A 144,179-nucleotide genomic window follows, 5' to 3' on the forward strand; every position below is an offset into this window, starting at 1 on the left:
CTATGGGTTGGTTCGTCTGGTTGCAAGCGATGAATTCAACACAATTGAGTTTACTGATCGTACACATTATGACATTCTAAATTGGCTATATGCTTTGGATGGCGTGGTCCGTATTTATTCATCGATGACCCTTCAATATATAAATTTACTCCCTACCATTTAATTCCCTATCAATTTATTGCACTCAGTTGTCCTTGCCTATATAACGAGCGATTATTTTCGCTACAGAAAAAAAAAAACCACTCAAGTTTTTACGCATGGATTTCTTCTGTCTTGTCAGAAAATTTTATTCTCTGCATTCCTGACAACAACAAAAAAGGAACAGCCTCACTCTCTCATCCAATTTCTTTCAATTTCAGAAGTCTCCATTGCTATCTTATTCTATGTCTTCTCTTCTCTCACTGTAATTGGGAAGGAATGAAAACGTCCCCCAAATATTTATTATGTAGGAACAGAACCAGCAGGCCTACTTACTCATAATAGTTCTGTTGTTTTGGTTTGGTTTGGTTTGGTCTGGTTTGGTTTGGTTTGGTTTGGTTTGGTTTGGTTTGGTTTAGTTTGGTTATTGGTTTGGTTTGGTTTGGTTTTTTTAATCGCTGCGCAGTCAAAACTTTATAACTAATGTGCTATATGACATACTGCAGAAACATTAAGTGAACAGAGTTAGAGAATTGATACGATTTTCTTAATTTTGAAATTTAGAGGGATTTACCTTGGTCAAAAGCAGTGCATTGTCTCAGATTGTATGTGGTCCTTATCCTGCTTATTTGAAGAATACTAACATTCAATATAAATTATCAACAATAGGGTACAAAACTTAAAAATAAAGACACAATGTGAAAGTGCCTAGCAAAATAATTTCTTCGGTGATCCGACAGTTCATCACCTGTCGTTCCTACTCAAGGTATATCTCACTCTACATTGCTCCCAGCTAGGGTCCTGGAGAGATATGAAAACAGTCACGTAGTGACACGTGGGTCATTGTGAATTTCATGTTTCTTTTCTGCCATCACTATTTTCTTCGTTTACAACGTCGACGCACTCTGCAAATGCATTGCTGCCAAGTCAATTTATTAGCATTCACTTTAACACACCTCTACCCAAACGAACAGAAACTAATTAGGATAATCAAGAGTTACACAAACGCACCCAGGTAAACCAGGTTCAGCCACTTGATACAATGAGGATGAATACGATATTAAACAATCCATTAAACGTCAGATCGGTTGAGAAGTCGGTATAGCAAACAAAGCAATCGGCAAACAAAGCGCTGTATAAGTGTTACTTGTATAGGCCTAGATAACAGAGAAAATGCTGCAAGATCCCCTGTTGAGACCATTATTATATCTTTACTCTTTGTTCCCTTTCTATCATGATTGGTGATTTTGGACGCAAACGCACTCGGGTAAACCAGGTTCAGCCGCTTGATATAATGAGGATGAATAGGATTAAACAATCCATGACTGAAAGACAGTTTCAGACCATCTGTGCAGATCGGTTAACAAGTCGGTATAGCAGACAATCGATCGGCAAACTGAAATACAGTATAAACTCTTACGAAATATTTGTAGGCCTATAGATAACAGAGAAAAATGTTGCAAGATCCCTTGTTAAGACAATTATTTTGTCTTTACTCTTTGTTCCTTGTCTATTCTCGATGATTTTGGACGGTTTGGCTGAACAGGAGCAGTGAAAGACGAACAGCCATGGAGTTAAAGTCAATTGTGATAGAAACCCTGTAGCACGAAGAACTGGCCGTGTTCGATCTCCGAGGGAGGGCGCTTCTCTGAAAAGTAAGCAAGATTCAAGATTCAAGATTCAACTTTATTTTCACTTCCATCAAATAAACAAAGAAATTGTATACATTGCATATATGTACAGGATATTTGTAATACTTGCAGAACATAATTTGACAAGGTACATATGAAAATGAGAAGTAGATGCAATTACATCTTTGTTAATATATACATAAAGCGTATAATACAAGTCAACTAAGCAAGCAATCTTACGTTCAAGTTCAAGTTAATGAAAATATTGGGGAAGACATGCATGACAATGATAAAGTAAATTACAGATGATTTTGTCGAATAATCAATCTAAGTAAATATACAATCATGTCGTATGATGTGAGCTGTTAGCTCTTAATGTGTATCGTCAATAAACATTGTGAAAATATTTAGTTGCGAGAAATTAGAGAAACAAGAATACCTCTGCTACACATGTACTACACCCTTGAAGCAATACCTTAGAACAGCAGCAACAACACCACCAACTACAACCACTTAGGCCTACACATCATTACTGCAGTTGCGCCTTCTACTAACTATGCTGGACAACAACAACAAAATTGTTACAACTACAACGAACGACAACTACTGCTGCTGCTGCTACTACTACTACTACTACATTGTACTACTCCTACTACTACTGCCACTACTACTACTACTAGGCCTACTGCTACTACTACTACTACTACTACTACAATTACTACAACTACTAGTACTACTACTACTGGCACGTCTGCTACTACATCTACTACTATCAATACTACTACTACTACTACTATACTACTACTACTACTACTACTACTACTACTATACTACTACTACTACTACTACTACTACTACTACTACTACTACTGGCACGTCTGCTACTACAACTCGTACAACTGCTTCTTCTTTTATTGCCACAATAGATGTTTTCATCAATATGACTATTTTTATGTGCAAAATAAGTAGGAGATAAGTCGCTGTTAACGCCAGCAGCTAAAGCAGAAAAAGCTAGAAAATTGGCCAATAAGAGAGAGAAAAGGGGGGGGGGTATGGAGAGAGAAATGTCGAACGCCGTAAGAAAGCAGCAAATTAGTTCGACAAGTGCTGACGCAGCGAACAAAAATCCACATACACATCACGTGACTCAGGTTTCTCTATTCTGCTATAGGGTGATGCTCGTTATTCCGAAGCTTCGTTAATCGGAGACTCACGAAGTCCATATATGTAGTTGTTCGTTAATCCGAAGAGCAGTGACATAATGATTTTATTATGAAGGTTCGTTGTTCCGAAGGTTAGTTAACCCGAAAATGAAAAACAAAAACAAGAAATGAAAACAAAATAAAACAAGAACAAACAAAGGTGTATACTAATAACCTTTTGGAATTACAAGCCTAAAAAATGTTGCCTTTGGCGTAACGAACCTTATTTCATTTTCGGATTTCATTAGACGGGTCAACGCACCTTCAGAATAACGAATCTTCGTTCATTTTCGGATTGACGAACCTTAAGAATGACAAACCTTCCCCCCCCCCCCCCCATTTTCTGCCGAGTGAACCTTCGGAATTAGAATCTTATTTCATTTTCGGATTAACGAACCTTTGGAATAAAAGAACCTTTTCATTTTCGGATTAATGCACCTTCCGAAGTGCGAACTGTGTTATGAGGCTGTGATATCATAACTTGCTGCTGTGGACGCTCAAAAAGTAGGGGACAAGCAGTGAATTCTGTATTGCCTTACCTGTCTCATTCTTCAAACGGATATAAATGATGCGATAAAGAAAGAAAAGATTTTCATTACTGACGACAATAATCACAATTGTCATCCTACGATATGGTGTGCCGTGCGGTATAAATCAAAACGTCATCATATTTATAGATACTAATTATCAAGGGCTTGGGCCTGTTCAGAGTTCTTGATAAAGTTTAGGTCGTTTGCTGGATGTAGCCTATCACTCGATATTGATATAAGATTATCTTCATGTTTTGAAATCAACGAAGTCTTACAAAATTGGTATAGCCGTCGTAATGATAATAATATTGACCTGTCATTTCCTTTCGCTCTAACTCATCAGGGAGGTCACCTCCCCTGAACTCATATACCTTATTGACCAACGTATGTATAGAGAAAGTACCAGTTTTTGTCTGGCTATCCTTATACGACGCACTCGCACAGCACACGTATTATAAACACGTATACACAGGCTCACACACTCACTCACACACACACACTTACACACACACACATCACACACACACATTACAAACATACAAAAACAACAATTTTACGCTCCTTTTGTATGGACTCACTTTCGATGTGCTCGTCTTCAGGCCGAATTTTGTTATCCACACTCCCTCTCATGCCACCACCATCGCTTGTGTACGGCTTTCAGCCCCCTGAATAATAATGTCAAAACGTAGCCATGGTAACAGCGAAGTGAAGATAGAGCTGATGTATCTACTGCTAGTTCAACGAAGATAATGTCAATCACCACGACCTTGTATCCTTATTAAGAAGTATATGGCAGACGATCATCACACGTCTTCACCTCATACAGATTTTCCCTGTTCAGCAGAGGTGTAATACAGCACTTGATATCCCCGCGGAGGTTATATACATGTATTTCCCAAGGAGATTATATTTTGGCATTGTCTCAAGGGAAAATACAATTCCAAAGGGACTGTCAAGTGTTACATTACAACGATGCAGACAAGGCAATATCTTTTATATATTTCATATTATATGAATGCACATCATTTCATTGTAACCCCCGTCGGCAGATAATGTTAGAGATCATAATATTACCCGACGTGACGTCACAGCAGACAATATAAAAATTTCTATCCTCGCTTGATTAGTCGAGTGATTGCATCATGACCATGTCCCCAAACAGTATTATCTTATATAGAACCATTATAAAGGCACTATACTATTGTTGCGTGCTTTCTTCTGATTGGTGAATATCGCTCTTTGAAGCGCTAAAACGCATCGAAAATAATTATGCATTCCCAACGTGGTCTTCAAAACCGACACAGTTCAATTTAGGGTCGTGACAGGATCGGACCACCAAGCATAAAGATTCACGTGATGATGTGATGTGATCAATTTTAGCAAGAAATAAACAAAACCTATTACGGGAAATCTATGATCATAAGCACAGGAGGTATACCAAATCGCAGTGCTGTTAAAGTTACTCACAATGTAACGATGGCTACAGTCAGGATAGCCAGAGGTACGGCAACAAGCAAAGAGATACCGATGATCCACCCCGTGCTCAGCCCGGTCGGGGCTAACTCTCTCTCTCTGGCTCGACCTCTCCCAGGGTGACTTCTCCCACTGTGGCGTTGATGGCGTCCTCGATCAGGTGCAGGTTGTCCTTGATGATTTCGTACAGGACTGACTGGGGGAGGAACTCACTCTCACCTGAGTATGACGTCATGAAGTGATGAGTGAATAATACATTGATGTGGTTATAATTACCAGTGAGTATGACAATTTAGAAGATTTGCAAATTTAACTAGAAATTGTCAAGTCTTTTTCCTGTTGATATTCTACATACATAATAACAGCAGCAAAAAGAGAACAAAAAGAGAATAGTAAACAAGGGGATATACTACAAATGCAAAATATTAACGCACATAAATATTAATCCTAAGCGAAAAATAAGAGAAAAAATAAAGATAAGAGTATACTGTCTCGTTTAGATATAACGAGTTACATTACCCCCCCCCCCCAAAAAAAAAAAAAAAAAAAAAAAAAAAGCCACCAATATATTTCACATTGCTCAGTGAGAAAAATAGGGACAAATTAAAGATACATTTCACAAACCGAGAACTATATTGGCATTTACAGGTGGCGCGCACATTATTTTGATTAACATAAATTCGCCAAAAGATACGAATGACATTGAGCGTTTAAAATTCTAAATCACTTGACATTTATATTTGTTTATGTGGCGTCGCCAACAGCACCCTACCGTTGGCCGTTGTCGGATTAACGCTAAGGTCATCGATGCCGCGTCGTCGCCGACGTCGCTGGCCGGATGTCGAACCCCCCTCCGCACACAGCTGGTTGTCAGGCGGTGGTTTGACATAGGCTGCCACCACGAAACTGCCACCCTGCTCCGATGGCTGAGGGTAGCCGCTCACTATGGAGACGTCCGATGTCGTCACGTAGTCCAGTGTTAGCGGACTGGGATCAGATGAGGTGTGATAATGAGCAGACGATATAAAGGGAAAACAAGGAAAGAAATGTACAGTGCTTCAGAGAAAAATTCATTTTCCATGTTGATCAAAGGTGTTGAGCAGAAATATCTTGATCCGAAGAATTAATAATCAAATAACTTTGTACTTGTCAAGTACCTTTTCACTCACTCTTAACGTTACATCATGGATGGCTTCACAACACATAAGAAAAGTAATACCATCATTATATGCTGGGTAGAGGTGAACTAGACAGGTCCATCTACACCGGAATATTTCTTCCAAATTAAAGACAGGTAATCTCCTAAAAGAATGAGAGAACAGCAAGCGGGTGAACTACAAGGCCAGTCATGCAGAAACAATCGTGCCAAGCAAGGCGATTATTGGAGCCATAATTATATGGGACCTCTATTTAATGTTCTACCCGATGCGATGTAAATGAAAATAAAATCAGTGATGAACAATGATACGAGCGGCTGAGGTGTGCAGGGGAGGATCGGGGGTAAGTGGCTTAACCCCCCCCCCCCCGCCCCATTTACTTTCTTTGTTTTGTTTGGGGTTCAGGGGGTTTAATCCTCCCCGCCCCTCAATTTGGGATGTCTTTTTTTTTTAAGGGGGGGGGGGAGAGAACTGGCAGCAAATATGTGAAGACTTTTCAATATCATTTTTTTTTCTTGTCGTGACCTATCGTCATTGGGTCAAATCCCCCCCCCCCCGCCCCTTTAGCAACTAAAAAGCTGGATCCGCCCCTGGTGTGTCTCCTAAATATTCGAAAATGGATCGGGAAGTAGTTTCTGCACCAGGTGGAAGAAAGAATTACATCAGAGAGGTAGGAGAGAGTATCTTCATACACCGATTTTATTGTTTCTGCAAGAAACAAGGACACAATAAAGATTCAAACGCATGTATTTGTGTGCGTGTACGGGTTTGGGCGGGTGCCGGTGTACTGGTGTGGAGGTGAAAGTGTTTGTGTGTGTGTATGTGTTTGCGTGTTGGTGTGTGTGTAAGTGAGGTCTTTTCTCATTATCATAATTTTCTATCTCTCCCGGATTTGATTGTTTCTTTTTTTTTTGTTCCATATTTGTTTCATTGGCTTGTGTACTATCCTTTTTTTCATGTACGCTTCTTATGAACTTATACTTATCTTGTGTTTTATGTTTCCTCTTTGTTACCGTGTTTGTAACTTTGTGTTTTTTACTCAAATTGTATTTTGTCCGTGATACAGGGCCCCTTGGCAGAGCAGTTCCGAGTGAGCTGAAAGGGCTACCCTGCTAAAAGAAAACTGAATAAAGCTTAAAAAAAGAAAACTGAATAAAACAAACTTTACCGACGAGCTGTCAAACCTTTAGAGAGAACAAATGACACTGTTAAGGGTAATAATAATCGACGGAATCACATATAGATTATAATTACGTCAACTCCCATGGAACCTGTCGGGTCGTGGACAAAATCCTGATTGACATTTTAGCTTTCTCGCAATGGCGGTTACGGTCCTCAAACAAAAAAAAAGTAAAATTACCAATTGAGAGTTTATTATCTATTATTGTCATTACTAATTCCGCTTTTCAAAGTTAGTCAAAAGAAAATAGAATTGTGTATATAGTGGCAAAGAATAAAACAAAAGATAACTTAATTACAAAGAAACAAAAGAAAAGGATACATCGTATGCAAGCGTGAATGTTATGAAACATTCATGGTCGTGTATAGTCATTTGCATGTGTTTATGCCTTCGCGCAAACTATATACATGTAGATCATCCTAGATATTTCGAACGAGGTGAAGCAAAACAGAAAGAAGTTTGGGGCAGCCGAGGACGTGGGTTTGACCACAAGGCGGGTAAACAGACTATCATTATAGCCTCGCAATAAATACCTCACAGTTTCTGATACATCCAGGGATATATTCTTAATACGCACATAATCCATACGAATTTCTATGAGGAATTACTGCTCTGCATCACTCATGCTGCACCGACAAAGGACTAGCGCTAATTCATCGATGCTGAAAAAAAAAACCCCGAATAATTATCTAGTGATTTTTTTTTAATGCTACAAGAGCTTTCTTTGCCGAAAGAGGACAGTGACAAATATATTAATATTGATTTACAGAGATTACGCCTCGAGAATGTCATAAAAGATGTCTGAAGCTTTTAGTTTCGAATTCTACACGATGAAAGTTAAAGATATATCACACAAGGGTCATCCACAAATGTAATGAAGACAGAACCGACATTGCATGAGATAAAAGCAAATCTTTAAAGAAACTTTATATCATATTTCAAAAATTTCTATTTAACTGAAAGCCACATAACTCGTCACAGAAGTATCAACTATATACCTTCGTAAGCTTTAGATAGGTTGAATAACAACCAGAACTGAATAACTTTACACCTGACGGGATTAACTGTTACCAAAATGTGCAGTGAAAAGTGGATTTGTCTGCACATTTTGGAAAATCTGCATAATTATTTTCGTAACTGAACTAAAAATCCTCGGATGGGCTTGATAGTTGATACGGTCAATGAGTTAAAGGGACTGTACAGTACTGGTTGAGCTAAGGGATTCATGTTTTGAACACTAAGTAAGATAATGAGAAATCTCTTATGAAATTTGAAAGCGCATGTAATTTTAAGAAGGATTCAACGTTTATTTGATGAAAATTGGTTTTGAAATGGCTGAGATATCAAAAAAAGTGATAATGATTAAAGACGACAGGCCACAACTTTATTAAGATCTCTTTGTTTCACCTTGTTTTTGGATATCTCAGCCATTTCAAAACCGATTTTCATCAAATAAACTTTTGATACCCTTTAGAATTGCATGCTCTTTGACATCTCATAGAGTGGTTTCTGAATATCTCGCAAAACGCTAAAAGCTATAAATCATCACCTCGACCAGAACTGTACAGTCCCTTTAAGGCGATATGATCCTGCAGTAAATAAAGGCTAGACACTTTTTTTTAGCTCACATTGCGATCGTTTTTCGTTAGGGGCCCCATATAGGGCCCCAAAATGGGAGTGAAAGTTTGAGAGGTGGGGCCGAGGGGGAAACACATTTTCATCTTCTTCTTCTTCTTCAGATGCCAGTGGTCGAATTTCAATCAAGCTTGGTGGGGATCATCCTTAGGGGTAATAAGGTTGTTCCTGTTGGGCATATGGACCCTACGGGGAGCCCTCCCCCTCCCCCCCCCCCAAAAAAAAAAACAAAACAAAAAAAAAACAACAAAAAAAACAACAAAAAAAAAAAACAAATAGGTAGAAATTTGTGCTCCATCCCAAAAAGCATTACGCGCAAGATATGTTGTATATACGTGGATATCTTTACAGCTGAAGAATATTTTTTTTAAAAGGGAATACCTACGGTATCCCACTTGGAGACGGGGGGGGGGGGGGGAGGGGGCAAGGGGGAAACACATTCTCATCTTCTTCAGAACCATGCAGTGGGCGGATTTCAGACAGTCAAAATTGGTGAGGATTATTCTTAGGGGGTAGGGTCCCAAAGTTGTAAGTAAGTGTGGGTCAAGTGCATTGATAGGAGATTTAGCATTCCATACAAGAGCAATAGTTAGGTGATAAACCCATTATTGTTCCAGCAGGCAGGACTAGTGTTCAGTGCTAGAAATTTTGTGAAGGGGCGGGGGCATTTGTTTGGCATAGATATGTCAATGTGGAGTCCCTGTGCTGCTAGGTCAATTTATTATGCACTTGGTCATGGGTGGCGATACAGTTTTAATTTGTCTTTGTGATGATTATGATGGAGGAGCAGAAAGTTACCAAAATGTGCAATTACCAAGATGTGCAGTAACATGCAAAATGTGCAATTTACCACAATGTACCGTAACACTTAAAACGTAACAAAATGTAAAAATACGTAAAAATACTTTGAAAACAACTTCAATTCTTATGAATACGTGCCACTGGCAATGTACAATGTAGGTGTTACAAAAACATTTCCCACTTTTGATGCTAAATATAGGCCTAGTTCAAAAACTATATATCAGGTGTAGTTGAATAGTGTACAATTTAGTTGGAGGTGATTTGAATATGAAAACGTGTATCAGTTTCATGAAAGCCATGATAATTTCAAAGTTAGGTTCTAGATTTTGGTCAAATTTTAACCCTCTGTAGAAAACCTGAGCTTTACGCATCAACCAATGGTGCGTATGTGAGTATACTAATAGTCCAAGAGCATTAGGTCAAAAAAGGCCTAAACCTGGACATTTTTGGTAACAAGCTGATTTTTTCAGGATAGGTCCAGAAAAATGTCTAGAATAACATACTAAAAGTCCTCATGAATCCTCCTTGAGCGTTTTCCGCAATCCAAGATGGCGTCCAAAATGGCCGCCATTTCCAGAATTTCTTATAACTTTTCAACCAGAGAACCCAAATACAAAATTAAAATGTCTAAATATATGTTTTGAAGCATGAAGAACTCAATAAAACACATATAAAGAGATGTTGATGCACGCAAATACCGAAATCCAAGATGGCGTCCAAAATGGCCGCCATTTTTTGAAATTCTTATAGCTTTTCAGTCAGGTAACCCAAATACGAAATTTATATGTCTAAATATATGTTTTGAAGCATGAAGAACTCATTGAAACACATATCAAGAGATTTTGATGCACGCAAGTACCGAAATCCAAGATGGCGTCCAAAATGGCTGCCATTTTCTGAAATTGTTATAGCTTTTCAGCCAGGTAACCTAAATACAAAATTTAAGTGTCTAGATATATGTTTTGAAGGATGAAGAACTCAATAAAATACATTTTAAGAGATGTTGACGCACACAAGTACCGTAATCCAATATGGCAACCAAAATGGCCGCCATTTCCTGAAATTTTTATAACCTTTCAACTAGAGAACCCAATACACAGTTTAAGTGTCTTTACACGTTTCGAAACATGAATAACTCAATAAAATACATATTATGATATTTAGACGCACGAATGTGCTGATTTTAACGCTCGAGCTCTTCCTTATATGGAAAATGGGGTGCAACCAATTTTATCTCACAATTATGTAAATAAATGTCAATATATTTTATAAGAAACTTTTTATTTAAAATATGGTTCTTATGTGTAAAGTATACAAATAAAAGCATTTGCATGTTAACGTCAAGAGTGTGTCCTTGTTACGAGAGAAATATTTCACCAACAGATTTGTTGCTAAACATAAAGCCTATACTAGAAGGCAATATCCGTTTACCACATGGTCGATTTTCGTCACCTTAAGCACATGAGATGAAAATTTAGTGCTAGCCCCTTTTTATTACCAATGCATTTGATGTCTACCATGAGGTGAGTTCCAGTTGAAACTGTCAGTTATCACTTGAGAAATAAAAACAATTCTTTGAAAAGTAAAGTTATTTGTGCATGGAGGGGGGATACTCCTCCACCATACGAGGGACCTTTTTTCTTTCTTTTTTTTACTCGAAAGTGAAATACATAGTGCAAGCGTTTGGTAAGATATTGAATTATTTCCATCAAAGAGTAGGAAATTGGATATAAAGTAGTATTCAGGGAAATGGGCAATACGATTATGGAAGGGTGTGTGGGGGGGGGGGGGTCCCCTCCCCCCCCCCCCCCCCACATGAGGGAGATTTTGCATTTTCAGACCTGATATTCAGACATCCTGATGCACCCTATTGGTGAAATATTAGATTTTTGTTTCCATCAAAAAAGGAAAAAAAAGATATACAATCACGGAAGTGCGCGGTTACAGGGTTGCCTGCTCCCACACGAGGGAAAATTTCGTATTTTCACAGAGCTGTTGCATCCATTTGATGAAATACCCGATATTTGTTTTCTATTTGAAAACGTGAGGAAAAATATATATTCAGGAAAGTGTCGGGGAGGGAGAAGTGTGAAAGGAGAATACTCCTTCCCATACCTCAGAAATTTTTGAATTTTCCAATTTGAAATTCAGAGATTTAGCGCACTCTTTGGTGAAATATCTGAGATTTGTTTTTGTCCTAAAAGTAAGAAATTAATACTTATGGAAATATGCGGGGGAGGCGTATGAGGTGATGCACTTTCCCACAAAATGGAGATTTGTTGTTTTTTTCAGGTTACGAGTTTTATGGTGCGCTCTGTTGATGAAACACTAGATTTTTGTTTCTAATAAAAAGTGTAAGTAGAATAAAGACTAGTATATTCAAGGCAATGAGCTAGTAGATGATGGGGGGGGGGGGTCACTTTCGACTGGAGGGAGTTTTGCATTTCGATGATCGTCATTAAACGGCCTAATGCACCCTTGGTGTTATATGGAGAAAATTATCCATTCTCGAAGAGTAGATAATAATAGTCTCATTATCCCCATCCCCCATAGAAAAGAAGGAGCTTTTACACTTGAATAGAAATGAAATAATTATATCATTTACACACATTTGATGGAATATTTGGGAATTGTTAATCAAAAGGGAAATTTAATATATATTGGGGGAAGTGAGCGGTTGAAGAGTTAGGGCAAATTACCCTTCAATATGAGGGAACTAACATTTGCATTTTGTAAGTGAAAGATCTAGTGCACACTTTTTGATGACAGATTCGGAAATTTGTTAATCTCAAAAGTGTACAAAGTCTATAAAAAGGGGCCGAGCGAGGGACATTTAGCATTTTTATGATTGCAACTGAATGACAAAGTGCAAATACTTCAGGTTGAATATTTGGAAAATAATGATTGTACAGGCCACCACCTTCCCCAAGGAGGAGGGGGGGGGGGGGGATGCATCCAACCCAACCTATACCCATTTTGTGCACATTTACAGGAAAGATTCCACTGGACCTTCTGAGTTGTTGAATCTCGAACATTATGTTGAATTTCTTTGTCTCTTGAAACAGGCTAAAAACAGCAAATTTTGATGAACAAATGGCGGCCATTTTGGGCAACATTTGGTTTTCGGGAAGAACTCACATGATTTTATTTGTACTTATGTGCTTCATGATCTCTAAATAAGTATTTCGTTGGGTTCCTTATGTCTTAAAATATATATTTATACATTTAAGTGCGTATCGCAATTACGTAGTTGCAGGGTTATGAGAAAAACAGGAAATGGCAGCCATTTTGGACACCACTTTGGATTTCTGGAAGTGCTCAAGTGCTTTATTTGTGTTTCAAAATCTCTGAATAAGTATTTGGTTCCTTGAGACTCAAAACGTATATTTCGACGTTCCAAGTGTGTACAGTTGACATCTACTTGCAAAATTATGAAAAAAAAATCAGGAAATGGCGGCCATTTTGGACGCCATCTTGGATTACGGTACTTGTGAGCTTCAACAACTCTTAATACGTACTTTATTGAGTTCTTCATCCTTCAGAACATATATGTAGACATTTAAATTTTGTATTTAGGCTACCTGGCTGAAAAGTTATAAGAATTTCAGAAAATGGCAGCCATTTTGGACGCCATCTTGGATTACGGTACTTGCGTGCATGCATCAAAATCTCTTGATATGTGTTTCAATGAGTTCTTCATGCTTCAAAACATATATTTAGACATTTGAATTTCGTATTTGGGTTACCTGACTGAAAAGCTATAAGAATTTCAGAAAATGGCGGCCATTTTGGACGCCATCTTGGATTTCGGTACTTGCGTGCATCAACATCTCTTGATATGTATTTTATTGAGTTCTTCATGCTTTAAAACATATATTTAGACATTTAAATTTTGTATTTGGGTTCTCTGGTTGAAAAGTTACAAGAATTTCTGGAAATGGCGGCCATTTTGGACGCCATCTTGGATTGCGGAAAACGCTCAAGGAGGATTTATGAGGACTTTTAGTATGTTATTCTAGACATTTTTCTGGACTTATCCTGAAAAAATCAGCTTGTTACCAATAATGTCCAGGTTAAAACTAATACTCTTGGACTATAACAATGACCCTGAACAATGGACATTGATACCACATGTTCAGAGCTCTGCTCCAACGCACATCCATGAATGCTTTATCAATAGTATTCATGATGGATTGCCCTGGGCACTGCTAGTCTGAATTCATGGCAAAGGGTGTGAAATGCACGCACATGGAAAAAAAAAGTAAGCACATGTTTCCAATGCTTCCACACATCACATTTAAGAATTAATAAAGACTAGCTGTGAAAACGGAGTTCCTCATGAATAGATATTAGATGGAGCATTAAAATCCTGGTCATTGTCCAGGATTATTGTCTGGGTATCAACCACACACTCCCATACACACCAATTGACTTCTGTGCAAAGCTTAAGTTTTGTACAGAAGGTTGAAAACAGAGCAAAATCTGAAACCTATCTGCAAAATCAATGTGTAATTTAATGAAACTGAAGCATGCTTTCACTTCAAAATTGCCTCCAACAAAATTGTACACTATTCAGCTATTGTTCATATCAATTACAGTGTTATTCTGATATGCATTTTATGAACAATTAGGGATCAAAAGTGGGAAATGTTTTTTGTAACACCTAGTATATACATCGTATACAGTGTATAACAGGGGCGAATCCAGGAATTCCGTAAAGAGGGGGCGCGTTTACAAAATTAAAGGGGGGGGGGGGGGGCGCACGCAAACCTCCCCTATTTTTTTCTTTTTATTTCTTTTGTTTCAACAAAAAATAAAGGGGGGGGGGGCGTGCGCCGGTTGCGGTCCTCCCTGGATCCGCCACTGGTGTATTATGTAAATGTACATGATATAGGAATCAATAAATCAAATTAAAACAAAAATCTCTCAGGTTACTCTAAACGAACCCCCTTTAAAAAAAAGCTGGTGACGTCCCTGTTGAAAGACAGATTAGCTAAAGATTTGATGAAGCGATCGATGTACATCAACTTGACAGTGATGATATAGGATGAAAAGATTATTCGCCCCTATATGAGGCCCTCTGGGTGGTGATGGATCGTCCCCGGATGGATTGCTATCCGCTCGAACCGTTACGGGGAGATTTATCCCGTCTTCTTTAATAGCCGAATTAACCTCTTTTTACTTGCTATGCCATGAATCATACTCTCTAAAAAGATCGAGTTGAAATATTCACTCTTGAAGGAGTGAATACAAAAGAAAAAGAAAAAGAAAAAGAGAGAGTGAATTTAGAGTGAAATTGGATCGAATTTTGAGTGAAAATGTCCATTTTCACTCGTTTAAGAGTCATAATATGACCTCAGGGATCACTCCAAAATCTTCGAGTGATCCCTGAGGTCACTCCAAAATGAGTGAAAATGAAAATTTTCACTCAAAATTCATTCAGCTTTCGCTCTAAATTCACTCTTTTTTTTTTGTATTTACTCCTTCAGGAGTGAATATTTTCAGAGAGAGAGAAAACGCAAATAATTTCATACCGTAGCACATTCCGTTCCTCCATTTTTCCTGAGTTCGTTCCTCATTGATGTCTTTAGAAAAGCCTAAATCTCTATTGTTTCTTCTGCGTTTCATCTTACTCTACATCCCCCCCCCCTCCCGTGCCCCCGAAAATTATGCGTCCGTATAGCTGTCTCTTCGTCAAAAATCAATGTGATATTAAGCTTTAGAATGAAACGACTTGCAAGTAGGCTATAGTGACTGTACCCGACAACAACAAAAAACCACCGCTACTCATGTTGGGGAACCTGCTGTGACTTCAAAAACTTTGGAATCCACCATGAAACCCAGGACAAATCACAATGTCGGAGGAAGAAGGTGACGACGAGAGGCACCCATTGCTTTCCAAGTTGCACTTTGCGGATGCTAAACACTCTGGGGAGAATGGAAAACGGTTGGTTCCCAACGACATATCAACGTCAGGACTCGATGTACATGATGCGCCGACAGGGGAACGGAGCACCGCCAGATGCCCGGCCGGAACTTCCCGGGAGGTTAGCCACGGGCGACCGTTGGATCACACAGTAGGGGGCTGTTTCAATATTTCGTGTTATACCTGTAAATTGGGCTCTTAGTGGAAATATGCACCAAAATCACAGGATGGACCTAATATAAAAGTAGCTTATTTCCAATCTCTCACGTGAATTTGACACCAAATCGGTTGTAGGAAAGCCACAATGAGTTATAAATCTTTTATCTCTGCACCTACTGTTGACACCTTCCGGAAGGCTGCCCTACCAATTATCAGAAGGTTGCAGCCTCCCGTAGGGTCCAAAATGCTGTAAGCCTGGCAGCCTGATTTTTACTTGCATGCACATGACATTTTATTGTAAATAGTTACACCTGCATAATAGCACTTCAAGCACCGTCGGCCAACGTCGTCATCGCACAGCCCATCCCAGTTTAGCTTCGACGAGCTGCTACAGGGATTATTATTTCAAGATTCAAGATCTCTCAAACAATTAAGATCAAAGCTTCCACAGGTTTTTGACCAATTTTGTTGTCTTGTTTGAAGTAATGAACTGCACCAACCGCTGCTGCTGGGCTGCCTATAGACGTGCATTCCCTCATATGCATACAGTTGCAGGACTTTAAAATCTCATTTCAGAGAAACAAGATTTAAAAGTATCGATATTGATTGCAGATTTAATTTCTGCTGGCAGTGCTCAGTGTGTTCCAGATTGGGATTGTCCTTATAAAACTTTACTGGGTATTGAAAGTGAGTGATGATTGCATCTGTTTTGTCTCTTTTTTGAACTTCCAACCAAAATTATTTGTGTATCTGCCTTTCCTTTTGTGGAGAACATTTTTTTTTAGTCAGTTCATAGATCTGCATAAATCAGTTTTGTTAAAAAGATTACTCTCAATGTTGTTTCTATCATCTGTGTGCTCATTTTCTGCTTGCCAGTTGAAACTTGTCTGTAATGAGCCTTTGCTGGCTAGTGTGCCTAGAAAATGGGCAATGCAATGCAATTAAGAAACAGAGCAGATTGGAGGGTTTAGCCAGTCCTTAGACTTAGAGGGACCATGCATCATGAAAGTACAATGATGGTCTTGGAATGGAAAGGAAAAGCAAAGAAGATTGTAAGTTCCACAAGCAAACCTTTACTGGTACTCGAAATAAAGACTCAGACTGTGCTCATCAACATATTGTAATTCATGAATAGAAAACTCCTGATTTCCTTAAAATGTTGACCTTAAAGTGATATGCTAACTCCATATTTAAGTTGATTGCATTTAGATGAAATATAATTTGTCATTATTTATGTCCAACCTTAAATTCAACTTTTTAAACAATTTTTGTTTGAAATGATCTCTTTTTCAGAAAAGTTCAATTCAATGGAATAGATTTTCATGTAAAGTGCGTAAGATGCCCCTTCAAATGGACCTTGATTGTGCAAACCCAGAATTTAAAGGGAACCCAAACCCCAAAAAAGCAATGTGGATTGAGTGAAAGCAGCAACTTAGTAGAACACATCAGTGAAAGTTTGAGGAAAATCGGACAATTGATGCAAAAGTTATGAATTTTTAAAGTTTTCATGTTGGAACTGCTGGATGAGGAGACTACTAGAGGTATGACAACAATATTAAGAAAATATAAAGAAAATTCCACAAAAATTTACTTTTCCAGCATAATGAAAGAGCACTTGACTAACTGCTTTCAGAAAACAGGGGGAATGATTGCTACCCATAGCATAATATCAGTATCAAGTTGATGGAATGTGTAATTTTCATGAAAAATGAATTTTTGTGGAATTCTCTGTACATTTTCTTTATATTGTTGTCCACTCATATGTCATAACCTCTAGTAGTCTCCTCATCAAGCCGTTCAACACCAAAACTTTAAAAATTCTTAACTTTTGCATCAATTGTCCGATTTTCATCAAACTTTCACTGATGAGTTCTACTAATGTTGCTGCTTTCACTCAATCCACATTTCCCTCTGGGCTTGGGTTCCCTTTAATGTCTTACACTCAGTCTTTCATCCCTCTGTTTTCCTGTCCTCTGGAAAGTATGATGCATCAGGCTGAAATCATAATGTAAGTGAATCCAGCGTAATTCATACTATCATACCGAATACCCTTCCATAATTGCTGAGATCATTCTAAAAGTAAACAAACAAACAAGCAACATTGTACTGTCTTTGCATGACTAAATGCATCACCTGATGTAGTGCTGTGAGTTCACATTTTCACACGATTGTATTGTGCTGATCAAAGTTCACATACTCATTATGCATAGTAAATATGTGTCATGCATTTAAGATTCTTCAAATAGGAACTCACTGTGAAACCAACTTTGTTCAATGACATTTTATAACAGCTTTGTTTTTATTGTACTGTCACAGATCTTAGCATGACCATTGCAAAGTTTGATGAGTTGTGTTTTTAAAAACTCATAACTTCACAAGTACGACTGCATGTCATCGTTTTGCAAGAAGTGAATTATGTTGCATGTCTGTGTATTGTTGTCTAGTATATACTCCAATCCTTTTTGTATGTACTTCCCCTTTACTAATATTGATGTGCAGTCCATGATGGCACACATTAACTGAAATTAATGTCGTTAACACTCGTGTTCATCAATACTATCTAACCACAGAGAGGGCACACTCTCTATATCATAAGACCAGGGCCCCGTTGCAAGAAACTTTGCGTTTAAATGCAACTTGCAACTGATTGTCACTGGCCAATCAAAATCATTGTTGCATGCATGTCTTCTTAATAGGGCAGACTCTGAGCCAATCAGAATGGTTGTTTCAAAATTAGCAATTATTTGCAATTGATTGCAACTTTCTTGCAACGGGGCCCTGGGCCCCGTTGCAAGAAACTCAAATTGCGTTTAAACGCAACTCACATCCTACGCAAGTATCTCACGCAACTTGCGTAGGATACTTGCGCGCCATTGCTAGAAAAGACTTGCGTTTGATTGCAACTTGCGTTTGAGGGCTCACACCCGTAAATACAATGGAATGTCCGAGACCCCTTCACAAATTCGTACCAAAGATACCAAAATAAATGAAGAAAAAAATTAATTAAAAATCAGTGATGTAGTTTGGCAAGAAACTGAATAGCTGTAGATATTGAGTATGAATTCCTCTACAAATTGCATTTTGGTTAGAAGATGAAAGCTTTTCTGGTGGAATTTGAGGGGACTATATTTCATTGGGTACGTGTACGGAAAATGGGTGATTTTTTGAGTGACAAGAACTCGTAGTCTGGCTTTTCGGACCCCTGGACAGAATTTGAACTGAATTATCCACCCTGAGAATTTGATTGATGAAAGGTTACATCTAACTTATCCAGGTTAGTGAAGCTGAAACACTTCATTTCTCCCAGCTATTTTACAGAATTTTTTGAAATTTGATTTTTAACACACATCCCTATGGGGAAATATTTATGGGTGTGAGCCCTTGATTGATAAACGCGCAATCGGAACGAATTGTCATGGACGAGCCTAATTTCCGGTATTTCCCCGAAAAAACGGAACGCGCGTCTAGTCAGCGTAGCTCTCAGTCGTCTGCTCCCTGCCTGTTGCTGCTCCACCGGTGAGTATTGGTAAAAATGAAGTCGACTAATACGTTTTGGCCGTTGAAATGATGGTATTTTGCGTGAATTATTAACAGATTCAATTAATTAACGTACATTGAAAGCATAGATAAGTTCTTTTCGTTCTATAAGCATTTCACGGGCTATAGTTTCCTGTAGTTACGTGCTCACGGTCGTGCGGCCGGTGAAGATGCTGATGTGTATTAGAACTGGCTCAGCTCAGTGGCTGTAGTTTCGAATGCGTGAATATCCGCTGAACGCTGTGAAGTATGCTGTATTTCCGTTCCACATAAGGTCTAAATCGTCTGACGCTACTTGTGTTTGTGGTAGATGTTATTAAAAAAAATATATATTATAGGGCCAACACTGCAGAAACCCTTGTTTCAGGCCTAACAGCGTTAGAAAAACTGTTAGCCCTAGCCTATAGGGCTAGTTTTGTTTCAGTGTTTGCCTGTTCATTTGCTTTAGTTTTGGGTTGGTTGTAGCACTTGTATAGCATTAGCAATGCGAACTAATGTGTATTAAACGTACGTTTAATGATAGTCTTAACTTGTTTTATTATGATGAGAAATATAGCCTGAGGCTGAGCCAATCTTATTAAACATGTTACTGAGTAAAAAAAAAAAAAAAAATCCTTGGGACAGACATTTATGGCAGGGAGTGGTGAGAACTGCTTAAGACCAAGGACATTTAGCGTACACAAGCCCATGATTGGTACAGCCTAGCCCTACTAGGGTGTAGTAGTGTAGGCCTAGACATATTCTTTTTCTTCTGGTTGTTTACTGTCCAACACCCCTTATTTGGGACCAACCGGACAGGGTTTCAAAGGACATTCCTTGTAACACTGAAGCTGATTTAAATCATACAAGTAATAAATAATTCACAAAGCAGTCTTGTATAGAACTACTAGTACTAGTACATGTAGCTACAAGCTAAATCTAACGTTAGACCTATAACTGTTACATGTTTGAAATCTTGATACAGCCTGCTAGGCTGCTACCTCATAAAATTCATAGTAAACAGGGCAGCAAAGACCTGAAGCTTCCCAAAAAAGTTTTTGATCTTTATGACCTCTTGCCAAACTTGATTTCAAGTTGGAAATTAGCAGGCGAGTTTAGACGCGGTTCTTGTTTTGGACCGCTGTTCACCAGTTGTTGCTCACTGAATCGTGATTGAATAGTCGTCTTGTGCAAGTGAAGTTGGTTGTCATATTTAGTAAACAGTAGCCAGATTACAAATGACTAGTGAGCTCACAGAGATATTTACATTTAAAATGCTAGTCAGCCTCGCCTCCAGACAGCACTGTGCCATGATTGTTACAGCTACATGATTTTTATTGGTGATAATGTTTAAGCGTGCAAATTAATGTAGTTGTATTACAGTGCATAGAAATTGTGACATTTGTGTGTGTGTGTGTGTATGAATCAAGGACCTTTGTGCCTAGCATGGCACAAGATAAGGTATCATAAATTCCATTAGTTTTTTGCAAAATTTTTATATAATTTTCATATCTCGAATATGCATTTAGAATGTCATTATATTGACAAACAATCTTCCGAAAGATACACTCAGGACTTCATCTATAGCATGAAAATCATGAAGTGTACCAAACTTGAGCATGTTACTCTACATAGCACTTAGAACCTATTCCTAATCAAATGCACAGTTTTTCTTATGCTGGTCCAGCGTATTAAAAGCATTAGCAGAGCATGCTGAGACCACATCTTCTGAGAATTCTACATATGGACCAATGTTGGCAAAAAAAAAAGAAGAGAAAAAATACTTGCTCACATCCAATTTAATGACATACAATTTTCCAAGCTTCATTGAGTGACCACGAGTTCTTCCAACACTGTTAGGACTCAACATGTCAAACTTAGTGTGACAATGACCATGCAAATATTTGTACACATCTATCCTGTCCCCTCTTTTTGCCTGTATATTACTGAGAGGTGGTAGGGATAGATGACACAGACTAGAAGAGTATGACAAATGTCTCATTCCTGGAATCATTTCAGTGGTCCTTCTTTGAATACTTTCAGGTAGTCTCCTTTGCTCCCCTAGTTTGATTGTTACATGGACAAATTGATGAGTGAAGAATAATTTGTTGATGATTGTACTGTCCATTAACAGCCTGTACTTTTTTATGACATTGTTATACCTCCGTTATCTTGTAGGGTAACGTTATTCTGTGATTTATGCACTGACCTGTGGATATGGTATTTTATTTCCAGATTATTTCATAATGGATTGCTCACACAATGAAGTGGACTAAAATTCAGTACCAATACAGATGCTTTCATAGTGACTATACAAGTCTGCAAAGTCAGCTGTCATAGTCCTAATGTCATGTTAACTGATGTTAACTATTAAATGATGTTAACTGATTTGATATTAATCACTTACTGAATTTTTCTGTGGCAATGGTTCTGAAATTTATCTTAAGCACACATTTTCTCTGTGTTATTTTTCAGGTTGCTAGCTCATATCATCAAGATGGTAAGTCATTTTCAGAATCTGTGTTTTATTGTCATTGCCAAATTGAAGTTAATAATTGTGTAATATACTCTGCATGTCTGTGTTGCCAATACAAATGAGAAGTTTGAATGAACAATTCTGGCTGTAATTTGGCATTCTTCACTTAAAGTAAATTATAACTGATTTTCCAATGCTTGATCTGTTATTTCATGTTTTCTGTAGAAAATAAAACAACAGCAAACACAAACTAACAAACAACTCTTAGATATCCATCCAAAATAAGCAGGGCATGAAAATACAAAGGATACTATACAGTGCACTCCCGTTATAACGAACACGGTTATAACGAAATTTCGTTGTAACGAAGTAAATCTTTTGGTCCCAAAATTATCACCATTAAAGTCTATGGTAAAAAATTCGCTTATAACGAACACGGTTATAGCGAAATTTCCGTTATAACGAAGTCTTTTCCGAGCTTCACAGACAAAGAAAAACAAAAGAAATGTGCTCCGTTATAACGAAATGCGAATTGCTTTCGAAAATTCGTAGCGGAACAAGCATTTATAGCTTCTCTGCATGGCTGAACGCTTCACACCACTGTGTGTTCGCTCTTTGTGTCACATACAGTTTCTGAGGGGAACTTGCGTTTATTATTGTGATACAGTTATCCCATCACATTTCACATAGCTCTCCAGTGTATGATGAGTATTCAGCAAACAGAATATGATATATATACGTGGTTTCTTTGTTTTCGTTATATATTGTATTTGTTCGGTTATAACGAAATTTCGTTATAACGAAAGAAAACTGCCGGTCCCGATCATTTCGTTATAACGGGAGTGCACTGTATTCCCAACATGAATGTGGACTGAGTGACAGTAGCAGTAGTACTAATGCATATCCATTACAGCTTGACATAACTTTGTCATAAAAGGTTGCAAATCTTTCAGTTTTGGTGGAATCATATCTGGATAGGAACTCTGTACACCATATGATGTATTGATCAATATCAGGAAATTATGAAGAATATTTAGAATGTTTCACATTACATATTAATAATAAAGCATTCAGTTAACCTTTTTCAGAAAGCAAGGTGACTGATATTACCCTAAAAATTATGTTAGTGACAAGTTCCATTACTTTTTTTGTATCACTTGCACACCAAAAAAAAATAATAAATAAAATCCTTCAAGATGTTGCAATTGTACTTCTAAGCATTTTCCATGTCCGAAAATGAGAGTATCAGCAGTTTTTGCCAAACTTCATTTTGTATTAGGTTTTTCAGTAAAGTGTTAGCATACATCGCTATTGGAGGTAGCAATATATTCATAATTTATAGTTTTCATGAAGAAAAATAAATTATGTAAACGGACATTAAACTATACATTTAGTGAAATCTGCATTTTTCCCTCTTAAATTTCAGGAAGATCTGTCAAGAAGAAGAAGAAGAAACTGGACAGACAGAGAGGCTATGGCTTTGTGCCAATTTGTGGGCAGACATAAGTCTGCCCTGTTTGGCAAGGCAGGCCATGCCAGCGTTCCGGTAAGTTAGCCTGTACTGAAAACTATTACACAAACTTATATTAACACTTGCTTCATGAGAACTTCACTATTCATTCTGATTGTTTTGGTGCAATACTGCTTGTATTTTTAGCTATTTTAGTTGTAATAATGTGTTAAGCACATGCGCAGTTCACGCGCATGTCATTGTCAATATGCGCCTCACTTGTATACGCAACTATGGTAATGCGTATTGTGGAATGCTAAAAAGGATCTGGCAATGCCCTTGCCCGACAGTTTGCAGTATGGCAGCTGGGAGAATAAAAGCCATTGTATCATTCACATTGAATGTTGTTATCTCAAACTGACTGAGTCATGACTGGTTCTTTGAACGCTTGTTTGACATGGTGGCAGCGGCTAAAGACGGAACCAAAGAAACGTAATTTTATCGTGAATTGGACAGATTTGTCTCATTAACTTTGCGTTAATTGCACGATAATTTACAGCCGTATCTACGGAGGACTAACGTTACGTGTTTCGATACGTACAGTGCCTACATGTGAGACGGACATGGATCGGGCGAGTCTACGAATAGATTCTAACTGTTACTTCGAGTTAGACCTAGCCTAGAGTCTAAACCAGAACTAGATGTCAATATCTACCAGAGATGATTGAGGACAGAACCGGATGTTCAAACTACCGTAGCTGATCAACGTCTGGATCAGAACTGAATGTTTGTGCTGACTCCTCGGAGGCGACCGGGAGTGATTTCTCTTGCTACACATCGCGCGTCGCAGAAACGACCGTCCGCAGGCCTACTACAGTAGTGACAACGGTGACTGGGCGACCTAGGAGGATGTGATGACCTATCTACTCAATGCGATAAGTTAAATTGCAAGAATTAAGAGCCTGATAACAAACACGCAATCTGGAGTTACGTGAGTTATTGAACTGACCGATAAGCTACATTTAACGCTAACCATTGCATTATAACTCACAGGTTGAATATCAAGTTCATCAGAAATACAAGCTGTAAGTCTGACTCTGAACTGATAGGATCGTGCTAAACCTAGCTTAGAGTTTATTTTCGAATGAACGCTATGCTGTGAAATCCAGAGCAGTTCCAGGAACTAGCAGCAAAAGAATCTGGATAGTTTATCGGCGATGGTGGACTGAGTGATGAAACTGGGCTCGTGAAGAATTTCTAATTCTATGAACTTGAGTTTGATTTATTCATTTCATATGTGATTGCCATGTTTGATGCTATTGTGAATTGTCGATACATGTGATTCAAATCTGGTTTGTCTAGACTAAAGGATCCGAAACTATTAAATAGTCTAGAGCGTATAGCTATCTACTAAGGCTATGCTATGGTCCTATGCATAATTGTTGAAGAAATATTCTAAATGCATAGATTTATTGTGGAATTTACGCGTATACGTAAATTGGTCTACAGCTATATGTGTAAACTGAAAAATGTTTACTGTACGTTCGATTTGCATGACAATTCAGGTATTTGCACGTGATCTGTAACATATGTAAGAAGTCAATATTGCTATTGGAGTTATTATAGTATGACATTTCTATAGAGAGATAATTGTTACAGGATTTAATACACCATGGCAAGTGGGTCTATACCGTGTCCCAGAATGGACTGGTCCAACCCCGACCGTTCGCAAGCATTGCGAGAATTCAAACAGGTTGCTGGTTTATGGTTCGCAATTAGGAAAGTTCAAGAAGAAGAACAACACACTTACATTATCCTGTGGTCAGGAACAGAAGGTCTTCGCATGTTCAACACATGGAAGCTGTCTGAAGAACAACTCAAGGATCCAAAGAATATTTGGGAGGCATTTTCTGCCCAAATAGAGCCCCATGAGAATTTTCGGATCCACAGGTTAGAATTCCAGAGATACAGGCAGGGGACAACAGAGACCGTAGATGACTTTATTCTCAGGTGCCGCACGAAAGCAGCAAAGTGCAATTTCAAGACTGATGCAACAATCGAGGAGAGGATTATTGAAGTCTTGATTGCGGGAATCAGACATCCCGAAGTACAAAAGGTACTACTCAGCAAGGACGAAAAATTGAAGCTAGATGAAGCTGCAACGATTGCCAGGACACACGAGGCCAGTGACTCCCATATGAATCAACTGCACAGTCTGGATAGAGCCTCGGTGCAAGAAGTGCACAAATCAAAGCCATGTAGGAATTGTGGATTGCGACATCCACCAAAGAAATGTCCTGCATTCAAATCAAAGTGTCACAAATGTGGTAAGACAGGACACTGGAAGAAGCAATGCAGATCTTCACAGCCGAGACACAATAAACAGGACAGAGCACACACAGGTAGCTCTCACAAAGGAGGTTTAAGGGGACGCAGTAGAAGCCGTAGCCCAGCCTCAACAAGGGATCTCCATCCTATTGCAAGCCAAGATGATCTTGAGAGAGGGTTTGAGGAAATGACATTTGAATCTATCACAGTCGGCGATGTGCAGGTTGACAGTGTTCCGATAGAACGTGATGAGATTTTTGCCACTCTAAACATTCACTTGAAGGACACTCCAGGAAATCATACCTTGAAAGTGAAGGTGGACACAGGAGCACAGGGGAATGTGCTACCACTTCGTCATTTCAGGCAGGCTTTTCCTAAACTTCTTGATGATAAAGGATACCCTCTAGAATATGCTGTCGGACAGCAGCACGTCAAGTTGTTTGCCTACAACGAGACAGTAATACCTCAGTATGGTTGTGTCGACCTTCCCTGCAGGTACCAAGATGGAAAGTGGTTCCGCAATAGTTTCTTCATTGTGGACACAAGAGGACCTGCTATCCTCGGACTGCAGAGTTCAGTCAAGATGCATCTAGTCCAGGTGAACTGCGAGTTGCACCAGAAAATTGACAACTTGATTCAATCCAAAGATGATCTGATGAAGCAATATCCAGATCGATTTGACGGCATTGGACGTTTCCCAGGTAAATACCATATCACTCTAGAGGAAAACGCTGAGCCTGTTGTTCATCCTCCAAGAAAGTTCCCCATCCACCTAAAAGAGGAACTGAAAGAAGAATTGGACAGGATGGAAAAGATCGAGGTCATAGAAAAGGTGACCAAGCCTACCGATTGGGTCTCATCACTTGCTTTTAGCCGAAAAAGCAATGGAAAACTACGAGTGTGCCTTGACCCAAAGGACCTCAATAAGGTGTGTAAACGCACATATCACAAGACTCCAACACTTGAGGAGATTACCCACCAGTTACATGGAGCCGAGGTGTTTTCGAAGCTCGATGCCAGACATGGATATTGGAGCATCGCGCTTGACGAGGAATCAAGTTACCTGACGACATTCAATTCTCCTTTTGGCAGGTATAGGTTCAAGCGTCTGCCATTCGGAATCAAAGTGGCTCAAGACATATTCCAGGAGAAGATGGATCAAATCCTTGAGCAGTGTCCAGGTACTATCGGCATCGCTGATGACATAGTTGTCTTTGGGAAGAGTGAGGCAGAACATGACAAAGCCCTCCACAACCTCATGACTGTTGGACGGAAGTATGGACTTGTCTTCAACGCAGACAAATGTGATATAAAGATATCACAGGTGAAGTTCTTCGGTTGTCTCTATGACAAAGAAGGTGTACACCCAGATCCTGCAAAGATTGCAGACATCACCAACCTTCCTACACCTAGCTGCTTGAAAGAGTTACAGCAGTTCCTTGGGATGGTGCAGTACATGTCTCCCTTCATCCCAAATCTCGCAGAGAATGCTGAGAACCTACGAGCGTTGACTAGGAAGGACAGTGAATGGCAATGGACGCCATCACACCAGAAGTCGTTCGAGCACATGAAGTCTCTAGTGTCATCCATGTGTACTTTGACGTACTTTGACCCCTCGAAGCACACTACAATACAAGTAGATGCCTCAACCAGAGGACTTGGAGCCGCTTTACTCCAGGAGGGGAAACCAGTTGCTTTCGCAAGCAAAGCATTGACAGAGACCGAGAGTCGATACGCAAACATTGAGAGAGAAATGTTAGCAGTTGTGTTTGGCTGCACAAGGTTCCACACATACGTGTACGGATCACGATTCACAGTGGAATCTGATCACAAACCATTGGAAAGTATCCATAGGAAGAATCTGGCCAACACTCCACCTAGACTGCAACGGATGCTTCTCCGTCTGCAACCGTACGACTTTGAGCTCGTGTACAAACCAGGACCACAAGTTGCCTTGGCAGATGGTTTGTCTAGGATCAATCCAGAGAAACAACCAACCATGGAATTCGACAAGACAATACATGCAATCTATGTGTCTCCCACTAAGCTAAGACAGCTACAAGAAGAGACAGACAGATGCAGTGACCTCAGTACACTGAAGGAAGTCATCCACACAGGTTGGCCTGAAGATGTGAAGAAAGTCCCCAAAGAGGTGCGTCACTACTGGTCGTGTCGGGACTCCTTGACAGTCGAGGATGGTCTCATTATGAAGGGGGAAAGAATCTTCATACCCAAGCCTATGCAGCAGGAAGTTTTGCAGAAACTTCATGCAGGCCACCAAGGAACGACAAAGACACAGCTCAGAGCAAAGACATGTGTCTACTGGGATGGACTATCCAAGGACATTGAGAATATGGTGAGGTCTTGCAGAGCATGCAACGAGCTACAGAATGCTCAACAGAAAGAACCACTCCTTCAGCACGATGTTCCCAGACATCCGTGGGAAACAGTTGGAACGGACCTTTTCCACTTTGACGGTGATGAGTATCTCATAGTGACAGACTATTGGTCGAAGTTTCCTATCGTCCGGAAGATCAGTGGTAGCTGCAATAGCTCGAAAATTGTTCAGATCACAAAGAACATTTTCAGTGAGCAAGGCATTCCTATGAAAATTGTCAGTGACAATGGACCCCAATTCTCCAGCAGAGAATACAAGCAGTTCACCGATGAGTGGAACATTGAACATGTGACATCAAGCCCACACTATCCACAGAGCAACGGATTTGTGGAAAGAGCGATACAGACAGTCAAATCGACACTGGGGAAAGTGAAACTGTCTGGAGGTGATCCACATCTTGCCTTGTTGTGTTTGCGAACAACACCAATTGACAGTAGTTTGCCTTCACCAGCAGAAGTACTACAGGGGAGGAAATTTCGGAGTGACCTACCCGTAAAGATGAGCAACTCATCATACCGTCATGAGGTCAGCGAGAAGCTTCGAAATCGACAAGAGAAACAGAAACGAGATTTTGACTCCAAAGGTGTTCGTGAATTACCACCACTCTATGTGGGTCAGAAGGTCACAATGCTTGATCATGGATCTGGAACATGGAATCCTGCAACAGTAATTGGACAATGCCAGGAACCCAGATCATACTTTGTGCAAACTCCCAACGGAGGTGTTCTACGTCGCAACAGAAGACACCTGCGTAGTCTTGGAATGCAACAGAAGCGCGTTCGATTTGCAGATCAATTTCCAGATGATCAGGAAGACAGCAGACCTTTACTTCCTCGAAGCAACATGACAACACATGAAATTGACAAGCACACAAACAAGGCTTACCGCACCAGATCAGGACGCTTGATCAAGAAGCCTGATCGTCTAATTGAGCATTGATAACTTTATACATTGTACGCTGGTTTAACAGTGGTAATAACTTTGTTTAGATATTGTATCTGATGAGTTTGTAAATACAGTTCTGCACTTATGGTGTTTATCCATGAGAAGTATAATTTACAGGAATTTGTTTACTCATTGACAGGATAGATAGAATATTTGATAGAATTGATAGAATACATTCTGTATCAGAATAAGTAATATGGATTGCACAATATTTACAATGTATAATTCGCAGAATGGTTTCTCAAGCCACATATATTGAAATGTCTGACGAAAGCATTTGAAAACATCAATGATTAAGCTTGCATGTTAATTTCAATTAAAACATGTATTCACACAGTAACTTTAAAAAAAAATGAAAGAAGTTCAAAAGAGTGAAGTTAAGTCATATGTAATTATTGAAGATAGCTGTGTGCATGCTGTATTGAAATTCTGTGCATTTCCAGTATGATTGATTATATTCCTGCTCAAGTAAACACGTTGTGTGATACAGATTTCTCATGCACAGTGTTAAAGGCGTTGTTACAATTTCATTGTACATAGTTAATATTTGCAGTTGTTGCACGAATGCTATTCCAGTACATGCATGCTAAATGTTCAGTGCTTATAACTGTTATGATCGTATTTACATACATGCATAATCTTATTTTGGCAAAGGTTTTGAGTTTTTTGATATCCACTTCAAAGTTAGAAATGAACGTGGTAGAAAGGCTACAAGTAATGTATATTTGTGAAATGCCTCAAGTACACTCTTTCTTTTTTATATGAAAGGAGGGATGTAATAATGTGTTAAGCACATGCGCAGTTCACGCGCATGTCATTGTCAATATGCGCCTCACTTGTATACGCAACTATGGTAATGCGTATTGTGGAATGCTAAAAAGGATCTGGCAATGCCCTTGCCCGACAGTTTGCAGTATGGCAGCTGGGAGAATAAAAGCCATTGTATCATTCACATTGAATGTTGTTATCTCAAACTGACTGAGTCATGACTGGTTCTTTGAACGCTTGTTTGACATTAGTGAGCTATTGCGATCACTTTTCATCCGGCGTACGTCGTGCGTAAACTTTTACATTTTCATCTTCTTCTTGAGGACCCCTTGACCGATTTTCAACAAACTTGGCAGGTAGCATCCCTAGGGGGATAGGATCTCAATTTGTTCAAGTGGGCACCAAACCCCCAAATCCCCCAAAATTAAGGAATCTTAAAAAATCTTCTTCTGTAGAACCAGTAGTGATAGACCTAAGTTTATACTATGAATTAGTGCATTGATGACTGTAGTTTCAAGTTTGTTCATAGCAAAATCAGGGGTGCCCCCCCCCCTTGGGACCCAGGGGAGGGGGTGGGGAGGGGTCCTAATGGGGCCCAAATTGTACATTTTCATCTTTTCTTGAAAATGCCATTAAGAATTTTCACCAAAGTTGGCAGGTAGCATCCCTAGGGGGAAAGAATCTCATTCCCATCAAATGGGCACTATGCCCCACCTGGGGGCCCTAGGGGGCCTAAATTTGGACGGACATGGTAAATTTTCATCTTTTTATTGAAAACCCTATCACTAATTTCCACCAAACTTGGCAGGAAGCATCCCTAGGGGAATAGAATCTCAATTACATCAAAATGGCAACATACCCCACCTGGGGGGGGGGGGGGGGGGCAGGGGTGCCCCCCCCCAATTCCTGTAAGGAATCTTTACAAATTTCCTCTAGAACTGGAAATGATTGAGATAAATAGTGGTGAAAGATGTGAAGGTGTAGTCCAGAATATTATAAATCAATAATACATGTCTCTGCTCATATTGTATGTAGTCATAATTACTTTCTTCATTTTCATTTATGTTTTCAGGTGGAAAAGCGGAAAAAGAGGTATTGGAGGAAGGCAACCATACATTTGAAAGCAGTGGGGTTTTCCAGGGAGGAGGAGGAAGTGAGAAGAAAATGGCAGGACCTCAAGCAGAGGGCGCTGAAATACAAGACAGCAAGAAATGCAATGGGTAACGTTACATACCGATGCATGTCTTTTCTGTTCACAGTCGCCGTATTCTTGTAATGTTTCACCATGCATTTATAGCATTTTTCATGCAAACATTACTGAAAAGAAATGAAGTATGATTTGAATGGGAAATGCATTGTCATGATTCTGTAAACACCCATACACCTGAACACACCAATCCATGCCTTAACAGAGCAATATGACATTCATCATATTTTATTGACGCTGAAGAATTCAATGTTGCAATTTACACTGAAATTATTGGTTACAGCTCGTTATTCCGAAGGTTCGTTATTCCGAAGGCTCTTTATTCCTAAGATTCGTTATTCCGAAGGTTCATTGTTCCGAATTTCCTTTTCGGATAAACCAATCTTCGAAATAACAAACCTTCGGCATAACGCCACAAATTTTCAGATTAACAAACCCTTTTTCATTTTCGGATTAACGAACCTCTAGGAATAGGGAATTTGCGTATTAACGACCCTTCGGAATAACGAACCTTCGGAATAGCGAACCTTCGGAATAACGAACAGCACCCGAAATTATCGTCAGACTACATATTGCATTGATTTTAAGTGAGAAGTTAAATAAACCTGTCTGGCACCATTTCGTATTTGCTTGCAATATATTGAAAGAGTATACCAAGAAACTTACTTCGATGACACAATTTGATGGGATGATGAGTTCCATATTATTTTGAGATAAAGACTAAAAGTTGGTTTATACCAACTTTTAGTGCAAAAGGATATAGGTTAACTCGGTATGAAGGACAACTCAGCCCACTTTATTTCAGACAATTTATACGCAGTTAGTGATCGCCATACATAGGCACGTATGTTCATTTTTTAGACGCGCCAAAGGGGTTCTTTGATGTTTGCGTTGTATCAACTCGGCCCAAAACTGCGACCAGCCAGAACATGATGCGCTCCCATACACGCTTTACAGTCCAGAGGGACAACTCAGCCCTGCCATCCAAGTGGGCCGAGTTGTCCCTGAGTCCGAGTTAGCCTGACCCCGATCAGATAAGTTCAGATATGCAAACATTTATTGTTGATATTTTGCATTTTTCATCGTTATCCAACGAATATCTTGTTATTAAAGCATTATTCATTACATTCTTTTAGGCATACATGCACATTTTTGACCGAAAATTTAATTGACAGATTTGCAGGCACACCATAACTATGTTTTGCCTCAAACTTAAGTCCATTTATTCTTTTGAAGCCTCTGCTGTTTTTTATAATGTTTGTACAAATCTGTATCCGATTTCAGTGTAATTCGTTACAATGATTGCAATGAACAAATATCTAAACCCAAATGACACGAAACATCAACATCGTACAAAAATAACAAAAAAAAATCACACAGCTTAGTGTTGAATCAATGCATTTATTACAGTTGGGCAAACAGCCTCTGTCAAAATAAACATATTTCTTTAATATCTTGGTGCTGTGTCATTAGTCATTGTAATGGCTTTTTCTAAATAGAATTAAGCTTTGGTGAGTTGAATTAATCACCAAAACAAGCACACTAAAGATACATATACATGTAATCTACACAACTCTTCAATTTCCAGATGTTGTATTGGTGCAATTGATAGTTGTATGTACAGCCTCTGCAATTTTTTCCAGTCATATCCTAGCCCGGTGTCAACAGTGATCATAATGATTGCTATGAACAACCAATTAGTCCCAGATGAATTGAAGCAAACAGCATTTCTTTCAAAACAACACATTGATAGTATGCAATTGATACACCTTAATCCCTCACTAGATCATATAAGTCCTCATATACGGATTCATAATTCAAATTACTTTTGCAATTTTTTCCAGTCATAACCTAGCCCGACCGTCAAAAGTGATCTTAATGATTGCTATGAACAACTGATTAGTCCCAAATGAATTGAAGCAAACAGCATTTCTACCGAAACAAACACATTTAAAGCATGCAATTGATACATATTTAATCCCTCACTAGGTCATTTAAGTCCTCATACATGGATTCATAATTCAAATTACCTTTGCATGTTTTTTTCAGTCATATCCTAGCCCGGTGTCAAAAGTGATCATAATGCTTGCAATGATCAACAGATTAGTCCCAAATGAATTGAAGCAAACTGCTGTAATTTACACAACTCTTTGATTTTCAGATAATATTGTATTATTGTATTGGTGCAATTGATAGTTGTACGTACAGCCTCTGCAATTTTTTCCAGTCATATCCTAACCCAGTGTCAACAGTGATCACAATGATTGCTATGAACAACCAATTAGTCCCAGATGAATCGAAGCAAACAGCATTTATAATGAAACAAACACATTGATAGTATGTGATTTTGATAAACTTAAATCCCTCACTAGATCATTTATGGATTGATAATTCAAATTAGTTTTGTGTCATATATGATACCTCTCATCTTATACAAAACTTCTAACATGCAGATGATTGACTGAGTTTATTATTGATTGTAGGGAAACAGCAAATTGCTTTTCCTATTGAATGTAGGGCAACCAGAAAACATGCACAAATTGGCAAATGTATTGGAAGGAGGGATCCTTTTACCATTGTGATTGCTACAGATAACTGAAATAAGCAGTATATTACATAATGAGGCAAGACATGGCCTCTAAGCTCTATCGACCAGAGGGTTCAACCACACGTCACTCAGAGATCACAATGTGTTACAGAAGCAGGTGTTCCCTTTGTAGGTAGTATCAGTGTATGAGCAGACAGTCACAGTGTATTGGAATTTTATTCCAAGTTCTGGCCAAACATAGTCATCTATTAAAGTCTATCTCTCTCAACTATAAGTGTATTGTTCCCTGTGTGATATGTACGCATAGCATGTCAGTTCAAATATGTTGACTGATGTTACAAATGTTACAAATCAACATACAAGTTACCGACTGTTGACACGTTATGTTACATGCAGGTGGAGGAAGCCTTGAAATCAAACCCTTGATGGAGGCGGTGCTTGAAGTGTTGGCCAAGGAGGCTGTTGTAGGTGTAAAGGGACAGGAGACTGAAGCGGGGTTCAGTTCATCTCAGGTTGGTAAAGTGTTTTGTGGCCATTTATCATGTTTTTTTAATGGGCCTTTTAATGTTTATTGTTCAATTTCACCAAAATGAAGTTTCCAACAAAACATTCAAATTCCTGTCATTTTCTAATCAAGAAGTAGGCCTTTGTGTTCATTTTTTTATTGTAGGAATAAACCATTGTAAAAGGAATTACATTTTGATTAAAAGACTTGAATAATGAATTACTTTAATGCATCACTATTTCGTTCAAAGGTTTATTTCTGTTTCAAGTTATATGTCATAAAATTGATAGCTAATAAGGAAAGATGCATGAAGTAAATCCCAAAAGATAATCTTTTAATTGATAATTGTGTAAGAATAGTCATCTTCAATACATAACATTAGCTATTACCAATTTGATTGTGTTTACCGTTTGTCCCTTTAATAGAGCACCAATGAAAGCGAAAATGACACTGCCTCAAATCTTTTGAGGCAGCTGCTTGAAGGGACGGCATCCTCCCCAGTGCTCCCAATTTCCACTCCAGTTCAACAACCAACTCCCATAACTCCAGATCGTCCAGCTTCCCTTCCCCCTGCAACTGATCCCCCTGCAACCCACCCGACAGCATCTCTTCCTTCTGCAACATGCCCCTTTGAAATTCCTTTCCCTACTCCACATCCCCCCACGACCCATCCACCTGCTAGTCAGCAGCTCGTTGCGTTGGAAAGAGAGCGTCTTATTATTTTGAGGCAGCAAAATTCCCACCTTGAGAGCATAGCAAACTCTCTTGATGTTATTGCTGCTGCAATGTCAACACCTAACTTGTGTTAATTCTATAATGTTCTTTTTTATACCATGAATGTAATTGCATGTGTTGAGATGGGACTGCAGTTTGCCATATTTTCTGTGAGATGATGACAAACCTGTTATGAATTGTGCAACCGAAAAATGACATTTTAAAAGAATTTACATTTTATTGGATGTTAATTGGTTTGAAAAGGCTTAGATATCCAGAAACAAAGAAATCCTAGTGACAGTTTTATTCTCATAATAGGACCATTTACTTCATTATTTGTTTGGATATCTGTGCCACTTACTGGACAAGTTAACTTTCATTCATACATGTGGATTTAGTAAATGCAAGAATAAAAAGGAGATCATATCAGTGAGAGTTTTAGGAAAATCAGACAATCCATTAAAAATTTACAGATTTTTAAGGTTTTTGCACAATCACTGCTGAATGAGAAGACTACTACAGTGTGTGATGTCACATGCAAACAACGATATAAAAAAATATAAAAAGAATTTCACTTTTTTGAAAAAAAGTTGACATTTCCTCGACTCATCATTGTCATAAGTTAAGGGTAATTAATAATAAGTTTTCGGGATGAAGAAAAAGAAATTGCTAAAAAAAGAAAAAGAAATAAGTTGGGATTACATTTGCTGAAATGGGAAAATGTTTCTGAAACGAGAGCTTAAGTATTGTTTTGTTTTCTTTTTCTTTTTATTAGTACAGTGTAGTTATCAGTGGTGAAGGCAATATAATATAATGTGTCATTGGCCGCGCGCGGGGAGAGATAAGTTTTTGGTGGTGTAAACGTTATAGGATTTTGTCCGCAGCTAGGAGTTTGATGAGTTTTGTTTGGTGAATTTGAATGGGTGTTTGGAGCGGTATTTGGGTGCGGGCGGACGCTGCTTTTCTGCATACGGCCATTACACGCTTGTATGTTGTATGTATCAATCAACATTTGGAAGTCGTTTTCATTAGGAAGGAAGGTAGTATCGCTTCGGGTGTGTTTTGTGTGTGGGGTGTATGTGTGTATGTGCGTTTTTGGTGTTGGTGTGTATGTGTGTTGGTGTTTGGGGTGTATGTGTGTGGTGGTTGTGGATGTATGTGTTTGGGGTTGTGGTGGGGGTGTGGGATAGGTTTGAGTGCATCGGGGTTGGTGGGGATGGGGATTTGATTTCAATGAAATGATTTCATTCTAGTTTTGTATAACGTATTTTTGTTGCTTTTTTATGTATATACCCTTGTATATATATACCCTTACATACTCGATTTATAATCGAGTTGTTATGTTGAAGAGAGATGATTGGCAGTATAAGTATACCATAGTCAAAGATACATATATATATATATATATTTTTTTGTACATGTCAATACTTTCTCGTGAAGAAATGGTCAGTAGGTTGATTTATAATCGAGTTGTTATGTTTGAAGGGAGATGATGGGCAGTATAAGTTGGTAATGGATTTGTCTTTTGAATGGCATTTGTACCGTTTTATGTTCATGTTACACCCAGAATGGGTTGATTTATGATTGATTTGAATGAAATCAATAAAATATCATTGAAAAAAAAAAAAAAAGTGATAACCTGAGTCAAATTTTCGGAGCAAACTTGGTAACACCAACCACGACGAAAATGTCCATATTAAACTCAAATCAGGCCATTCATAGTGTCAACGTTTTCTCTACATGTTCATTGTCTAATCAAACACATTTACCTGTCTTATGGGGAGATAGAAAAAAGTCTTTCGATTTTTCATGTTTTTCTTGTTGCATCTATAGAATGTTGTACTTCCGTGTATGACTTTCGTTGACTCGGTCGTATGATTAGTACTGATCAGACAAACTTGGCATCCACGATTCAGGGTTTTTGCTGGCATAATACGCCAAGATACGCCATGACAGAAGAAGTACATTTTTATAATATCCAAAGCCACTTTATCACTTTCTATAGTATCCTTTCATTAAAATGTCACTTTTTTCGTAGAGTAGGCAGTGAGGCTGTCCAAGCAAACTGGGGCAACCTGGGTAACATGAGTGCATATACCCTTCAACCCATAGGTGTACACGTTTATGTAATATAATTATTATGGCAAAAATAAAAAGAGCCAGTTGAACAGGAAGAGCCAAGTGTCATGATCTTAGTGTAAAAAGGCCATAAATTGTTGATAGACAACTTACTTGCTCTTTGAAATATACATAATGGCAACAGCACTGCAATTAACGATGCAAAGAAATACGATGTCAATTAAATCTCACGATTACCACTAACAGCGCACGTTTGGATCTGCTCGATAATCTTCTTTCTACCAAAGACGCCATAAAACATGTATCAATTATGATTATTATAAACTATCAATTTCCCTTATGTGCTCCAAACTAAAATAAAAAAAAAAATACTTGAGAACGGAACAGCTGAGGGGAAAATAATCTGCAACACTAGCAGCAGTGCTGTGAGAGATCGTTCAAAGGTATCACCTCCGATAGAAGGCGATGCGGAGGAGCTCATCGACAAAACATCTGAATTCAGAGGAAAGACTTCTCGTGCCGGTGGTCCTGCCAGGCATACATTAGATATTGGCACATGCTTCACATCAATGCCTTTATACGCCAGTGGAGTGGAGCAGACGATAGAATCAGATAAGCCTTTCAACTGACGGAGGAGCCAGTCTCGAAAGGGCACAATCTCACAGTCACACCGCCATGGGTTCCGGGCCAAACGCAATGCGAGGAAAGTGCTCAAACCTCCCGGAGAAATCGTCATCAATTCATTGCCGTCTAGTCGTACGGTTGCGAGAATGGTCCCGTAGAACGCCGAATGCTCGATATATCTGATGTCGTTGTCGGCGATGTCGATTTCGTCGAGAGAGGGGCAACAATTGGCAAAAGACCGTGCTGGAATGCTGGTCAGATGGTTCTTATTGAGATGTAGAGAAGAGAGACCGAACACTCTGCTTGACATGAGTGGACTTATAGACACAATCTCATTGTAAGACAAAACCAGTGTCATTAAATAGGGGGCATATAAAAATGGCATACGGATGAGACCCGATTGAGTTAAAGCTAAAAATCTGCACTCTGGTAGCGACAGATTTAAATCGATTGTTTTGAACCTATTATTGGTTTCGTGTGTCATATTAGTCATATTAACATTCTGAACATGACTATGGTTAAAGACGCGTAAAGACTCGTCTAAACAGAGGTTAGACAGTTTAATTGCAATTAAATCTTGCACAAGAACCTGGAATCCGGATACTTGTGTAAGAGGGTTATTCTGAATGGACAGACGATTGAATGATGAACACCATTTAAAAGCTGGGCTGGAAATGTAAGTTAGTCTGTTCCAATCTATGACAAGCTCTTTCAAGATACACGTGCCTCCGCCTGCAAAATGAGTATCGTCAAGATGCGTAAGGAGGTTATAGGAAACGTCCGCGCTTCTAAGTTTATGGAAGAAGGAATACGGTAAAGCAAAGATAAGATTTCTTTGACCTAGAAATGAATCCGCAGAGATAACAACACCTGGTTCAGAAATGAGGTTATCACCAACATCGAAAACAAAAAACACTCTACTATTGAACACTGAGTTGTTCCCAACTGAATCGATGCGATTTCCGTACAGGTAAAGTCTTTTAAGATCTGGTACCTCCCTTAAAGAAACATCCGCCATCGTTTGTATTTCGTTGTTACCTAAGTCTAATTCGACTAATGAAGGGCACTCTCTGATTGCGAATCTGCGCAATCTGTTACCAGACAAATTTAGAATTTCCAATACTTCTAGCTTTTTCAGCTCTTCCACTGATTGAATGAGATTGTTTTCCATATGCAGAGTTTTCAGAGAAGTCGGCATAGCTATGACACGTGTCAACCTATTCCCTGCAAGACATAGTCTCGAAAGCGAGGGAAATCCTCTCCAAAAATCATCTTTGATATACGATATGAGATTATTATCAAAGTCAGCAAACACTAGGTAACTTAATTCTAAGTCGTGTTCTAAGACGGTTAATTTGTTCCCTGCTAGAACAAGGATTTTCATTAAATGGCCGTCGCCCTGGAAATGGTTCAAGTTCTCAATGACATTGTTTTGAGCCATGAAATACTCTACGTTCTTCAAATGAGATAAAAATGCAACTTCAGTTAGTTTGTTGGTGCCGACATTTAATATAGAAAGGCGAACGTCATCGGTTAAAAATGCGTAAGCTTCAAATCGCGTGATATCGTTTCCTTGTAGATTCAAAGTTCTAAGGTTTGGAGTCACTGATACATTGAATAAGAAAACTCCGCTTAACCTACATTCCGTTAAAGTTAGAGAGGTTAAGAACAAGTGTGTCCGTACGAAATTATTTCCCGTGATATTTGTATGCAGAGCCAGGCTTTGCAAATGACTAACATTTGCAGTGCTTTGGGTAAGATTCAACATATTTCCTCCTAAATCGATAGCTATCAAATTTGGAGAGTGAGAGATGTCAGGTATAGCGGTGAGCAGGTTTTCTCTTATGAAGAAATCTGAAAGGGAAGGTGGCAGGTTCGAACCAACAGTGTGAATAAGATTTCGGTCGAGGTTCAGGTGTTCGAGAGACACCATGTTTGCTAAGTTCGGGAGGTGTCTGATGAAATTGTTGCTCAAGTCAGCAAACCGTATGTAAACTGCGCACCTGGACAAGTGGAGATCGAACAATTGAAGTCCGGTAAATTCTGCATGTAACATTTCGACGGCGGATGAAATGTTTGCCAGACCTCGTAAATAGTTATAGGGCAAATACAGCTGGAGCTTCCTTGCCAGAGATACCCTCTGAAAGTCGCTGTCACTGACGACATTGATGTAGTTTGAGAACAAATTTAGTGTTTTCAGCAGGGGCATGGTGTGGATTGAAAATACGTCGGTGATGCGATTTTTGTCGAGCGACAGGTTTTCCAGACTGAACAATCCTGCGAAAGCGTTACGGCCGATTCGACTTATACCGTTTTTCCCGAGATCAAGATGTTTGAGTCGTGTCACGTTTACGAAGGAGTAATCTTTAATCTCGTCGATTCTGTTACTCTGTGAGTACAGAGTGTGAGTGGTCTCAGAATTTATGGATGGGATAACTTCAAGGGACCTCCGCTCGCAGTTGATAATTTGCCCATAACCAGGGCAGCTGCATGCTGACGGGCATTGAAAATCGCCTGCACATGGTAGAATGTGAGGTGACAATAGCGTCAGCAAAACTACAATTACAACAAAATTCTTGAGCTCCTGAACGCGAGGCTGACTGTATTCCATTTTTGAAGTGATCATCTCAAGATGAAGCGTTGTAAAAACGACGAATGCTTCAGTTCATGTTGTTGTTCCTGTTATGTTCGGACAAGCAACTTCGGAAACAAGTCATGGATTGTCTAGTTGATAGTCTGAGAGTCTTTGAAAGACTAGAGAATCAGTCTGTGGAGGATGTACGGTCACCGCTCACTGCGCACACCAATTAAAGTGCTGTCGTAATGAAATGTGCGCTTCATTTCTGCTTAGCCAAAATCTGCGTTCGTCGGAGTCCACACGCCGAATATTACAGGTATCCTGCATACCCCTGCGCGCGTTGCCGCATTGAATACCCTGAAGAATTAACTATCTCATTTTATAAACGTGACTGCTTTTGTCGATTTCGCTGTCTTCCAAAACGGGATACATTATGTCATAATGCAAACTGCAGAAGTTATGCAGTGATGCAACCTGCTGAAGTATGACAATTCTTTCAAAGCTTATAATCATAGGTCATGGAAATGAGGTATTTCATTGATTTGTCTGCTTCATTTTCCAACTGAGGAGATCAATGGATGAATTGCTCGTATTCAGCCGCACTAGGTGGTCTTCTGTGGGGTGCGGTTGGATGTGAGGCGAACCCGCCTGACTTCACCGGGTTGTGCACCCTCCTCTTTTCGCGATGAATGAATGAAGCGGGATCTTTTTCGTGCATTGAGTTGTGACTCTCTCATCCATGGGACCTCTATTTAATGTTCTACCCGATGCGATGTCAATGAAAATAAAATCAGTGATGAACAATGATACGAGCGGCTGAAGTGTGCAGGGGCGGATCGGGGGTAAGCGGCTTAACCCCACCCCCCCCCCCCCCCCGCCCCATTTGTTTTGTTTGGGGTTCAGGGGGTTTAATCCTCCCCACTCCTCAATTTGGGATGTCTTTTTTCTTTCTTTAAGGGGGGGGGGGAGAGAACTGGCAGCAAATATGTGAAGACTTCAATATCATTCTTTTTTCTTGTCGTGACCTATCGTCATTGGGTCAAATCCCCCCCCCCCCCTTTAAGCAAATAAAAAGCTGGATCCGCCCCTGGTGTGTCTCCTAAATATTCGAAAATGGATCGGGAAGTAGTTTCTGCACCAGGTGGAAGAAAGAATTGAATCAGAGAGGTAGGAGAGAGTATCTTCATGCACCGATTTTACTGTTTCTGCAAGAAACAAGGACACGGTAAAGATTCAAACGCGTGTATCTGTGTGCGTGTACGGGTTTGGATGGGTGCCGGTGTACTGGTGTGGAGATGAAAGTGTTTGTGTTTGTGTGTGTGTGTGTGTGTGTGTGTGCGTGTTGGTGTGTGTGTGTAAGTGAGGTCTTTTCTTATTATCATAATTTTCTATCTCTCCCGGATTTAATTGTATTTTTGTTTGTTCCATTTTTGTTTCATTGGCTTGTGTACTATCCTTTTTTCATGTACGCTTATATCTTATGAACTTATTATCTTGTGTTTTATGTTTCCTCTTTGTTACCGTGTTTGTAACTTTGTTATTTTTACTCAAATTGTACTTTGTCCGTGATGCAGGGCCCCTTGACAGAACAGTTCCGAGTGAACTGAAAGGGCTACCCTGCTAAAAGAAAAGTAAATAAAGTAAAAAAAAAGAAAACTGAATAAAACAAACTTTACCGACGAGCTGTCAAATATTTAGAGAGAACAAATGACACTGTTATGGGTAATAATATTCGACGGAATCACGACATATAGATAATGATTACGTCAACTCCCATGGAACCTGTCGGGTCGTGGACAAAATCCTGATTGACATTTTAGCTTTCTCGCAATGGCGGTTACGGTCCTCGAAAAAAAAGAGAGTAAAACTACCATTTGAGAGTTTATTATCTATTATTGTCATTACTAATTCCGCTTTTAAAGTCAAAAGAAAATAGAATTGTTTAGTGGCAAAGAATCAAACAAAAAATAACTTAATTACAAAGAAACAAAAGAAAAGGATACATCGTATGCAAGCGTGAATGTTATGAAACATTCATGGTCGTAAATGTCATTTGCATGTGTTTAAGTATGCCTTCGCGCAAACTATATTTCGAACGAGGTGAAGCAAAACAGAAAGACGTTTGGGGCAGCCGAGGACGTGGGTTTGACCACAAGGCGGGTAAGCAGACTATTATTATAGCCTCGCAATAAATATCTCACAGTTTCTGATACATCCAGGGATATATTCTTAATACGCACATAATCCATACGAATTTCTAATGAGAAATTACTGCTCTGCATCACTCATGCTGCACCGACAAAGGACTAGCGCTAATTCATCGATGCTGAAAAAAACGAATAATTATCTAGTGATTTGTTTTAATGCTACAAGAGCTTTCTTTGCCGAAAGAGGACAGTGAGAAATATATTAATATTGATTTACAGAGATTACGCCTCTATAGATGTCATAAAAGATGTCTGAAGCTTTTAGTTTCGAATTTTACACGATGAAAGTTAAAGATATATCACACAAGGGTCATCCACAAATGTAATGAAGACAGAACCGACATTGCATGAGATAGAAGCAAATCTTTAAAGAAACATTATATCATATTTCAAAAATTTCTATTTAATTGAAAGCCACATAACTCGTCCCAGAACTTTCAACTAGATATAGCCTTCATAAGCTTTAGATAGGTTGAATAACAACCAGAACTGAATAACTTTACACCTGACGGGATTAACTGTTACCAAAATGTGCAGTGAAAAGTGGATTTGCCTGCACATTTTGGAAAATCTGCATAATTATTTTCGTAACTGAACTAAAAATCCTCGGATGGGCTAGATAGTTGATACGGTCAATGAGTTAAAGGGACTGTACAGTGCTGGTTGAGCTAAGGGATTCATGTTTTGAACACTAAGTAAGATAATGAGAAATCTCTTATGAAATTTGAAAGCGCATGTAATTGTAAGAAGGATTCAACGTTTATTACATTGTGACGTCAAGCAAGGCAGGAATTAATGAACCAGATCATACCGTTTTGATAATTTTCCCCCTTATCGATTACCTATATTAATGACAGTGCAATGACAATATTTCGTAAATGTAGAAAGTACGTTGATTGCGCCGTTGCTGATGCAGAAACGAGGTTATTACCTATATTTTGCCTAGAAAGTATGTTGATTGCGCCGTTGCTGATGCAGAAACGAGGTTATTACCTATATTTTGCCTAGAAAGTATGTTGATTGCGCCGTTGCTGATGCAGAAACGAGGTTATTACCTATATTTTGCCTAGAAAGTATGTTGATTGCGCCGTTGCTGATGCAGAAACGAGGTTATTACCTATATTTTGCCTAGTCACGCAACATAGTTGATATTTTAAGAGCAATTAGTTACATTGTATAATGTCCACGAATGTTCACTGAAATAAGGAACATCAATTACTGGAAAGATGCCTTTTGAAATGCTGTTGATATAGGCTGAAAAGTGACTGCAATATTCATTGTAGGGCACCATTACTGCGTAGCAACAAAATCAACATAATTTTTGATGAGCTCAAATGCCTTGTCTCAGAGCTCAATATAAACACAAAGAAGGAAGAAGAAGAGGAGAAATAGAGGGCGGTAGAAAAGTAGATAGATAGATTAAAAAAGTATATAGAACGACCGATATACAGATAGACGAATGATATAGATAAATATAGATGGATATAGAGATGATATTATTTGATAGATAAACGGATAGATAGATATCCTACAGTCACAGATACAAAATATACAAACAATGAATAATATAGAGATAGATAGATAGGCATATAGATGAACCGGCTGATATATATATATATATATATATATATATATATATATATATACATATATATAATATATATACATATATAATATATATACATATACAATATATATATATATATATATACTGCCTCTTCTTAACTCTCGTCATATATATATACATATATATATATAATCATATATATATATATATATATATATACATAGAGAGAGAGAGAGAGCTATGAGGGGAGAAAGAGAAAAGTAATGCTTGATTTCATTCGTACTTGGTTTTTGTGCCTGATAAAGGGCAGCAGACGGTGTAGTGGTTGTTGCAGTAGTCCGTCGTCATCTGCGCAATGATACCGATTAGGAGCGGTTGGATTCTCTGCCACTGTCGGAAAGATAATTATAAGAGCAACAATCTCAGATGAATTTTGTAGAATGGTGTTTGTAACAGTGCACTCATGTACACTCGTTCCCCTTTTGGGCGCATGCGCGCTCCAAATTTTCGATGGACACCATTGTTTACTCACAAAATTCAATGAATTTTACCAGTGTCGAAGATCTGAATATATTCACGGCATGTGGTCTTAGATATGTGAATTGAGACGAACGAATCGACGTGGGATGGTGTCGGGATATTCTTCACTCAGACATGAGCGTTCACAGGACTTTGACAAACATGTATTTCATTTCATATAGAATATTCGCATCAAAGGTTTCCTTTTTTTAAGTGAATGTACTTGCAAAGTCTCTTAGCATGATCACCATATGATGGCTTTGTCGACAACTTATTTTTCTTATCCGTTTTCAGGGAGTAGTGCCAAATAAAAAAAAATAATGTAAAGTGTAGTTTTTTCTTTCTTTGAATAGGCAACTGACCTTGATATTATCATGGCATCTTTAAACACGACTGCGGCAAATAAAACCCAACGAATTATCAAAACTTACCTGAAGTAGGGATCCACTAATAGAGAGAACCACCGAGTGTTGAATTTCTGCTTTCGGGACTGAAAAAAAAAACCAAGCAAAGAAGTGGCAATAACCCCACCATCAATTCAATCTGATTTTAGCTTCGGAGGGTTCATGCAAACCTATACACAGATATTCCAAATGTGCATATTAATGCTTCAAATGATTCTAGCGTCCGTTGATTGTGACGAAACAACTTGGCGTCAACAATTAATTTCTAAAAGCTTTACATAGAGATTACAGCACCATATTGCTGTGTGATTACAGTGAAGCGTAAGAAATATATTTTTACCCTGGGCTCAATTGCTTAAATCAGCGTATCAAGCTAATACAAACGTCGTTAGATATACTTTCCATGCCCTACAAATTTGTCAAAATTGTTTGGTCAGTGTTAAATGAGATGTGGCTACACGAAGTGAAATATAGGAGTCAGCCATCCATAAACATGAACTCCTCCGCCGCCACAAATTAATTAAATAAAAAACTTACAAAAACAAACTATATCAAGCTATAAAAAACCCCACATGACACACACACACACACACACACACACACAGACTCATTTCATACAATTTTTAATGTTTTAGAAGACGCATGATCTGTTTCTGCGTTTCCAGTCAGCAACTTACAACCGACGTTATGTTTTTGCTGTCACACAGAGCCACATTCGGATCACTACCAATTGACTGCAATCATTATTAAACTGAGTATAGGAATGCACTATCATCGAAATGGTAATAAAAAAAACCCACACATCTGTGATGATACAGAGTGTCGCAACCAGTACATAATCATTATCAGGCCCTATGGTTTCAAGTTCATGATAATGCTCTTTCATTAAACCAGAACCATCTGTTTAGAAAAGGGAAGAACAATCTAGTCTTACCCGCACAGGTGTCACCCTGGTAGCCTGTTGTACAATCACATGAACATGACGTCTGGTCGTACGTGCCGCCGTTCTCGCACGCTGTCAGCGAGCACTGCTGGACCGTCGTCGATTCCGTGGTCTCTACGTCAGCGGTCGTCTCCATCTTACTGGTCGAGATGGTGGTCATCATCGAAATCGTTGTCTGTTGCGCAGCTGAAGAAGACATATCCTTTCCGGTAGCTGCTAAACCGAAGAAGCATTATAAAAAAGAACAGAGGGGTGGGGACAGACGAAATCAAGGAGTTTTCTCGCATACGACACAAAAGCAAACCTTCATACAAATTTCGCGACTTTCCCTTTCTACCCTATGTGGCACCTGACTAACACCTAACATGCACAGTTCATTTACATAAAGACTTACGGGATAGGTATTCGATTTATGTATACAAGTGTATTTCCTTTGAATCGGGTCTTTCTGATTACATTCATTCACTCATTCATTCATTCATACATTCATTCATTCATTCATTTTTCCATTTTGCCATTTTTCAATTTTTCCATTTCCAACAGAAACATTTGAATATATTACAAAAATTATATACATAAATTTCATCATAATACAAAATAAAGGATAAGTTTACAAATTATTGTAACTGTACGGAACTGCTGGAAATCGGGAGGAATGCTAAAAAGTATAGTGCGTGTAGGGTGCATTCCCCATAAGCGTCGTAATACAACAATGTGATTGATTGACCGATATAGGCCTACATGAAAAGTGGAAAAACAAAAGAAACTAAGACATGGAGACCTATACAGTATAACATTTCTTACTAACCTAACTAACCAGAAACAAACACCCTGAACAAATCCCTACACTAAGTCGCTGTCATGCCGATTGAGTTGCTGCTGGCTTCATCGTTCTTGATCTATTTCTATGCAGGTGGTAACACAAATATGCGATATCGGCGAGAATTTTCGAATGGAGTATCTCTTGGTCCTTTACTTCCCACCAGCTATCACCAAAAGTATATCCGAGCTTGTGGTGTCAGTTCTACGAGGTTCGAATGAGTGTGTGACATTGAGACTTACGCGAAGTCGACTCGCTGCCCAGTGTGGTCGTTTCAACAGGTGTTAGGTTCTCCTGAGAGCCCCATGACGTGGTCGAGCTGGTTGTCATCAATGGCTCCGTTGCCGGCTCAGAAGTAGAAGCAGACAACGTTGTGGCCTCCTCTAAAAGTTAGTAAAAGGAAAGCATGGGAAGATTATGATAATTTATGTATCTAACGTATGGATGATTTCTTGCCTGATTAATTTTGACAAGCCTTATAGGGCTTCTTATTAATCTGTCAAGAAACGATTCCAACAAATATATTTCTATTGCTACAATCAGTATAATTATCACCCTTGTCAACCCCATCAATATGTTTATAATTTTTGTTGTCATCATCATTATCAATAGATTTTCACGTAATGTCTATGTCTATAGAGAGGTAATATCATTGTCGTTATTACCGCATTCGTTATGCTCATTTTCCCCACGAGCATCGTTATCTATTTGCATTAAGTTCTTATGCTCATGGTGAATTCAGTTTATGATGATATTAGTTACATTTCTTTTAATCCAGGGCAACTCTTTCGGTACGTCACTAAAAAATCATAGACGACGAAACGTAAAATGATTTCGTGATATAATCATATGGAGTATATTCAAAATCAATCAATCTATCTATCTATCTATCTATCTATCTATCTATCTATCTATCTATCTATCTATCTATATCTACTTATGATAAGACACGGCCCGTTCCGCGCGTGTCGTATTCCGTGACTTACGTGAAGTCGACTTGCTACCCGATGTGGTCGATGCAGCGGGCGTTATGTTCTCCTGGGACCCCGATGTCGTGGTCAATTTCGGTTGTCATCGATGGTTCCGTTGCCGGTTTGGAAGTAGAGGCGGACAACGTAGTGGTATCATCTAGAAAATGGAAACAGAAAACATGGAGAGATACAGTTTCATATCACATCTAATCCATTGATGTTTCTGGTCGGGATATCAGCGTATTTGATTTGGATCATTTTCAGAGACATTTTTCTGTCAAGCAGCATCATTATCAATGATTCTGTCATTACCATTATCATTATCATTATCATCATTCCTATTATGATTTTAGTTGTCATCATCATTGATATCAATGTTACCTCTTTAGAGATTGTTATCGTTATTGTTGCTTTCTTCATTCTCATTATCACCATCATTGTATGATAATTAATATGTTAATCGTTTTGATATGATGCTGTATATTTGTTATGTTAATGTAATTGGTATTTGCCGTTGTTGAAAAAGTTCATACAATGTATGTCGTTTGATATAACTAATATACGTTTTTCAATGTGATGCATTATCATTTAGCCTTCGGGCTACTACTTTGCACGTTTGTTTCAATAAACCGTTATTAAATCAAATCAAATCAAATCAAATCAAATCAAATCAACGCTGTTATTTGTTTTCGTAAATTTCAAGCCATATTGATATTGTATGAGTGCCACAAATGTTGGGTAAATCTATGGTTTCGGTTGTTATTTGTGTGATGGAAACTTGAATGAGAGGAAAATGCAAGAAGATCTTAAGTCAAATGTTTGCCTTACATAACCTTGTATTTCTCAAAACCTTTCACACCATTACACTTTGAACTATCTAAACAATTCGGCTGATGGGTTTCGTTCCATTTATTACACTTTTTGTATACATAACAAAATATGGTACCATAAATGTAGGAGTAGAAACAGCAATTACAGGATTAAAGTTAATCTTTTATAAGACTCTAAACTATCGCCACCTAAGCACATCGCACAGTGATAAATGATTTTAGTCTTGGTGCAAATCTGACTGCATCTCATTTGATAACCACGATAATACGAAAACGATTAAGCGGTATGTATTTAAGCTGCTATTTAAGAAACATCTCTTTTCGTGCTTATCATTTATTATTCATTCGGAATCGACTCTCTACCCGATGTGGTCGATGCAGCAGGCGTTAGATTGTCCTGAGTGCCCGATGCCGTGGTAGAGCTTGTTGTCATCGACGCCGTGGTAGGGCTTGTTGTCATCGACGCCGTGGTCGAGCTTGTTGTCATCGACGCCGTGGTCGGGCTTGTTGTCATCGACGCCGTGGTCGAGCTTGTTGTCATCGACGCCGTGGTCGAGCTTGTTGTCATCGACGCCGTGGTCGAGCTTGTTGTCATCGACGCCGTGGTCGGGCTTGTTGTCATCGACGGTTCCGTCGTCGGTGGTGAAGAAGAAGCTGACAACGTAGTGGCCTTATCTATACGAGTTGAAAATTGGAAAGCAGGAAATATAAAGTTTTATAGAACAAAAATGAAGCTCAAGTCATTAAAGTCATTGATGTTTCTCGGCCTGACATAAATATTTGACGAGCTTTTAACACGTCAGTGGCGGATCCAAGGAGGACCGCAACCGACGCACGCTCCCCCCCCCCTCTTTATTTTTTGTTGAAACAAAAGAAATAAAAAGAAAAAATGGGAAAAGGGGTGCGTGCGCTCTCCCTTTAATTTTGTAAACGCGCCCCCTCTTTACGGAATTCCTGGAACCGCTCCTGCACGTTGTTTCTTTTTGTTAATTGGCACAGTTATCACGTTGGCAGTAGGTTAATCGAAATTCCTTTAACTCCTAAGAAATAACTCCAATAAGTATAATCAAGTCATCTTTGTTATTACCAATTAAGTCTTTGGACTAATATCAATCTTATTATCATAATCTGCATTCGTATCATTAGCAGCATTAAAGACGCCGTCTCTTTATGATCCCATTAGCTAGAATTTGCGCTCCCCAACTATTCATCCAACGTGAGGCGATTCTTAGGAATAGTATAGTGGACCGTCACGTTATGTGAAGGAAGTATGCGCGTGAATATAAATATCATATACACTGCACGTGTATTCGCCAACCACAGTTGCCCAATATCACTAAAACTTGCATAAAGTGCGATGTATATTATACCCCATTGTGTGTATATCTTGGCACCTATGATAAAAGACATACATATTTCCCTTGATCAGGCATAAAAAATGTATCTCCATCCAAAGCCGCCATTTCTTTGCAAACTAGCATTAGAATTTTCCCATCTTTATGGCTCTCATCACCATGATCTACAAGCGACTTTTCCATCGATACAATATCCTTAGTGAATAAAAGTAATTACGGATTTCAATATGTGGGAAACACACGCCGTCAAAGAATGGCGTCACAAACCCTCACGTAATTATATTATGCACCACAGATAACTGGGAAGTTCCTGGGCCCTGTTTCATAAAGCTGCTCGTAAAGTTACGAACAACTTACGAGCGACTGGTGATCAGTTCTGGTGTGCTATAGAATACACTTATCATAATTTCAATAATTCAGCACAAGAACTGATCACCAGTCGCTCGTAGGCTGTTCGTAAATTTACGAACAGCTTTATGAAACAGGGCCCTGGTACGTTACTCAAATTTGACTTCCTCTCAGATCCACTTATACACTTTGCACTACGCATAAGCGTTCGTATTCAGAGCATGTTACAATAATGTTGATTTAAAAGTCATACTCCATAGCAGTATATAATTATGTGAATATCTCAAAACAAAACCATCCACCTATCCTTAACCGTTAGAAGACATTTATACACAGAGCAACATGTTGTCATGCAATAACATTGCTCGTTGATATAGTGCTAATACTCGTTCTTAGTGTCAGTGAATATAGAATTTAAAATGGGAACCCCGCCTGATTGTAAATAAAGGCTAGCGCATGCTGCTCAACATATACATTTTATCTTGTTACCGATGTATATATATTTAGCAAACACACATCATGCATGTAAACACCTCTATATTCGCAGCACCAGAAAGGGAGCATAAGTGGGGTAGATGAACCAATGATATTCAGTCTCTTTTTTTCAGACAATCGATGAAGGTACGCAAAGCACGAACACGATCTACCGAAACATCAAACAAAATATTGCTACACACCTTATTCTCGTTCATCATGGAAGGCTGTGCATTTTGTATCATTTCGCAAAACAAAAAAAAAAAATACCACTACAACCTTCCATTAATAGACACCTTTCAAACTTCCTCAATGAAAAGAAGTAGCACTCCAAATCATGATTATTTCAGCAAGCACTTACAAACATGATTCCATTTCCAGGCTTCGAATACTGTTTTTGTTTTGTTTTTGCTTTTTGCTTTCTGTTTAAAGACATTGTTGTCCTCCATCCGGCGAAGGTGTACGTGACATTCGATAACTCTGCCACGATGTTTTATTTTTCCTCTGTCTTTCTGACTCGTACTTTTTCAAGAAACCAACGACTTCTGTCTATGAGAGAGCTACTACCTTTCAGAGTTCCTTTTCCCCCCAATTTGACATGCAAGTATACTAACTCATCAAAAACCCAGATCATTGAGGCGGGAAAATCATGAGGGATTTCATTCCTTTGAAGACCGGAAGATGCAGAATATTCTCCATGTCACCTAAATATCGCAAGGTGTTTTTTTTTTTTTTCTTCTCTTTTTTTTTTTTGGGGGGGGGGGGGGGTGGGAGGGAGTGATCGAGGGAGGGGAAGGGGTTAAACGTGACATTGCTCCAAAGCACCTCATAAACGCATTTGATTCTCTGAAATTATCAAGTTGTTTTTAACGGAAAAGTTCAGACATAAATCAATTTCTCTTCCAATACGACTGAAGTTGAAAAGACTCGATACGCACGGCCAGAAGCAGCATTAAAAAGCTTCGAGGCAATTATTGATATCTCTCAAATTCGTTCAGTCACATATCGCTTGAATATTTCTTAGAACCGATGCATTACACAGATATTGTGAACAGAAAGAGATTAGGTTTGGTCGATTTGATAATAATCATATCAATCTTCTGATCATTGCCGGGAGGCATTCTAACAAAGGCACAATATAGACATGTTTCTCCGGTATTGTCCATAACACTCCTATTATGTATAAGGGGGCGTGGAGGCAATGTTCGTTGGAAAGGGTAATGTGCCCGAGGCGTTTGTTATAGCCCTTTATACCAGTGAAGGAGGGGTGGGCGTGGGGCAGGGAAGGTGTCGGGAGAGGATTTCATGCACCTCATCGCATGCATCCCTTTTGTGTATCTGTGATTCAGACATTTTATTGTCGCACGCCAACACACAAAAATCACATGCAAGGTTGCACGCATGTTTATTTAGTACCTACCCTCTTTGTGAGCCTTCAAACCAGGGACCTTGTGATTATGCTGGTTCATGAAATATTGCACGTGGCCCATGCATCCCAAAAGCTACAGACATGTCAATAATTGTTAATAATCTTTTTGTTTTTTGCAACAATCAACTACACGTACTCACAAACCGTTGGAATTTTGACTTACCCATAAACAAAAGGACATAACAGTTCCCTCAGGCACATTGCCATTCATGCTTTTCCAGAAATGAGGCACTGGCTAATTTCAGCATTTTGAAACTTTTTTATGATTATGTAATATCATGAATTAGCCGATCAATTAATACATCGCAATCTCAACTGACGCATCACAAATTGCCCATTAATTCTACGTTCTTGCAGAAGTGCAGCCTAAATTGAAAAAAAAAAAAAAACATCTCAGAATGCGGTCGACTACAAGCAATTATAAAACAGATTTATTTCACAAATGCTTGGCTTGCGCTGGGTATACGTCGCAGTACAGCTACCGACGAGTAAAGGGTAAACTTTGCCACAGCCACAGCAACCTCACAAACATTATCATGCGAACGAGGTTGAACACATCCATTCCGATCGGAGATGCACAGTGATATAGAAACGACCTGAACTTGATATTGTTACATCATTGCTTGCAAGTGTAGTAATGCAACCAAATGTCGTGGTACTTGTGATAACTTCTGTTCGCAGTCTTTTGCCGTAGCACAGTGTAATCTAAAACTTGGTAAACTATTGTCCAAAAAAAAAGTGTTAACAGCGACGTTAACAATGCAGCCATGGTGAGGGCCTATTCTCGCAGTATTCTTCAAGTAATTAGATATGTATACAATCATGTTGTCCACTATTCTTCCGGTTGTTATCGGGTGTAATGATTCGCTAGAAATCACTTGTTTCTTGAAACTTAAGTTTTAGGCAGTGAGTGCACTTTGCAAGCAATTAGGTGTACTTTGTGATCGTATCTACACAAGTGCATGCATGCCGTACCAGAAAACAGACGTATACGCAGTGCGCGCTGAACTCGTTGACAAGAAAGTTTAATTGGTGCAATACATCAATGAAAAACTTATAAAAGACGATATCCATTGCAGTTAAAGGGATAATCATTCTGAAGGAAAAGAAAAGACAGTCAGTGATCAATCTTAAAACCCTTAAAAATTCTGAACAAAAATCCTACATGATCATGTTTTTGGATGATAGAACTGGACCTAGATCATGCTATTGAATTCAGCTTCTTCAAAATGCACCTGTGAATGGTCACCGCAAAAGTAGGCCCTATAGCTACTGAAAAGTAGCTATATGAATATCTACTCCAGGTGGGTGTCCATGAAAATATTAGGTCATATTTTATCAACAACATCATCTATCGACACCAAATATAACACTCAACGTGATTATGATATAAAAGTATAGTTCTCGTCCATCTCCTTTATTCAATGACTATAAGTGATCGGCACTGTAAGCAATACACGTACAATAATTATGACGTGATGTCTCGGTGCTATAAGCGGGAAACTCGACCACGGTTTGCAACGTTATAACCATTGACGCTTCGGTTGTTGTTGTTGTTTTTTTTTTTGTCACCCACGAAATAAAAAAACAATAATAAATTTCGTTGTTCATACATCTGCATGACAGTCACACGTAGGAATATCTCAGTCTGAATATCTCAACGAAAAATCTTTGTATTCATTGTCACTTTTAGCAACTTGTTGGCATTTGATATACCAACACTCTGTAACTTAATATGTTATAATGCATACAACGTCAGTAAATGAAGTATATAGCTCTCAGTAAATTGCTACTTTAGGAAAGTAAACAACTACGAAAACGCTATGGAAATCCTTAGAGGCATGTAAAGTGTTTGAATTTCAGCAATATTATCATAATGACACTCTGAGCAGATTGGTATTCGTTACTTGGTGTACAGAATTAACCGTTTCAAGACATTTCATAACAAACTAGTCAAGATTGAAACTAGATTCTTCCTCTGTCATATTAGGATGAACTGCAGCTGGTGATCACTGTAATCAGGTGACCATTGTAATCAGATGACCACTGTAATCAGGTGGTGAGAAACTGACATTCTTTTTTTTTTCTCGGTAATATCATTTGCTCTTCTTTGGGGCTCACAGTTGAACCATTTTGAAACCTGTCGTAAAAAAAACTGTTCCATGGTGAGCGACAGTCTCTGATTTTTTTTTTTTTTTTTTTTTTGGGGGGGGGGGGGCGTTTGAGCTTTGTTTTTGTATAGTAGAGGGAAAATAGCATATTTGAATTAACTATTTTAATCACAATCATGGGATGAAAAAGAAGAGGACGTAAGAGGACCGGCATATCAATCTTAAAAACAAGAAACATCCACATCATGCAGTCATGACTCAAGCATTGTGTCTCTTCCGTCATACCAAAGAAAACCCCAACTGAATATGATATATAATAATAATGATATATAAGCCTGCATCGCTTTTATGCCTTTCATGATCTCATACTTTTTTATGAAGTGGTTTGATAAAACCGATCTTTAATATTTAAACGTTTGACATTTGTGACAACTGATATGTTGCTGTCACTATAGATAAGTGTCTTAGACGTCAACATTCTTACCTCTGATTTTTGCTTTTCATCCTGACAGAAAAACAAAATATGATGTACAAATTTGCTACTTCATACATCGAATACATGTAATGTGGTGACTGAAATTATCGACTGAGACATGTGCCAACTTTGAACTGGTATATACCGGTAAAGGATTCCCAACGTATTAAATGTAGTGGATGTCGATGTTGTGATCGAGTACGACAATCAATCCAGTGGTACATCCTTTCGTGTGTGGATTGTACAGTATACAAAACCAACAAGCAAGAAAATCGGAAAACATTTTGGTGATAATCATTAATAGAAGGCGCGATGCTTGAATACATAATCATAGTAAAAATGATAACTGCGGTATGCGGCAAAGCATTTAGATATAGTCACACAGACTTAATCATTACTGATATTCCTGTAATATTTCTGAGTGAAATGCCCTATGATAATTTATTCGTTCATTCTATCAGGCTCTATTTTACCTCTTGAGTCTTCAGGGACATAAACTGTTGTTAAAGGTTCATATCAAGCTTATTAGACAGACCTCGAGTAAGCTCTGGACTGGTAAAATAGAGCTCTTAAAGAGAACATCTGCATAAGATCTGAAAACATTCGCCGGCCGATATTATCCCTTGCTATATAATGCCCTTTACGATATTTATACAGATTCTTGATCTTAAACAGCAAAAGTTCAACTTCTTACTCTGTTTGAAAACATGAAATCGATTATAACATAAAAGGAAAATCTTCACACTTTATGATTCATCTGGTATGATTTAATCTGTACATTATACTAGTACTTCAATTTACGATGAAAGCGTAATATTATAGCCAACTCATACAAGACAGTCATCGAACTTTTGTTGCAAAATCCTCCGCTTGCAGGCAAACGAAAATTTGGAAAGGATGGACAGAAAATTATTTGACTTGATGCTGATAAAACGTATCATATCGCGTGCATGAATCGTGATATGATGATGATGATGATAATGATAATGATGATGATGATGATAATAACGATGATAATAATAATGATTATGATAGTAATAATAAAAGTAATAATAATGATGATAATAATAATAGTAATAATAATAATAATAATACACTTGAAATAATAATGAAGTCTTCTTTATCCAGGGTAGCCTCTTCAGTGTTACCACTGCTCTACCAGAGGGCCCTGCCATTACTATCATTACCTTAGCGTTTCCAAGTATCCATTTCTACACATTGGTCGAGAAATTTGAGATATGGGACTTAAAGGTTTACCAATTTCAGATAATAAGATTTACAGGTGTACCAATTCCCGGTTGATAACCCTATTTAGTCGACAGGCCCAGGTGAAATAAATATTGCTTGTCCCATCCCCTCATAATGATAAAGGATGCTTGATCGACGCTTGCTGCCAGTAAAATATATATATTGCGCAAATGTGATCAACCAAGTCTACATAATGAATAAATAGCTACAGACTTATAATTCACACTTCAACATTGTGCCAAACAGTCACTCATGCAATCGCTTAACTGTGTCGTCACCTCAGGTTCCTTACCACACTGGAAACTGCCATCATCCACAGCTGTAAGAAGATTAAAAAAAAAGTGGGGGGGGGGAGGAGGAAGGGGAGGGGGAGAAAGTATATAATTGCACTATAGTATGATTGTGATGATAAACCATTTATTCAAAGAGATTTCTAACATGATATCGTCGGTCTTATGCCAAAAGGGCTTAGACCTCTTCCACTGTTATGCCAAAAAGGCCCTTAACACTTTGGACTTTGTACACTATTAGTGCCCTTTTGGCATATCAGGGGAAGTTCTTTAAGGCCCTTTTGGCATAATGCCGACGATAGTATTACTTTGTAATAGCTTTTGCCACGATTATTAAATATTCAAACTCTAATTTATGATGAGACCATTGATATCATTGATGATAATAACGGTGACGATATCATTACCAATTGGATCAGTAATAGTAATATAAAAAATGAAGTAAATGTGAGAGCGCGTTTATGATTATCTCAATGAAAGCTTCCAATTCAGTCAATATTTCAGTCTTTCAGATTACATTATCACATTGAAGGGAGAAGGGTGACGTCATTGTGCATATAGCGTGCGAAAATCAATTATACTTCATGATGGAATGAGACCATACGATTAGCCTATATGATATTGCTAATACGGGATTCAGAATGATGGGCGATAACGAAAGATTTATGGGCTATAACGGAAATTTTGGCTGACCACACGTTCAGCTACAGTGTCACGTGTAAACAAGTCATGTGTAATCATTGACAAATAAAGCTAACTCACGAAATGACCAATACAAGTTTCGAGATTTTATGTCAAATGCCGGAGTTTTTTCCATTCCAACTACATCTGACTGTACAGCATGCCTACAAACGAAATCTCCCCGTTACCATGTAAAAGTCAATAGTATTCCTCATCGAGTCTTGTACATAATCATGTATATTCGTGCAATTTGACCTTAGGTCTCCGGCCAGTTTCTAATTGAATTCATAAATTCAATTAATTTCAATTCAATTCAATTCAACTCAATCCAATCCAATCCAACCCAATTCAATTCAACTCAATTCAACTCAATTCAATCCTATTCAATCCAATCCAACCCAATTCAATTCAATTTATTTCAATTCAATTCAGTTTAATTCAAATTTCAATTCAATTCAATTCAATTCTCAATCACTTTCTTCCACCACGGCACTCTGACAGCTTGACTCGCTCGTGACTAAAAGATTGAACTCTGACTCTTCAAATACAAAACGACCTGTTTTGTGTGCATTGCGAAGGTCGTGAAAAGATGGACCCTAGGACGGGTAATAATGGAGTATAGATAAGTCCTGCCTTTCATCACTAGTACTTACTGCAGATCCCGCACAATGCTGGGCATAATTCCGGTATGTGTTCGAAGCCGTCAAAATCGCAGGCAAACGCCGGAAAACTGGTTCCACACCCGGTATCATAGTTGCCGCAGGAGACTGAAAGGCAAATTGAATGAAAGACATCGACATTATTTTCAATGACCATCTCATTTCTTCGTGTGTGTGTGTGTGTGTGTGTGTGGGTGTGTGTGTGCGTTCTTTACTCTAAGTTCACAATTTTATTTTGTTTACTCTGTTAAATCCACACTGTTTTGTTTACATGATTTCTATCACTGAAGAAAGTGAGATGCATATTAGGTTATTCTTGTCGAAAAACGGAATAAATTTGAATTTGAATTTGAATTTTGTGATAACAGCCATGAGAAGAATCATGGGAACGTACTTGGGTGTGTGTTATTGTCGATGGAGGGCAATTTGTCAATAAGTAGTATTAAATGAAAAAACAATCGACACAACAATTACAGATTTGAACAACACACGTATATGTACAGTACCGGCTGCCGGGATCATAACCAATTAACACTGACTATCGACATGATCGAGAGGAATTCCGTTGGTCTCGTGGATATTATGACGCATGTCCGAAGCAATCCCGGCCAAGTATTGTATTCCAAAGATTTTTATTATTGCTATTGCTCTAAAACACTGATTAATCGGTGTGTTTTTTGGCCGATGAAGAGCAATTTGTTAATCAATTGCAATAAAAACAACTCGACGCAAAAACTATCAATTCGAAGAGGCTAACTCCTGTTGCCATTACCGTTCTGTGTGGGCTATATACACGTATACAAACCTACAAACCTTTGAGCGGTAAAAGAAGCATAAAGCAACCACAAAGTTTTATCGTGATCCTAGTACACGGGCATTGACGGGGACCAAAATATTCTTGAGAAAACATATCTAATTTGTATCATAGTCCATTCCTAAAAAGTGAGAGCCTCAATGTCCCCTCAATGCATACGAAAGAGGCAAATAAAAGAAACAATTTGATACAAAACATATATGCATTGTCTGACTAGTGACTACACAATGACGACAAAATGTTCTGGCTCGTGACCTCAAATATTTGTCAGAGTTTGATCATTGTTTTGTCAGGTGACAACGTCGGGTTACCTTTGTTAGCACTTTTCGGCCCTTGCTATAGGCAGCACCATGAAGAAAAGATTTTTAAACGCAAAAAAGTTGATTTATCAGAATATGAATTGTATATTGATGGCACACCTCTCGAAAAGAAAACACTTAACAAATTTCTCGGTGAGTATATAAATGAAAACCTAAAATGGGATGATCATGAAAAAACACGTTATTTTGCCTGTATTCCGAAACGTTGGCCTGTTAACTAAGCTTCAGTATTTTTTACCAACTCTTGTATTGTTTACCCTGTATAATGCTTTGATCCTGCCGTGTATATCGTATTGCAACATTGTTCGGGCAACCCACAAATGTAACACAGACCGGATACTTCTTCTGCAGAAAAAAAAAAAGCAATTCGAGTGTGCAGACGAGCACGTTCTCGAGAACACACCGACCCATTGTTTTCCAGCTTAAATCCCTTAAGATAAATGATATGAATTTTCTCCAAAAAGCTGTATTCATGTTTTGCCTCAAGTCAAACCTCTTTCCTCCAATATTTAACAGAATATTTCGGTCAAATTCAGAGATTCACTCTTATCCTACCAGACAATCCACAAATTTGCATTTACTATTTAACCCCAAAGCTGCTCTCGCGCATCATTCTACCAGACTTGGAATTCACTTCCCTACGAAATTAAAAACATGACCACTTTGTATTCATTTAAGAAGGCTGTAAATTCCCAGGATAATTCTTTGATTTCTTCATTGTTATGCATTATAATCAAATATAAACATATACGTGGTATATGATGCATGTATGTGTGCATACATAATAATATCGATCTATTTTATCTTATCTATCCATAAACATATCATGAATATGGGTATGTATGTGTATAAATAGGATAGGTACATAATGTTTATGTATGTATATGTATGTATGTATACCATGTGCCTTACCATTACTGTGCACAATTTTAACCGCGATATATTTTATGTCAGATAATCATATGTAAGAATGTTTTGTATCCATTCATTACTATTCTCATAGTGCATATTCGGTTATTAATACGGCAAAGGCAACTGAACGTGTTAAATTTGATAGCAGACATATTTATTATCATTACTGTAAAGTATAGTTGTAAAGTAGTTGGAGTGATACATAATACACTCTGTAATTTTCCCTTTTCCCCATACTCTTCCCCCTTTCTCTATCCCTTATTCTATCGAGAGTAGCTAAGTATAGGGTCTCCATACCGTCAAGCCTCGGCTTATTTTGGAGACCCTTCTGTTTAAGTTCCCTAAGCTGTTTGTATTGTTTTATTTAGTACTAAAACCTATGTGTTGATATACTGTTTGTCATAAATGACATGTACAAAATCATACCTGATGTAACGAAATTAAGCAGAAATAAATCAAATCAAATTTTGATAAGAAGAAATTGGGATATATATATATATATATATATATATATATATATATATATTGACATAAAATCTTGCACATTAATAGACGTGGCTGGTGTTGGGTAGCACCCCTTTAATCATCGAGCTTTCGGGCGAAAAGCCCTTCTTCAGGATCTATACAGTCAATGACAACAACGTATAAATAAAATCAACCTAGGTATAAAATCATACTAAACTCAACTAGCCTCATATACTATACATTTCAAAATATACTCAACATAAAACATACCTCAATTCAGCGCATTTTATAACAAAAAACAAATCAGCATACTATTACTAAATACAATCTCAAAAACAAAACTTACTGTGTTGGTGCTGAGTGTGGTCTTGTAGTGTTGTCTGTGTGAAGATTGTGGTCGGGTGTATCTTATATGTATTTGTGTATATGGGGGGGGGGGGGGCGTTCCTGTACTAAGGCTCGTTCTCAATAATCAATCAAAAACTACCAATACTCAAAAATTTTCACCATCCAACAATACAAAAAAACTTCCAAATTACCATTACAATTTCTACATATTAATACACCTCTTGTAATACATACAAACATACATATCCGCATACATAATATAATTTATACACATGAATCTATTTATCCAAATACTTACACACTTACAACCACGTTACTTTAACTACAGTTCAACTTTCCCAAAATACATATACCATTATTACATTACCTATTATATATCTACCTACACTTACATCAATCACTAATTCTATCTGACCAAAAATTATTCTAACCTTCTCAAACGATAACATATTTATCATATACTAACATTCAATTAATCTAACAAATATTATAATAATCTAAAAAATAACATATTTTTATACACTAACATTCAATTAATCTCCTCTCATCTATCTCTATATAATACACCCTCATACATCTATTCAATACTTTCCCATGATTCAAAAACAAAATATATGTACAAACATACATACATACTTACATTTATTTCTACAATTACTCATACATATCTGACAATCAGTAATAAAAAACAAAAAAACAAAAAACAAAAAAACATTAAGGTTCTATGTTAATTCCGTTTGGGTGGAGGGTTTTTAACTTGTCAATCCAAAAGGATTCTCGGCGTAATGTTGTCGTGTGTGATTTGCTCTCGATAGCTTCGATGGCTGTAAGTTGTAGGTTGGATAATGAGTGTGAGGGTAGGTTGAAATATTTGGTGTATGGGAGTGTTTTGTGATGTGGGTTGTGGTAGTTACGTATTTCTGATAGTGTGTTGTTGATTCTTGTGTACAGTGTTGTTTCTGTTTTCCCGACGTACTGTTTATGACAGAGTGAGCATGTTAGGAGGTATATGACGCATGTGGATTTGCAGTTGATGTGTGAGGAGATCTTGAATTGTCTACCTGTGGTTGTGCTTTGGAATGTTGTAGTTTCTACGATGTGTTGGTGAAGGTTACATTTTCGTGAGTTGCAACGGTAGAATCCGTTAGGTTTGTGTGATGGCGTGCTGGGGGAGGGGTCTTTGGCCCGAACTAAGAGGTCTCTTATTGTGCGTCCACGGCGGAAGGAGATGGTAGGGGGTTTGGGGAATAATTCCCGGGTGTTGTCAGATTGTTGTAGAGTCTGGTGGTGTTTGTGTGTGATGTGAGGTAGTTTGGCAGTGGCAGGCGAGTATGTGATTGGAAAGAATATGTCCTGTTTATGTGTGTCGCCTCCCTTTCTGTAGGAGAGAAGTTCATCACGTGGTGTGTGTCTTGCCCGTGTTATCTGGTTGTGGACCATTTGTTTGTTGTAGCCTCGTTGGATGAAATGTTGTGCGAGTTGTTGTAGGTGGTGTTCCAGTGACTCTGTGTTTGAGCATATCCGTGTGACGCGTAGGGCTTGGCTGTTTTATAGACAATACCCTTGAAAGAGTGTGCTGGGTGACAGGATGTGGGGAGGAGGTATGTGTGGGTGTCAGTGGGTTTGGTGTAAACTTCTGTGTGAAGTTGTGAGTCCGCGTGTTTGATTGTGACGTCGAGAAAGTGTGTTTGTTCGGGTGAGGAGTCAAACGTGAATTTGATGGTTGGGTCAGGGAGGTGGAAGACCCTTCCACCTCCCTGGTTGGGTGTATGTTGTTCATTTTCTCTTGGAGTGATGCGAGGGAGCGGGGGGAGCCGTTCCATAGGAAGAAGATGTCATCAATGTAGCGTCGCCATGAAGTTTTGAGGAGAGGAGGATTTGTCAACGATAGTATGGCATGTTCTACTTTGCCCATAAAGATGTTGGCGTATGTTGGGGCAACCGGGGTTCCCATAGCGGTCCCTTGGATCTGTAGGTAATGTTCACCATTAAATGAGAAGTTGTTGAGTGTGAGTACGAGATGGAGGAGGCGGAGGAGTTGGTCTGTCGGTGGGTGTGTATTTGTTCTGGTGTTGAGTGCTTCTTTGCATGCTTGCATGCCTTCTTGGTGGGGTAACCCCCTACCATCTCCCTCCGCCGTGGACGCACAATAAGAGACCTCTTAGTTCGGGCCAAAGACCCCTCCCCCAGCACGCCATCACACAAACCTAACGGATTCTACCGTTGCAACTCACGAAAATGTAACCTTCACCAACACATCGTAGAAACTACAACATTCCAAAGCACAACCACAGGTAGACAATTCAAGATCTCCTCACACATCAACTGCAAATCCACATGCGTCATATACCTCCTAACATGCTCACTCTGTCATAAACAGTACGTCGGGAAAACAGAAACAACACTGTACACAAGAATCAACAACACACTATCAGAAATACGTAACTACCACAACCCACATCACAAAACACTCCCATACACCAAACATTTCAACCTACCCTCACACTCATTATCCAACCTACAACTTACAGCCATCGAAGCTATCGAGAGCAAATCACACACGACAACATTACGCCGAGAATCCTTTTGGATTGACAAGTTAAAAACCCTCCACCCAAACGGAATTAACATAGAACCTTAATGTTTTTTTGTTTTTTTTTGTTTTTTTTTATTACTGATTGTCAGATATGTATGAGTAATTGTAGAAATAAATGTAAGTATGTATGTATGTTTGTATATATATTTTGTTTTTGAATCATGGGAAAGTATTGAATAGATGTATGAGGGTGTATTATATAGAGATAGATGAGAGGAGATTAATTGAATGTTAGTGTATAAAAATATGTTATTTTTTAGATTATTATAATATTTGTTAGATTAATTGAATGTTAGTATATGATAAATATGTTATCGTTTGAGAAGGTTAGAATAATTTTTGGTCAGATAGAATTAGTGATTGATGTAAGTGTAGGTAGATATATAATAGGTAATGTAATAATGGTATATGTATTTTGGGAAAGTTGAACTGTAGTTAAAGTAACGTGGTTGTAAGTATGTAAGTATTTGGATAAATAGATTCATGTGTATAAATTATATTATGTATGCGGATATGTATGTTTGTATGTATTACAAGAGGTGTATTAATATGTAGAAATTGTAATGGTAATTTGGAAGTTTTTTTGTATTGTTGGATGGTGAAAATTTTTGAGTATTGGTAGTTTTTGATTGATTATTGAGAACGAGCCTTAGTACAGGAACGCCCCCCCCCCCATATACACAAATACATATAAGATACACCCGACCACGATCTTCACACAGACAACACTACAAGACCACACTCAGCACCAACACAGTAAGTTTTGTTTTTGAGATTGTATTTAGTAATAGTATGCTGATTTGTTTTTTGTTATAAAATGCGCTGAATTGAGGTATGTTTTATGTTGAGTATATTTTGAAATGTATAGTATATGAGGCTAGTTGAGTTTAGTATGATTTTATACCTAGGTTGATTTTATTTATACGTTGTTGTCATTGACTGTATAGATCCTGAAGAAGGGCTTTTCGCCCGAAAATTCGATGATTAAAGGGGTGCTACCCAACACCAGCCACGTCTATTAATGTGCAAGATTTGATGTCAATAGATTTACTGTTCTTGCACCGCCCGCCATGTTGTGGTTAAGTCTTTTGATGCCAGTATATATATATATATATATATATGTGTGTGTGTGTGTGTGTATATATATATATATATATATATATATATATATATATACATAATGTTTCATGTCGTACATTTAGGCTTCTACTTAATTCATGGTCACATCTCTTAAAAAATCATTGTCATTATACCATACACTGCACGTTCACAGTGTCTTTATCCATGCTTGTGAAAACCACCCAGGAAAAAACGCGTAATCAAGGAAAATCTATGATTTCTTCAGGTTGCCACACCGTGAGTGCGCTGAACACGTTCATTCTATTTGCTGCCCTACATTTGTCGTCTTATTCTGGAGATCACTGGGTATATGCAGGACTTGATTTGAACTTACCGGAGCAGTCCGCACCAAAGAATTGCGGTTGACAGGTGCATGTGCAGTCGTCATTCAGCGTTCCACAGTTCAAACAATTTGCTTTGCATTCAGTTGAGCATTCTGACAAATTAAGAAAAATCAAGAGTAATTTGGGAGGGTGTACAGTTTAATTTCTCAAAAGTTTATATTACTACAACTTTTCACGCATTGGAAATGATTGTGTACGCTGATCTGAAGTAAATGATGAAATATCTGCTAGATGCCCAAAGCAGATTGAATTTACAAATTAACTTGGAAAATATTGATTATAGAGGGGAAGGTTTATAGCCACAATAAAACTCCTAACAAGCTGATTAGAATAAATTTATATCTATAATCACGACAAATGTAGCATTCGGCCAGATAAATTCCGAAAATAATTCCCGTTTTTCTTTAACATTTTGATCATTGCATGTGATACAGAAAAAAAAAATAAACAAATGAATACACCACAAGGAACCAAAGAACTCTATCATCTTATCACTACAACATTGATTTGGAATACTTAAATGCCCTTTGGGAACAGTAATTTAAAAAAAAATCAAGATATTACATTTAATTCATATATGTAGGTCAGTTGTACCACAAAACATCATATCATGTAAGATTTTCACGATAAAGCCTAAAATATATCTGTATTTTTCTCAATAAACCGTAATTGTAGACGGTTTAGTCAGAAAACATTTTTGTTACAACTATTGTTTACATTTTGGATATTCAACAATATCGATTCTACCGATTCAAATTTTTAACAGTGGTCATTTCTATCCCTAACTCACATTTTAGATCTATTTTAAAGCACTAATGCTGGGGTTTTTTTTTTTTCATCTGCAAATGATAACTTCTGCCTTTAAGTAAAATAAGCATCACATAACATATTACGAAAAGTTATTCAACAACTTAAGATACGCAGCTCGTAAGTCTGAATCAAAATAGAAGATAAGAAATATTTGCTATTTCGCTTAGGGAAGACTGTCGGAGAGATTATGTACACTGGCAAAGAAGAGTATAACATGAAAGACAGAATAATAATCAGATACCAATGAAAGAAATATATTGTATAATTATGATCTTGTGATTTAAATATTACGAGGGGTTGCTGATCATGCATGCATGGTTTATCCACGATTATAAATCCATGATTAGCATGATGTTTTAGGTCCTTTCTTTAGTGCTTTTATAAACCACTGTTGAGTGAGATAGATTCAGTCTGGCGGCTATCCATTTTCTCTTGATTTCTTGTCAAAAAGCAAATCACTTTCTGTTACATTGTAAAAATCGGGTGTTAAATATGAAACACTTAGCTGGTGTTTAGTTTTCGGTGCTCATTTGTGGCGTTATAGATTAACACCTCCGGGTGTCATTTCAAATATAAAACTTATTAGATAGGTAAGTACTTAGTAGTTCCTGTTCTTCTTGTTGATTTGAACTTTAACAAGACGAACATGAACTTCCCGATAACATGGATAAGGTACTTGATTTTTGAAGAAAAAAAATATGAACACATTTACACCACATTAACACCAGTTGGTGTGGTCTCCTTCTGACATTGGGTGGGTGTTATACCATTGAAATTAACACCGACAATGTCAAATCAACACCTTAATAGTATCATTGTTGAATTAACATCAGCGCAGTGTCAAAAATATCACCAGCTAAAGTGTCAAATTAATACCACGAAGTGTCAGGTGAACACTTTTTAACACTCTGCATCACAACATACTTTCTACACCTGTCGGTGTGGTCCTCTATTGACACTTGATCGTTGTTAGATTTGACACCAGTGGTGTTAAATCTAATACCGATCCTTTTGCAGTGTAGACCTAATTGATATAACGATCGTACAGAAAAAAAAAATAAGACAAAGAAGAATGGAGAAGGCAAGGTGAATTATGTGCCGTTATTAATTTCACTTACCCTCAGCTGTTTCATCGGCTAGGCATTGCCCTTGGGGGACAAAAAGAACACGATATGATTACAGTATTTAATCACAAATAGAGAAATGTGTGAAGACTAGTTCAAATTAGTTTTATCCCGAGGTAATTTCAGCGTGCATTAATGTTTGCTGGAAAAATAACCAGAAAAGCAGACACCTCATAAATATTGACAAAGAACACATTGTCCCCATAACCTAGTTTCTATGATCAGGGGAAAAGTGAATAATCATGGCATCTACTTTAACTATCAATGCGACCCATCAATATGAAAGGTACGTAACTACATCATGTAGTACATAAATCGACAGCTAAATATATATTGTTTTGTGGAATTTATTGTGGTCCCTACAGTGAGCAGAGAAATCGATACTCTGAAAAATCTTTAAACAAATTAAACTGAACAGTGTTGATGACAAAGAAGCCTCACATATTTCAGAAATGTAGCAGTGTAATCCATTACAATAACGTCTGCTTAACAAGTTCGCCTGCGTGAAACGTATGCATGATTCTTCTTTGTTCTGCTTCCTTGAGCCCCAACTCATACATTCTTATGGTGAGGCTGCCATGCCATCATCCTTGTTCATTGCAATTTGTTATAAATTTAGAAAACATTTTTATTCCTCATCCCAATCACTATAAACTATGAAACTCTGTACTCGGTATAACTGATTTATAGTTGTTCAAAATAATGTAAAGGTCTGAAAATCGTCCGGAGGTCGCCTTTATTAAGCTGCTGTGGATTATTTCATTATGACTCATGTAATTGGATACATGAGAGATATTATGTTATGCCATGATTATCAAAACGATATCGTGTGAGGTTATCAAATAGTGACTGAAACGAGGCGGCTTTCTTGATTGATGGCTGTTTTTGCAATCATCGTTGTTCAGCAGGTCCAGCAGTGGATTCGTGTGATGCATGTTTAGCTACCTATTAGGATTCACCTCTTGGCGCCTTGCTGGTGTCACGGCTCATAAAAATAGAAAGTATCGTTAAAATTTGCATTGTGGGATAGGCAGGTACACTGCTTGACTGACCAACAAGTCGGTCGATCGATAATATAATCTATGTCCTCAGACTGTATAGTCATACGTCACGGAAGTACATATTCGTCCGATTAGCGGGACTCAGAGGCATAAATTCAATGCGCCTTTTAAAGGGACTGTACAGTATGGTTGAGGTGGGGGTTCATGTTTCTAACATTCCCAAGTGAGATAATGAGAAACCTCTTATGAAATATGAAAGAGCATGTAATTTTAAGAAGGATTCAACATTTATTTGATGAAAATTGGTTTTCAAATGGCTGAGATATTCAAAAAAAGTGATAATAATAAAAGGCGACAGGCCACGCCTTTTATTAGGACCTCTTTGCTTCACCTTGTTTTTGGATATCTCAGCCATTTCAAACCGATTTTCATCAAATAAACTTTTGATACCCCTTAGACTTGCATGCTCTTTGACGTCTCATAGAGTGGTTTCTGCATATCTTGCAAAACGTTAAAAGCTAAATCCTCACCTCAACCAGAACTGTACAGTCCCTTTAAAGGAACAAAGCTCTGAATTAACCGCACTGCTGGAAGAACATGAAATAACTTCATTCACAACATTGAGAATTTTAACAGAAGTGATTAGTTAATACTGACCCAAATAATAAGAAATGACAATGATAGGTTGACAGCCGATATTAAGTAAAAATATCTGATGTAAAAACATAATAAGATGTTATAGGTAAAAATATTATATGTAGTCATATTAGAGGTAAAACTGTTACAAATCGTTATCGGAAGGTTCGTTAATCCGAAAACGAAGTGAGTATGAAGGTTCGTAATCCCGCAGGTTTGTTAGTACGCACACTTTTTCTTCTTCTTCTTTTCTTTCATTTTCGATGCAAAGAATCTCATTTCATCTTCGGACTGGAGAACCCTCGGAATAACGACCTTTTTTTTCATTTTTGGATCAGCGGACCATCGGAACAAAGAACCTTATTTCATTTTATCGAACATTCTGAATAACGAACATAGAAAAAGAATATGTAATTTAGGTTTCCCTGCGTTAGTTCTTTTCCAAACTCTGCCATATTTGCCGAGTGAGGATAAATCCCTCTCTCGCCATCCTTGATTTTTATCAGTTTTTAAAGAATACTGTCGGAATCGACTAGCAAACCCTCGTGGGAGATTTTTGTTTATTCTCTGTCTAGGCGGCTGCGTGAAAACTAGGTCTTCTGTCATTGATACGCATTCATTATATAGCTTGATTATATTGGTTTATCACGGTCAGTAGAGTATAAAACTAGATTTCATTACTGTACTCCTTTTGCCCTCAAAGCTTCGAATGAATTGTAATACATACTTTGTGCTTATCAGCCTGAAATGAACGCGCAGCGAAGTGGATGCAATATATCTAATAATTAGATTAGAATGATTTAGCCTAGATATTAGCGAGATTTAGTGACTAGCCATTTATACACCTGCATGTCCACTCCAATTTAGGTTTCTTAGGCAGGAATTCACATAGCAATTATCAGTTGTTGTTGCTAGGGCAAACCTCGGGCAAGCTTGTGGTCATCAAAAATACGTAAACACTTTACAGAAACGTAGTATCCGCGGTCGTACGTGGGTCATAAGATGCTAGAAAATAGGGAAAACATTGTGTTACAACAGACAATGCGCTTTCTTTTCTATTTCAGACAGAACGCTAGGTTTCTATGATAATCACGTATAGTTCAACTTTTCTTTCAACTTCCAACTTTATTTCCATTTCCATTGAATAAACAGGGAAAATTATATACAATACATTAACAGAACATATTCGTAATAATTTAAAAAAAAAACGTACATGTGTGATCACGGGTAACAACAGAAATTCCTTTTCTAAGGTATATACAGTCATATACATAATACAAATATTAGAATGGAAATGGAGGGTCCCACAAAAAAGCAAAGCTTGTAGGGTATGGGACCTTCGGAAAATACATACACAAAATAAAAACAAACAAACAATGTCGACTGACATTGAATTAACTTAGGAAGGGAAAAAAGAAATAGTTAAAATATCCGATTCAACATCTGTGAGATCATGATGACGCACGCGCATTCTTCTTGATTAAATAGAGTTCGTATCTTCCGCTCGTGTAGTTTTCTTTCTTTTTTTTTCTGTTTATTTTTAGATTTCTCAACAGCCGTCTTGCTTTAATCAAGACTGGCTGTCGGCGGAGATGATGAAATCAAGGAGGTTCGAGAAATGGAGTCACAACAGTCTTATAAGGCGTTTTCACATCAGCCCGATGTTTCGAAATAGCGCGCTATTTTCTGACTTGGGAAATTGGAAAATAGCTCGAGCTTGGATTTTTATCGGGCTGATGTGAAAACGCCTATTCGCTTTGATTTCATGGTCGAAGCCGCCACTCAAAAATATTTGAAGTATGTGTCTAACTGGATCTGCCCCTCCAGAGGGAGAAAATGAATTCGCGTTGATGAAAATGAATTCATGTCGACAGCTGATTGAATAATTATAGTCAGCTGTAACTTCATCTCTCGAACCTCCTTAATGAAATCAAAGCAGAAAAGAAATGTCATAATGAGAAAATTATGTTATTGTGACCTACTTTTGGCAGAAACAAGTAAATGAAAATGATTAACGAGCGATTAATGTCCATGTTTAATTAGTCAATGGTAATACGAGGAATACTCACGACACAGTTTGTCATCACATTCCCCGATGCCCGAAGCACACCTGGTACAGCTGGGGCCTGCGTCGTAGGGCCATTGACCGACCCAGTTCCCTCTGCTCATGCACCGCAGAGTAAAATGCCAACATTTTGAAAAGTAATTGTCAGATATATAGTAAAGTTAGATGAAAGATGGTTGTAGCTCCATGGTTAGATGATCAGAACAGTAACATTTTCATCAAGACCTGCCCGAAAATTGATTTTACAGTTTCAGTTTTGTTTTCCCTCAGAGCAGTAGTAGGGCCTCGATACTGAAAAGTAAATAGCGATCATTTCGAAAATAATTTGTAAACATTGCCAGTAGTCTGGGAGAGGTCCGTCACATGAAACAATTTCAACATAATTATTAAGAAGTCAAAAGCTATCATCCCAAGCTTGTGCCATAAGAAATGCTGAGTAATCCCACTTCCACGCTGATCGTCAAGTTGTTTTTGGAATTTCCGCTCTCGCACTACATCAGTTTATACATTGGATATCCAAACTGGGTAATTTCAAATCGTCTTTTACAATACTTGTATTTTCTTCGCAGCATGATGTGATTACAACTTTCTCCACGAATACATGTCAGACATCTCTTTGGCATATCACAAAGGCCTACTACTTTTCTAACTGGCAACCTCAGGAAAAACTTGTAAGGTCAAAACGTTAATCAGTGGTGATTCTGCCTCCGATATTAACGCACGTTTCAACTGACATGCCAAATCGGCATTTTTATTGGTAACCGAAGTATTTAATTACGTATAAAGGTCAATTAATCATAGTTAACACACATTGAGCAAACCCACCACCGTATTTGTGTGCTCGAAAGTCACAATGTGTGCAGATGCCATTCCCATGAACATTAACCTGTTCCGTACGGGAACCTGGCTGTCTGCATGTTAAGTCTATGAGCATTTCAGAATTCAGTATGGAACAGGTCAACTTCTTCATTATCACAGAATACATGACCTTCGTTGGAATATAAGCAGGTCACGAAGAGTTTCTCATCAAGCGTGAATACCGCCTTTCACTTTGCACTATTTTACCGTCTGGCTGCACGGGGTGTGATTCCCCCGGCCAAAAGGCCTCGCTGAAAATGGGTTAATCACCAAATAAGGCCGCTTGCTGTCGTTATTGAAGGTGACCCAATATGTATCGCTCTATTTGACTTTGTTGAACTTGTTACCTCAAAGGACGGGGTGAAAATCGATCAATCTCCAGTTGTAGAACTATTATAATGAACACGCGTGTCGTACAACATGTGAGAAGGTGTATGTACATTTTGACTCAGATTGTATTCTACACCAGGGTTCTTTTCTGTATTTTTTCCTTTTTCTCTCTATCTCGGTCTTTTTTATTCATGAAAATAGGCCAGAACTGCAACCCTGGATTCCTCTATTCCCGTACACTCGTATACTGCGCTAAATTAAGAGAGCGAATATAAAAATAGGCAACGGTTATAGGATTTAGGAAATGCATGGGTAAACGTTGGGATCACGACTTTCGTTTATCACTGTATGCATCCAGGCTTTATTATGAGGAAAGTATGGAAGTAGAAAATAATCAAGGTTTCTGAACACACAACTTCAAACCCATGCTGGTAACATACAAAAAGTTTTAAAAAACTCCGAAAAACTATACAAAACATATTGAACAACGACAATAACATCAAACGCAATTCAACACTCGTGCACACTGTATACAGGTTATGAACATGGGAGTGGAGAAATTTGCAGATTGGTTCGGAGATAAGTGTGATTCAGCCAGGGAGGTGATCCCTTACTCACGTTGATCTCTTATCACACGATTAGATGTCTTGCTCACCTTCCACACCACGTATAGCAAATATAAGATAGATATGTTCTGAACATATATTATTTTCCAAGCGTTTCAACAGTCATTTACTCACGCATCTTGATAATTGCAGGCCATCATGTAGTTGTTTTGGAATTCTGTCTCTCCACCAGCTCCGTCAAGTTCGTGGCCGAGTGGGCAAAAACTTCGGCCGCATCCGACTCTGGTGGTCTTAGCCCACACCAACTACACAACAACAAAAGCATTGTTGAAAAAAGACGATCAAGACGACTTTGTCAAGAAAATTCTTAAATCAAGCCATTCAAGCCTTTATCCAACAAAGAGGCGTTATGATAAAAAAAGAGAAGTTGACTGCAAAGTAAATTGTAATATATTCTAATTCTTGAATTCTAAAAATGCAAAAGTTCCCTCGTGTGGGAGGGATGATATCCCCCTCCAACATCCTGTCTGCGAGTGGTTCATCTCTATAGATTTATTACATTTTAAAAACATATTCTTTTTCCAAATATTCCACAAAGAGTGTGCACTCGATAGTTTTATGTCGATTCCATCCTAAAAAAGGAAAACCTCTTTCTTGTTTGAGGGGGATACCCCTCCCCCGCTCGGTACATTTTTATAGACACAATGTGTGTGCACTAGCTGATCGTGTAATTTCAATTTCAAAATTGGAAAAGCTCCTTCGTGTGGGACGATGAATTCATACCCTCTGCACAACCTCTTGGTCCACCTCCATAGATTAATTACGCGTTTTGGTATTGACAAATCTAAAAGATATTCCAAAAAAGTGTTTACCAGATCGTTCAATTTCAATTCTAAAGTTCAAAAACTCTGTTCGGGAAATATCCCCTATCCAGCTCGGTCCATCTCCATATAGATTATAATAGACATACGAACTTTTGCACCAGTTAGAGTAATTTCAATTCAATATTGCGAAATATCTCGTGTGTGTGTGTGGGGGGGGGGGGGGGGGCACCCCTCCCACTCTCTTCCCCCACTCGTTCCCTCGCAGATATTCTCCAGGTTTTGCCTCGTCACCCCCTCCCTATCCTGATTTTACGGATGGAAGTTCCTGTATTAATGATTTTTGTCTTCCTTCAGTTTTGCGGTAAATTTGCCTAATTTATTGGGGCGAGTGTGCCATTGCACTATCACATGCAGAATATCGACGATATATCTTTTATAGTCGATACACATTCGAATTGAAATGTGTTTTTATGTAATCTCCTTAAACAACTAAATTCAAGCAAAATAATATCTTCAAAGAGCTAAAAATCGATCAACAGTATGGAAGATCATTTAGAATCGGAAACAAGATTTCAAAAATCATTAGAATTTATGTTTCATATGTTGGTTCTTTTATAAGTTAATTCTGAAAACTCTAATTTTCCATAATAGATTGATTACTTCCCCAAAGTTAATGTACTGAGTGCAAGCCCAATCATTCCATGCGTTTATTTACTGACACACATCGATAAATGTAACAATATTCTTTTGCTAGTAATTATATGCAATTTGCATTTCTGATATGTTTTTGTCTCTCATTTTTCATTTCTTTTTTTCCTTTTCGTCCTTTCCCCTTGTGCTTAGAAACATTGTATTAAGCGCACAATGAAATGTATAATTATTATTATTATCATTATTATTATCATCACAATCATCATTCATAATTCGGTAAAAAAAAGGCCAGAACGACAAAACAAATGTGTACATTTGAGGAGGCACTGATACACAACTCTCGAATCGGTTGGCTTTCATTGATTATTATTGTTATGCGCAGTTGAGTATACATGCTTCATAGAAACTGCGCAATATAAATTTATAGTTATATATATATATATATATATATATATACTCCTGGAAGAAACCTTAGGGAGACGTTCGTGAAATACATACCTTACAGCGACAATATGGTAAACCCTGAAAAGAGTGATTTTGTCGTAGTTTCTATTTTTGCATATTACGTTAAAACATTGGAAATGAAGATCTCTTTTTAATCCGAGATATAAATTGGAGCCAAGAAAATTCATTTCAGATATTTATTCTAAAAGTGATAATTTTGTCTCCTTTAGGTTTTCTAACCCAAGAGTCCACCTTAGGGAGACACTTTGAAAAACAAGTATCTCTGGGAGACCTGTTTCCATAATGTGCCAATATCACATTTCATATTTATGTATCACATATTAGGGAGACAGAGTTTAAGTACACACGTATTCACATACATATTGACAGCAATACGTACATTATTTTTTTCTTCCTTTTTTTTCTTATTATTTTAATAGCATTTCTGTTGCTACGCTATTGCTATTGTTCACAAGGAAATATTCAATTCTTATGTTGTTTTAATAATTAAGTACTCGTAACTTAAAGTTTCATACCCTTCCCCATAAGCTTAACCCTTTAAAGCCCATTAAGGGGAGGGGGGGGGGCACTGAGCCCGTTCCGATTTTCATTTGCCTTTCCTTTGCCCTCTATCCAATTTCAACCAGATTTAGTGACTTATCCTAACATCTTATTGCAAACATTTCGATATACATTTAGCTATATTTGATATTGCTGGCTACCATGGCAACCATAAACTGATAACCATGTCAGTCAGATTCATTTTTTTTTCTGTTCCACTTTCAATTAACAAAATTACAATGAATGGAATGGGCGTTTCTGGGCTGAAATTTGCTGGAGAAGCAACATGTGAAGTGATTATGGTCCTAAAAATGTTTTTCTTATCATGTCCATTGTTTGTATGTGACAAAAGCATCAAACGTTGATAGCGAAAATAAAAAAAACCCGCTTTTTACAACGATTGCCCTTCTATAATGAATCATTTTGATTCCTTCACTCTAGTTATGCCTGTAATATCATTACATTATCATAATCAATTATTATCTATCTACAAACTCAAAATTCCAATATCATGCAAATGTGAAATGTGATAACTATACATGTACGCCTACCTATCCCAGGTCACAGGTCTCAAAATGTATTTTTTATGTCATATGAATAGCGCTCCATGTGATGATCTTGAGAAATTTCCACCATAGCCAATAATGAGATTCTACTTACTTATCATTTGTGGCAAATATGAGAATGATTGGTCTATAATAAGACATGTATACCGGGATGAAGATATTACACAGGAAAATCATGTTTTTAGCATATTTCCTATGTATTTCTTTATCGTTTCTCGTAAATAGCGCCCTCCATGGGTGACCATGAGAAAATTCAAATGTACGGTCATGCAGCATGTGAGTTGCTCTATCCATGTGCCAAATATGACGGTGATACATTAAATGATTTTAAAAAAAAGTTAGCCCCCCCCCCCCCCCCCCGTGCTTGGGAAGGGTCAAAATAGCTTGGGCTTTTTTTTTTTTGGGGGGGGGGGGGGGGGGCTAAATCCTAACAAATCCTAAAATCTGTCAGATGTTGCCACAGACTATAGGTGATCCTGCATCACAAAACGCACAGAAAGTCGCCAGACATGAAATGTTAGTTAAGAGCATAGTCTAAAATAGCAGACTTTAAGTTTTAAAATGATGTATAACTCAAATCAAATGGACTCTCCTAACATATTTTTATCTGAATATTGAAATGAAAACACACACTCAGGAAAAGTGTGAACTGAGAAAAGAGGCTCTGAAGTGCAGTGTCTATTCAAGCGCTAACTAAATCTTTACCAAGCCGCGCTGGCTGTGCAATGAATGGGACAAAAAACAGGATGTGAACCACAAAAGTAACAATAATGAAGAGATTATCAGATTAAACTGAAATTGAGCGTGCCTTATCAACATATTTTGTTCATAATTGATGCTAACTTTCAAAGCAGTAGCATCATCCTTTAAAAAGTTATCAGAGTTGAAAGTGAAGAGTACACACAAGGTTCTTAAGAAATGAAAAAGGGACTCTAAAAACACACCTGATAACACTATTCTACCAAAACATGTTCAAGATAAACTGCTAAAAAACACACTTTTCTACCCGTTTTATGATCCCAAATTTTAGCATAATGTAGAAGAAGACTTGCTCTGTCAGAAAATATGAAAAACTCAAGATCGGTTAAGTTGGCCCATTTCACTTATTTTCAGTCCTCACACAAAATCAGTTTGTACGACTTTTTGTTCGTTTTGTGGTGCACGGTCACATAGTGTCATGGGTGTCAATCGTAAGAAAAAAAAGCTCGCACATTTGTATTTGTAGTGTTTTTTTTTACTATCTTCCATGATCAGTACGCAAGCTTATACAATTTGCAAAATATCACGATTCAATGTTGCAGAATTTAAGTAGCATGACAATGACCCTACCACGAGTACAAGGCATGGGCGTAAATACTAGGGGATGGGGGTATGAATCCCTCCCCCCCCCCCCCCCGAAATACAGGTAACAGAACTGAACAGTATTTTATCTTGTAGGATGTTGTGTAAATACATATTTTTCTCAAGCGCTGAAGAAAGTAATAATCGACATACACTGTAAGGAATGGCCCAGACGTTAACAACGTCAATAGATATAGACCTACATGTAAACGTGCTATGACGCGAGCAACTCGGGACCATCTGCAAAATATGTACGAAAAACAAACAAACAAACAATAACAAAAACTATACCGCCATAATTGAACCCTCTCCATTAATTCCTGAATCATTCCTGAGAAACGATGATGACTCTGCTGACTCAGTCAGGATACATCTATGGGTATACTAAGGGATGCAGGGGCGTCGAATCTATCTGGGGGGAGGCAAAGGGGCATTTGCCCCGCCCCTATGGGAGTGTTTGGGTGTTTTACCAAACATATAATTTTGATCCCCAATGATTCCCGAAATGAGGAAACTTTTCTTGCGTTTTTGGATAGAAAACTGTCCAAACATCTTATCCAAAGTGTGCAACACATTGCAGAATTTCAATTCTGAAAATGCGAAAAAAAAATATCTCGCGTGGGAGGGGGATACCCCCTCCCCTTTCGGTCCTTTTCTTTTTTTCTTTTTAGATTACAAGATTCCCAAAAGTTTTATCTTAAGAGTGCACCAGGTCTCTCACTTCAGTTACAAGAGAGAACACGACAGATCCATCGCGGTGGGAGGGGATATCTTCTTTGAATCCATCTTTTCCCCACTTTGTTTCCCATTAAAAACCTTATAGTACATTCTGGGGGTTGACAGCTTTCCAAATTTGCCATCAAAATTTTTTTCATTTGTATCTGTATTCTAAGAACGCAAAAGCCCAGTTCGTATGCAGGGACGTAGATTCTGGACGACGGGGGGGGGGGGGGGGGGGGGGTGGGGGTAAACATGTCATTTTGTCGCCAAATAATTCCCGAAATGAGGAAAATTTTCTTGCGTTTGTCTAAATATCTTTTCCAAAGTATGCACCAGAATGCATGCAATGTAAAATCTCTTGTGCTTACGAGGGGATCGTACCTCTCCTAAACCCTCCCGCTCTGTGTCCCTTTCTTGAGCCTTATAATATGTGACCAAAAAAAAAAAAACTCATTCAAAAATGTTTCATCCAGTAAAACAAACTGGTGACAGAACATTGAGAAATATATTTTTGGAATGCATGTGCAGCTTATCATAATCCTTTCCATATTAGTTCCGACTTCCAGTTGTTTTGCTGGTTAGGAAACATTGATGTGTACACTATACGTAAAAGATTACAGCCGAAATAATTTATGAAATCATCGTGATGTCCATTATTATTTCACACTGTATCTTTACAAATGAATAATTTCATTCTTTCAGAATGGTCCGTTATAATGAGGAAGAGATAGGCGTAAAAAGGATCACGAATTCAACCATGTCGTCTACCTTTCCAGAACGCATGTATAAAATGCGAATAGATTTTGGGGAGAAAAATACAAAACGCATTTTCAACCCCTGCTGATGCAGACATGGAATACAGCATAAATATTTAATGTAATCATCGCGATCCCGCTGGGCGCACACAGCGTAAAATGACTGTGAATAATGCATGTTACTCTGCTTGCACCCATGTTCAGAAAAAAAGTAACAAACGTTTTTAATACAATAATGATTTTGTTTGTTAAAATTTTATACTATGTTTCACAAACGATATTTCTATTCTTTCAGAATGGTTCAAAACAAGAGGAAGAGATAGGTGTCAGTGTAGAAAGGATTACGAGTTCAACCCTGCCGTGCACTTTTCAAGAACGCATACACAACACACGCGAAGAGATTTTTCGGAAGAAAAACAAAGAACGCGTTTTCAACCCCTTCTTTTTTATTCTTTTGGTATCAACTCACAAATGATTCCTTCTTATTCTTTCTCAATAATAATGATACATTTACTTGTGTAATGTAATAACGCAAAGTGCAGACATGGAATACTAAGTACAGCATAAATAATTAATGTAATCATCGCGATCCCGCTGGGCGCACACAGCGTAAAATGATTTTGAATAATGCATGTTACTCTGCTTGCACCCATGTTCAGAAAAAAAAGTAACAAACGTTTTTAATACAATATGACTTTGCTTATTAAAATTTTATACTGTGTTTCACAAATGATATTTTTATTCTTTCAGAATGGTTCAAAACACGAGGAAGAGATAGGTGTAGAAAGGATTACGAATTCAACCCTGCCGTGCACTTTTCAAGAACGCATGCACAACACACGCGAAGAGATTTTTCGGAAGAAAAACAAAGAACACGTTTTCAACCCCTTCTTTTTTATTCTTTTGGCTACGGTATCAACTCACAAATGATTCCTTTTTATTCTTTCTCAATAATAATGATACATTTACTTGTGTAATAACAATACAAAGACTGCTCATAAGTTTGATTCCTTGGTATGCGACTCCACGCTTATGTTTTTCTTTGTTTTTAGTGCGTACGTTGATAACGAGGAACCAGTTACAATTCGGCGGTCCCACGGACCTCGTTATAACGGGGTTTCACTGTATATGTTTCTGGCGACTGGCCTGTCTTGCGAGTGTGACTGCGATATTGATTTCTAAGCTTGAGGAGACAGGTCAAATGATATTTTGCTTCCATTGTAATGACATCTCCTACGACTATTCTGGCCATTAGTAAGGTGTCATTGAGCTCTGTGATCATGTCAATGATATTTTTATCAGCGTCGGATGTTGACACTTCATGGAGGACATCCTCCACCCTCTGCTCCTTTCTCACAGAAGAAACATTTTTGAACATCTCTGCGCTTGGTGAGCCTTTTTTGGTCTTTATTTTGGGTGTGAACTCTCTTTTCTTTGGCTTCTCCACTTTAGATTTATTGAATTGCAAATGGTAAGCTCTGTGCCATTGAGCAGAGTTTAGTTGTAACAAAGCTTTCAACACTTTCTTCGTTCCAAAACAGAGTTAAACTGGAACAGCATTAATGACTCGGAACTGTTCGACATTCGACAGGAAAGACTTGTAGGGATCTGTCTTGTCACCACTTGCCCTTGAACTCTTTAAGGGACACTTCAAGGGTTCATCGGTGTCTTGCTGGCAAATCACGCAACGATCCCACTTTATTACCATGCATGGATTACATTCTGAAAAGCAAAAGTATTGGAATTTAATCCAATCATCGTATAAACCTTTGAATTCCATTCAATCATTTCACTTAAGGTGGATTGGAGTAATATTGTCATGTATTTGGCAGCAAAGACATTTTCTGGTGAAAATTGATCTCTAGGTATGTACATTTATAATGCCTTGGGCTGTTACAGCAGAAAACACATGTACATGATAAAGGTAATCCTCTGGGGGGAAAAAGGACAAAGCGACTATGCCAGTCAGCTAGTTTCTTTCGTCTGATGAAACATTCTGCAAAACAAACCTCCCTCATCCCACAAAACTTCAAACATCTGTAAACACAAATATAGATTATGGCCAACACAACTATGACAAGACATCGTGTATATTTTTCTGTCCTCATTTGGTATGATTATCTGATTCAGTGAAATTCCTGGTAAAAGATAAAGTTCACCCATAATCTCAGAAGGGAAGTTTTCGGTTGCTGAGACACGTTTCGGTGGCACAAGAAGAATAATGCAGTAGCTGAATGTAGTCAAACATCCTCACCAGTGGTTTCTAAGATGTCTATCTTTGGCTGTTTCTAGATGAATAACTTATCTCAGCATGACCTTCCGTAGCACAACAGGAAGTTGTTCGTGGTTTAAGTAATTAGTTAATCGATGACCATTCAATTTCATGCAATTTAGACCTTGCTAGATTTACGATGGGAGTCAAAATAATGATGGGAGTCAAAATAATGTTTTCCAAAAGACTGCAGTACAATGCACCCCCATTATAACAAACGTCGTCGGGACCAGCAGTTTTCTTCCCGTAATATCGAAATTTCGTTACAACCGAACAGTAAAGTATTAATAGAAGGATATATGATAGCTTTGGGACCTGGTTTTTAACTTTAAACGAAAACGTTTATAATGACGAAAATTATTACCACGTTCGTTATTACAAGGGTGCACTGTACCTGAAAACAGTTCAAAATCTTACTGCACAATAATTTCAGTGTAAAATAAGTGTCAGATTATGGGAGAAGCAGGGACAGATGCAGGAATTCCACGAGGGGGAGGGGCGCCTTTACAAAAAAAAAAGGGGGGGGGGGGTACGTGCTCCCCCTCTATGTTTTTTTTTTTCTATTCATTTATTTTATTTCAACAAAGAAGAGGGGCCGTTGCGCCCCCACCTGGATCCACTATTGAGTATAGGAAAACCGTTTATGTCAGAAACTATTTTCTTTTTAAACTGTATACATATATTTGATTGGTATGTAATATATGTATATCATATTTGATCGGTAATTAATTCCACCAACTCCATGTTTCATATGGTATGATGTTGATCATGGTTTCAAGTTTACGTTAAATATTTTCAATCCATGAAAACATAAATCAATTCACAACAGATCTGAACCTATATGTCACCATATTCCCCTATATATTACGCAAATACGGTATGTATCTATCATAAATTGAGAAATATTGAAATTCAGCATTTTCACCCTAAAAATCAAAAAAAAAAAAAATCCAGAGGGCTCCTGCTCTAATATCAATGAGTAGGTCCTAGGGGATCACCTCTCCAAATTTGGTGATTGTATCCGCCCTGTAACGGTAAGCCCAAATTTTGACATTAAGCGACCTGATTATGGGGGCCGGGGACAATATTTCCCCCCCCCCCCAATATTTTCATTGCCAACTGCCCCCACCCTTCACGAGGAAAAATCAGGCGATTTATTAGGAACACATATATTTTACTATCTCTGAAACCTGCGGGGAATGATTGTGCATACCACCCCCCCCCCCCCTGCTATCTACGCCCCTGCTTGGTGGGGAGGGGTGCTCTGGGAGATGGGAACAATATGTTTGCGAAATATGATATTGCTGTAGAAGTAAAGGAACGACCATAATATACATAAATGACAGGTTTATGAACTGAGCTGCCTTCTCCCCCCCCCCCCACCTCCGTAAATCGATCTATAAGCTTGACTCTTGTATCTTTTTTTTTTCTAGTTCTTGCAGCTTGTCAAAAAAGTTAGTGCTAGTGGCCGTAGATAAAATCTATGCCCTCTCCCCATTCCGCCCTTGGTAAATCAATGCTATGTGTTGATATCACATTTTGTTGAGAAATGCTTATGATAATACTTGTGTCAATTGTCAACGCTTATTTAATGATTCTATTTTAAATTTCCAGAGTGAATGGCTCAATAGTCCATGTCTTTGATTTGGTTTTAATCCCAATTAGTTGCATAATTTATTTTCAGTTTTTCCACAAAATTTCAAAATGTCAAATGAAGAGGCTTATTTACTGTCGCAATTAATTCCTATAGTTTAATATAATTTCAGATAGTTTCAGATGTTTTAAAGAGCAAGTTGCTGCCTTCCGTCTGTCAAATACGTATTCCAGTACTATTCTTTCCATGTTAACAATTCGTGGAATATGGCAAATAGCTTAAAAATCAGGAAGAATGTCAATTTTCCCAGATATTGCTGTCGTGTGGAAGAGAAACTCAGTATGCAAATCCACGACGCAATGAGGTTGCAAATGTCGCAAAGAAATATGTATATTAACTTGAAGAGTTTCAACAACACGGCTCCTTGTCCCCTTGTCCAAACAACTTGTCATCTTGTTTTCTTGTCCTAAACATGTCGACTTGGAGAGTTCCAACAGTTCATCATCTTGTCTTCTTATCCCCCAAAAGTCAAATTCCGAGTTTCAACAACTCGTTATCTTTTTCAACTCGGCCTCTTATCCCAAACAACTTGTTATCTTGAAATCTTGTCCCAAACAAGTCAACTTGCCGAGTTCCAACAACTCGGCTGCTTGTCTTCTTGACCCAAACAAGTCGACTTGCCGAGTTCCAACAACCCGTCATCTTGTATTTTTGTCCAAAGCAAGTCGACTTGCCGAGTTTCGACAGCTCATCATCTTGTCTATTCGTCCCAAACAAATCGACTCAACAACTCGGCTTCTTGTCTTCTTGATCCAAACAAGTCGACTTGCCGAGTTCCAATAACTCGGCTTCTCGGTATTTAACTTGTCTTCTCGTCTTCTTATCTCATCATCTGGTTGGCGCTTATAAGCTTCCGTAGATCGCCAAACGAGCGTGAAGGTTCGGAAGCGTCGTTAATCGTTCGCGAATGTCGTTTTTACTTCAAACCGCAAACTGTTCGCGTACTTTCTGAGGCATTCTCACGCACGTTTAGCGCTTGTTTGGATGACCTACTTTTTCTACAAATCAGAATTGTAGCATATATCTGAACAACTATTAACAACTATATAGTAAAAAAGAAATTAAAGACCACCAAAGAGAAAGAAATGTTTGATGTACAAAAAATCGCAGAATCTAAAGTATGCCAAAACTACATCTGAAACTAGAGATTATGTGTTGAAGAAACTGCCCAAAAAAAAAAATCAAATGGTTTACTAGTGGAGATAGGTCCCATGAAAAAACTCTAGGCCAGCACACAATAGAGAAATGAGAGAAAAAGAAAGGAAAATTTCATGAAAGAAAAAAAAAACTCAAGACAGCTCCCACCAACCCTTGGGTACATTAAATTCTCCCATGATTATTGAAAAATTTGGGTTGTTCGCATTTCCTTCGTGCGTTCTTCGTGCACGTAACATGCTGTACTTTATAGCAATTTCAAGTCGATAAAACACGCAAATATGCATAAAATTGCACAACTTACAACATTAAAATGCAAAAAGTTTTCACCGTGGGAGGAGGACACCCCTCTCCCTCCCACCCACCACCGCCCCCGCCCCCTCGCTCCCTCCGCTCGCTCGTGTTCATGATATTCAGTGTAACGCCCTCCCCACCCCCACCCCCACCCACCTTCGCTCGCTTCCGCTCGCTCGGGCTCGGTTGCGTTCATGATATTCAGTTGAAGAATTAATACAAGAAGTTTATTTAAATGATGCTATTAAAGGTAAATTGTTCAATAATACTACATCAAAATTCATTGCCACCTTAAACAATTGGGACTATTTGAAGTCGATAAAACACGCAAAAACATGCATCAAATTGCACCATGTTCGAAATCAAAATGCAAAAAGTTCTCACCATGGAAGGGGAGATAGCCCCTCCCACGGTGATGATTAATACAAATGTACAAGAAGTTTATTCAAATGATACAATTTTATAGTTAAAGTTGTTCAATGATAATCTACATCAAAATGTACTGATATACTCTCTAAAAAAGAAAGAGTGAATTTTCACTCGATTTTCACTCCCCTTGGTAGTGACGTCAAGGATCACTAGAAGTGGAGTGAATTTCGAGTGAACAGAAATTTCACTCCAAAAGAGAGTGAAAAAAGACGGAAATGTTTTTGCTGGGATGTTCACTCCTTTCTCACTCTAAATTCACTCCTGAGGTATTTCACTCTTTTGTCAGTCGTTTTTCACTCCTTTCTCACTCTCAATTCACTCCTATTGTATTCACTCTCCTTTAACTCCGGAGGTTTTTCACTCCTTTTTCACTCTTTTTTTCAATCCTTTTTCAATCTTTTTTCAATTCCAAACGGAATTACACTCTACATGAGCACACATCTCTATCACCATTGATCACAGCATTCAGTGCACTACTTATTCAACCCTGGAAGAAAAGTGACAATATAGTGATGAATTTGGGAATAATCTAGGTGGTCTGGAGCCATTTTTGGAATAATAAATACCAATCAAACTAATACAAACAAAAACAGCAAGCAACGTTCATAATACAGATATTTGTTAATATTAATGCATGTATTTAGAAGCCAACGATCCACCACTGGTAGCCCAGTGCATTGCCAACTTTGTGTTCCAGTTTTGAAAGTAATTCTTACCCGAGCTGGATCAATACATGAAACTGAATAAATATAAGCTAGTAATCCAAATGGCTGTTGTTTCATTCTTTCTTATCAATTTATTCTTTCTTTAAGTAGCATTGAGGGGGATATAAGAAGATAATGTACTAATGCTACGCATGTTATGTTTTTTTTTTTTTTTTTTTTTTTTTTTTTTAATGAGCTGAATCTCTTTAATATATGTGTGATGTCCACTGGATCACCTGAAATTTAAGAAAAAAAGGAATATTCCTCTTGAAATATCTAAACTTCAACTGCAGAGCAGTACACCATTACAAACAGTCTTCATGTGCTGAGTATCTGGTTTTCCATGAATTATGTGGCCAACAATAATTATACATATTTTTATCATTTAAGAACAACTGTCACCATAATCATCACAAGGTCCCTGTAAATATGCTATTCTAGCTGTCATTCCCAAAGCTCTACAAATGGAGAGTTTGTTTGCAAAAACTGCTAAGTCCATATGTGCCAAATGGAGATATTTGCGATTAAAGGTCAAGAAAAATAAAGAGAATAATAAGAAAATGTTTGCTTCTTTTGATCATAACTTCAAAAATGTACCTTTATATGTAGTGACCAATATATAATTTAAAAGGTACTATTTTGTACTTTATGACAGAGACCGTACTTCAAAATCTTTAAAAATGGACATATCGGTTTTTGCGAACAAACTCTTCAAATATTAACATCACACATTTCCCTGAAAATATGCCAAATTCATGAAGTTTGTGCAAAAGTGAAAAAATTTACAAGTACCCTTCCTGAACATGTTTAATTTTCGACTACAAGTGAATATAATTATTGCATGTTCAATGATAAGCTACAAAAGACTTACAAAGTATAGTCACCATTATCTATATTATAATACAAAAACAATTACACATGTAGTAGGGATTGTGATTGCTTCGAAAAATTGACAAAAATACAAAAATTTTCAATACTGCATGGCTAATCAAGTTTGGATCCTCTGTCATGTAACACAGTGATGCTCTACAAGTACATTGTATAAATACCTAAACATACTCGATCAGAGAAGCATGGTCTTGACTTTAAGTAGGCTTTAGGTGGGGTATTTATGTAGATGATAGAGCCAGAGGGGGGCCTCCCTGGAACCCCCCAGACCTCGGCCATCAACCGTGCGATCATTACAAAATCCACACACAAATTGCCTGTGACATAATCTATAAAACGGTAATGTTGATTTTCAACAACAACAAAAAAAAAGTACCTTGGCTAAATTATGCTAATTTGAGCATGAAATCAGACCATTTGCCATAAATAAAGTTCCAAAAAGGCACATTTTTTGTTTTTTGTGTAAATATTCTTTCTAGTGTCCATAGCAAATGAAAGAGAAAAAACTGTGCCATCAAAAAATTCTGAAGTATTTATTTTTTTTTTCTATTTACTCATGTATTTCTTTGTTTCTTACTTTTTGTTTTTCATTGCCTTTTCAATGAAATTTGTCAGCAACACGTCCAGCATGAAAATATTCATGTTATTGATTACAATCAATAACCCCCAAAATAATCATGCCTTCATGAAATTTGGCATGGAATGTCAAAGGGAAGGAGGGCTCGTAGCCCCCCCCCCCCCTCAACCGGGCCTACTATTTATGGAAACAGAATTGCAATCAATACAGTTGACACAACATGTATCATATCATTGATCTTCTTCACCTAAATAAGGCATCATTGTACAATATTGAACACTTGTAATCCTTCCGAGTTTTGCCAGATGTAGCAACAACTAATGCATGCAAACTGAATTTCTTATAGAGTGATTTCATGTGACGTCATGTTGGCCACCATAATGGTGGCTTCCATAGCAAAGGCGATCAATATTCATTCATGCATGCCTCTCTAACAAAGGTGTTCTTTTGCCTTAGGTTTCCCTGAAGTAAATATTGCTGCAGCTTTTGTATGCAGTCTTGATTTCTAGTCGGTTTAGGCAATTGACTTCACTAGGCTGCGTTCACATAGAAGTATACGGTATTCGCTATTCGCTATTCGGGCACCCAGTACACCATCACCCGCACCGTCAACTCGCCATCCCATGCAGTGAGGATTTCTTCCTCCTACATCCCAGCAAATCTTATTAACAATTTCTAAACTGCATCAGAATGTCAGTCTACATGCTTATTTTTGCTAAAGGGCAAATCCAGACCAAAATTGTCCTTATTTCATAAACGAGAGACGGTATACGCTGCAAGAAAATCGAACAAGCTCATTTCCCACTTTGCTATACTATTCTATGCTATTCGGTACATTCAAATAGTGCCCTCTTATGTGAACCGGTGTTAGGAAATCCTATTGTTCGATTCAAGCTATTCGCGTGCCTTGAAAACGAGCCCCAAATACCCAAATAGTATACTTCTATGTGAACGCAGCCTTATGGTGGGCAATTGTGACATCACTGCTAACACTCTATAAAATATGATTGTCAATTGCAGGTTATCTTAATAATTTGTTACGAGATCAAGGGAAGAATTATCCATAAGTTTGACTTGGCACATTAGTGAACTAATCTATTTAACTCCATCTACTCTAATGCCGTGGATTTATCAATGATGGGCTGCAGATGTTTCGTGGAAAAAGAAGTTGAACCAATTGAGCTTCTACCCACAAGTTTTTCAAAGTACAGTACATCAATTACATAAAGGTGAAAATGTACAAAATAACTCTGGGTCCCGTAACCCTAGGGATCAATGATTCCCATCAATTTTGTTTCATTTTTTTAAAAGATTTTTCCCCCTACTCCAAAGAAGATGGATGCAATAAATTCGAGCACATGCATATTGTACTGCATCAATGCTAATCAAAGGGGTGACAAACGTATGTGGTAACTTAATCACAACATGGAGACATGATCTTCATCCCAAGAGCATGGATGACCATTGGAAGATTCTACTATTTAGCTGCTATTTGTAGCATTCCCCCCCCCAAAAAAAAAAATAAATAAATAAATAAAAAAAAAAAATGAGGGAAAGAAAAAAAATTACATGCGAGTGTCTGTCAACAGTTTTCTCTCTTGAATATCAGACCATAAAAAGGTTTTATTAAAGCAAGTCAGAATTGCCTGGAGAGAAGGGGGTGCTTAATCATGAGCGCAGCAAGATTCGTATCATGCGGAATGCCAAGCTGTGTGTGGCCAAACATTCTTTGATATGCTTGGAACACCTCACAGATGAATGTATTGATTAACATGTGGCCATGAAGAGGATATTTTTTTACTACTATATAAGTCAAAACTATTTTCAGTTACTAGTATATACAACAATACACAATTTAAAACATTAACAATCACACATTCTATGCAACAAACTCTTTTCGTCGGCAAGCCCAGTTCTACTTTTAATGTTGAAGTGCTGCAGTACATCCTGGTAACAGCTTCATGCTAAACTACCGCTGAGCCTGATGAGGCTGACTCTTCAACAAGAATGTAAGTTCCAACGTCAGAGGAGCATATGCTGTATCTCAAAAGAGGAAAAAGCAAGGGTATTTAGACCTACACACCGATGGTAGCTGTCTCTTCTCACTGGGCTTCTAATCTAACGTTGGAATGGTGCTCGGTCAATGGGCTTGGTGAGAGCTGCAACTACTCTCTCTCTCTCTCTGCCTGAGGTGATGTGTGGTGTCATAGCTCCTCAAGGTCTTCAAATGATACTCAATGAATCCATGATCCTTGCCATACAGGTATACTCCTGAAATATAAAAATGCATTGTAAGTCAAAGCTTTTTCTTGAGTCTCAACAAATTTGACTTTGGCACAGAGTTGACTATAACTGATGAAGATCTGATAGCAGTAGAAATACATGTAGTGGCATTCTTATGGAAGAAAACCAGAATAGGTTTATTATAAATGAACGGCGCAACTGGCATGTGGAACTTAAGTTACATTACGTTACGTTGAAGTTAACGTTCATCGAACCCAAGTCATGGAATCAGGCCAATCTGCACACAACTTTATTAGACATCTATGAGAAGGTACATCACAATCCCCACATTGCCTGTATATTTGCACAATGAGTTTATTAAGAAATAGATGCAATTTCCCTGTAAAGGCCATTTTTTTTTTTTTTTTTTTTTGGGGGGGGGGGGGGGAGGTCATGCCCATAATCTGAAAAACTTTGGGTCCTTGCCCCCTAACTAAACAAGGATGATCAACTCCTCGTTTGGTTGCTTAATTCTGTCCACTAGCTCTTGAGAAAAGTTGAAAATGTTGAAGTTTTTGCAAGCTAGATGAATAAGATACCATGTATGTCACTTAATCTTTCTGCTAAAGAGGGCTAAAAAAAGTTGTAGATCACATAAACTTACGAGTATAAACTTACATGTCCTTTTGCATCTTGTGTGGTGTCTCACAAAGTGGGGTACTGCATCGCAACTGCCTTGGCCACAACATCCTTTGCTCACTACTTGGTATCTGAATTTAAAAAGAAAGCAAGAAAAATGTTAATCATATTCTACATTATTTGTACATTTATTTATTGCTACTTGAGCCAGATATCAGTTAATACATATGAACATTTCATGCAGATAGGTTAAGTGTGAATGTGCACAGTTAGTAGAAAAATTTATACAAGATGTGATTATCCATTGAACTTCATGGCACATCAACTCCCACTTTTTTTATTAATCATTGTGATGATTAAATCATAAGTATTGGGACTATTATCAAATCAATATACATGTGGCCCGATGGGGCTACCACGAAAATAAGTCAGCGTGGAGTCTTGTACGTACACTCTGTTTACATGTTTTATACAAGTATACCAGTCTTTATTTTTAAATCTATAACCATCACTTCATTAACAATGTTACACTTACCAGTCCATTCTACTTTCTTTCCTTTTTTTTTTTTTTTGGGGGGGGGGGGGGCAAATTTTAGTCTGCTTTTCTCTATACTTGAGAAGACCAAAAAAAAAAAACAAACAAAACCAAATGAACAGGCAAATTACATGGTTATATATTGGATGGAAATGTACATTGTAGTACAAGACATGACAATGGGAAACTGGTATTCCAGACCAATTTTCAAATTATAATAATGATATATGAATAATAATAATATTCTACATAATTGAACTTACGCTGTACAGTTTTCTGCTTCCATTTTCAACAACAAATATGCTGCAATGAACTTGATGTGCAGATGTCTCCTCAGAACAGTCAGAACTCCTTCCTTCAGCTTTTGAAGTATCTCTTCCCCCTTGAAGTGATGTGTGTGTTGAATTCCTGGGCAAATAAGTAAAATTTAATGGTTTTATGAATACCAGGTAATACAAATGGCATGAGGATAGTAGGTTCCTCCAGTTTACATTATAAACTTGAAGAGCAAAATCATTTAACATACATATTTGACATAAGCAACAGCTCTACTTTCAAATACACAACTCAAGACTGACCATAACATGGTTTTCACTTCTGTCGATACGGCAAGTACACGGTACACATTTTTCTTAAATACAAGTACTAACCTGCAAGACATTCATTGTCAGAGGGAAGGACAGCTCCAAAACTGCTCCATGAAGTATCTTGAAAATCATTTCTTCAAACAAAATAAAACCAACCAAGCATTCAGTCTCTTAATGTAGCCTCTTATGTAATTACTAAGACTCTAGAATGTAAAATAAATATAAATCAATTTCAAACTAGTCTCCCTTCATTAATCATTGTGGAAAACAACAGAATAGCTTACAGCAGGGTTAATGCAATGGAAGTCCATATCTCAGAGGCTCCTTCGCTGATGTTGGCCCGGTGTTTCCAGCATTCGTCAACCCTGAATTCAATGGCTAGTCGTTGTATGACCACATCTGGTACCGTACTTTGCAATCTGGTGATCTGCACCCTCTTCGTGTGACAGAGACTGTACAGCTATCAATATCTGTCTTTGTTCTCCAAATGATGACCCCTACACCGAGTTCCTTTAAATCACCATCACTCCCGAAGAGCTGTCATGTCTACGTCCTTATCTGGAGGAAAGTATGAAAACACAAGGTTCAGAAATGGATATAGAACTCATTTCCACAAGACCATGCAGTTGTTTTGTCCACACAAATACTAAGTGAGCACCAATACAAAAGCTAGTAGGCCTATTACTTTTTTTTAGCTACATCAGCATATAATGTTAGAATTAAAGACCCAAAGATGATCTCTGCCAAATTTCAATACCTAAGGTCACCTGTAACTTTCATAAAAAACAATGTTGAAAATAGTACCAGTCATCGTCTGCTACAAGGGGATCGATCTCCATGATGTGTGAGCACGCTGATCTTCAGATAGAAGTGCGATGTCACAGTGGACCAACACTTAACACGAACAGTACACGCATCATACTTCTTACCTAGTACAGTATCACGACACATGACGTGGGAGCTAGTGTACGTGGTATTCTTCCAGCTGTTTGGATGCTCAAATGTAGCGGCAAATAAAAGTCCTTTTTACTACATACAGTGTATATAATGAACAATAATCATAAAAATCACCAAATTTCACCATTCTTTATTACCGTACTGATCGAGATCACCATCTCGTCTGGCAACACAGACCAGTGTCAGTGATTCGGCTGTCAACTCAACAATAGCAATGTAGAGTACGTGTCTGGCGCTAGGCGCTTCTAATGTATTGCTTTAATTAGCACAGCTCAGTAACAGTTAGGACCCTATAGTATAAGTTCGATCTCTACACTCGACCACAGTAATCTCTGTGTGATGATATGCTTACGAATGTCAATTCAATGACCAACGACCAACGTTTCATTCATCACTCTTTTTTTTTTTTTTTGTGAATAGTTCAAGCCCTAGATCCCAACGTGTACAATTAAAGTGTTGTCTAAAGACTCAACGTATTATTAGATCCCAACACCTAGCGTGTACCATCAGCTGAGTTTCGGCCTCGGATTCTAGCTGTTCGTAAAGTGTTCTAAATATGACCAGCCCCATATAGCTAACTGTGTACAAACCATTGTACCGTACATTAATTGTTCGAAGGAGCGCCAGTACGGGCCCGGGGTTATTCGTATAGAACCCTAAAGGTAACTTACATAAATGGTCGTTTACGGAGAGGTATAATTAGATCGATCTATGGTTTGCTTACCTTCAAAATGTGAATGATATCTCCGCCCCACTCAATTTGAAGACAGAAATTTTCTCCCGTCCATCACGACATCCAGGCTCAGATTCTCACGATTGCACTTACAGTGTACACGCACGTAAATCTGTGATCCTATGCATAATACACGCACAGCTAGCGTACAGCACGCAATTGCACACAGGGTCACAGTCCACGCACAGCTAGGCGACGCGTCGCTCTTCAGGCAAACCTGCCCGCGCCCAAGCCAGGGGAAATTGCGGCTGGTGATTGGCTTAGAGTAAACACATGACAGGGGAATTCTCAATTTCTGTTGGCCTAGCCAAATGCGTTTGATTATGTATTCACTCAGAATTCACTCGGCTTAATTTTCACTCGGAATTCACTCGGCGAATGGGTTTCACACAAATTTCACTCGTTACAAGAGTGAAATTCACTCGACAACGAGTGAAAGTCACTCTTAATTGAGTGAAATTTTATTCACTCCTTCCGAGGAGTGAATTATTCACTCGAAATTTTTTAGAGAGTACCTTAAACAAAAATGCCTCAAATTGCACCATGCACAACATCATAATGCAAAAAGTTCTCATCGTGGGAGGGGACCCCTCCCCCCCCCCCCCCCCCTCGCTCCCTTCGCTCGCTCGGGCTCGGTCGTGTTCATGATATTCAGTGTAATAATTAGTACAAGATGTTTATAAATCATAATATTTTATAGGCAAAAACTTTCAATGATAATCTATATCACAATTAAGTGCTACCTTAATGATGTGGGACTGTTTCAAATCGATAAAACACGCAAAAATTGCATCAAATTGCACCATTTACAGATTGAAAATGCAAAAAGTTCTCACCGTGGGAAGCGGAAGGCCTCCCTACACCCTCCCCCCTCGCTCGCTTCGCTCCCTCGCATCCCCCGGCTACGCCGGTGATAGGCCTTCACAGTTATGTCGCACAGGCGGAGCAAGAGCTGAAATACCCCGATTTAGTCATTCAATTATATTCATTTTCTTTTCTTATTTGTATTTTTTTGACAGAAAAATGCACAATTTCACCAAAAGTGTGCACCATATCGCTGGAATTCGGGTCTGAAAATGCAAAATCTTCCTCTTGTGGGATACCCCCCTCCCACACCCTCCTCCCGCTTGGTCGCTCCTCTTCCTCGCACAGATATTACAAACACAGAAAAGGTCTTCATACTTTTAAGGTCTGATTTTCCGCCGAAAGTCATCTGACAAGCAAAAAAAAAAAAAAAAAAACCCAACAACAACAACAACAAAAGTATTCATATTTTTGCTGCCACTTTCCTCCCACTTTTTATTTCATACAAAAGAGTGGGACATTCAATCCCTGTAAAGTGTGTGTGTATGGGAGGGGGGGGGGGCACCAAGCTTCTCTCTCTCTCTCTCTTTCTCTCTCCCCTCTTCCCCCCCCCCCCTCACTCGTCAGTACAGATTTACGCCGTTGGTACAATGTACAGAATAACGTTAGTAACTGTCTATATTTTAGGTGTTTTCTTTCTTTCTTTCTTTTCTTCTTCACACGTTCTGGGTGCAAGTGTTTTGGTACTGCCGCGACATTAGGGAGCTTTAGATTTTAGACGCGCGGACGTTCAAAGGAAAAAAACATGATCTGAGCTTGCACAGTAGCGCGCGTAAAGTCAATCTATTTTTAGCTTGCGTCGCCTGAGTTGTTTACTACGCGTACTGGGCTATTTTCACGTCCGCACAGTTTGCGACGTAGAGAGCTTCTTCATGCACTGATCATATGGGGGCGCGATTTTATTTTTTATATGTTGCGTCCCAGCGTAATCTAAAGCTACTTTTCCACACGACGCAGGGAGAGGAGAACGTCCAGCGCAAGCGTCGGCTCAAACGTCCGCGCGTCAAAATCTAAAGCTCCCTATTATCATGCAACGGCGCGCGCGGGGGAGGCGTACGTAGCGCGCAAGCGGACGAAAAGCCGATCGAAAGCGAACAGTGCGTAAGGGTCAAAACGTGCAATTCCGGGGGCCGTTTTTCAATTAAGTGCATGTTTAATGAACAACTCGGAAGTATATTTGATGATACCAGTACCAGAATGTATAGAAAAGATATATTTGTTGCTGCCACCTTTGTAATGAAGATATAAAGACAACTCTTCCCACAATAGGCCAAAAACTAAAAGTCTCCTTTATGTCGCTTTATAACCCCTACAGATATACACGATGAGAACAACTAACCTATCCCGTCTTCCACCTTTAAATCATAACACAAGACCGAGTGGTATTGCAGACTTAGGTTGGTTCCCTCTAAACGAAAAAGAGTGCAAAAGACGCCAACATCCTTTCAGCAAGATGGCACAAGGTGTAAAATCGTTAAGGAGACAGCAAATTGTCTCCTTTGAGAAATTGTCTCCTTAATATCCACATTATAACCCCCATTTGTCTCCCTATTGTGGGCTTCAGGCAAATATATATATATATGTATATATATGTATGTATGTGTGTGTGTGTGTATATATATATATATATATATATAGAGAGAGAGAGAGAGAGAGAGAGAGAGAGAGAGGGAGAGGGAGAGCCACTCACCTGAGTGTAATGGGAACATATCGCCCCATCCTCACAGGAATTATCCTCATAGGTGTACCACTGATATTCATTCCACCAGGCCCCGACTGGTCCGCTTGGCTCGGGCACGTCCGCCACCCAGCCCCGCCAGAGGTTCTGGCCGACGAATTGGTTCGACGCCTCGTCGGGGAAACCGTGCTCGAAGTAACAGCCGTCTGTCCATTCTTGCGCCCATGCGGCGAGTGTCTCGTCCCAGTACTGCGGGTTTTAAATACAGCCGCAAAATAACAAACGATTATTGTACAGTTGTTCACAGAATAGAGCTGGATATCACATATAATGTCGATAAAAGTTAGCATCAGAACAAACTGCAGCTAGACGGACAGTCACACGCATACAAACAATAACAACAAATGCTACAGCATCAGAAAAATAATGCTGATTGATGTAACTTGCTGGGTTTTGTTTTGCATCACACAGCATCACAGTGAAACATATTGCCGTGCAAGGGTGGAAGATCAAACCCTGCAACGACATATCCCAGTACAAGAATATAATGCATTTCTTGTAGCGAAACAACGATGACCTAGCTAGCCATAGCATTGTTCTTATTTTTCACTAAGTCTATGTTAACCATGCCTTAAAATAATATTTCTTTCTTTTTTTTTCAGTACAAAAGGGAATTGACGGGCAGAATTTTATCTCCCATCCAAGTATTCGGATTATAAGAAGTACATCACTCCTCTTCCTCAACATAAACAAGCAAGCAAGCAAGCAAGCAAGCAAACAAACAAACAAACAAACAAACCAGACCACACGCCAAAGAGGAATTAAATGATACGATGAACATCATTTTGATTGAGAAAGAATGAAACAAAGAAAGCGATGCAGGAAATCATAAATGAACCGAAGCAGGAATTTGTTTGTTTGTTTTGTTTGTTTTTTGATTGATAAGAGGGACCAATCATTCTATTGACTAGGGTGCGCGGTGTCTATAATCATAGTGTTCAATTTTAATATAACAACGCCTTTTCTAAATCATCATCATAATCATGAAAATATAGACTCAGAATTTGTTTTACAGGGGGATGTACCATGCATGATTGTTACATTTCGTATCAGATATTCCGAGATGCTTGATAACATAGGCATCATTATTATTGTTTTTGCGACATGTTCAAGTTCTGCCTGGCTTTTTACTTAATGATTATGAGAAAGACAAATGGACAAGCATTTATGATGTATCAAAATTAGAGCTGATCAGGACTGAAATAATGATACAAAGGATCTCTACATAGTATAGAGGCAGAGGAGGTTGTAATTAAAGGAAACCCAAACCCAAAGAGCAATGTGAATTGAGTGAAAGCAGCAAGATTAGTGGAACACATCAGTGAAAGTTTAAGAAAATCGGACAATCGATGTAAACGCTATGTATTTCTAAAGTTTTGGTGCTGGAACCGCTGGATGAGGAGATTACTAGAGGTTATGACGTATGAGTGGACAACAATATACTAGTAGGAAAATGTAAAGACAATTCCACACGCACACACACAAATCATTTTTCATGAAAATTGCACATTCAATCAACTTGATACTGACATAATATGTTAAGGGTAGCAGCAATTATTCCCCCTGCTATCCAAAAGCAGTTAGTCAAGTGCTTTTACATTATGCCAGAAAAGTGATTTTTAAAAAAAAATTTCTTTATGCTTTCTTTATATTAATGTCCTTTTATACGTCATAACCTCTAGTAGTCTCCTAATCCGGCGGTTCCAACACCAACACTTTAAAAATTCATAACTTTTGCATCGATTGTCCAATTTTTCTCAAACTTTCACTGATATGTTCGACTAATTTTGCTGCTTTCGCTCAATCCCCATTGCGCTTTGGGTTAGGCTTCCCTTTAATGTTCATGTCGTGTGGGGTTCTTCTCTTCGACACCGCCCTGGCTTGTATTTTTGTGATGTTAAAAGCATGTATTCTTGTTTAGGTTATACCCGGCTGGTAATTCCAGCACTTACTTACCGGGTACTGATAAATTTCCAATCCGCACGGATGGCGCTAACAATATATAACTTACAATGTCTGCAGAAATAGGTTATGTTATAATGGTCTGGTTTCCCTATTGTTCGTTAATCAATCCAAGTTTATCATTAAGAAAAAATTGATAGACTCTGGGTAAATTACATCGGTAGCAAATGAAGCGCAGAATCGAAGTGGCCGAGGATATTTTCACCGTGTTTGTGTATGTGTGTGTGTGTGTGTGTGTGTGTGTGTGTGTGTGTGTGTGTGTGTGTGGTAATATATATCGCATTTCCTTTCATGTTGGAAACGTGTGAGGAAGTTACCATGGGGATCTCACTGCATAACCGCATGACTTTCTGAAATCGGGTCTACGTTGTAACAACTTCGCTTCACGACGTATACGTTGTGTCTTGCTGTTTAAAAACGTTTTGTTATTATCAAACATTGCCGTGTCCTTGGTAACGAGTCTTAGTCTCCATAACATATAGGATGGAACAAGTTGGCTAATTAGACCATGACGCTTCTTCCGCGCTTTGCTCAAATGACTTTCAGACAAGAAGAAAGACATAAATAATTAAAAGGTTCACTAACTATAGAAAAGGGCAATCGTACAAACTATTTAGTTATAAGGCTATGGTAAACATTACATCTCGTGCTTCAAAGCAAAGAGTGCAGGTGATGTGATGTTTGTACTTACAAAAGAGAAGACATCCTTGAATAGAGTAATTGATAGCATCCGTTTTCCCTTTCCTCATATTTCATGTATATATTTATATGTAATTATGAATACATATATCATAACATATAACCTTAAAACCTTATAACCTCAAAAACTAACTTATCATCAAGTATTGCTTTCTTATGGAGATATGGAGTTGAAATTCTATTATCACTGCTTTAGAGGTGGAGTAATAAATCCAGTCTTAAAAAACAACAATTTTTTGAATTCGTATCAGACGTACCTTCCCCTTTCAATGTGTTGTTACCAATAGCAACCACACAATACGATGTCAATAATGTAAAAAAGGAAGAAGAATGGGCGATATTTGGTTTGCTCTCGATTCCAACATTCGCCCTTACCAGTTCCAGCAAAAGTCGAATGTATGAATATACCTTGGCCTAGAAATCTTTCTTTTAACTTTTTTTTTTTTTTTTTTACGGGGAAAGCCAAATGAAGGACATTCTAATTTGCGACAGGCCATTGTCAACTGGTCTGCGGTGGATTCATTGATTGCTAGAAGGCTATCACGACTCTAATGGGAACAAGTCAATTTCATGGTCTCATACTCCTTTCTAGCTGCCAGACGATAATGCATGAAATGGTGAAAATGACATGAGGGATGAATTTGAATGTTCTCTTTATCCAACGAGAGGCTAAACGCGAGATTGAAACATTACGCTGTTAAGTAATTGGAGCAGAAATTATTTCATGACGATATCAAGACATTAGCTGAACTGCCCTACATTACATCTCAGCGGCAGCGTGGATTCTTTGTGTAGCCCATTGTCTGCGACGGGCTCAGAGAGGCGGGCAAAATTATTGTCTCCGTGCTGCAATCAATACGTCGCAAATTTACAGCTGTAAAAACATAACTGTACATGCGATATTTGAAGCATGCAACACATTGTCTGGTATCGACCTAAGGACACAATAAAATCAACGATCGGCACCATGGGCTACTTATCTCAAGATTATTTGATCTTATAGAACAGACGAAGTCTTTGCACTTTTGGTTTATAAGTGAAATCATTTCGTAATCTCTGATTGGGTTAAAGTTAGGGCTTGGAGCTTAGTAGCTCCGTGGCTGGAGTATGTGGAAGTTGCCACAGTGGACTGGCGGTTTCATTCTATTCTATTTTTGAAGCCACATTAACAAAAAATGGTCTGGGTTGCTTAGCCTGTAGTACAGAAAAGCAAAAGTGCGTACATAAGTTTGTATGTGTCAATTTGTCTGTCTGTGTGTGTGTGTGAGTGTGTGTGCGTGCGTGTGTGTGTGCGTGTGTGAGTACCTGCACGTGCGTTGTGACTTGTTCCTTTGTATAGCGCAAACCATTTGAATAGCAACTTGAAAACCACACCGAATATGTCTGAGATGATAGCAAAACTTCTCACTAATCATTTCTCACTTGTTACGCCTGATTATCTCCCGCTGACGTGCAGCCACAATGCGTCATGGATGACCACAATTTGGTGCGTGACTCTCTGAAGCTTGTGTCCAATTAGTGGTCCCATCATTTTCAGGGATTGTTGGATGGTATCTATGGCTACGATTTCCAAACATTTCGGGTGTTCAAAAAGACACCAAGCCTGAATGTGATTGAAAAGGTGAAGTACTTCTGGGCGCTTTGGTGTTGACGATGCTCATATCACATTGTTATGGAGGAAAAAAGTTTTGAACTGATTTTCTTGTAGTCTCCTGAGTTCAACACCCTTCATATTCAGCAGCTGCAGAATTAATATCACAATTAAAAGAAGGAAATACAACAACTGGGAAAAATGTTTTAGGTTTTATCGCCATGGAATTCATGGAAAGGTGCTCAAAAAATGATATGATATGCACGTCCCTTGCTCTCTCACAATAGCCAGTAACAAGATCTAACGTGTGTGTGTGTGTGTGTGTGTGTGTGTGTGTGTGTGTGTGTTATGATTAGCCTGGCAGTTCAATTAAAGTTGGTAGTGAAGATATTCCGTTGAGTTAACTCATGAAACTTATCGAAGTTTATAGCAGTTCTTACTCTAAAGGCCGTGTGTGCATTGTTGAAAAATGATGAGAAAAGGGGAAACAAAAGTAAGACGCTATCACATCGCACGTGTAATTAACATTGAATTTCAAATTTTCCCATTTTAGCCGAGTTACGGTCAACCTCTAGTTACCCCATCTAATACTTATAGGATGAGTAAGAAAATTACGGTGATGTCGTGAAAATGATATCAACTCCAGTTGTAAAATATTAATCTTTCTAGTAACTCACTTGCTATACAGTTGTGTTCAGCTATTGTTACCGTGGCAACCAGTGCCGGTGAACTTTAATCGCCCACCATATTCCCAATCCTGCTCGGCTCCATTAAATATTATGATAATTGGCCCGTTGCTATGGAAGATGTCATTGCTACATCCATTGCCTGGGCAGCGTTTTCCAAGCCTTTCACACACAAGAGGAGGACACGAGTGAGTTGTGTATAATTTTATGTTCGAATCTAAAATTCAGCGAAGATCGATTAATCAGAAAAAGATTGACCACGACAATATGTGCCAGAATGACAGCAATCATTGTACATTTCAGTGGTTCTTCGTATTAAACATAATCAAACATTACTTAATGAACTTACTGATAAGCTTAAAGCAATCACTGTTAAAATGGGGCGGAATCCTATGGGAGTTAGGGATTTTCTCCTGTGTGTGTTATTTTCGTTTTCGTTTTGTTCTGTTTTTTGTTTCAAAACAAAAAGTGTTTTTGGGGGCAGAACAAAAAGTGTTTTTGCTCTGCCCCATTTTTCTCTCACTCTTCTTTCGTTCTTTAAACCAACAACAAAAAGTGTGTGTTTGGGGCTCCCTTTTTGTTTATTGTTGTGTCTTTGTGGGGGAGAGGGCAGTACTGTACTATCTGTCATTACCAGGAATAAAGTCATTCAAGAAGAGATACGGCCTGGGGGAAATCAGTTTGTATATACGTATGTACATTGTTACCAAGTTTCTGACGACATGAGAAAAAAAAAAGTTCATCGAGTCGAAAGCCCTTCAGACCCTCGATGGTCACGGTTTTAAGAATGATAGAAAACGCATTGACAGGTATGATGCACCATTAAAAGAAAAAAAAACACATCGCGTTGTCAGTTGACGTTTGTTGGCTATTCGCAGCTGAAGCACCTGGAGATTTTTGGAGAAAAAAAAAGTTTTGATGTTTCCCGGTAATTTTTAAATGGAAGTAACTCAAAATGTGTGAATGAGGATGACGAAGATCATGCAAGCAAATTGAGGTCAAAACAAGATATTATTCAGAGAGGTGAAGGTTCAGGTGTTAGTTTCTTAAACATGTCTCCCTCTAATACCACCAGGCTGTCCCTGGTTGCCGACAGTGACACGATGAACACGGAACAAATACCTAAGCTCCGAAATTCCGACATTGTTATATTCAAGTAGTCCAAGGCGGACAAGGCATGTTAAATCAAAGCAAGATATTATTCAGAGGGTTGTGTTACGGCACATTTTGGTAACTGCACATTTTGGTAAATTTACCAAAATGTGCAGGACATTGACGGCACATTTTGGTAACTTTCTGCTCCTCCACAATCATCACAAAAACAAATTGTAAGTGCAGTTGGTTTTTGTCCCCACCGAATAAGTTCGGCAGCCTAAAGGCCGTGTCACACCTTTCCGGGCAAGCTACGCGGGCTTGTTGCGAGTAAGATTTTTCCAGCACGCAGGAAAATTATTTCGTCCGTAGTTGCCTGGAGCTGCACACGCAAGTCCGATTTACCCGCAGCCAAGTTTTGAGCAGCACATGCGGTCAGCGCGGCCAAGATAATGACATTCTGTCATTTCTGTTGGACTTCTGCCATTCCTTCAGATGAATTTCTGAGTTGTCAGCCCCCACGCGCCTGGCACGCAGGTCAGACAGAATACCCGCAAGAAGAACATAAGTAGCACGCATCCAGCAAGTAAGACACATGCACAACTCGCCGAAATCCTTGTCCGCCCTCAGAAATTGTCCGGTATGCTGGAAAATCCTCACACGCAACAAGCCCGCGTAGCTTGCCCGGAAAGGTGTGACAAGGCCTTAACATGGTAACGGGTAAAAAGGGTCATCTGCGGGGACCTCCGGGTAGTAAAAATTGTTCTTCGCAAGTCGCACGCAAGGCTTGCCCGGAAAGACGTGACTCGGCCTTACAGGCCGTGTCACACCTTTTGGACCGGGCAAGCTACGCGGGCTTGTTGCGAGTAGGGATTTGTCAGCACGCAGGAAAATTTTCTGCGGGTGGACAAGAATGTTTACGAGTTTCGCACTTGTGTCTTATTTGCTAGACGCGTGCTACTTACCTTCTACTTGCGTGTATTCTGTTTGACCTGCGTGAGAACTTTGAAACCGGTCCGGCGTTTTCTGTTACGAGCGACTTACGGGTACTGGGAAGTACCTGCATTGGAGTTGTCTGCAAGGGTCTCCTACTGGTGTTCTGCGTGTATCCCCACAACTCACTCGAAACATATTTTGAACATGCTCAAAGCCTTGTCATACCGTATCTGGGAAAGTTTGACTTGCGGGGAAGCAAATTTGCTACCCGAAGCTCTCTGCAGTTGGTCCGCACCTGACAATACCTACAGCGCGTATCTCGCCTGTATTTGCCCGGAGGTGCGCACGCAAGTCCGATTTACCAGCAGCTAGGTTTACAGCATGTCCAAAATTTTTTTGCGGGTGAGTCGTACACGCAGAACGCCAGTAGGAGGCCCTTAGCGGCAGCACCTCGCAGGCAACTCCCACGTTTGTATTCTGCAGTCCCCGTATGCGGCCAAATTAATGACATTCTGTGGCACTTATGCCATTCCTTCAGAGGAATTCCTTCACTGAGTTGTCAGCCCGACGCACCTAGCACTCAGGTCACACAGCATACCCGCACGAACAGCAATCGCAAAGCTTACTCGAGCCTTCAGCTTGGGTGAGCTAAATAAGTGTCTTACCTGTCTTTACTGCAGGACCATATCACCTTAACTCCTTGACCGTATTATAAATCTCAAGCCCATCCACGGGTTTTTAGTTCAGTTACCAAAATGTGCAGATTGTCCAAAATGTGCAGGCAAATCCACTTTTACCTGCACGTTTTGGTAACAGTTGATCCCGTCAGGTATAGGTGCACTATCGGCACATTTTGGTAAATTACCAAAATGTGCAAAAAATGCAATGTGCCGTCACTATGTCTCGGCACATTTTGGTACCTTGCACATTTTGGTGATTTACCAAAATGTGCCGATTTACCAAAATGTGCCGTAACATGGTGAAGGTTCAGGTGTGAGTTTCTTCAATTTGTCTGCCTCTATACAAGGTATATTTTTTCCTCTCTTTTTTTCCTCTCTTTTTTTCCTCTTCTTTTTCCTTTCCTTTTCTCTCTTTTTCCTCTTCCCAATCATTTTGATGTCAGTTGACATCGGTTCGTTTATTGTGTTTTATATTGATGTTTTGTGTATTTTTCTGAGGGTCCCATATCGTACAAGCTTTGCTTCTTAGTGGGACCCTCCACTTCCATCCTCATCCTTAGTTGACTTGTATTATACGCTTTATGTATTTAACAAAGATGTAATCACATCTACTTTTCACTTTCATAATTTTCTTATGTACCTTTTCAAGTTTTGTTCTGTATCACAAATATCCCGTGTATACGCAATGTACATAAAGTTCTTTGTTCATTTTGATGGAGGTGAAAATAAAGTTGAAAGTTGAAAGTTGAAGTTGAAAGACATAAATTGAAGAAACTCACACCTGAAAATTGAGATCGTTTTCAGGACAACAGCTCAATAACTTCGAATACAAACGCACGTTCAAGTATCAAAAATACAAGTTTTATGGGCAGTTAGATGTAATAACATCTATATCAACTTATGAATTGATTCTGCTCATATCTGTTCACTCTACACTATATGCTCTTGATAAAATCATACATATCGGTGTACTTTATACAGAGAAAGCGATGACTAAAGAAAATCGAAATGCCCCTTACACCGAACTTGCAACTGTTTGAATAATTAATAACTGATTGAATAATTACAATTCCTTCTACAGAGAATCATATTTTGTCATCTTGTATTTTTTTTTTAATTGACTTGTCGGTGAGTAAGATATTATGGTCTATAAATAATGATAAAGGTTATGCCAACATGAATTATTATACAGTACTTTTAACAATGATAAAAAGAATGATAAACATAGTGTTCATGGTAGTGATGGTGATGATATAAGATATGAATTTTTAAAGAATGACACCTCTCAGGGTCACGTCTTGGTACTCAAAACGCTTTCAGGATACCATGGTTTAACATAACATGTTACTTAAAAATTAAGATAAAACGATAAGAAAGTATAGTATTAAAATGCATAAACTCATACTACATGCAAAAAAAAAGTTCTATATAGAATATGTTGTAAGATCCATGACAGTAACCTTTTATAAGTGTAGTGTGTGCGCGTTATGACTGTGTGCGATTGACTGTATATGTATATTACATAAAGAATTATTTCTTTTTTAATTTGGAATTTTCGAAATTACAGCAAACAAAAGACAGAAAAATACATATGATTATTTTGATAATATCTACGAGACAATCTCTTCTTATGTAACGAGTGCAGTATCAGATTTTAATTTTTCTGTTTATTGACGACCTTATGGACAAACCACATTCCCTTGTTTACATGATTTCTGTCACTAAAGAAAGTGAGATGTATATTATGTCTTGAACTTGAATGAATGAGTATAAAATATGGGGTTTATCTGGTTTTGCATTCACACTCTATTGAATTATTTCTACATCATTTCTTTGGATTGATCTGGACAAGTTAGTTGAATTTACACACAATGAAATATACTCATATACTTGACATCAATGGTTTGTGTGCATTTTTATTTTTTTTACACAGTATTAGAAAAAAATCCCCTCATTATCGTTATTTTTTCTTGATTTAGTATATGACATGGTAAAATTGACTCGTGGTTGAAATGGTTTTGCTCCCTTCTCTCTATTTTTCATTCATTTTCATTTACAGAATTTAAATACATAAACTACATCACAATACATAATAAAAGATAAGCTCACGGAATATCATAAGTATACGGAAATGCTGGAAATTGGAAAGAAACTAAAATATGGAAATTATACCACCCCCTTCCTATCGAGATAATACGTTATTGCCCTTTGACCATCTAGTTGACATGCTTATTCCTGCGTTTTCAAAATTCGAAGCTATTCATAAGGTTCCTAATTCGTTTTTTAAGTTTTGCCTAAATTGCACAAAGTGTCTCTACCATGACTTTTAAGGACATGTTGCAAGAGAATGTCTGATATCGATTTGGAAGTAATTTTGACAAATTATAAGCTTGATGTCCACTGTTCAATAAGCAATTTGCCGGAACTTAAGCTTTCGCTAATTTGGTCGGATATTTTTCCTGTTTGTCCTCTTCCTTCGTCTTATATCTCCAGTATTTCCAGTCATTTTGTAGATCTTACGAAAGGTAATCATCTAATTCTATCAGACCACTAACGACCATTAGGATTCCATTTCATCATTTGCCAGTTTTCATTCGTAATGCTCTTTCATTGTCCGTGTTAATGACAAAAGGTGATGACCCTTGACCCTGTCCCACCTATTTTCCTCGTCAAACAAGGTGATTTGAAGAATTCTTGAAGGAAAGCAATAGTCTTGTTCAAAGACCAGGGATGTGTTTCATAAAGCTGTTCGTAAAGTAACGAACGACTTACGAGCGACTGGTGATCAGTTCTTGTGCTGAATTATGGAAATTCTGATAAGTATAGCACATCACAACTTATCACCAGTCGCTCGTAAGTTGTTCGTAACTTTACGAACGTCTTTATGGAACACCCCTCCCCCATGCCTGTTCATCCATGCAACACGGTTTCTCGACATACTGTGGTATCTTTATGAAGATGATGTGTGAGTGATCTAATTCATCATGTTTTATGTTGTATAGAACATTATAGCTCAAATAACAAACTAAATCTGCGCTTGAATTACCTTAAATTGTTTCAAAAATAAAATCTTATCTGATACTTTCTCAAATTGGATTTCATTAGGGCATCTCTTTGCATATAATAATTTTGATCAAGGGCACCCGATGGGATATTTAGGTCTCTTTGATAATTGGGGATGGGGAATTATGGACAAAATTTCCCCCATCTTTTTCTCTATAACCGGCAATGTATATAATTGCTGTGCTGCAGCCAGTAAAGGAAAGTATTGGACCAGAAAGAAATTTGATCAGATGGAAGGGTGCAGTATAGATCTTACCATGAATTCCATATTAGCTGCTTCTGGTTGGACTTGGCGCCTGTAGTCATTGTGCAAGTTCACGATCTCTGCCTTCTCAGCGTCAGAATATAGAAACGGATTACCGGTGTAATCCGTGGCTCGCTTCCTTCTCGACTTCAAATCATTTGATTCCTCCTCCATCACCGCATCTTCGAAATCCACAACATCCGCCAGGTCTTCAGCCTCCGGAAAACTGGCGACTGATGGCACGACACTTATTGCTGCAAGACAAGCGGCGACAAATACCAGTCTGATTACTACCATTGTTGCCATGAGTGGCAGAAAGCAGCCAGGATATATAGTGCAAAGAAAGAGGAGGATGGTGAGCCGTCTCTGCTGGTCTCATAAACTTTTATCAACTTAGTATGTCGCAATGAGAAGGAAACGAGATGAACTTCTCTCAGCCCACGGTGTGACCGATTCTCAACTGTGCCTCAGAGCAAAGTGGTTCGAGATGTTCACGTTGGCTTCGATGCCAATGCAGGAACCGCCAACGCCCCCTTGTACGTACACATATAAATGACGCCTTTCGTCGGTCTTCAGAGCGAGATAGATACATAATGATAGACAGATGCATGGCATGAATTTTGTGTGTATTCAGTGTGTATGGTGTGTGTGTGTGTGTTTGTGTGTGTGTGTGTGTGTGTGTGTGTGTGTGTGTGTGTGTGTATGTGCGTGTGCGTGGTGTGTCTATTTGCCTGAAATGCTAGCAAATACGAAAATGGAAAATAATTGTGCAAATATCGTTGACATGTTTTTCCTTTGCATCCGGCTTAAATTATAGTTGTTCTCTTACAGTCATTCAAAAGAAAGATACAGTCATGTTAGCATATTTTCCGTGTACCTTTCCAGGTAATGTAAGCCAATTACTTTTTTTTTTTTGGTGAAAACTCCTTGATATAACGCGTCTTGCCGGCGCTTGTGCACAAAAAATCTCCAACGTAATCAGCGGGTAATACGATTTGCTGCTGCACGGTGGTGTGCCGATTGAAAGAATTCGTGATCCCCTCACCAGGCAACAACCATCAACAGCTGTGTCGCCAAACATGAATGTAAACTCATGAAATCACATGATAGTCGGCATCATTTCAATGCAAACATCATAAGTGGGTCATCAATGCCAATGTGGTGTAATATCAACGATGCAGCAAACACCTACTTTTCATGGCTATAACTATAAATTTGCCAATCAACGCCGATCATCGACAGAAGGGCTTTTGTAGACGTTGACTGACCGACTGACAAAAATCGTATCAGGGGCTAAAGAAGAAGACGAGAGACCGCATATGGAGCCCATGATATCAATTTCAAAGCCAGGCATTGCAGGCCAAGCAAAATCTGTCCCAGAAGGCGTTTTCACATCAGCCCGATAAAAATCCAAGCTCGAGATATTTTTTAATTCCCCCTTTCAGAAAATAGCGCGCTATTTCGAAACATCGGGCTGATGTGAAAACGCCTATTGAGTCAATATACACGAGCTAGCTAGCTCCCAGCATGAGGATAGTCAAGAAAACGCCCTCAATTCCCCTTGGAATACACATTTCATTTACACAGGAACAGCACCACATCTTGATCTAAGACCGGCAAACATGAAAGCAAATTCTCAAGCAATGGGAGGTATGTTAGGATCATAAACTCACATTCATGATGATTTTGATGGTAAATATTATGATACAACAAAGGCTAAGAGAAAACTGCATTTTTTGGATCAGGTGCAACCTACACGCTTTCCAATCAATGTTGATCAAACGTCTGAAGTATGTTAGTGTAGTCAATATACAAACTTTGAAGAAGGTCTGGTTTGGCAGAAAAAAATGAGCCACTCGACAACAAGTAAACACGATTAAGACGTCGTTATCTATATCTCCATTCTACTTTATAGACATACTAACCCAAGTACTGTATTGTCGTCTTAGGGGACGGTGAATACAATTACGTGCTATTAAAGAGCGGACTTTCACGGGTGGTAAACGCTATAGTTCAGATAAAGGACACAATATGTTGTCGAATCCAACGCTGACAAGTTTTGTGAAACAGCGATCCCCTCTCCACCTAGAAAATAAAAGATTCTAATGTTTTGATAAGTGGTAAAGACACACTATTTTGTTGTGTTTGTATGACTGTGTTTGTCGTTCAGCACTGTTTTAGTACAGAACAAACTAAAGATTGACTTAAGAAAAGCCGTTTACTATCAGTTATGTATAGAGGTGCTTCATTCATAATAGATATTAAAGTATAGTTATATGTATTCATAATAGAAATTGTGAACTCATATCTGAAACCGAACGAACAAGACAGTGTTATCCTTAAGATAAACACTGTCTTTCAGATCCCGCTGCAATGAACATCACATTTTTTTTCTTGATATACCTTATAATATATAGTATTCAGGTTAATGCATTGTTTATGCATGAATTTCATTTATATGATTAAGCATTTATTATGCATAATCATTGCATCTGATATATTTTATTGCCGACGAATGGGTTTTATACCCTTAAGACAAATGAAATAATTCTAGGTTTGTGAACATTTTCAGGCAACCTTTAAGAAACAACACCATTAAAAAAATGCATTTACTTATAATGTAATGAATAGGCAAATATATATATATATATATATATATATATGGGTGTGTGTGTGACGAGATACAAACTGAACTCTACAGAATATAGGACAAAAATGGCTTAACTATTGCCAACATAAACACAGAGACGACAGGTGAAGCATATAATGGTAAGAAATAAAGAAAAAGTATACCTACTGTCTGTTACTTTTCATGTATCTCTCCGTCTCTTCGCAAAATAAATTTCCTAATTCAGGGCTCAGCACTACCTTTTGATTTCTCTGGTTTCATGTTCAGGCCACTAAAATCTTTGAAACTGAAATTTTTAGTAATTGGTGGCCCGAAGAAAAAATGTAGTGTCCCAAAATGAGAGGAAATATAAAAATTAAAGGGGCATTCCGGTGGATTTTCATAATTTCACATCATGTAGTACATAAATCAACAGCTTCATGTATAGATTTGTGGAATTTATTGTCGTTCTTGAGCAGAGAAACAGTACTTTCAAATATCTTAAACAAATTATACTGAACAAAGATGATGACATAGGAGCCTCGCAATTCTCAGAAATTTAGCAGTGTCATTCCATTACAATACCGCATGCTCACAAGCTCACCTGTGTATAATCTATGCATGCCTTTTTCTTTTGTTCTGCTTCCTTGAGCCCCAACTCATGCATTCTTATGGTGACCCTGCCATTTCATCATCCTTGTTCATTGCAATTTGTTAGAAATTTCGAAAACATTCTTACTCGTCATCCCAATCATTATAAATCCTGAAACTCTGTACCCAGTATAACTAATTTATATTTGTTCAAATGTAAAATTTGAAAATCATCAGGAGGTCTTTTTTAATTTTGGATTTTAGATGCCCCATCGTGCCACCAAAAGAAAAATTTGGTGGCGCGACATCAAATTTTAGTGGCCCCGGGCCACCCGGCCACCTCTAATGTCGATCCTTGCCTATTTACTTCCAGACGGCTTCTTTCAAACTATATCCTTTATAGTTTCTTTCTTTCTTTCATTTATATCTTATATCTTTCTTTCTTTCTCTCTTTCTTTCTTCCTTTCTTTCTTTCTTTCTTTCATTTATATCTTATATTATAATGCATTATTTCTCTGCTGTGTTATGCTTCTTTGAGTCTTACTGATTTTCATTGATTTTCGTATGAAACAGCATCGGAAGCAATCGTGTCGTACATTATAGGTCAAACTGGCATCAGTTGTCTTGGTGACAAGTGAGAGTTTTGATTTACTCTCCGTATATTTCCATCAGATTCTTCAGCTATAATAGTGAAAAAAATGTCAAATTACAACGGTGGTAATAATGATGAAAAGGATAGTATATCAGTCATATGGTATAACTCAAGGAAGCCTTCCAGTGAGAGCACTATTCTCTCAAAGGGTCGTATCTGACATGATTAATACATCGGCATCGACGTACAGGTACATTATGTATCATCATAATACAGGTGGGTCAAGAGGGACATTAGGGGTCGTCCTACAAAACCGACACCCACGAGTCATACAGCCCACGAGTTCGTCAAGGAAAAGAGGTCCACGAATCATACAACCCACGAGCCATACAGCCCATGAGTTCGACACTAGGCAAATAAGGCCTATCAGTTCGACGCTAAAACCTAGGTAAAAACAGCTCACGAGTTCGACGTTGCAACACTGGCTCGTGGACCTTGTGTGTCGAACTCATGGACTGTATATGACTCATGGGCTGTATAACTCGTGGGTTGTATTGATTTGTGGGTGTCGAACTCGTGACTTGTATCCGAACTTTATTGGTAAAATATCTTGACCATCAGGGCATCGGCCATGATTCGAAACCGGGACCCCCTGTTTACCCCCTGTCTTGAGCCTTATATACATTAGACAACATCCCCAACATAGTGGATGAATTGAACATTGTGATGAAGATTACTCACAAGAGTGGCCATTTCAAAGTAGAGAGTTATTTTCTCTTGCAAAGTCTCAGCAATGAGATGGAAGTCAAGTTTGATTTGATATGCATTCGATTTTTATAGATTTTAACATTTTTTTCCCGTTTATTTATCATCATAGACTTGTCATAATTTTTCAAACATTGCCTGATATACTCGTCATGGCGAAAATTTCACGAATTGCTAAGTTTTTTTTAAATCCATTTTCTTTGTATGAAAACACAAATTAGGTTTGTTAGTGTGGGAAAAGAATCTTCGATTCGATACGTTCAAGACACGTTACACCGAAATCAGCCCTCTGCTTTTCTTTTGATCAAGTGATCTCGCTTTCCTATTCGGTGTCATGTGACACTTTTTAACCCTGTGTTATATATCACGACAGCTGGACATAACAATATCGTCTTTTGAAAAAGATAGATCAAGGTGCGACTATTGTCACAGTTATGGGAACCTTGATACATAGTATTATGTACATACACATGATATATGTGGTGTTCCCTTCTGTTACGCTGAAATATGTTTGCCCTACAAGTGCTTTGGGCAATGTCAATACAGTACTTATCAAGCAAACAGTAATCACAGTGCAATGTCCTTTATCGATGATTAAAGGTTGGGTGATTAATGGTTTAAAGCTTTCCAGAAGGCAAGTAATTTTCACTCCATCTTGGGAATTGATTATTTTATTGTCCACAAATTTGACTAGGAAAATGTGCTTTCAATCAGCATTTTATAACGTACAACAAATAAATACAAATAATAATTACTGTATTCAAAGAACAGCATATGCATACCACATTAAAGATAACACCTGACAAACAAACATGTTTTACTTTTTAACTTTTAAAAATGTATAAAAACTATTATGTTGTAATTTTCGTATATCTTGCATGATTTACATCTAATCTAATTGGGTAATGTACAAAAATCCATAGTCATAATAATATCATGATTAAAGACTCTACATTCAAAATATCGTCCTCTTCTTATCAGCATCTTCTTTATCTTCCTCATCAACTCTATACTAGAGTCTTCCTTCTGCTTCATATAATGTCTTTATGCATACAAATTAACACATTTTGATCTCTTTGATCAGTACATGGCAATACCAACGTCACAACACTGTAGTAGATTAACAAGTATACTTGCGCGACCATTGCACCTGTAAGGTCATCAAAAAAAATCCATATCATAATATTTTCGTAATTAAAGATTCAACAACAACAAAAATCGTCCTCTTCTTATCAGCACCTTCTTCATTAACTCGTCCCTCTACTTCATTTGGATTATGTCTCTATACATCACATGTAACACATTTTTACATCTTTGAGCAGTATACTTTACATGATTACTATCAACGTCACAACACAGTATACATGTAGTAGATTAACAAGTCATGGAACGCGTTTAAGGTCGTCCAACAAAATGTAGATAGACATTAATGTGCTCAGCTTTGAATGGTAACCAACGTCAACAAAAAAAAAGAGACCCTTATCGTTCATTTTTATGAGCACACGAGTATTAACAGAATATAAATCTGAAGATGCGTTTAAATCTGAAGTTTTTAGAAAATCTGTCAATAATTTCGCCAAAAACCCGACAACAACAATAAAGAATACACCGACGGTGAGCCATTCATATTATGAGTAGGTTCAAAATGTTGCATGACCACTGTCATATAACTAAATGATTATCCCCACTGCACTTTACAATGATCAGCTTCAATTATCATGCGAACAACCTTTAGAGACACGATATGAAATTATATAATTGTATTACAATTTCACTTTCAGAAGAATTAACATCAAACAAGCAATAGAGCGAAAGAAGTTAAAGGTCGGAACACAAACTTATTAAAGTTAACTTGTGAAAATGTGTCATAAGCACGAATACCTTTGTATTAAGTGTGGTGTAGCCTAAAGCCATACATTGGCAATGGGACAACCTTGGCACGGAAAAAAAAAGACTTTCATACCATACACATTCACAAAACGGATGTACCTTTATGATGTGTGACTAAGAAAGAAAATCGCAATATATGCTGCATGATCTCCTCTCAGTGCTATTCCGTCATTGCATCTGAAATCAAACCTAACTGTATCTTTTCATATAGGTCTCGTATGTTTATGAATAGAACCCTTTGAATTAAAATCATTAAGCAAATATGCATGCTTCCAGAGGTCTTGTACCCTTTTGACCTCACCCGGATAAACATGAGTTAGTTAATTCATGTTTGCAGAGCCACTTCTCACGTCTTTTAAACCATATTTGATATCTTTCTATTTCCGTCTCCAGCTTTTTATTTTCTCGAATTTTACAATAGCTTTATCACTTGTTATATGCCGGTATGTCATTTCGCATTTGCGAACTAAAGAGCTCCACCCCAGCACCGATGTCATTTGGTTGTGTTTACACGACACGTTACGCTGTTCTCTGCAAACAGACGGTCGCAACAAATGTGACAAAATCATTGATCATTGCGTCTCAACGCCCATGCACATCAAATAAGCTGGGAAAGCAAAACAAACACAAATCACCTCTTACAGCCGATCTGTCCGTCTATCTCTTCCTTTTCTTCCTTCCTTCTGTCGCTCTCGTTTGCGATCTCTTTGATAAAATTGGAAATCAAGTTTTATAGATTGATGCTACGCATGATACGTCCACACAGCCACACACACACACACACACAAAAGAAAGTGCAAGGTGAAAATTGATAAAAGAATCTAAAAATGCAGTTATGCTTATATACACCACAGCTGCATGACGTACATGGTATACATCATATAACGTCACGATATAAAGAAATTAACAAATGATAGCGAACGATGAAGTATGTCAAATCAATCAACCTTCGGGCTAAAAAAAAACCCCAAAAACTCAATGATAACTAACAACAAAAACATACTAAAACTAAATAAAAAAGGTTTCAATATTGAATCACGTTTATTGAAACCAAATTAATGCCTACTGAAATATTTTCAAGATTGAGCACATATTGCTAAGATTATATTGCTTGGCTGTACCGGTACAAAGAATGGACCTTCGTGCGCCCCATCATTTTATACTAGCATTAAAGTGAGGGAAAATTCACAAAACATAGGAAATATCAACATTGAAACAACAATGGAACGAACTGGATGTGGTTAATAATCATACATCCTTCTGCAAAATGTTACATTTAGGAGGATGGTCCGCATTCAGACATAAAGGAGTTCGTATTATAGGTATACATTATCGCAGCCCACAAGCAAGAGGATGCACATTTCCTGTATGTCTTGGTATAGCTGCTATATTGTTTGTTTTTTTTTTTACATCAAATTAAATCATGGGTCCCTTTCATATCTCATGGTGGTAGCATGGTGGTCACACGTTAAGAGATGAAGAGCCACCCCCTGTATCGCGGCCCCTGTATGTATGAAATAATGAATAAAAATTGCATAACGTATTTTAAGTGTATAGCTTAGAACGTCATATATGCAGGATTCGACATTAGCGTCGGCCCGGTAGCCCGGGTCCACTAAAAATTGGTGTCGGAACATCAAATTTCCCAAAAGACTTATCTTTAATCTTATGACCTGATCGGGCACTTCAGATTAAAAATGAATTGTTATGTTTATTTCAGGCCATTGAATTTCTTTTTTTTTTTGGGGGGGGGGGGGGGGGGCCACCAAAATTTCAGACGTATAGATTTTAGTGGCCGGAATGGGCCAACAGAGAGAGAAAAAATGTTAGTATCGGCTCTGATGTAAAACTATGAAGGCCTATATGATTATACTTATTTTCAGGGCCTCCGAACTTTGAAGTTACACCATCTTCTGGGTTGACGTTCATCGCGTCAATTGCATGGCATTATCTAGTGTCAAAATCTGTGATCCCTATTAACCCCGTTCTTTGCAGACCGAGGGATTTTCTTTTAAAGCGATATGGGAAACTCGATACCATAATAACATTTCTTCCCACCGCGGTTCTGAAGATTGTTTGACATCTGTCAACTTTGAACAAAGCGTCGAATCCTCGCAAAGACGTCAGTAAAATTGCAGGCAAAACCCACTACAGGTGCTCTATACTTGTACATTGTATAAGGATCCTCAACAAAGTTAAAGGATTGATATGGAAGGACCACTAGCTGACTCAACCACTGCCAAGTTTTCCCCTGCAAGGAGTTGTATAAAAGCCGAGAAATGGGTCTACGTTGTAGCCTCTCACAGTTCAAGAATAAAGCTTTAAAAATATCAGGGAGATACAGACCGTACTCCATTCGACATACAAGAGTTCTGTACTACACAATATAACAAGCAAATTAAGTGCATCACACATCATAAAATGCTTATTGCCACATACTGAAAGTTTTCATCCCTATATTTCACCATGGAGCTTCAAAACAAATATTGTGTTATATCCCCATGATTTCACCCATAGAATAATATACATTTCCATTGTAGAACGACATGCGTTCAATTTAGTAATCTGGTCCTTTTATAGTAAACATCGCGTGTAAGCCTATATATGGGATGGCCAGATCCCTGATTCCGACATGGACAAAATCTCCTATGCTGTTTGCCGTCTGTGTCATCACCATGGTAACGGGATAATGGAGAGGACTGGTAAGGCGTGTCACTCCGTAATGGATACTACTTAAGTCGTAACAAAAAACGGAGTAGAAAAATTTAATCTCTGGCCCTGAACACAATATCATCTTTTTTCCCCCTCTAAAGTTGGTAATTGAACACGAAGTAGAGCTAGATATATAATAGCTATATCAAAGTTAATTGCAGCTTAAAGAAGCTAGGTAGATAGATAGATAGATAGATAGATAGATAGATAAACACACAGAAAAAGAGAGAGAGAGAGAGAGAGAGAGAGAGTGTGTGTGTGTGTGTGTGTGTGCGCGTATGTGTGTAAGTTTAAATGTGGATGGAGGGCGAGTAAGGGGGAGAAAACAAAAACAATGTAAGGTCTCTTTTCCACCAGCATTGTAAGTCTCACTCAATAATGTACATTGTAGTTAAAACTGGCTCTCCCGGAACAGAATATCAGAATTCAAGCCAAATTTCATAAAAGGGAATGTTAGGTGTAGTTAAAACTGGATCTCCTAGATCCTAAATACCTACCAACCTACCTAGGTCATTACACCAGTCAGGTGTAATGGATAAGGGTTATATTTCATTCTATAATCCACCTATTTAGCGGATTGATATGCCTACGTACGTTCCTTTCAGACTAGAGCAATATTGTTTTCCGTTTTCAGCCTAAAGTACTGCGATTTGCAGAACAACATGGCATATAGCGTGAGAACCGAAAATGCAGACGATGCGTTCCATTTTTCTTGTGGTTGTGAAAACATGACAAAGGGCATTTCCAATAATGACAGACGAACAATTAAGATTACGACAGAAAGGTTTTCCTCAACCTCTTTGTAATGCTATAAATCATATTTCATAATGAAAATGAGGTACAATGAGATTTTTCCGCTCGACATTCGGGTTCCCTCCCCACCTCCATTCATTTTCCTCTGTATCGGTTGTAAGCTGGGAGTGTTCCAAATCCATATCGTCTTTGACAGAAAAAAACAACAACAAAAGTCCTTCTCCGTCATTCCCCGAGTTTTCCTTTGTCATTTTGATGATGATAAATGACATGGCTGTCATGGTTGTCACAACAACAACAACAACAACAACAACAACAACAACTGAACAACACCCGGGTCCCAGGGGGCTTCATCAAACGTTTTGTCAGACACTATTATTTTTGTTCTGACAAACTTTTCTAAGCTACTGGAATCCTTGGATCTGATTGGCTGAAAGCAAATTTGCTATAAGAAGAAAAAAAAACTTACAAAACGCTTGATGAAAATGCCTCCCATGTCTCCCACTGTATAATTATTGGGGCACACAAAGACAAAGAAATATAAGGAAATATAAGGAGTTTGAAATTGGAACTGCAAAATCACCTGGCAGGGTTTTGTTATACCCAACCTCTCTATTATTATGTATGTTTTCAATTGTATTAGGAGCACCGAGGGACTCTTTTCTCTCAAACAGGCTTTTCTGGGTTTATTTCCTAAGACATGGCGTTGTACCTACACCATGACCCTGTCCCATTTTACCCACGAGGACTGGTGTATGAATTGGTACCTGGTAGAGGACTATATAGCTCCCTCAGAGAACAGTACTTACATTTCAAAAGGGTATTTACATGTACTGTGTGAACGAGTTATTACCTCCGCAGGGGCGTCACCAGCTTTTTTTCAAGGGGGTTGCGTTTTGACACTAAATGTTTACGATATTTTTTGGACAGACATTTGGAATATAGGAAGCTCTCAATCCCTTACAGTTTTTTTTAGGGAAACCGGCGCACCGGTAGCTAGGATTTCATCTTGGGGGGGGGGGGGGGGGGGGGGTAATATGCGAGGGAGCGAGCAAGGGTGGGGGGGGGGGGGTGAGGGTGTGGAAGTGCCGGAGAGGGTTGTACCCCTTATAAATGGATTATAGAATGACGGTGTGAAACGACAAATTACTTCCAGCGATATCAGGGGAACGGCATAACGACCACATGCGAGCGAGCGGAGCGAGCGAGCTTGAAAATGTTGACATTTTACAGTCCAAAAACTGCCGTTTGTAGCCATATTCTTTTGCTTTGTAAATTAAGGGGGGCGCACCGGGCGCAACTGCTGGTAATTACTGGTAGCAACATCAGGTAAATGGCATAATAATTAAATGCGAGCGAGCAAAGAGAGCGAGCTTGGAAATTTTGTCATTAGACAGTCCAAAAACTGCCATTTGGAGCCATATTTTTTCGCTTTGGAAATAAAGGAGGGGTAGGGGCGCACCGGGCGCAACTGCCGGTAATTACTGGCAGCAACATCAGGAGAATTGCATAACAATTAAATGCGAGCGAGCGAAAAGAGCGAGCTTAAAAATTTTGATATTTTACAGTCCAAACACTGCCATTTAGAGCCGTATTTTTTCGCTTTGGAGATAAAGGAGGGGTGGGGGCGCAACGAGCGCAACTGCCGGTAATTAGTGGCAATAACATCAGAAGAATTGCATAACAATAATTAAATGCGAGCGAGCGAGCGAGCGAGCTTGAAATTTTGACATTTTTACAGTCCAAAAACTGCCGTTTGTAGCCGTATTTTTTTGCTTTGGAAATTAAGGGGGCGCATCGCGCGCATCTTACTGCTGGCAATATCTGGCAGCAACATCAGGTGAATGGCATAACAATAAATGCGAGCGAGCGAAGAGAGCGAGCTTAAAAATTTTGATATTTTACAGTCCCAAAACTGCCATTTGGAGCCATATTTTTTCGCTTTGGAAATAAAGGAGGTGGGGGGGGGGGGGGGGGGGGCGCACCGGGCGCAACTGCCGGCAATTTCTGGCAGCAACATCAGGAGAATTGCATAACAATTAAATGCGAGCGAGCGAGCGAGCGAGCTTGAAAATTGTGACATTTTACAGTAAAAAACAAACAAAACTGCCGTTTGTAGCTATATTTCTTCGATTTAGAATTTAAGGGGGCGCATCGGGCGCAACTCCTGGCAAATACTGGCAGCAATATCAGGAGAGCATACTAGTAATGATTACATTCGAGCGAGCGGGACGAGCGAGCTTGAAAATATTACATTTTACAGTCCAAAAACTGCCGTTCTTTTCTTAGCAATATTTTTTCGCTTTGGAAATTAAGGGGGGAGGGGCACCGGGCGCAACTGCAGGCAATTACTGGCAGCAACATCAGAAGAATGGCATAAAGATTAAATGCTAGCGAACGGAGCGAGCGAGCTTGAAAATTTTGACATTTTACAGTCCCCAAATTGCCGTTTGTAGCTATATATTTTTTGCTTTGGAAATTAAGGGGGCGCACCAGGCGCAACTGCCGGAAATTACTGGCAGCAACTTCAGGAGAATGGCATTACGACTAAATGCGAGCGAGAGGAGCGAGCGAGCTTGAAAATTTTGACATTTTACTGTCCAAAAACTGCCGTTTGAAGCTATATTTTTTTTCGCTTTGGAAATTAAAGGGGGGGGGGGGACGCCCGGTGCGCCCCTCTCCCTGGATCCGCCACTGGTAGTCAAGGGTGTGGGTTTATGTTCATGACTGGGGGAGGTATGACCAGCGAGGTGGCGTCGAAGTGACCAAGCGGGGAAAGGATGTCCAAAATCTGCACTTTAGAGCATCCCCTAAACTAATTGTGCGTGTTTGTTTGTGTGTGTGTATTATAATGTACATGGAAAAGTTAGGAATTAGCCCAGGTCAAGTCTTTTCATTGGCAATGCAAGACATTTTTTACATAGACTAGTATGTAAAGCAACACTGCAAAATCAATGATCTAGCTTTGATATAACGAAGCGTAAGGTACAAAGGTGTACATTCTACATCACATTGCGCAACATTGTAGCGACTCTTCGTTCGGATGTACCGAGTACACTGCGCACATCCTGCTTATATGCAGAATGCCAACCAGGAATCACGCTGAATCACAATCTTTTATCGGGTCCGGGGTTTTTAAACAATGTTTCACACTGTATCTATAACTATCTAATTATGGTTAAAAGAAATCATAGAAAAATATCTTATTTCTTGATCACCCTTTCATTCAAAAGCAGTTTACTAACACTTGAATTACTATTTCGGTAAGTCTTTTTTTTTTTTTTTTTTTTAACCAGCGGATTGGGAGGGGGCGCACCCCTACCCCCCCCCCCCTACCCCGTAGTTACGCCACTGCTTTTGGGTGAAATAATTGGACAGATTTCTTGAATTCTAACAAAAAAAACAAGAAAATCTTTTCATCGCGGGAATTATGATTATGTGGGGTGGGGCAAATGGTACGCTTGCCTTCCAACATTTCTATGGGGGCAACATTTTTGTTTTCTTTCAAAAGCAAGAAAATCTTCTCATTTCGGGAATTATTAATTATGGGGGGGGGGGCAAAATTTAAATATGCTTGCCCCTCCAATATTTTTATGGGGGTAACTTTTTGTTTTTCTGTCAAAAAAAGAGATAAGAAAATCTTCTCGTCTCTGGAATTATGGAGGGGGGTGGGCAAAATGATACGCTTGCCACTCCATTTTTTTCATCGTTTTTTAGTGAGGCTAGGGCTCGCTCTTGGGCTGGCAATGGATTGGTCAGAAGTAACGTACATAGACCCTAAGTAGCACACGTATCTCCGTATCGTACGGATGTACAGTACGGTCGATAAATAGTAAACACTGTAGAACGTATCCGGGCAATTAATTACCCCCCGGCTAAATATGGTTAGTGGTAAGCTTAGAGTAACGATTAGGGTTAGGGTTAGGGTTAGGGTTAGGAGTTTGAGTTAGGGATAGATTGTTCAGGATTGATTAGGATTAGGGCCAGGGGGGGTGCGGGGAATTGCCCATTTGCCCTAGACCCCTGTGTGATATGTATAAAATCAGTGTGTGCGTGTGTGTGTGTGTGTGTGTGTGTGTGTGTGTGTGTGTGTGTCCCTGGTGCAAAATATAAAGAAAAAAATAGAAAAGAGTAATCATCTAGCATCCGGCGTTGAGGTCGCTCGCAGACTGATTTTTTTTTTTTTTTTTTTAAAGGATCTGAAGGGGGGGGGGGGGGATGCGTTCGCACCCAACGCACCCCCCCCCCCCCCCCCCCCCCCTGGTGACGCCCATGTAACAAAAGACTAATTCAACAAAATGAGAGGCATTAATGAATAGCTAAAAACACTTACGTTTTAGTTCCGTTGTATCTCTTTATATCCTCAAACATGAATAAAGTAGGAAACCACAGGGGGAAAATAAAATTTTTTTATCAACTCAAATTCAAATGATATAAGGAGTGAGGGGCAAAGATGACAAAATGGACAGAATTTCTGTATTTCACTATTTTACTTTAGGAATTTAAGAATTCATGAGACAAATTCATGGACAAAATATTAATTTTAGTTCTCTTAATTTGAAATAGGCCTAACACGACAAATTTCTATAATTTTGTAGATTCTTCATTTTCTCCATTATTTCCTGCCTTTCATCTTTGGGGGCTACAAAGACATTACAAAGATCAGTGGAAGGTTTAAAAAAAATCAATATGTGTTTATTACTGTATTGTTATTGTAATGTTCTTATTATTGTTACATGGATGAGCACATTATGCATGAGTGAGAACTTGTCCATTCTTGCAATTGTAACTTTTGTGCCTTGGAAGAAAAAAGTGACCAACCAGGTTGATAGCCATTCAAGTTATCTTTAAAATCGTATGTAAAATATGAATATTTAGCCAAATATTCTACGAGAAATACATATACAACTGTATATATTTTTGCCGAGTGTGCCATATTACCTCTGTGAATACAGCACTCATGCCAACTGCATTTTAGTGGGAAATGCATTATGTATATGTATACATGTACACACACACACACACACACACACACACACACACACACACACACACACACACACACAAACACAACACACACAACACACACAACACACACACACACAGACTATATCTTCCTTTTTCCACCTCTTTCTCCTCACGCTTGAGTTGAATTCATTCTAGGACCACTCAAAGCATATGAATTTAAACATCTGAAAACTACACACCTGCACAAGAAAGAAAATACTCCTTAGCTAGAGCAACACATTTTGTCACTGATTCATTTTAATCAAAGTTATGACCTTGGGTTACATATGTAGTAAAGTTCATCATATACAGTGCCCACGTTTCTTGTACTTGGTCTATGCTGATCTTAAATCCTTTGTACAATGTATTTCACACCATCACCAACAGTCACCCAGGGTTCGACGGTCTTCTACAATATTTCTACCACAGATTTTTGGTACATTGTTGTATAGCGCCATCTACAGAGCAGGGCTGCCAACCTCTGGAGAACATAAAAAATACATTGTGCTCCCACTGATGCACAGTATTAATCCCCCCCCCCCCCCCCAAGAATAAAAAGAAAACAAAAGTGGAAAAAAGTCAAAGGCAAATAAAAAAACATACCTTGAAGGCAAAATCATACAAAATTTCAGACAATACGTATGCTTTTTTTGAATTGCATATTTTTTTCTTTTTTCATCTCAAAAACATATCATCTTACTTTTGATAAAGAAAAAAAAAAACAAAAAACATATGCACTAATTGACAACTCTGTATGTGAGTACTAAAAGGCCTCCTTTCAACAGGCCCACGTGCAATGCTCATGTGGCACACATGACAACTGGGGACCCGACACGTGGAAGTAAAACATACAAACTTTATATGGCAAGTGGGTATCATTTTCTAGTGTACGTATACATGTACATACTTTTGACACATCAAGCTATAGACACCTGAAATTACCGACAGTATGAAATTCTTGACACCATGACATAACAATGCAATAGGAAATAAATTCATCAGGCCACATCATCATAGCATCAAATATGCTAATTACTTTCTATGGAAATGAATATTCATCAAATTGATTATAACTACTGTAATACATGTATTAGAATGTATATTGGAGTGATATTACCGAGTCAGAGATATAAATATCATACCTAATCATTGGGTGTCTCACCACATTAAACATCTACCCACTGTAGAGAACCATCAAACCTGATTGCTTCCACATTGCTGACAAAATACACCTGTTTCTTTTCTCTCTGAGTAAAGAAAGCACCACCAAACCAAATATTAGTATTGCAGATGACAGACTTCTACGCACAAATACCAATATCATACCAGCATGTCCATGTGACTGGAACAATAATTATTGATTACACCTCTTGGCAATAAATAGATATTATAAATTGATAGGAAATGAATCAAAATTAAAACAAGGTCCTCAAAATTTTGCATATTATGAATCTATTAATGGTGTCATTCACAAATACATGTACCAAATTGAAAATTCAATTATAAAAATAACTTTTAAGCACAGAGATAAATGTTATTCATCAGGAGGCTTGAGGAAAGCCCTTTTATGCTTCTTCTTTATTGGAGTGTCATCCTCCGTCTGTGAGCGATTCCTCTTCTTGGTAAACATCTTTCCCACAGTTCCGACTAAGGTTGAGTACCTGGGGAGGCAATGCAAAAAACAAAACACACAATAAAATATGGTTGCACAAATATCTATCAATCTATATATCTATCTATCTACGGTAACTATCTATCTATCTTAACTATCTATCTATCTATCTATCTATCTATCTATCTATCTATCTATCTATCTACTGTAACTATCTATCTATCTATCTATCTATCTATCTATCTATCTATCTATCTACAGTCAACCTTGCTTAAAGGACAGTTCACATTCATATACATGTGGATTGAGATTATGCAGCAATATAAGTAGAACACATCAGTGAAAGTTTGAGGAAAATCAGACAATCTTTTCAAAAGTTATTAATTCCTATAGTTTCTGTGGAGTCACTGCTGGATGAAAAGACTGCTACAGTTGATGATGTCACATGCGTAGAACGATACAACGAAAATATAAAGAAAATTACACAAAATTTCATGAAAGGAAAACATTCTCTAAGCTTGTAACTGACATGGTACTCGCCCTGCCTTCTGAAAGAGACAAGTCATGTGCTCTTTTACTACACAAGAAAAATTCAAAGTTTTGAACGGATTGTCCAGTTTTACTGAAACTTTCAGTAATGTATTCTACTAATACTGTTTCTCAATTTCTCAGTTTCTCAATCAACATTTTTATGAAGGTGAACTTGTCTTTTAAGTTGACCTCGCATAAGTTGAATATTCGCCTAAGTTGAAGGTCTTTTCAAGTCCTCTTCTTTTTTTATTCTATTGATTTTAACCCCTTTAAGTAGAATTTTTTCTAAGTCAAAGCTATTACTTCAATCCACATAGATTTGACTTAGGCAAGGTTGAATGCATCTATCTATCTATATCATTTTATTAGTATCATTCTTTATTTTTTTAATCGTTCAAACATTGAACAAGTATGAACCATGTAAAAGGAATTCCATGAAATGGTTTGGGATGACGTCAAAGTCTGAAATTTTGCTGTTCACACAGCGACTGAAGACGTGATTTCATCACATTTATTCAGGAGGTGAGGCATTACAGAACAATTGATGAATCAAAGTTTTGGCTAAATATTGTATTGTCTACAGCAGTTGACACAACAAATAAAACAGACAGACACACACTGGTACGCAAAGGTTTCTTGGTAAACATTATAGTAATTGGCAATTGGAAACTATCACCTGTTCACGATAAGGACATCTTCACAATTTTTCCTTTTTAATTCAAATTAGCCTTGCATAGTAGATCCATACCTTGCTTTATAAAACGTTGTGCTTACCAAATGGGTAGATTGTTTAGTGAAGATAACAGGTGCCATTTGAAAAAATTATAAAATTCATTACAATAGTAATGTTGCAACTTTCTAAATAGTTTATCGATGAAAGTTTGTTGTTGTTTTTTTTTCAATGAAAACACAGTTACTAGAGTGAATTTAACTACTAGAAGTGGCAGGGTGGTTAAACAACCAGTGCATGTTACAATGTGACTGTGCTAAACACAACATTGTAACAGTTTATAGTGGTTTAAAAAATTAACAAATTCAGAATGCAAACATTTGTATCCATTAATTTGAATATGCTCATTTTCATACAAATTAATTGTGGTAAATACACGTATGTACTGTATGTTCATTTTTATACACTTCATTATTTTTGTGAATATGTTCTTGTTGGGACTCTCACACTCCTGGTCGAGGGTCAATCTTACAATCTTACCTTTCAGCCATTTCCTCATCAGAGACTTGGACTGCTCCTTCATCATCTTCATCTTCCTCATCGTCAGCCTCCGCTTGTAGATTCTCCATGAATTTCTGTGATCAAGCGAAACGAAAATGAAGCAAAACAAGGGTGGTTATCATACTGCAGGTCTGCCAACATTCCCACATCCAAATCAGGGTGATTCCACACAGCGATCACGGAGATACCTGTGTGCCACATGCATTTCAATGGCCGAAAAATAATTCCCCAATCAGGGAGATTTTAATATTCTCTTATTTAGACATGAACACATTTTGAGATATTCAGGGAGACTTTTGAAGAATCAGGGAGACTTGGCAGCTCTGATATTGACACCTGTGGCCAGGGAATACTTTTTGGCATAATTTCACATCAAAGGCACTGAAGAAAAAGGAAAGAAAGATGAATCACGTATACACCACAATCTCCACTCAATTTATATTGTTGAAATGAATAGAACTCAAATCCCAATCCCATCTGAGTACGTAATCCCATGATTTCTACCATGGCAATTACTCTAAAACACTAAATAGTTGGTGATTATTTTCATCATTATCATTTTTTTTTTGGTCAATCAGTTACAAGAGTTTACCATGAAAACAAAGAGAGAAAGAAGAAATGTCTTTGAAATACACATGCAAGCATAGGAGATTACAAAACTAGCTGATGAACATTTTGCAAAGACTGGCAATGCAAATGCACATCTGTAAACGCATCGCCATACCAGCAATTAACTGCCCACTATTGCATATAAAAATGATATAACCTTGAATTTCATTAGATTTTTACTCAAAATTTGGTTAGTTTATCAAAATCTCATGCAGCACACCTCAGGCCAGGTCTCAAGAAAATCTATCAAGCATGTTTCCTTTAAAATAACAAGAAATAGGACAAACTTACAGATATCTCCTTGGGAACAAGGAATTAAGAAATGAATGTGTATGGAACATAATTATCTTGGTTTTCCTTCCCAAGCGAGCTTACCTCAATGGCTGGGTTCATGCCCTTGAATGACATGCGACCGCAAACAAAGTCCTCGCATTCTGCTAAGCTGTCCACAGTTTCATATCGATTCCTGAAGTAAAAAGTCGTTGAAAGATTTCCATTGTTGATACAATCGAAGGAAAGAAAGGAAACGACACCTGTCCTAACTATCACAACTTTCAGTTCTAGTTCTTTCACTCAGTAGAAGTCAAAAGACATTATTGACGCTCCAAATTTTACACGACAGTGAGTATACCCTGCAGTCAACAGGTCACAAGGCCATTTAGACAATGAAGGGCACAACACTCCGCTCCCGTTCTCTGGAAAAAAAGCTTTGATTATTGTCTATTGGATAATTAAACACGATATCTAATCTGTTTTTGTTGCAGACAATGTAAGTTGGATACTTTGCAAAGTACACGTACTAAGTAAGGCTTCAAATACATTGTAGTCATAAGCATCAGGGGCGGATCCAGGAAGGGGGGGGGGCACAACTAATATTTCTGGTGCCACTTCTGGGTTTCATTTCATTTTTTCATTTTTATTTCTTTTGTTCTTAATGAGAAATAAAGAGGGGGGGGGGGTGCATGCGCATGTTGTGCCACCCTTTGGATCCACCAGTGAGCATGTGGTACACAAATACCTCTGCAAAGAATGTTGCGACTACAGTCTTACCCCTTTGAGATCAATTCTGGTAGATCCAAGTACCAGTGCGTGTCATCTATCTGGCGTTGCTTCTCTGTCTCTAGTTCCTCTTCGGCATCTTTCCTCGAGCGCCGCTGCATAAACTGAAGATTAGAATACAAACATTTTGAGGTTGATACTAAAACTGTTTGAGATACAGCACAGCACAGCATGACTTGATAAGCCTGCATCCCTGCTTGCTCAGTGTGAATAGGCTAAAACCAATAACAATCAACACTCGTATCATTTTCATTCTATGGGCAGACCTCAAATGAAGATGAAGTAGAAATACGATATTTAGGCAATAGCAATTCTATTTCATCAAGGCTTCAGTGATATACTGTATACGCCATATATTTCGCGAGTCTAAATTTTCGCGAATCGGGAATTCCCGACAATTTCGCGAGTGGTTAAATTCGCGATCATGGAGTCCTGCACTGAATGGAGAAATGTACATGTGTACGTCACATCCACATCGGGATCAGTCAATATTTTCGCGTGTCTTTAATTTCGCGAATTGCACCTGACTCGCGAAATTCGTGAAATATGAATGAGGAAGGAATTGCCCCACAGCAAGATTTGGGGTGAGAAAGACATATGTAACATTCTTCTTCTTGTGTTTATTCTGCCTCCTTCAATCCTGAAGATTTTTGCAGATTTACATGTGTGTGTACATGCAAGCATGGTATTACCGGACACCATGGTATTACTGGGCACACACATTTTTGCGTACTAATGACATCCTGTACACGCGAGACTTCGTAGATTAGCCTCAGAGAACTTTGTGTGGACCGAAATCACAAAAAAACGCCATATAAAAATGTAAAAACACGAAAAAAATCACATTTTACCTCAAATTTATAGTTGAGTGACCCACACCTCGTCATAGTTAATATTCTATCATGCATGTGTGAATCAAATTTCGTGACTGAAATTCTATGATGAAATCCCACTCACATACAGGAAAAATGCTGAAGATTTGAATAGAACCAAAAGATCACAGATCGATATCGGAAATTTGTAGCTATCATCCTTAAATGCGAATGATGCGGAATAGTTGTGCGCTACAGCCTCATTATAGGGCCCCGCAACTTATCACCTGCGCATGCAGCTCCCATAGACAAAGCAGGTAAAATAGAAGTTGTAGTGTTGTCGATTTCTCACAAGGTTTTATTGCATGAACTGTTCGAAATGTTCAAGACAGACATTTTGATTTTTACCGTAAAATACAAAATTTGAGCCTCATTTGCCGATTTTTTGTTTGTCATCTGCTCGGTGAGAATGTGTATGGTGATTTGTGGGATGAATTGTGATTCTGGTGCAAGGACTAGGTGTGAAAGACGTCGATTATTTTATTGCGAAAATCGTGTCCGGTAATACAATGGCCGATGCGATTTTGCACCACGCAAAAAGACAACTTTTTTTAGAAGGGGTATGTTTGAAGCATATATTCTAAAAACTGGAGCGAACAATTTACATAAGTAGGCTGAATTCGTAATTTCCAGGAGTCTGTGAATAAGTGGTGTTATTTTTAGCCGAAATTTCATCCTCTGCGTACGGAAATCAAAGCTACAAAAAAAAGAAAAGAAAGAAAAGGCGTCCGGTGATTGGATCTAGGGCCTACTCTCCTACGTATCACAAGGGCGGGCACCCGAGCACTGAGGTGAGTGTGCAGTGCCTGGATGCAAGTGCGTAAGTTTAATTGAAGAACAAGAAAAACCTTTTCAAGACAATCTGGGAACAGTCATGAGTCTGGATATATATATGCAACTTTCCCGTAAGGCATGGTCTAGGGATCTAGGCCTTTCTTTCTAATCGCCAGCCTATAGCTGGTGAAATAGTTGACCGAAAGATCGGTCTGTATCTGTCCGTCGGGGAATGTTCCGCGGAGACTGCGTCTGGCTTCACGGATCCCCTCCGTATAGGTAGGACGGCGTTAATGGCAAAATACAAAAGAGTCCTCCGGACAGACGGATCTTTCTGTCTAACAGTTAGTGAAATAGTTGACCGAATGTTCCGCGGGCGCGGAGATTGCGTCTGGCTTTACGGATCCCCTCCTTATAATATGTCTACGGAGGAAGGCGATAACGTAAAAAAAAACATAAAAGACTCCTCCGCCGGACAGACGGATCTTTCTGTCTAACGTTAGTGAAATAGGCACTTTCACTCAGAGGTGCCTGAATTCACACACATGCTGATTTTAAACAACGAAAATAGCCCGCTATTCACTCACGGCACTCCCACCCACAGTGTAGACAGCCGCAGCGCCCCGGCGGGGCGGGGGGGTTAATGGCGATTGTGAGATGCAGCGTCTATTCCAAGTCACACGCAAGCTTTTTCACACATAGTTATTAGTATCTTGTCTAACTATTACGTACACCATTTCGACAGAAAAGAAACAAACCAACCTTCATCTGAGACAAGTTCTTTGAAAGTCGAACATTTTTGCGTTGTCCAGATCCGGCCATATCGTTTGACAAGCTTGTTTCTTCAGCAATTCATCCTCATCCGTGCATACATGTACGATCTAAGTACAAATGTACAGTCAAATGTATATGTACACACGTTGGGAGTCAGGGCTATGGTGGCTACAAGTAAAAAAGAAAAAAAAAAGAACGAACGAAAGAAAGAAAGAAAAAAGAAAAGAAAAGAAAAAAGACAGACAGAAAGAAAGAAAGAAAGAAAGAAAGACACCACCACTCGATACTTCTCTAGGGTAGGCCTATATGGTGAATGCATGGTAGGGAGCTCATATGCCATTCCCTGCCATTGTTCATTCATGAATTCATGTCTTTATTTAAAGGGAGAGGGCCGAGGGGTGATATCGTCGATGTGGTGGTAATTTTTTATTATTTGAATACATCGCAGGGGCATCGATGGGGGTGGGGGGGGGGGGGGGGGGGGGGTGTGGGGTCGGGGCGCACACAGTAGGCCTAGGTCCCGATCATTTTACCCCTCCCAACAAACGTGCTGTAATCGATTCCCGAGATGACGACAATTTCTTGCTTTTATTGACTGAAATTTTCCAAATTACTTTCGTCCAAAGTGTGCTTCGATCAGTTCTTGAATTTCAAGTTTAAAATGCAAAAATCTCCCCCGCGTGGTGCAGGGTCCTATGATTAAAAGCACCTCCCCCCCCACCCACCCCCTCCTGATCTCCTTGGCTTTGTGACATGAAAAAAAATATATGCGTATGCGAGATATTTTCATTGAAATTCTTTAAAAAATGTAGTTTTAAGCTCCTACAGTAGGCAGGTCTGTGGGAGGTGTTAAGGAATTCCTACCCCCCCCCCCCCCGGCCTCCACAAACACACACACACACACACACACACACACACACACACACACACACACACACACGCACACACGCACACACACACACACACACACACACACACACATATATATATATATATATATATATGTTGATTCACAACAGTATTGATTCTCAACTCCGTGAGAGACGTAGTTTTCATATTGAACTATACTGTCGTGAATCAATAATTTCTTGGATTCCGAGCAGAAACCTATATATACATTACATATATAATAATTATGTATAGTAAAAACTTAAGGCAAAGACAATGGATGGAAACCCATTTTCTTTCCTCAAAGTCTTCACTATCTATATTTATTTCTGGTCAGTTTTCCTTCTTTGTTTCAATATATATATTATATATTAAACTGGCTGTAGTTAGGTAACTTATAAAGTAACATTCACAGAAATGGAAGTGACAAGCCATGATTGTACACGTATGTACGTCAAAGTTTGCATTTATTAAGTGCAGAGAAGGATAAAACACACACCCCGAGCTCTGTAAATCATGAATAAGTGTGTATATGGCATAGGTGTATGATCATAAGTTTGCAGCATACATGATTAATCTTCAACATTTCTACTTTGTTCGTCATGGAAGGGAAGAGAAGCAACGAAGGAACATTGGGTTGCATCTGATCCCTATGATCTTTTGTTAGCGGGGTTCGTCCATTGAAGCCGTTACCCCAACCTCGACCAGCGCCGGGTTTGGATCCGTGAGTCTGGCCCGAAGTGCCGGTTCCCTGCCAGTCCCATCGCCCGAACCATCGGTCAAGGGGATGTCGATGTCTGGTCGTCGCCTGAGAGGCGCCTCGGTCAGATTTAGAGTTTGGCGGAAGCAAACCATCTCGTTCCCATGGCAACAAATGACCGTCTGCCTTCACAAGGCCGGGTGGCAGGTGGTCCCGTTGCTGCCAAAAGGCAGCCGGTGACTCGGCGACTGGTTGTTGTCGGGCTGGTGATGGTTTCGCCAGAGCAGCTTTCGAAAAGAGCAAGGGAAGATATCAAGTTCGTTTGAATCTCTTCACACATATCCCATTCAACTTGACTGAATACAATCACAGTATTTACAGACGTTACTGCCTGCCCCTTTGAATTCTTCTTTGAGTATGTGCGCCACGAATCGTGTATTTGCCATGTGGCTAGGTCAATCGATAACAATTAACCTTAATTCAATAAATTTTATATCAGGTGGGTGTGTGAAATCAAATTGAATTTACTCTACTTTATTGCAATCATTTCACAATTAAATACAACGCACGTTATTGGACAGAATGCTAGAAGTATCTAAATACGAAAAAAAAAAATAGGCATCAACCAGAAAAAGGAAATGAAACGAAGTAGGCATTGATAAAGAACACAAAATTGGTAAATAACGCGTTATAAGTCTACAACGACTAAAGCTGATTTATGACAGAACCAAATAAAAGCAATGCTTGGAGATAGTACTCGTCTGTATAGAATATCAACATTCTTTAAAAACGAATAACCCATGAAGATAATGATATGCAGTGTCTACTTATTTATTACTTCCACTGATAAACAAGAGGGAAAATATGGTGAAAAATTTCATGTCTACTTGGCTTTATAGTAAGCACCTCTATGACAACAATATGGGAGTCAGAAAAGACAAACACACAACGCACACATGAGCACACACTCACACACACACACACACACGAGACAACAAATTATATGAGTGATGAATGGAAATTAAAGTAAATGAATGATACTATGTCAAATACCTCAAAATCACATTAGATAGCGGAAGTTTAAGCAGGAAACTTCATTGCTTTTAGTGCCGAAGTTTTGCAAAATGTGCCATGACAACTAACTCCCATGGCAAGGAGAGGTGTCCACGGTAGTTGAGCATTTGGTGGAGTACAATAAATCAAGATTTCAGGACCTGTGTACAAATATTTTTCAGTGGCTTTTTTCACTCTGCCAATATTGTTGGAATAATCAATTTGTGGAATAGGATTGCACTGAATAAATACATAATTCGTCGAAGGTGCTTTCACCTAACTTAAAGCATATCATATTTATGGATTCAGAAATGTTTTAGCTTGAATTTCGTAAATATGAGTTCTTTGAAATATTAGTGTTTGTCCAATATTTTCAAAAAATTTAGTGAATGCGAACATTCCTGTTTCAAGTTAGCTTTCACACCTCATTAAACTCTTTTGTAGTAGATGTATCCACTGTAATAGTTCATACTTGTTTCCCACAACTGTGTCTTTGTCAAGGGGAGAAAGCAAAACCACCTCGCCGTAAAAGCCCGGACGAGCTAGGCTAACAATGGCTTGTCCAACCGTACGAGTCACAATTGAGGTAACTGAAACCAAGCCACTTGCAACAGAATTTATTTCCCCATCAAGCATTTTAGATAACACCTGGCATACAGGCAGACAGCAAATAATACAATCAAAATGGAGGAATCACAAAAAGCCCACAAAGAGGCTTGTTGACAGTGACTCCGGGATACAAAATTTAATAACGTATATTAGATATACAAAGAAAAATCATCAACCAGAATCACGCTTAAAACATTAAAGATACGAAGTGCACAGGAAAAGTAAAAAAGCGAATTTCGACTGCAAATCTCACGAATTACATTTATTATTCAAGCTTATCAAATAACTGACTTTTATAAAGTCTATTGAATTGATTCAAAATCTGACGAAAATTTATTTGAATTTGACATATTATTTTCGTATATTTACGCGGTTCACCTTTATTGCATTTCTCGGTTTGATTTCCAAGAATATATCGCACAGTGTTTATAGACCAAGTTTATCGACATGTTCAAGTTTTATGCATGCCTTCTGACAATGACTCTTCTTGAAACCGGAGAGCCCGACGTAGCAACAAAACTTTTTCAATACCTGCAAACCTGTTTCCAGGTATTGAAAAGTGTTATTGAAGTACAAGTATTTCAATAACTCGTTACTAGTCAGGACGGAAAAGCATTCATAATTTTTGATATGTTATCAAACGGTCTGTTGATCGTCAGGCCCTAGTTACCTACTCACCGACAACAAATATCAGCACAAAGGCCAAGACTCTTCCATCGAAGAAGAACATAATTTCTCGACACTCCTTGGGCTCAAGCGTTTGGAAAGGATTCTTGCTTGGTATGACTGGGCTGTAATCAAAGTGTGAAACGTGCTGTCCCTCTCAAGTCACACTGTGATGCTCAGTGTTACGTGCGAAATATATCGGTGACTTTTATACGATGTAACATAACGACAAACAAATCTATGACTAGTCGAAACTTACAACCCGTGACCAGACAACACTCATAGCCCCGCCCCCATCATTCCGCACTGTCACTGAATGCAAACCATGGAGATATGCATAAATGTAAACACATAACAGCATAAAGAGTTTTTAAAAACACATTGACCACGTTAATGAACCCCATGGGATTCACGTTCTCTTTTAAAAATAATTAAAACAGCTGACCATTCAATTTACCAAGATGGCGTTGAGTACTATACACAGGGAGTTTTCGCAAGCACGACGCGGCTGGGAGTTGAGCGTGCCGAGTGCAAAATTTGCTTCTGCGCATGATCAAATCCGAGAAACGTCCCGTCCTGGGGAAAACGAGTACGGTACTCGGCCAAAATAGCGTTCGGTCCCGATGCTGGGCAGGAGTGAGCCAGCCAGCCAGCCAGCCAGCCAGCCAATCAGCTATCTTGTCCACACGCCTCCGTCCTGCACAGGAAAGCGAAACTGCTTAGATATGAGGACGGGAGTTCTACGAGTACGGGGACTGTCACGGGTGATTGCTTCCCGTAGTGTAGCGAAAACTCCCTAATAACGTCATATGGGGATACTGAACTAGTCTTTGTAGCCGATTAGCTTTGCCTTCGAAACGTCGTTTTTTTTTCTTTTTAAATGGAAGCACAAACCCCTTTCAAAAACAATACTTGCAAATGACGAATGGCAAGTGAGATGTGTTATTTCCCTGTGTTCTATCTGCTTACGACATAAAGACTAAAGAGTAATCTATAACAAACATTACACCTTCTATTGGATTAGTAAATTCATCGTTGCCTAGGTTTCGTGCCAACTATAGTTGTACCTTGAAAACCCTCTAAAAGATAAGAAGTTTCAAATTATAAACATTCACTTCTGTATTTGATGAATCTATGCAATATCAAATTGCAAATGTGTGTATTCTAGCACTTGATTGCTCAATTCGATTAAATAAAAAACAAAAACAAAAACAAACCAAATAAGCACGACGAGAATTTTCCTTCGTGCATCGTTGTTGTCAACATTACAGATATGCCGTCAGAACTTTTTTCCTTCTTCCATTAACATAAAAGAACAATGGACTTATCTCCTTTAGAAGGAAGGAGAGAGATGTTTCCCGTCAAATTTATTTTCCAATTTGGGAGAGTATGCACGAGGTGTAGCATTTCCTGTATATGTATATATATATAGTGAGAACTTTGAGCAAAGTAAATGGGTTTCCATCGGGATTCTTCATCATTCTTTTTCTGGTGAATTTTCCCTTTGTTTGTTTTAATATTATATATGTATACATATATATATATATATAATCATATAATGCTTCCATTATGTAATTTTGTAACATATTGTGATATAGCCTGATCTAGTGATGACAGCCCAAGCATTGGAAAAATACAACTTTAAAAAAATCGCAAATTATGAGAAGAGATTCTATAAAAACTTCACGGTGTTCTAACTATTTATGCATCCAAAAAAAAAAAGAAAGAAAAGAAAAAGAAGTCACATGATCATATATCTTGTGAAGATCTCCTCATGGATGGTAAACGTAGTGGATGGTGCTAGTGAAAGATTGCGAAATGAAATTGATTACTCATTTCGAAAATCTCGTAAGGTTACCAAAACAATTGGAAATGAGTCAAACCGAATATTCACATTAGGTACCACACAATCATGATGTATTGTCGCGGCCTTGACAATCACTTTTGATAGTGCGTTAAATCCTATTTGCTCTTTTCGTTTAGTCATCATCTGCTTGTATGTATGTGCATGGAGGTTCCTCTATGGTATGTGTTTGGAGATGCAATATGTGGGCGGATATAAAACCTATCGTTGTCGGTGAACTATGGTGAAAACAAACAATAATACATTCTACACCTATTGACCTTTCATTGCACTTTCCCTGTAGAGTTCTCCTTGGTGATAGCGATTAATTAATCAATCAATCAATCGATCAATCAATCAATTAATCAATCAACCAACCAATTAATCAAGCAATCAATCAAACAATCAATCAAACAATAAATAAATAAATAAATAAATAAATAAATAAATAAATAAATGAATGAATAAATGAAATAAATAAATACATAAATAAATCAAATAATCAAACAATCAAGTCAATCGATCGATCTTGGATTCAGCCATCCTAAATACGATAGAGTTCTCCTTCCTCGTTATTTTCAGCCCTTTATCTTTTTCTCCTTTTTTTTTGTTCTGAAGTTGCTCATTTTTCTCTCAAATGATATGCAAACAAAAAATTTCCTCAGATCATGTGCAAAAAAAAAAAAATCTGTCCTGCAATTCTAATCTTTAAATGATAATCTCGACAAGCTTTTAAAGCTGACTGTTAGCTCAAGTTTGACATAGCTAAGTGGGAACATAATAACTGACATGCAGATTCGTGCATGGAGTTTATACTTGATGAGCATGGTTGCAGCCCTCCCCCCCCCCCCCCCCCATCTCACATCTTTTGGCTCCGAAGAAAAAAAAAAGAGGGGGTGGGAAAAATGAGACTAATCAACAGGAAATCATGCCTGTTTCAATGCCTTCGGGATGTATATTACTCTACAGGGGCCGTGGAACGGGGGGGGGGGGGGGGGGGGAGCTGCAGCTGATTCATCATCAGCAACAACGACAGAAATAAATGTTCTCCCGTCTCATGCGGGGGTGGGGGGGGGGGGAGTACAATTAAGGTGACTTGATCAATTGTTAAACCTTAGCAGAATTCTACTCCAAATAAAAATGACAACTTCATCCTTGCGAAACAGCTAACAAATGCCTATTGCTTCATTACTGGTATGATATCCTAATGAATGTAATACCTATACATGAATGAATATATTATATACATATACATAATATTATGGATATGTATCTATACACACACACACACACACACACACACACACACACACACACATGCATATCGAATAAGGAGATTAAGTAATGTAGACTACTAAATTCAATTCATTTATTTCCATACTTCTCAATTATGGACATTATAACGGAAATTAAACAAGTTCTTTCACCTTGCAAACAATGTGCAAAACACAAACAATATATATGGTGATAACACAGTAATTACATGTAATGATAACTGGTCAAAATGGAAATCGAGATGGGGTTGATCAAAGAAAAGTATGACGGGACCTACATGGAGCAAGCTTGTTTGGCTGTAAGCCCCGAGTAATCAGTGTTTGTGACAAAGAAACGGAGAACGGATAGAAGATAAGACCAGATGATGTAATGGTGCCAAATAGGAAAAAAAAAAAAAACTAAAATGTGAACCATTACTGTGACCGAGCTATCATTGGTTTCAGGAGTACAACATGATTTGCATAATCATAAAGCCTACTTTGGTATATACACTATAAGCTGTTGTTGCATTAAAACTATCGCCAGGATATGATCAGTAAGACACAAAAAGTAACATGTACAGCTGCTTAAGCCATGGTGCCTGCCGTCAAGCTCTGTATAGAAAGTTAGAGAGAGGAAGAGGGAAAGAGGAAGAGAGGGAAACGAAGTAGAATGTGGAATTGCTAATGATGAATTCGGAGAGCATGACGGCAAGACCCAAAATGGAATCTGCAGCGTGTTGACAAGAATGTTTGATCGGACAATAACATACCACAATATTACATAAGACATTGCAATTATTCAGTTTCTGCAAGATATGCACTCTATAAAGACTCTTTTAATTTGCGTTTAAAGGAATATAAATACGAGCAGCTTGTTATTTCGGTGGAGAGGTCATTCCAGTATCTAGGGCCCTTATACATTATCCTTTTTTTTTCGAAAATTGTTCGAGTACGTGGAAGGTGAAATGCGTCACTTTGGCGGGTAGGATGATTATGTATCAAATAGTTTTTCCTGAACATGCGAGTAAAAACATCCGGTAACTCCTTGGCAGAAAATTTATACATAAATATGCCGACGTTGTAACTAAATAAATCTGATGTTTTCAGTATCTCATTTTTGAGAAATAAATCATTCGTGTGGGACAATATCCAACATGGTTGATATTTCTGATGGCGCGTTTTTGAACACGGAACAGTATATCAAGAAGATTTCTAGGTGCATTTCCCCCAAACAAGAATACCATAATAAGGTCCGGAGTAATCAAAGTATAATAAAGATTAAGCAGGATTTGACTTGGAAAGACACTCTTCAGTTTGATAAGAACACCCGTATTTTTGGAAAGAATATTACTTAAATAACTGACGTGGGATTTCCAAGACAAATCACTGTCAATAAAAAGCCCTAGAAATGTTATGCTACTAACTTGATTTAATTCGGTTTCGTTAAACTTAATGTTACAAGGAAGGGTTTTAAGACTATTGCTAAAAAGCATACAATGAGTTTTATCGATATTAAGTGACAATTTGTTCGCGTATATCCAAGATTGCACGGATTTAAGTTCTTTATTCATTGGAACACCACATGAAATTAACTTTGACTGAGAATCACGACCATTTATACTCACAAATTGTTTTCTGTTTGATAAATAATCTCGAAACCAGTATAAAGCCTTCCCATGTATGCCATAATGCCGTAGCTTGTAAATCAAAATATCATGGTCAATTGTGTCGAAGGCCTTTGAATAATCAAGAAAAACTCCAACAGTGTGGGATACATCATCTATAGCATGAGCAACCTTATGGATAAAAGTGAGTAAGGCATGGGTCGTACTGTGGTTTTTCCTAAAACCAAACTGGGAGTTACAAAAGTTATACAAGAAAAAGATGCTATCGTTTTCAAGGAGAGAGATTAGTTCATGGAGTTTATGTGAATAATCTGTCAGAGTATTTGATATAGGACCCAGTATATACGGCACTGAAAGGACCTATTTGCAACCTAAAGCCAGAGGGTGTTCACACGGATATATCGTATTCAAGAGGTTTTTCCTTTAATACCCCCACATATTGCTTAAAAGAACAAGCTACATTCGTCATGACATATATATTGATAGAGCGATAATAGATGCGATAATTGTGAAAGTAACGATATTGTGTGGCGCCATTTTACAATGTTGTGTTCTCACAAATTTACGAATTTCACCACGATCACAGGAGTTATACCCGCACTGACAGTGCCTTCACTAATACCGGATAGAAGGATATCAATATATATATTGCTTAATTATGATGCGTGGAGATATAAAACTGAGGTAGTTAGTTCAACCCACAATATTCCATATGCTTTTTATAGAGCAAAAGAAATGCTGTTACCATAGGAACGTGTTGTTCAACATTAATTCTGCTCATTTACAAATTATGTCGGTCACATATGCCAAATCTCATGCCAAATGCGAAAAGCGAGTGAGTGAGCTAAGTCCATAGGTAGGCTTACTTTGTATGACTTTCATAAAAAAAAATGTTCCCATGGAAGCACATTGACAAAAAAAAATGAAGTTTGCATATCTTCATTGAATAGCAGTCACATATGATAAATTTCAAGTTAAATGCTGAAAAAAGTAGGGGGAGTAAGCTCAATCTACAATTTTTGTTTTTCAAAAATGTAGTTGCTATATCAACGCATTGCTCAACATTGGACAAGAGACGTGTTTTGCACATCCTAAAACTACAATGGTCACACGTGCTAAACTTCAAGTCAAATGTTAAATGAGGGAATAAGCCAAATGCAAGGACGATGAAGGAAACTTCTGATAAAGCTATATGGAGATACAGCTCCTTGCCACAAGGTCCCTCGATTCTTACGCGATTCCAAGTGAAGACAACGATCAAATAATTTTGTTTTCAGAACTGGGTTATTATGGTGATTGACAAAATCCTCACCGTTGAACCCATTTTTGCTTTTATACACAGCAGACTGGACTTACATTAACGATTAATAAATGTCAAAAACTTCAATCACCACAATTATTCATATTTCATTTACACAGTTATATCATAATCACTAAAGTAGAGCCTACTTCTAAAAATTAAAGAACTGCAGGATACGATATGAAATTTTGTATCGTTCAATAAATACTGATAAGCTAGTTCGAAAGACCAACCAGCTAACATGCATGTTAGTTTTTAAAATCACTGGGATAAGCATCTGTGTTAATTGTATTATTGTAGAATGATTATTCATGTAATCCTGATGATGCTGCTTGCCAGAACATCCACCTGACAGCAAAACGGGTTTTTGGCAATATCAATAGAAAGAGATTGTTGATATACATTCAATGCAAGATAATGAAATGGATACTTTCCCTATATAGTAGGCGTTTTCACATCAGCCCGATGTTTCGAAATAGCGCGCTATTTTGCTGACTATTTTCTGCGAAAAATATCTCGAGCTTGGATTTTTATCAGGCTGATGTGAAAACGCCTAGTGTTAATTGAGGGACCATTCTGGCCATCTGGTCTATGCGAGTTCATTCTTTGTTTGAGCAAGATTGATGAATACCATAAATCGTTACGTAAAGCTTATGCATAATAGGCGTTTTCACATCAGCCCGATGTTTCGAAATAGCGCGCTATTTTCTGACTTGGGAAATTTTCCCGATAGTGAAATAGCGCGCTATTTGATATGAGGCGTATTCACATCAGCCCGATGTTGCCAAATAGCGCGCTATTTTCTGACTTGGGAAATTAATCCGATAACGAAATAGCGCGCTATTTGATAATGTGAACACAAATTAGCGCGCTAATTGTATCGCTCTGATCGAGAAAATTTCTCGAGTCCAACTCGGGAAATTTCTGAAATAGCGGGATAGTAGCGCGCTTAATGTGATAACGACTCGAGAAATTAGCGCGATGCATCCCATCATGCCTAGCGTGTGTGACCCGATCGATCGAGGGAAATTGCACACAAATCATGAGGAATTTTTGAGAAGGCACACACATTACTAATGCTGTTTGCACATACTCAGCTGTCGAATTAGCTCGACAAAAATTCGGGCTAATTCTCTTCGGGCTGATGTGAATAAGAAATGAAATAGCGCGCTAATTCTCACTTGCGAAAAATTTCTCGAGCTTGGATTTTTATTGGGCTGATGTGAAAACGCCTTTTGTCGCTCTGAAAATGAGTGAAGTGCCCCTAACTGACTGAGAAAAAAGAAAGGTAATTCGGACAAAATTGGCTATGGGCTAACTCCGAACTGGCTTATACACCATGATATATAGAAAGATGAAAGGTGACCTACCAAACAATACTATTATAAAAATCAATAAGCTTGAGTAATACTAGTCCCCTTATCCTTGGTCGATCTCGATTGGTTAGTCTTCCTCGTGGTCCTCATATGGTCCCGGTTGCAAGGGTTGGATCAAGGACATTTAGTACCGAGCCAACCAAGTATGTGCTGCCAGTTACAAGGATCTGAAGGTGATCTGCCGACTGAGGAGCTCCTCGCTCAGCGAAAGGTGATATTTCCTGGTTCTGTATTACCCCGCCGCTAAGGGGGCAGTATTTATCATCCAGCGGTCCCACTGCCCACTGAAGCGCTTCGGTGGCGGACGGTGCTACTCGAATGATGGGAATCCCAACCTTGCCATTGCTGTTGCTTGGAGGAGTCGACTCGTTTGTCATCTTCTTGTGCAGGTCTCGATATGCATCCGCTAGTGAATCCAGTTTCTTCAGTAGAGCAGGCAGCTTCAGAGGCGGTTTCTTGTAGTCTTAGGAGTTAAATGCAAGATACAATCAGGTAATCAATCGTCTGTGTTAACTATGTTAACCTGGATTTTGTTTTAACTCTGTTATGTCCGATGTAACACAGTAATTAAATCGTGTGTCAACTACTCTCTAAAAAAATCGAGTGAAAATATTCACTCTTGAAGGAGTGAATACCAAAAAGAGTGAATTTAGAGTGAAATTGGAGTGAAAATGTTCATTTTCACTCGTTTTGGAGTGACCTCAGGGATCACTCGAAGATTTTGGAGTGATCCCTGAGGTCACTCGAAAAAGAGTGAAAATGAACATTTTCACTCAAAATTCACTCAAAATTCACTCTAAATTCACTCTTTTTTGTTTTCACTCCTTCAAGAGTGAATATTTTCACTCGATTTTTTAAAGAGAGTATGCCCTCAAGACCAATTCGCCAACCTAGACATTTGCGTCCATGAGACACCTAATGCAGTCTCAAAATTGCACAAAATAGAATGAACTTAGCATTTTGAAGTGCAGCAGCTAACAAGAAGACAAATCTGTTTAGGGATTGTTTTCAGGTCTTGTATGGCGGTCGTCTGGAAGTCTGGATATTTAATTGACAAGGAAAACTAAACTTACCCATCACTTCGTTGTGCTTGTCAGTCACGGTGCGATTTCCACACAGAATCACAGCATCAAAGTTGCAACCCTATCACAGTCACAAAACCCAGAAAGATTATTTTATTTTATTTGAGAAAGCATTCACGTATCAAAGCAAATGTCACATACAACATCTTCTTTCATCATTTGGATCTGCTTTAACTTCCCTACGGTGGCCACATCTACCATTTCACAAGATGATGAAAGACGTGTATTCCTTGCTCCTAAAAAATGAATGATTTCTGCCAAGGTTGGTTACAATTTGACCATAATACGGTAAAATTCAAAGCGACGGGGGGCTCGCGCTCATCTGAGTATCGCAAGACCACCTTCCATGCATTGAAGATAGTAAACAAGAGAGCACAATGTATATCACCCTAGAGATAATACCCAACCGAGTTTGGTAAAAACATTGACCGTGTGTTTTCAAGAAGGAAATGGAAATGTGAAAAGTGGGCCTCTATTGGGTCCTTCAGGCTCCCAAGGGGGCATAAATCAATGAATGGAACAAATTTAATAACTGCAGTAACAAATTTACTCACCCATAACATTAATTTAGCTGTATCACTTATGCTTAATTTTGAGGCGTTGCATAATTCCTTTTAAGACTTCTTTTAAGATGGCGGCATGTGAGGGAGGGGCATGGTGCACATCATTTGAACGAATTGTATTCCAATCGACCAAGAGATGCTATATGCCTGCCAAGTTCGGTGTGAATTAAACCATGCGCTTTGAAGGAGATGTTTGTTTGTTTGTTTATCAATTTTCACTTGCATTATCACATTTTTGTTTTCAATATATTGGGCCATTATTGCCCCCCCCCCCCCCCCCACCACCACCACCACATAGTGGGCGGGCAAGGGACTTTATGGTTCAAATTGTTCCTAAAGCATCAAATCTGGCACACATGTAACCCAAACCATATACTATTCTGATTTTTGACGGGCGCCAAGAAGGGCGCCCTCTGGGGCGGCCATATTGGCAAAATCCAATATGGCCGCCATCTCGGTTTTTTTTTTTAAGACGGCACAGATTGGGGCATGGCGCGTGTTAAACCTATGGGAAAAACGTTGGGTTAGGGTTTTTGGTTATGGTTATGGTTAGGGTTAGGGTTAGGGTTGGGGTTAGGGTTAGGGTTAGGGTTAGGGTTAGGGTTAGGGTTTGATGGTTAGGGTTAGGATTAGGATTAGGGTTAGGTTTAGGGATAGGGTCCCCGATAGATTTTTAGTTTCCCCAATCTGTGCCGTCTAAAAAAAAGGTAGGCCTAAGTAGTCATTGAAAACTAACATTATAAAACTTATTCATTAGCAAAATCAGTTTAAGAGATTTTCTGGGTCAAGAATTGAAAGCCGAAGTTATTTTTGTGATCTGAGATTAACTTCGTCTTATAAAAACACACACACACACACACACACACACACACACAAACCCTAAATGTCATTTGGGGGTTAACCCATTGTATTCAGGAGGGGTACATGGAAATAGCATTGCGGTTACTATGAGCGGTGAAAAAGGCATCATTGATGATTGAGTGGTATGAACTTTGCTAACGTTAAAGGCATCGTGATGGGAAATGAATTAGCGAAAACAGTACGTGCGAATGCTTCTATCTTTCCTGCTGAACTTATTTGTTAGTGGGGAGAAGAATAGCAAACAAAAGGAAAGTCTCGCTTCATGAGAGATGAAAAGGGTGACACTGGGGATGGAAGACCCCGCTCAACGTACATGACTTGTATATACCAGGGGGCGGATCCAGGAATTTCGTAAAGGGGAGGCGCCTTTACAAACTCGAAAAAAGGGGGAGCACGCCCCCTCCAATTGTTATGTTTATTTCTTTTGTTTTAACATAATATAAATAGGGGCGCTCTCCCGGTCCACCCCCACCTGGATCCGCCATTGTATACCATGCACAACAAATGTTTCAAGGCTGTGCTGTGTAAAGGAGCCGTGAGACATCCGTTGATTGGAATGTAATTGTAGAGCACCAGCCGTAAGGGCGGATTTACACTGTCTTTTGAAGAGAAACAATGCTTTGTTTCACACGAGATGATAGCAGATATAGACGGATAACACTCACCCCCTCATATGGAATCAGAACCTGTTCTCAAAACAATCCCAGAGACATTCTGATGAGTTACAGTCTGTTATTATAGATATGTCAACAAAATGTGAAAATGAATTGAAGGCCACCAGCAATATACAGCCAGCCGCCTCACATTTTCTGACATCACACCAACTTTGATCAACACATTCCACATTCCACATGACGCATTTGTGCCTAAGCAACAGACGGGAACTGACTCCATGTCAGAGACATAAACTGAAAAAAAAAACACGTCGAAATGTCTTTTTTTAAAAAGATATACAGCACCATTGACGCCGCTACTCGAAGAGGAGTGATTACTTTCTTTCTTTTGCCGTTTGGGGATCATGATTTATAAAATAGAAAACAATAAGAATGATAAAAATGCACTTTCCCAGATTATTAATGAAATGGTAGACAAGAAGAAAGTTACCACCACAACAATAAAAAAGAATGAGGGTCAAGATATTCGAGATTCTAAAAAAATATTAGTCGAAAATTGGCTTCCGACTTCGAAACTTCTCGTGATGAATTCACCTCTTCATGATCCCCCAGTAAAATGATTATTTTTCGGCAAAGCGAGCCCGTATGAAATTGTTAATGTTGTACAATCTCTCAAAAGTAGTAAGTCAACTGGACACGATGGAATGAATGCAAATCTTTTGAAAAGGTTATTCATTTTATACCTTTTCCTTTGTGTTATATATCTAATTTATCTCTTACCACGGGCGTGGCGGGTACTTGCCCAAATTTCTTTAAAAAGCCAAAGTAGTACCAATTAAAAAAAAAGAAAAGATGATTCATCAGTTGTGTCTAACTATCGACCAATATTGGTCTTACTAGCCATATCAAAAATTCTTGAGAAAATATAATGCATTGCCTTCTTCATGATATTTTAGTTGGTAATAGAATATTTGTATCAAATCAGTATGATTTTAGAAAATTTCATTCAACGGATAAAGCTATAATTGAAATGTATCATAAGGCAATAAATTGATTGTCACGTAAATAATAATTATGTTATTGGTATATTCATGGACCGTATGTTATACTAGTAAGGCATTTGACATAGATCATGATATACTGTTTTACTCGGCCCCATTACTATATTTCACACATTTTGCGTAAGTATGTTAGATTACTGAATTATTGAGAGTTCATTCACGGTTCAAATGTAATAGATTATCATTGCACATTTCAAAAACTAATTGTATGTTTTTCTATGTTCTGCATTGTCAACCTGATGAATGCAACATTTTTTGTATAGATGGGAAATTATTAATTGGACGAACGGGTACTAAATTTTGGAATGTATTTTGAATAATAACTTGACTTTACATGATCATGTAAGGAATACATGTATAACATATTACTGTTTTGTTTGAAGGTGAATCGTAATCCGTCAGGTGCTCAGCAGCCGCTTATAACAGAAGGAGCCATGAAGTCCTGCACTTCTACACGTTCTGTGAGCGTTGATAATGAATTCTTTTACACATCACAATGTTGATAGTACAGCAGAGAGAAATGGTGTGGAACGATATCCGGAGATTTGAGCCTTAAACTGATTGGGTGACCTACCAGAAAAGCAGCCATGATGTCTTGTGCCTGTCTATCTCCACCGAGGTAGAACATCAGTACTCGCTTGACGACCCCTCCTATGTCCCCCGCCTCACGCTCTGCCACTTCAGCGAACCAGTCTCTACACATGAACGCACTGTGGGTGGTGTGTGCGTTGTCGAGGTAGTATGTCACGTGGCTGCCTTTAACCACTTGGTTTCGCCCAGGCCAGTGACTAGACGCCAGCGCTGGAACGAGAAAAAAGGAAGATCATAGGCACGTAGTGCAGAAGTTGTAATACATCACAGTTGGTCAAAACAATTACAAGAACTCGCACAAGTGCTCCTTTTGAAAGAAAAAGTAGCCATGATATGTAAATTTTATTGATCTGGACCGACAGTGTAGTTGAATGATACCATAAGCCAGTTCACAGTTAGCACTATAGTCTGCAATGACCTCTCCAACCACAGACTTTGCAAAACATGGAATAGTCCTCAACCAAGAAGAGCAGTTGAAAACAGTAATGCAGGAAGTGTTAATTTACATGTCAGTGCTGCATGAATGGCTTTTGTTAATGTTGCTGAAAAGAATGCAAATTCACCTGTAAATACCAATCTGAACCTCGATCATTTACAACACAGTTGCCAAGAAGCCCTATCTAGGCTTTGAATACCTCAGTTGCAAATCCATTTCAAGAGAAGGTCTGCAATGACCTTTATCTGCACATGCTCAGATTGTAACTGTGAACTGGCTTATCACATAATATACATATACATACATTTGTTTGTGTGTTGTTTTTTTTTTTGAGGGGGGATCAGTATTTTGCTTCTATTTGTGATATAACATAGATTATTTGAATAGGAGCATCATTATGAACATAATTACGACATTTACTATAAAGGCACTTAATGTGTACTCATATTCTCATTACAATTGATTTGGATGAAAGTAACTGAAATTCTGAACTGCAAAGACTACGAAGAAAAATTTAATGAAACGGATGGAATATTATTCGTATTTTGAAAGCGAACCAATCTTATTCTTATGAATGCATCTATATAAATATATATATATATAT

General features: G+C 38.4%; 4 protein-coding genes across 4 annotated transcripts in view; all 4 read right to left on the minus strand.

The window, feature by feature from the left end:
- Positions 1–5,059: 5,059 nt before the first annotated feature.
- On the minus strand, positions 5,060–47,471 carry LOC139728252 (uncharacterized). The gene is made up of 7 exons (XM_071639212.1): positions 47,415–47,471; positions 46,671–46,811; positions 45,600–45,824; positions 44,693–44,751; positions 44,026–44,132; positions 5,747–5,961; positions 5,060–5,193 (listed from the first exon to the last, which is right to left on the minus strand). The coding sequence occupies exons 2-7, from the start codon at positions 46,756–46,758 to the stop codon at positions 5,060–5,062; spliced, it is 828 nt and encodes a 275-aa protein (XP_071495313.1). The 5' UTR covers positions 46,759–46,811; positions 47,415–47,471.
- On the minus strand, positions 46,778–105,030 carry LOC139728253 (uncharacterized). The gene is made up of 11 exons (XM_071639213.1): positions 104,684–105,030; positions 93,671–93,907; positions 71,782–71,912; positions 69,858–69,949; positions 66,146–66,175; positions 64,208–64,309; positions 57,294–57,407; positions 55,962–55,988; positions 48,593–48,904; positions 47,433–47,556; positions 46,778–46,811 (listed from the first exon to the last, which is right to left on the minus strand). Exons 1-11 carry the CDS (start codon positions 104,975–104,977, stop codon positions 46,778–46,780), a joined length of 1,497 nt encoding a protein of 498 aa, XP_071495314.1. The 5' UTR covers positions 104,978–105,030.
- A 15,392-nt stretch (positions 105,031–120,422) lies between these two features.
- LOC139728216 (M-phase phosphoprotein 6-like) lies at positions 120,423–127,129 on the minus strand. Its single transcript, XM_071639180.1, has 5 exons — positions 127,040–127,129; positions 124,623–124,735; positions 123,948–124,038; positions 122,943–123,037; positions 120,423–121,250 (listed from the first exon to the last, which is right to left on the minus strand). The coding sequence occupies exons 1-5, from the start codon at positions 127,097–127,099 to the stop codon at positions 121,124–121,126; spliced, it is 486 nt and encodes a 161-aa protein (XP_071495281.1). The 5' UTR covers positions 127,100–127,129; the 3' UTR covers positions 120,423–121,123.
- An 11,324-nt stretch (positions 127,130–138,453) lies between these two features.
- The window catches only part of LOC139728254 (folylpolyglutamate synthase, mitochondrial-like), a 14,050-nt gene continuing 8,324 nt past the window's right edge, over positions 138,454–144,179 (minus strand). Inside the window, exons 2-4 of the mRNA XM_071639214.1 lie at positions 143,123–143,349; positions 139,441–139,510; positions 138,454–138,830 (exon numbers count right to left, since the gene is read on the minus strand). Of these exons, the coding sequence (XP_071495315.1) occupies positions 138,454–138,830; positions 139,441–139,510; positions 143,123–143,349 (674 nt within the window). The remainder of the gene's footprint in view (positions 138,831–139,440; positions 139,511–143,122; positions 143,350–144,179) is intronic.

This window comes from Diadema antillarum, unplaced genomic scaffold (genome assembly GCF_040938485.1).
Source record: "Diadema antillarum isolate AM-2024a unplaced genomic scaffold, OU_Dant_1.0 seq00000170_RagTag, whole genome shotgun sequence".
NCBI classification, from domain to species: Eukaryota; Metazoa; Echinodermata; class Echinoidea; order Diadematoida; family Diadematidae; genus Diadema; species Diadema antillarum.

Coding starts and splice junctions, on each gene's coding strand:
- LOC139728252 (XM_071639212.1), bottom strand. CDS start 46,758: ATGACAACCAGCTCGACCACGTCATGGGGCTCTCAGGAGAACCTAACA. Junction 45,825..46,670: donor GGGCAGCGAGTCGACTTCGC/GTAAGTCTCAAT, acceptor TCTTCGGTTTAG/CAGCTACCGGAAAGGATATG. Junction 44,752..45,599: donor CCAGGGTGACACCTGTGCGG/GTAAGACTAGAT, acceptor TTTTTTTTTCAG/TCCCGAAAGCAGAAATTCAA.
- LOC139728253 (XM_071639213.1), bottom strand. CDS start 104,977: ATGGCAACAATGGTAGTAATCAGACTGGTATTTGTCGCCGCTTGTCTT. Junction 55,989..57,293: donor AGCATTGTGCGGGATCTGCA/GTAAGTACTAGT, acceptor ATCTTCTTACAG/CTGTGGATGATGGCAGTTTC. Junction 48,905..55,961: donor TGATGGCAGTTTCCAGTGTG/GTAAGGAACCTG, acceptor CAACTCGTATAG/ATAAGGCCACTACGTTGTCA.
- LOC139728216 (XM_071639180.1), bottom strand. CDS start 127,099: ATGGCCGGATCTGGACAACGCAAAAATGTTCGACTTTCAAAGAACTTG. Junction 124,039..124,622: donor CCAGAATTGATCTCAAAGGG/GTAAGACTGTAG, acceptor TTTTTACTTCAG/GAATCGATATGAAACTGTGG. Junction 121,251..122,942: donor GATGAGGAAATGGCTGAAAG/GTAAGATTGTAA, acceptor TTGCCTCCCCAG/GTACTCAACCTTAGTCGGAA.